The sequence below is a fragment of the Nelumbo nucifera genome, chromosome 5 (genome assembly GCF_055504915.1).
Source record: "Nelumbo nucifera cultivar China Antique chromosome 5, China Antique-T2T, whole genome shotgun sequence".
Taxonomy (NCBI): Eukaryota; Viridiplantae; Streptophyta; class Magnoliopsida; order Proteales; family Nelumbonaceae; genus Nelumbo; species Nelumbo nucifera.
The window spans coordinates 59,355,934-59,477,829 of record NC_142653.1 but is presented as its reverse complement, the minus strand read 5'-3'; the positions used below and the strand labels follow the sequence as shown (position 1 = coordinate 59,477,829).

The window sequence follows — 121,896 nt, the reverse complement described above, 5'->3', positions numbered from 1 at the left end:
AAAAAAAGAAAACGGGAGAAAGGAAAGGAAGGAAGGAAGGAGGGAAGAAGAAGGAAGAGGATGAGGAGGAGAATTTGACGCTCACCGGTGACAAGAGACATAGATCTCAAATCTGGGATCTCCTTTTCTGCAATCTTCTTCTTCTTCTTCTTATTCTTCTCTCTTTGCATTGGATCTCAAATTTGAGTTTGTTCTCAAACTCTCAGTTTCTCCCCTCTATTATCTACAACTTTTTTAAACCATGAACTGCAGTCTGGGTCGAACGAGTCGACAATTTAACTCTCAGGTCAGTGGTTTTTTGACCAAGTCAATGGTTTCTGACCTAGGTACGGGTTAAGGATGAAACGTAACTAATTGTTTGGATGATTTCTTGGCTGAATGGTCTGACCATCTAGGTCAATGATGATTTAAAATAATTGGATAAAACAAGTCACAGTCTAAGGGGGAAAATAACTGAAAAAGTTTTGTATGGGAGATCTTGTCTCCCCTAAGATGACACATGGTAGGATCCTATAAGTGTGGGAATCAAAGTGAATATATTCCCTACATTGCAGCTCAACACGTGTCCTCATCAGAGCAACCTAGGGACTAAAACCTTTAACTACTTGATGAATATTCTTGGATTCTTGATCCTTACCCATGCATAAAGTGAGCCCTCCTTTTGTTTATAAATAGTAGGGTTCATGACGTGAAAATGGGACATTTGAGTCATTCGATATCTTTGGGGTCATTCCGTGATTCAATCACCAGTGACCTAACCTAGAGTTTTTTTTAGCTTTAACTATTCCATTAGTTTGAGAAGTTGAGCATTCTAGCCTTAGTATCATTCCGTCTCTTTATTCCCTAAGAGTTCCATTCTCATCTCCCCAATGTAGTCTTGCCTCTAATGCCTTGTTCTTCCCAACATCCTACACTCTACCTCCAGAACTTGGACCATCTCCACAATGCCATGCCTACATCTACTAAAGGACCAATTCCTCTAGAAGAACTCAAAGTCCCACCAATTTTCAGTCAAGCCAACATATTTATGTTTTACTAGAGATGGACCTTCCCCTTTAGTACAGGTGGTGACTTGGAACCAAATATGGAAGATGAAATGTTCCTTTTGAGTCCCAAATTTTCCTTTGGAATTTTTTTTGATGCAATGATCATAAAAAAATTGCATTTATTGCATGATGATAAAATGTGCACTATGTGTCAATAGTGCATGAAAACACCTCAACACTTATTTTTTTACATTCCATTTTGCAAGAGAAATGTGGCATGGACTGAATATATGCATGAATGCAAACATCCATGAATATGAACACATCTACTCTCATATTCAAAAATGGTTGGAGATGCTATCATCTTAAGTATCCAAACAAGACAACAGGTTTTCTCTCAGAAAAATTGGCATAACGTTGTTTAGTCTAGGAGGCAAGGAATCAAAAATTACATGGCAATTAAAAACTTGATCCAATATGGGTGTTGGGATCAATTAATAACTACAACCCTATGCCAATGCTAACCATAACTTCCATAGAATGAGTTAGAGATCAACAAAGAACTTCATTGATTATATAGATATGATATATAGAAAGAGCTTTTGCAACATATGTGATAATACAAAGTGAGTGCAGGGTACTAGTTGCAGCAGTAGCTAGGGTGTAGGAAAAAAAGCTATTATCAAGGGACTTCAAAAAGCCAAGAGAAGAGACATCAATCACATAATTGTTTTTGTGATGCACAGGTAATGGTTCATATTATAAATAATGAATAATGTAAGTGTGATTGGGCTTAAAAGTTGTACATGGATACCATATGGCATCTTATGCAATTTTCTGATATATGTAAAGTTTGATATATAAATATAAAAAAAGAACAAACTAACACATGGATTAGCTACAAAGACATGTAATAGAGGCATACATCTGTCCCTTAATGGTTTGAATGTAAATATGTTTATGAAGCTAATATAAGTCATTATCTTTATGCAAAAAAAATAAAAAATCATCATCGTCATCAACCGATCCTTTTCTCAACTATATGGGGTTGGTAGGTTGAAAATTGCCATACTTTAAGGGGGTGTTTTTTTTTTTTTTTTGATTTTAAGAGGGGGGAAAGTTGTCAATGGGATTTTGGCTCCCATTGACCAAGAATCCCATGTTCTTTTTTCAAATTTATGTGGGGACCGGGGAAAGTTTATTTTCCTGTGTATCACTTACCCAATGGGTAAATAACTTTCCCACGTAGGGGGAAAGTTGCTAACATTTGAATGGGACAAAAATGCCCTTTTTAATAATGGATTTTTATGGCTAAAATGGTCATTGCCTTATTTACATGAGAAATAAAAGAACATGGGTAAATGTACTTACCCGGATAAGTGTTTCCCAGGAAAAACTTACCCATGTAATTGTATTTATCCCGATAAGTAACTTACTGAAAAACGAATGAGGCCTAAATTTATAATATAATTCATAGTCTCATTATCATTATTCAATCTTTACCCAACTATATGGGAACTTATCAAAAAAAAAAAAAACTATATGGGGTTAGGTAAGGCTGGTTAGTTATATTTAATCCTATCTTACCATTTCATTCTATTTAATGTCATATTGTTAAATTATTAACACTTGAATCATGCACGCGTCATTATCATCATCATCGAAACCTTGTTTCAACTTTCAATTATACATGACTGTCTACATGAATTCTATTTCTATGAAATAACAATTATCATTGTCATCATCTAAGCCTTGTTATCATTATCATACATCATCATCATCATCATTATCTAAGCCTTGTTATCCCAACTATTTCTATGAAATAGCAATCATCATCATCTAAGCCTTGTTATCCCACCTATACATCATTATCATCACCTAAGTCCTCTCCCAACTATATATAAAATATGAAAGTGATGTATAATGGTTATCATGCATGCATTATTAAGCCTTTTGAGACTTAATGATACATGACAAACATGATATGCAACATGACTAATCAAACTCTGCCATGTCAACCATTAAAAGGTGTCCAAGACTAACATAGGAATTTACAAACAAATGATGCACCAAAGTCTTCTATTCAATCTCATTTTCTTGACAACCAGTCATTGAAAAATGTTTTTTTTTTTCACATATATATATTTGGTCTCAATAACTCGATTCTCAATAACCAAACAGACCGTCAAACATCCACCGTCCAATACGTGAATTGAGAATATTCTCTCTACCATATTCATCCACTAAGTGGGCCCACATAGCGGCCGATCATCCTTTGCCAGTTGCCACCCGTGATAATTTTTTACAGTGAAATAGTTGTCGGTATAGAAACTTACAGTTAGTTTTCCATTTCGGTGATGTTTAAATTTAGAAAATAGCTTTTCCCGTGGTATTGGATTGCAAACCGTTGATCCAATGTTTATATTAAAGCTTGTTTTTAGATTCTGATCGAACGGTTATAACGCAGTAATATACGGTCCGTTTTATTACTGATGCTTCACTTTTCAGTGTTGAGCTCCATAGCTGTCTGTCGGAGAACGAAAATCTCGGCTTCTCTCTCTCTCTCTCTTTCACTCTCGACTCTCGAGACTGGAATAGAAATTCCATTAACACGATCGATCAACTACTAAATTAATCTCCTAGAAATCTGTTAGTACAAATCTAAACTGTTTTACGGGAGCTCTCTCTCTGGTGTAGATTTGCTTCCACTGTTTCTACTGCTTCTGTAGCGTGTGAGAATCGTAGTAGAAAGAAAGATATAGAGGAAAGATTTATATTTCCTTTTTTTCCTCTGTATTTTCTTGATTTTTGTCGTTTTTTTCCTGTATTTTGGGGAAAATGCGGGATTTGTTTAATGGAGGCGACTGGAAGTTGCGGTGGAAGAACAAGGAAAGCAATTAGAATTCTTAGATTTGCTATTAGGGCTCAGAAGCCTAGCTGCAATGCACGGGTTCAGTAGACTCGGTAATGGAAGGGCCAATGGAGTAAGCCCTCCATTGTCGACGACGCCTTCGCCTCCTTCGTCACCAAGATTCCGTCACAGCCGGAGCAAGAATGCGAGCTTTGGCAGCCGCAGCCCGAAGCTGCACACTTTTGCTGAGCGGCTTGTCTACATCGTTCTTTCTGCAGTTTACCGGAAACGCGGTGTTCTGCTATTTGCTCCGTTGGTTTACATCTCTGGTATGTTGCTGTATATGGGTTCTTTGAGCCTTGAGGTCGTTGCACCGGTTGTCGTTGTCAAACCGGCTCCGCCAGGTTCTACCTACCGTAGTCCTCAAGTTTTTGAGAAGCTTCGGCCTTTTATGCAGGACGATGGCAACCATAGCTCCAATGCGGTATGCCTGGGTAGATTTTCTCTTTGAAAATGATCGCTTTTTTGCACTTTTTATTGTTTATTGCCTTCTATATATGATCCTTAATATGTGTTATATGTTTTTTACCAAAAAATATGTGTTATATGGGAAGCCGAGTTTCTGCATCTGCAATTTCATCGAGTTTGAACGGTTAAGCAGCAATTATAAGTTATACTTACTATATGTTTTTTTAGTAAAAGTAGTGATATATCCCAAATATCTGTAACGGGGAGGAGCGTATGTTTATGTAGTTAGGTTTCAGTTTCCGTTTGCAACTTTGTTTGTTCATTCTGTTCATCGTAAAGCAACATGACTAAAATGAATCAATAACAATAACTTAATATTCTCAAGGTGTTAAAACTATTTACTTTCCTCTTGGTTTGGTTATTGCGTTACATCCTCTTAGTTTAGCTGTGTTAATTTTATTTTGGAAATTCCCATGAATAAATTCGTTGTTTCACTTCCTATTGATGTATGGTCCAATGCATATTTCAGTAATAGAGAAACAAACTTTGATAAAGCTTAGAAATCCACTATTGTAAGTTTATCTTGGTTCTTGGTAGAGAGATCCTTCAGTCCAAGTGAAAATACTTGGTCCACTGTCCTGGCTTACATTGCTCAATTGATTGAAGGCTATAGGTTTGCAACCTGTGAGGGCTCAGGTTAAGGATTTATTAAAATTTTAATGGGACTGTTCTGAGGACCCAGGTTTGATATTGTGTGAATTCTTTAAATCGGGTACCTGACTTGTACCCTTGTAAGGCTAAGTGAAGATGGATCAAGTAAGGAGATAGGAATTCCAATTTCTACCAATAAATGAAGAGGTTAAGTGGAGTTTTCCCCTATCTTTCTTTATTGTTTCTTTATCTTCTTTTAAAATCCTGGAGTCTGATCAATGTGTTTTCATTTTGCTATTTACAAAAAAGGGAAGCCCATTTCTTCTAAAATCATAGCTACTGCTATAATAAGGAAAATCCCGATAAGAACAATTATTGACAATAACGAAGGGATCAATGCATCTGGTGAGATGGTCCAAGTTATTCATTCCCATTTTGAATCCTTTTATGCCTCCCTATCTTCAAGCTGATTAGGAGTTGGACCATGATAGGATTCTGACAAATCTGGCTGAATGGATGGACACAACCTTTCAATGAGAAGGAGATAACAAGTTGTTTTTGGATCTTGAAAGGGATGAAGCGCTGAGGCTGAACAGTTTCTCTACAGGTTCAGTTGGATTGTTAGAGCTGAAGATTAGGGACAATAAAGAAGAAGAATGAGAAGAAAGGACAAAAGAGAAGGGAGAAGAAAACACTTAGTTTGAATATTGGCCCTGATTAGTAACTCACACCACATTTAACACTCCCCCTCAAGCTAACCAAGATATTAATCATGCCCACCTTGCTAAGACCATCCAATGAATTAGTTTTAGATGCTTCTTTTGTAAATACATTGACCAACTGACATTTGTTTTGGTAATTCAAAAGAAAGGGGCTACATAAAGTGAGGGGTAGCCCTACCCTGAAAGCTGGTTTTCTTTCTATGGTGCATAATATAAATTTTATATCATCATCATCATAGTTTTCAAGGTGCCAAGGTGAAGCTAGGAGATAGGGGTGTCTTGTTGCTGTATTGCCTAACCTCCTAGGTGGGTGGGTGCCTATATGTTGCCTTGGTGATGGAATTTTTATGTAGAAACCATGAATCACCAAGAATTTTAGGATTCCCTAGGTTCAATAGCAACCAATAACAATATTTCATTGATAATTATTAGCGAACTTCATAAAAAAGTATAAGTTTCATATTAAACCATAAGAAATCAACATATTTTTGAGAAGAAAAAGAAGAAAGAAAAGAGAAACCCTATTTTTGTCTAGGAAAAGGGAAAAGGGGGTGGATGGAATGTGTTGATTGGATAGAATTTTAAGTTCTTCTGTGCTTATTGGTTTATGTTTTGAAGTCTTTAAGAGTTCAAGACAACATACACCAACATGCATGCTGATTAACCCTAACAATTTAGAAAATAATAAAAAGAAACTAGTATATAAACCCAGAAAATAAATATTTTAGTTTAGTAATGTCTTTAATTATCTCTCCCAGCTGGTGTATCATGTACAGATTGAATGGTGAGACAACCTACCTACTAATCTCTTGTCCATTTGTTTGCTGTATTTAGGAATGGTTTTTGCTCTTTTTTGGGTGCAGATGGAGTCACCCTTTTAGCTTAGATGGATTGTTTGATGTGTCTATGATTAGTTGCCCAAATAGAAGGGGCAGAGTTATGTGGGAATGCACAAGGGCAGTGTTGATTTGGACACTTACAGAAGAAAGGAATGCAAGAATTTTTGAGGACAAAGAGACAAGTTGGGAGATATTAATTGAAACCATCACTTTAAGAATAGCATATTGGGTGAAGACCTTGGAACTTTTCTTAGACTTCACAGTAGATGATGTTAGTAGGGATTGGGGGGCAGTTGTAGGGTCCTCATCTAAAAAATTAAAAGAAAAAAAGGAGTTGGACACCTTTGGAGTTTGGGTAGTGGGTGGGTGGAGCTGAATTTTGATGGAAGATGCATGGGTAATTTCGGGCCTTTTGGAATTAGGGTAGTAAGGGATGAGGACAAAACTATATTTGCAATGTACTCAGGTCCAATAGAAAGAGATTCAACAAGGACAGAAATTTTGGCATTAGTATTTGGGGTGTAAAAAAGCCAAGGAAATGGGAGCTGAAAGATTGATGATTGAAAGTGATTTGAAGGTTGTAATAAGTTGGTTAATGAAGGAAAAAGAAGTGGTCTGGAACTTAAGAAATGAATTTAGATTATTCACATGATATCAAAAGGCATGCAACTACAAATTAGTTGGATACAATGGTCTGCAAACAATTTTGCCTATGGTTTGGCTAAATAGGGGTCAATAGACAACAAGTGTTTTGGGCTCAAATATAAAAAAGGGTGAGGTGGGGTGAGATAGTAGAGTGACTAGTGTCTAGGCTCCTTGTTGTAATCATAACCTCTTGTTGTAACTATTTTAATTAACTAATGAGTGAAAAATTTCTCTCTGTTGCTGATAAAAAATATCTATTTAATTATTATTATATAAAAAACAAAGCATATATAAGTGTTTCATAGTGGCTTGTACAAAATAGGTAGGCGATTAAACGAGGCAACCATCTATAGGTGCCTTGTTGTCTAGGCGTTGCCTTGAGAACAACCATCTATTGGTGCCTTGTCTAGGTGTTGGATGATGATAATGATCGTTAGATTAAAAAATAAAGATACAACAGAGAGTTGTGGGCACAAAACAAAGCCCAAACAGAAACTATTCACTATTTAAGAATGCCCAGAACATAGATTGTCTTTGAGTTCCTTGCTTTGCTAGACCATCAGCCAAACTGTTTACAGATCTCCTTATCGACCTTATTTTGATCATCATGTCTTTAGAAATCTGCTTGAATCTCCTGAATTCATTTCTTAACTTCCATATGATTCCTTCCACCTTTTTCAGCCAGCCCACAACTACTTTTGAATCACCTTCAATAATCAGCTTAGTAATCCCCATTTCTTTGGCTTTCTCTACTCCATAGACTGCTGCCAATAATATCCCGTTGGAGCTTTCTCCTTAGAATCTCCTTAGAAGTAACTACATTATCCATGAATGGTAGTAAAACTTTTTCCTCCTTTTATTCAGTGAGAGAATAATCAATTTGTTTTCACCAGCAAGTGGTAGCCACTTTCTCTGGTTTGACCTCTCATGAAATGGAACTTTGCTACATTCTTTCTTGAGCATTATAGTGTTACTGTGTTAGTGTGTCATAGACCTACTCCTTTTCTATGCTTATGGCTTACTGTTTCTGTGTTCGTTAGCTGAATGATCCATCTTTTTTTAGTGAGGTGTTGTAATTTACTGCCATTAAGAATTGCCTAAAGTAAATCTAGAATTTCTTACATTGTACTTCCTTTTTTAATGAAAGTTGCTGTTATTGATCAAAAAAATTTTGCAGTTGATGACTGCATGGCATGTAAAGTCACATCAAAGTTGGAAGCATTGTGTCAACCAGAGTATTTCTCAAGCAGGTTTGAGTTTTACATAAAATTGTAGCAGTCAAACTAGATTTCTTCTAGTTTAAATTTGGTACCACTACCACATCCATGATGCATTTGCAAATGAAACTTTTCTTATTTAGTCATTTACTGCAGTGTGGAGTATTTCTTATCAACATATATTATGTATTCAATGTGAAAAGCTTCTATGTTCAAGCAGTCAAGCCTTATATTGTTGAAACATGAGAAGGATAGCGTGCTAAAAGAGCATCGTCAGACACAAACATACATGTGTTTGTGTATGTATGCTGTTGAATTATTTTATTCCTTCATGAACGGTTGTCTATATGCTGAATTCGTAAGCTGTAGCTGCATTAGTGGTGGACCATTTAGCCTTTGTTAAAAGCTATTTGAATGATGAATTCTATTCACCATTTTGGGTCATGGCTAGCATACCCCCTGTAGATAACAACATCCTTCATTGGTTGAATTCTGACAGTTTGCATGCCTTAGCACATTTCTACTCAGCCAGACTCATTAGTGTGTGCCACAATGTCACACCAAATAGCTAACAGGCTGTGCAACTGAAAAAGCAGGAAAACATCCTAATTGATCTGTGCAGTAGTTTCTTTCCTTGATTTCTTTTTGGGTATTTTATGTATTTTTTGATTGTGAAAAATATATTGATTGTATTGTCTTAACATTCAAAAACAATTATATCTTGTGCAGGTGTAACCTTCTACAGCAAGATGCTATAAATTGGGCTAGCATTTAGCTCCTGAAAGGGAGCATAAATAGTTAGAAGTTGTACATGAAAACATATTCAAATGCATCCTGAGAAGACCTTGAGGAGATTATTGATGTCTTTAGGTTTAGAATGTTTTGTCTCTTGGGATTTTGGGGATTCATGGATGTTTGTTTTGATGTCTGAATTTTGGGTTACGTGGGAGGACAGAGTCTCATTGACTTTTCCATGGCCATCCTTACTCCATTTAGAGTGTACATTTCAAGGCGCCAAGGCGAGACTAGGCGACCACAGGGCACCCAGGCGCCTAGGTGTTGCCTAGGCATTGGAATTTTAAAATATTAATTTTTTGAGTTTCTACTTTATCTATGCTTTTGTAAGCTATTTTATTGGTTTTGTGTGCTAACTAGCAAGCATGTATACTAACTATTAACTCTATAAATCATTCAAATCAGTATAAAACTATAAATTTTATATAACTAGCATGTACACAGTACACTAACTATACACTAACTAGCAAGCATGTACACTTAACTATTAACTAAAAAAAGTAAATAAATAAGTGCAGGAACTAGGAAGGGAGGAGAGGAATATAGGGGCGGAAGAAGAAGAGGAAGAAGAAGAAGAAGTATAGGGGATTAGGGGCAGGGAGGAGTATAGACCCCTGTTTTCTCAAAAAAAAGGGACTGAGAGTCCGAGACTATTGACTGAGAACAGTCAGGGGCAAAGCCCCTGTTTTTTCAAAAAAAAAAAAAAAAGGAACTGAGATTAGGACTAGCGACTGAGAACAATCAGGGGTGGAAGAAGAAGAAGAAGAAGGGAGGAGGAAGGGAGGAGTATAGGGGCGGAGCCCCTGTTTTTTCAAAAAAAATCAAAAAATGACTGAAGCTGGGCTGGAAGAAGCAGAAGCTGGGTTGGAAGAAGAAGAAGAAGAAGAAAAGGAAGAAGAAGAGAAAAACTTACCTGCTGAAGCTGAGGTGCGATGGAGTTGGGCTGGGGAATGAAGAAGAAAAAAAACACTTTGTATTGTTGTCTTAATAATAAAATAATGATAGTATGTAACTGCTTTTATTTTAAAAGAATAAAACATCTAATAAAATATCAAAATAACAAATAAAAAAAGTTATTAGATGTATGTAGGCGCCCACCTAGTCGCCTAGGCACCTGCTTAAGTCTCTGGGCGGGCGCCTAGTATACAAAATCCAGGGCGTTTGGGCGAGGCGCCCATGGAAAACTGCCTAGTCGCCTAGGCCTTGACAACTATGTGCAAGACGTGTAGAGAACAGTTGCATTGTTGAAGCATAAGGATCAAAACTAGATATAATCAACCAAATTAAATTATGTATGCAAAAGTTCTAAAAAAAGAATATGGAAAACATAAAAAGTAGGATTCAGATCTAATGTTGAGAAGAATGATCCATTGCTTAGATTAATCTGTTATGATTGCTGTGTGTTATTAAAATGAACAGCAGAGAAGTATAGGCTAATGCTGGATGTAAGAGATGTTGCAGTGAATTCAAGAGAAGGTTGGAAAGTTTGTTGAAATTCACTGTTTTTTTTTTGTAATAAAAATAAAATTATAAAAGAGGAAAAAGAAGAGAGTACAAGAAGGGGGAGGAGCCCAAGGTCCTTGAGAGAGAAAGAACAAACAACCTCCAGAACTCAATGCAATAAACAAGGCCGCCTGGACTCAAAAATAGAACCAAGAAACCAAAAGCCCAAACAAAGAGACCTACTAAAGCCACAAATCAGAACAATAAAAAACACGAGACTCAAGAACAAGAAACAGAAGAAAAAGAAAACAAACTCCAGGATAGCATAACCAAACAAATCAAATCCTCGAGACAGCAGCATAGATCTTTGATGGACCAATACCAGAACCTCCCTCAAACCTTGCATCCTGCAAATCACTGACCACTAATGCTTCTAGAATTTTTCCTGGTCTTAACAATCTTCTTGCTTGGTTTAATTCCGAAGGGGCTCCCTATTAACCTATAAAAGCCTTAGAAACCAGAATGTCCTGTTTCTTCCTCTGTTTCTTAAACCTTCTATATGCTAGAATATTTTTCCGGAGTTTCAGTGGCCATGAGGGTTTCTTATTAATCCTTTCCAATTCCAGCACTGTATTTTTCTTGAAAGCTGGGGAGCAACCAAAGCTTCAGTCTTTTCACCAAAGTCCTCTACCAAATTAGATGTAATTGATCTATTGTGGCCTTCATTGACTAGTGGAGCCTGCACTTGAAGACCTCCACTCTTCCTAACAAGCAACACGTAACTTCCCTCCAATTCTTTGAACATCCTCCTGGTAAAAGATTCACCTTCCAAAATGAGAAAACCTAGAGTTTTGGGTGTAATAGATTTTTTGATGGTCATGACTAACAAAAAGGGGTTAGACAACATGGGGGCAACACATCTGCAATAATCCGTAAAAATTAAGGCTCCAAGGGAAAACATAAAATACAAAAAGGATGAGCAGAAGGTGGCCTGGAGCTTTAGATATCATCAGAGAGCCGAAAAATTAATAGAGGACCTGCAGACACAAGTGGATTCCAAGGGCAGCCAATTGGTTGGCAGGTGACTTAGCAAAACAAGGGGTATGAAGGGATCAATTGCACTGGGGTGAAATTGGTTAAGTTTTCCTCTTTTGGTTTTGGAATTCTTAGATGGGATGTCCCTTATGATGTACTTTAACCTATTTTTTCTAATTAACAAAATTCTGAGCTGTTACTCATAAAAAAAAGAAATAAAACATAAAAGGAAAAACTTCCATATGACCTAGGTTGGGAAACCAGTCTGATGCTTGATTACCCTCCTCACTGATGTATGCGTATCAAATCTGTACTGTAGATTATTTTCTCCGGCAACATTCTGACATTCAGATCAGATATTAAGTTTTTAATTCTCCATAGAAGATTGATATATTTGTTTTCAATCTGTCTATGATAATTTTAAGATCACCTTCTATCGAAATCTCTCTAAACCCACTTTGAGCTGTCATGTGAACTACCCTTTCTGTCCACATTGCCACCATATTTATTGTTGTGACTACAGTGTTTACTTTCCTACTCTAATTAAATTCTATGTAAAGAAAATACCACTTGCCCAACTTACATACCTAAGCTAACTCCTACTACTTTTAATAAAGACCCATGTTTATATTTATCTTTCCCATTAAATAGTTCTAATAACACTATAGAAGAAGGAATTTAATGATTGGACTCCCTGGTTGTTTGTTAATTTTATGTTGGCACCTATGCATACCAAGAAGGATCCAAAGTAGGTAACACACCCAAAGTTCGTTTGTTTAGAAAGAAATAAAGAAGGATATTGTCAACTCTAAGAATTCGACTAATACAAGGCTCAATAGAAAACATTGGAAGGATGGTAACTATAAAAGTGGCATGGGCTGGCTGGGTAAAATGTTGAGAGTTATAAGATGAAAGCTCTGGTGGAAAAACAAGCATAGGTTGCTATGAGAATGAGTTCCTGAGGGGTGGAAAGTGAAGGTACCGAACTTAACATAAGCATACTATTTCGTGAGGTGGAGAAAAGAACAATTCTACAACAGAAGGCCTAATCTACAATTAATAATGGAGAAAAATCTTTGATGGATCAAAGTTAATATCTTCAAGAGGACACTATTCGCCACCAAATGCTGGATAAAGATTCCTGCAGGATTTACATGGGGAATCAGATGATCAAAACTATGTATCAAATACAAGTAATGCATGTGATGCAGATCTAGCTAGACCCTTCTCACCAAATCTAGTGGTATGGCTTAATAATGTCTACCTTCCTGAAGCATCAACCCCCACTATAGGTAGTCCTTTTCTTTTAATCAGCAACAGAAACATTTCATTAATTAAAATTCACAAGAAATATACAATGAAGAATCCCCCAAAAACACCCAACCCAATGGAGCATAGCAACTTCTATCTCCCCCAATATAATTTTTTATAATTCAGCTCAAAAAACTTAGTTTCTATTAACCCCTTGCTTAGCTTGCATATCTGACATTCCATTTGCTGTCTTATAATCCATTGAACCTTAATTTGTAGATTCCTAATCAACCACTTGAACTTATTCATCAGATTTCTGTATGCCCAACTGGCTTTTTCCTTATTCAGTAATTATTACCACTAGTTGAATCCCCATTACCAATTGGACCCGAAAACATTGCAACTACATTTCCCTCCTCATTTCTGAGCACATCCCCTATTCTGAGAGGCCCTGAGTTTCCAACACTACTGCCATCAAAGTTCAACTTTAAGAAGCCCCTAGTTGGTCTTGTTCATGCACATACCTCCCTCCTCTTTTTTGAAGACAACCCTGCTACCACAGTCCAATTTCTTATAATGCCACCCATAGAGAATGGTAAAAACAGCTCAAGAGTATTTATCCATGTAGCTGTCCTATAAGTGACAGTGTGACACTATAGCTAGTTCTTTGCATGCTTTCGTCTCTGAAATTCCTGGAGCTCTCCCCTGATCATTGATACCTTATTTCAATTGTGCTATTCCCTTTTGATATCTATTAATAAAGTTTTGTTTTACCATAGGAAAAAAAGAAAACCCATCCATTCAAGGGGTGCTAGACTACCAAACCTGAAAAAGGCTTAGCTCAAGAGAAACTGCTATCAGCCCACCCACTAAGTCATATGGATGTCACAAAGTCCAGAAACAAAGCATTTCCAGCCAATCCAAATTGGTGGACACCTAGAGGCCCAATCTTCTAGGCAACAATTCTCTTCTCTTAAGCTTTTCTTTGCAGTTGTCAAGGCGTCTAGGCGATTCTAGGTGACAGTGGAATGCCTAGTCACCTGGTGTTGCCTAGATGATAGAATTTTACAAAGAGAAAACTATATCCCACATTAGTTCCCTAATTTGCATACCAAAAATATGCATATAAATTGAAAAAGTAGTAATGCTTTTTACTAATAACATTAACTTTCCTCTCAAAACATAGCAAAATCATCATATCTAAAAGTAGAAGCATTGGCTAAGGTAACAATTTGAGAACGTGACTGAGAAAGAGAGGAAAACACACCTGGAGGAGTCCTAGTCATATGACCAGAGGATCTAGTATCAATAACCCAAGTAGATGATGAAGATGGCTTATATGAAAGACAAGCCTTACTTGATTAGGCTGGGGTGGCAGTGTTATGTTAAGTAGTTTGCAAGAATCTCTCATACTCATCATGTGATATGCTCACCATCTCTTTCCTGGTAGCACCTGTAGGAATGGAGGGCAAGGTTTAAAATGTCGATGTCGATGGAAATGTTGCTTACCAAAATATAGGAATATGTCGGAAACATTGAGGGGAAATATTGTAAAAATTAGAGACATTGTGGAAATATTATGAAATATGTGGAAATATGCAATGATATTTTGTAAAATGATAAAAGAAGCATTAATACATATTTCTAGACTATTATCTTATTCCCAACCATTATATAAAGCTAAGAAACTAAGATCAATAACAAATTAGTAAATGTCAATTTACTGATGTATTATGCATTTTGATGTTTTTACAAGGTTATCCGATATTTTCTTTTCTTATTTTTAATTCCGATTTATTATAAATTCTAATATATTTATTTCACACTAGTAAATAGAAATACATTTATTCTGATTTTTTAAATATTAAAGTCATAATACATTATGTTTTATTATAAATTTAATAAACTGATTCTCCTTTTTGTAGTATTAACTATTAAAATTATGATAAATTCAGATTTCTTATAAAATTTAATGAATTTATTATGATTTTTAATACTAAATTTATAATAAATTATGATTTAGTATAAAATTTAATAAATTTATTCTCATTTTTTATATTAAATTTAGAATATAATTTATTATAAAATTTAATAAACATTTTCTGATTTTAATAAATATTTTAAAAATACTAACTAGTTAATATTTTTTACATGAAAAATATTTTATGTTTTATATTATAAAGTAATTAATTTATTCTTTTGTTTTTAGTTTTTGTTAATTATTATTTATAAATATTTTATTTGAAATATTAAATAGAAATTATTAATGGAATAATTTATATTAATATACTGTATTATATTAATATAATATACTAATATATTATATTATTAATGTACATTAGTCGACATCATGTCGACATAATAGGAAAAACTAGGAAAATCTGTCTTTTCTTTTGTTATTTGGACCAATTTGGTCGACATTTCTGAAATATAAGGAAATGTTGACCGAAATAATGTAATTTTTATATTACCATCCATTTTCATGTCGGTGAGCCTCGACATTGATACATGTCGGGCGACATTAGCAAAATTTCGCGACATTTGAAACCTTGATGGAGGGTAATTGATCACTCTGTTGATTGGAACGTCTTGCTTCCTCTTCATTTGTTAAATCGTGGTTTGCCCAGGTAGATGGTGGGTCATGTAAATAGTAATAATTAATGGTATGGCCTTCTAGTCTGCAATAAGTGCACGTTCGAGAACCATGTCCTCCCTCTGGCTCTCAACCCCCAACACCACTTCGACGACTAGTGGTTCTGATCCTTTTTGTCATTTCTTCTAGATCGATAACCAGCATTCCTTCTACAACAGCCTTCCCCCTGTGTTGTAGCTAAAGCATATCTATTAGAGTTGGTAACCATCTTCATAGGTCCCATGATCCTGTGAAGATGAGCAAACACATATTCTAGAGAGGGGAGATTTAAGTTGCCAAAAACCTGTGCACGATAGATTCATATTCTAGCCTCAATTCTGAGAGAAACTGTGCCATATTAAGTTCTCTTTGCTGTTGTTGAATTCTAATGTCAAGGGTCAATGGCTGATACACGTTAAGATCATCACAGAGATTCCTCATGCTAGCATAGTACTCCTTAGTATTCTGTTGCCTTGTAGTATGGTAAAGTCCAGAAAATAAAAGAAGAAAGAGAAGAACCAATAGGGGAGATCACAGCCTTGTTTAGAACAAATTGCAGAAACTTATAGATGCTCTGATATCATGATATCATGCACAGAAAGGAAGAAAGTAACAGGAGAAACAAGAAAAAGAAGTGAAGTGGAAGAAAATCTGAAACCAATTGGGAGAAGTGTCCCTCCTGTTCCTGCTCTTATTCCTGTTAGATAGATAGATTGCCAAGGATTTTGTTATTACTATTATGCCCCTGATTAAGTATGGGCTCCAGCTAAAGGTAGGACAAAATAGACTAATTAATGTGATATAAAACATAATGAAAAGGACAAAATCCCCCTGTTAAGTTGACGGCTAACAAGCATGGGTCCTGCATTGTCATTTTGAGCTTGTGCTGGAGCCTTCTATGGAAATGGAATTGCTGCATCTTATCATGTGTGGTGACTGGTCAGAAAATGGTGAAACAGGATTCATGTTGAGTTTCATATCTATTTTGAAGGTTAAGCTGTAGGGATAAAAGTCCAATACCCAATATGAGTAATTTAAGAAATGCTCAACCTGAGCCTGCCTAAGTTGCAGTTAGACTCAACTTTAGATGATACCCCCATCCACCTATTTATTGCAACAATAGGAAGAGAACTGATAGGGATTATTTGGTTTACATTTTTTTTTTCATTGACTCTTGATTCATTGTTTGTGCTCCCAAATAGCAATTCTGAAATTGTATCAAGTCATCATGTTATTCTTGTTTTATTATTTGGAAGCTAAATGTTTTTCTTGCTCCAAGGTTACTCGGAATTGCCACGGTCCAATGGTTTCCTTATAATTGAAGCAAATGGTGGTCTGAATCAGCAACGACTGTCGGTGGGTCCTCTCATAATTATAAAATTGGCATCATAGCTTTTGATTGTGTGTAAGAGATAGCTTTATCTGTTTCTGTTTTTTGTTTATTGCAAATTTACTGTGGTTTATTTTATTTTTTTCCAATTTTGTGTTCTATTCTTAACTCTTTCACTTGCATTAATACTAACTTTAGCAAAATATGTGAGGACATGCTAAATTTTTTCCACATTGATTGAGTTTGTAAGGTCTCAAGTATCAGCTTGTTCCCATTTGAACAAGGGTATGTGAGGCAGCTCATTATCACTTGGAGAACTGCTTTGATTCTTTTTAATACATGGGCACTTGCTAGAAAGATTTATCTTTCAAGATTCCACCTTATTGCCCTTGGCTTTTATGCTTCAACTTCAATTTGCTGATGAATTTTGTCTTTGATCTACACAGATTTGCGATGCAGTGGCAGTGGCAGGATTACTAAATGCTACGCTTGTCATTCCAATGTTCCACTTAAATAGTGTTTGGCGGGATTCCAGGTGAATCATTATCATTATCATTATCATTGATAGATAGTGGTAAAGTATTGTATTCATAATCAAAGAAAAGGGGAGGGATCTCCAAGTATGCAAGTTTTATATGTATGCACTCCTATACATCAAAAGAAGAGAAAGATTAAGGGTCTGTTTGGTTCACAATAGGAATCGGAATCGAAATCCTTTGGAATTGGAATCGGAGTGATCCATTCCCATTGTCTGTTTGGTTCAGACGGGAATGGGAATGGAAATGGGAGTCAACCGGAATGGGGTTTCATTCCCAAGGGAAGGGCAGGGAATGGCCATTCTCTCAAATGGGGGAATGCCATTCCAGCAGGAATGGGAATGGGATTCTGATTCCGCCCAACCAAACAGTTGGAATCGGAATAGCCCATTCTGATTCCGATTCCAGACCCCTATTCTCACGAACCAAACAGGGCCTAAATCTTCCTATGATTCATAAAATGTTTGTATAATATTGTGCTGTAATTCCATTGTGATTCTTTAGGGAGTCATGGAGCTTAGTTGTTATCCTGCTGATGGAGGGAATCTCTTCCTCCTTTCCTTTTGATTTTAATGTGGGTTGGGGATTCCCCTCTGAAAGATCAATTTCCTTCCTTGTTTGCTCTCTCCAATTACAAGTCCAACTTTATCATTCATTCATCCTAATAAAATATCTTCTTATAAGGCAATTGAAATTGTAAAATCATTTTTTCTGAAGGATAAAAGAAAAATTTATTAAAAAAGAGATTACATGTGAAAGGTGACAAGAAATCACCCGAGAGGAAAACAGACACTAACAAACATACACCCAGAACTGCCTAAAAACATAAAACAATCAACACAAAATAAAGACTCCACATTAACCACCTTCAAGCAGCTCCAAACTCAAAGACCCGAATCAGAACCCATACACCCGGATCTCCATACATCTCCTCCCCGTCAATTTCTTCATCCCATAACTGACACCCTTTCCTTGACTTCCAATTTCTTCAGTCTCTCTTCCATCCTCTTTCTCTAGAACACCTCAAAAGCCTTCATATGAACTCATCTCCCCAAAAAAAATAAGCCAAGACTTTTATCAATCTCGACTTCTCTCTCAACAATTTTCTTGGTAGGGATTATTCTAGATCCCTTCTACTCCTCAAGACTTCTATAATCAAATCTCACTTCAGAACCGACAGCCAATTTGTTTTCTTTTTCCACCTGATAGTTTAAACTGGTGAGAGCTCGAGAATCCGCCTCCCCAAACTCTTCAAATGATGAATCTATAACCTTCCCCCCTCCTCTTTTATAAACCTTTTAAAATTTTTTTTGTAGGTCCAGCACCAACCAAACCATGTTTTAACCGAGAGAATACCTTGGTTATGTGAACAATGTGAGAATTCCTAGCCCCACAATTTCCTGGGAACCTCTTCAACAGGAGTAACGGAGTCTAACTCTGTTGCCTTCCTTCTTCCTAGGTCCACACCTAACTTTTGTACCACCACCTCCTCAAAGACGTTCGCAGCTTCCACCACACCTAAAGCTTTCTCAACCTCCTCCCTGCTTCCTGAATCTACATGAAAATTACCATTCAGCTCTTCCTTAAATTGTCGTTGAACAGTATCTTTTTTCTCAGCTTGGGTAGGTGAGCAGAAAACTGCGTCCGGACGGACATTTCCTCCATTGTCACTTCCTGAAATGCTTCTTGAGTCAGCCATGACAAACCCTTTCCAGACCTCCTCATTTTCCTCCAGCCCAACCTTCTCTTCTTTACTGTCCTCCTTTAGGCCGCTGGACAAAACTTTATTCTCCTGAGAAATCGAAGATGTAGTGCCAACATCCTCCATCAGAGCCACTCCTTCAGCTTCTGCCACATGTTGCTCGCAGCAAATGGGTGCATTCTTGCCTATGCCAGGGCGCCGAACAATATAGCTTCCTGTGTTCCCCTCCACTATTCTCATCGTGGCTTCCTTATTCCCTTTTTTGAACCTGAAAATCAATGATTCCCAGCAATCTTCCTTTCCCCTTCAAGTTCTAACTGGAGAGGGTTTGCACGATCCCATCCATCTTTTTGGACATTTAAATGAAACCCAACTCCACCTATTACACTTTAGACCTGACACACTGATCCACCTCCTTTCTTTTGAATTTTGAAAGTGGGCCCTAGTTAAACCAGTAATCGGCTCCTCAAAAGAAAGCATCGAAACCTTTCCAACTCCTTCATCAGGTTCCATCCCCTTATGTTTTTGGTTCACCATGTGTCCTTTAGTCTCTCGCCCCCCTCCTGCTACATTAATCTATAAGGCACTTGTGCCACCTTTAATTACTTCTTCAGCCGATTGCGAGTGGTCCCCACTACTCAATACCTCTACCGGATTCTCCCCTGAGTCGGCCCTCTCCACCTCCCCAATGTCTCAAAACTCAAACAGCCCCATCCCATCGACCCCACTATCAAAATTAGCAACATTTATTCCGGAAATGCCCTCACCTTCAACGTCTGGCTTTTCCTCTGTTTGGATCCCAATTGACTTCCTCAACTTCGAACCAGTTGGTGTAAAGGGATTGCACCACTCCTCCCATGTAACCATGTTGTCTAACCATCTACTAGGTTAAGACCCTTCCACCACCACTCTTAAGTCATACGGTTCATCATAATGAAGGAACAAGATGGGCCTCCTTTACCTCAATTAGGATATGCACAAAAAAGAGGTTTTTCCAAGCATTGGTTCTTGAATCAACAAAACAAAAACTACCACAAGCATCTCCAATCGCCCTGAACGTTTGAAAACTCCATGTGTGCAGAGGGATGCCAAAAACATATATCTAGACAAAACTTGAGGGCTCCAAGTTTCTTAGAGCCCCAATTAGAGGGTTCTATCTTCCCAACCTTAACTATGGATAACTTAACTGATCTTATTTGTGATTAAGAACATCAAGAGCTTCATCTTCACAGCTAAATGAAAAAAGAAAAGAACCTGCATTGACTCTCCTCACCTGGAAAGGATCATCTTGTTTCCATTCAGCCAAAGCCCAAGTATACACCTCTTCCACATCTGGTTCAGAATTGACAAATCGCCCAACCAAACTTCTATTGAGCAGCCTGAGCCTATTGAAGGTTCCTTCAGTTGAACTCATGAACACCTCTTTCATAATTCCAGTCTCACAAACACCTTAGATCTCATTAGTATGAACACAACCATCTTTCCCTAAAACATAAAACTTTCTGTGTAGGAATTAAGAATGTAAGACCCTAAGATGGACTTGTATGGGCTTGCTTCAAGGGGCTTGGTACAAACATTGCTTGTAGAATTAGGAATGCAAGATGTGTTACATCACATTAGCTATTTGAAGTAATGCACTTGAGGAAATTAAAAGATTGTGGTTTTACATGCCTTAAAATGTTTTTTATGTTTGATTTTATTTTTAAATTTTCATTTAAACACGCTTTATATGTTATGTTTATTTATTTTAATTTTAGATAATAGGTTTTTTAAAACATTTATTTTAAAACGCAAGTTTATATTTTTTTATTAATATTATGTTTAGTATATTTTTTTGCATTTTTTTTATTTTTTTGGCAATTTTTTTGACTTTTTGGCTTTTTTTTGTATTTTTATGCCTTGCTTCCGAAAGGCGTGTGCCTTGTGTCATGCGTCTCGGGTGCAATTTGCCCTTTGTGCTTTTAAAACACTGCTTGAGATCCTAGACCACACAGTTAAATGGAAAGAATGAGATGGAGAAGTTAAGTATACTTACAAATAGGGGACCAAATGGAAATTTATGTACACAAATACACTAGTGGCTTCTACCTAAAAATACTAAAGGAAATGTAAATGTAGAATAAAGTAGAACACTACCTACACCTGAGACTAGAGGTGTCCATTAGGGCAATGAAATAATTGTGAAGTAGATGAAGGGGTGAAGAGGAAAATGCACATAGAGGTCCAATCATGTGATCTCAAACATCAGGATCAATGTCCCAAGAAAACTTAGACCAGGAAGCAAGGCAAGTTATACTTGACTTGGATAGAGTTGTATTATTATTGTAAGAGATGATGAATTAATAAGTTTCCATAATCATGAGAAATAGATACCATCTCCTCCTTGTCTCAGCTGACGGAGTCATGTTACTGGGAGGATCTTCACTGACTGCGGCATGATTGGCCATACTTGAAGTTGGATCATACTAATGGTTAACTAAATGTTTATCAAGATTACAATATGTTCATTTATATAGTCCACCTCATCACCTTTGCTTCTACCACGAACTCCTCAATACTATCACTATCATGCCCCAAAACAGCATTTTGGAGAGCACATCCTCCTTTAGGACCATGGCCAACACCTTGTACATCATGATCAACCCCTGTAGCAGCTACTAATGCTGATATTTCAGATGGTATGGGTTTCTTCATGTATTGAGGAATCCCTCCTGAGATGCAACTTGTGAGAACACCTCTAAGAGATATGGAAGATCACTACTCTCTAATATCTTGGCATGAATAAGTTTGTACTATGACAAGAACATTGATGTTTTAACATTGTTGCCAGTTGCATCAGCCTTGGAGGAGGCATGAGATGCTACCTACCTCTCCTCCGCCAAGGCTGATGCAACTGAACCCTCGTGTTCTCAACAAGGGTTGATATACATTTATCTTATTCCTAAGATTCTACAGGGTAGAGTAGTACTCTTCAATGCTTCTCTCACCTTGTTGAAGTAGGAGCTGGGAAGTTATCATTGGTAGAGCTGATAAACTTGAGTTGCATTGTTTTGACCCATGTTCAATCTCTTATCATGTTCCAAATATCTTTGGCTGTATCTAGGAACATGAGATTCACACTTATTTTTGTCTCCATATTGTTCCAGATCCACATTATGATCTGGGCATTTTATTGCACCTGTTTGTTATAACCCGGAGTCAATTTTTGGTTTTAGTTCACTAATATACTTTAGTTTCCCTTTTCCTGTAAATTATACTTAAACTGTTTTTCATTATCAGCAAATTCCTTAGCTGACTTCCATTCTGGAAGGAGTGGACAGACAAGGTTTTATATGGGGTGGTTATACTTTGGGTTAAGGAAAGCATTATATGATGTGGGTCTCTTAAGGGAGTGGGGTTTGGTGTTTTTTTATTCTTTTCTTCATGTATCTCTGAATCACCTTGTACATTTTCTTCATATTAATAAAAATTTGTCAAAACGAAAAAAAGAATAGGCACATCTTTAAGACAAAGTTTAGTCTAGAAATAAATTAATAAACAGAAATTTACTGAGTGTGTACACTGATTGTTAGCACATCTAGAGTTAAAGAAATGCACAGAGATGCAGTTGGTTCCAACTTGTGGTCAAAATTGGATCTATGTAAGTTGGATGTGGAGGTTTTTATTGTATTTCATGCATAGCTCATATTTTTCATTTGTATGGTAAAAACTCCACCAAATTTGTAACTTTTGTTCTTTTAGTTAAAAGTTTGCCTTTACTACAAGAAAAATACGACACTTGGGCATGTGCAATGCAGACAGAATTTGGTTTACTTTTGGGCTTTAAGACATGCTTTGGTGAAGGCGATGTGGTAGTAGGCATATTATATATTGAGCATTAGCTTCCATTTTTCTGGTCTTTACAGGTATCAAATTCTTATAAAAGAATTGTTAATTGGACCACATCAAGAATGAGATGGATACAAAATATTTGATGGTTATTCTTTGAAGTAATGCTTGATAACCTTGTTAGCTTTGTCATTGTCTATCTACTCCTTTTTGTTGTATTCTTGATCTGGCCTCTAAAGAAAGAATCCTTTAATTAATCTACAATAACTATTATATTTACTTTCCTTTAATTTGTTGAAATATGGAGGATCTACCTTTTTTTTCTATATTTTGATTTGGTTGATTACTTATGCTGCAGTAAATTTGGAGACATATTTGATGAGGGTTTTTTCATATATGCTTTGAGAAATAATGTGAATGTCATCAAAGAACTTCCAGAAGATGTACTTGCACGGTTTGACAATAACATAAGCAACATTGTGAATTTAAGGGTTAAAGCCTGGTCTAGTCCAACTTACTACATACAGAAAGTCCTGCCAAAACTGTTGCAGATGGGGTATGCATTTTCTTGTTCCTCATGATTGTAATATTAAAGGCTTGATCCTGCTCTCAATTGTACTGCTGATACTCTTGGAAGTCCAGAAGTATTATTCTGAATTTCTGAAAATGATAAAAGTTTCAATTTCTGAAAGAAACTAAATTATTTTTTATAGTAAAATAAAACTTTACTAAAAAAGAAAGAGAATACAATAGGAAGGTAATAAGAAACCTTATACCAACTATATAGGGTTGGCTACATGAATCCAGTTTTGCCTTTCCATTCTGTTTCATGCCATTCTGAAGGAAACTAAATATTACATGCTAATTTAGTTTCTTTTTTCTTTTTCTCCCAAAGTACTAAAAAAATTCTCAAGATTTAATGGTCATGTATTCTATTATAAGATTATTGTTATAGGACAGGGTAGGCACTACAAATTTCAGATCTAGTAGTGGCTTTTGTGGGGTTTAGGAACTTTGGGTGATTAAGGGTAAAGAATAAGGATAGAAAATCAAGTTGACAACATGCTGTCCACTGAAAATGAGTGAGAAGTTAGAATGGTAAGATCTCTTGCTGTGGTAAATAAAAAAGATTAAAGAAATTCCTGGAAACAACCAGAATTCATTAAAACAAACTTTCTTTTTATCAAATAGATCCTCCTTAAATCACAATTATAATTAATTTATTTTTTTGATGGATCAATTATAATTAGTTTATTTTAGAATCAAAATATGAATTCAGATGTCCCTTTATAGACTTCAGTTTGGAATAGGAAACTGACTCTAACTAACTTCTAGTTGCTTTGAAACTAAGATCCAAAGGTAAATTATAGGGAAACTTAAACAAGGGCTTTAATGTGCTAGAAAATAAATAAGTAAACAAATAAGGACTTAACACTTGAAGAACTCCAATAAAACCTTACTAATCTTTACTAAAACTAATTTAATGTGAGGACACCATAAATTACTAAAAATAATAATTAGATATTTTACTATAAGTTGTAATTATGGAACTTATATAAAGAGTAACAATTATAAAAAACTTATATAAATAGTAACCATAAATGGTAATTCCGATGTAATAGTAAATTTTTGAAAATTTAAAACCCTATTCTTAAGACACCTACAATTAGAAATACCTGTAAAAGCATGTATAGTGGCTTAGTACATGCTTATAAAGGAGGCCCCTATAAAAGATCAGGGGCGGTAGTTCTCAATGTGCTGAAAACTTCTTGCCCATATAATGCAGGTCAGGTGGACACAGGAAGCCCATTTCAGGGGCCCAACTTAAAAGAGCAAGTTTTAAAAAGGCACGTGACCAAGGGCGTGCCTTCGATGGATTGTAATTACCATTTTATCTTCTTCTTCTTCGAGTTCAATAGACCAAGCAATGGGAGGTTTGACTTTTGTGCATTCTGGAGGATCGAAACAGTGGATTGCAACGTCAAGACTAAAGAAACTGTCCCTAGAAAAGCGCAACTCAAGATGTATTAGATGAAGTGATCTAGAGGAGAGTAGGAAGGATCTCTCTGAGAATGAAGACTTTAGCAATTCTGAATCGGATGATTCTGTGAGCCTGGGTAGCATCGATCTAGGCAGATCGAAGGACATCACTGAGGAAGATAACTTTGAAACGGAAGTATTATTTCATGAGGATGAGGGAGCTGATTGCCAAAGTGTTGAGGGAAGTCCGAAGTTTACGATGGAACGACAGAAGGCAACTATGGCTAGGACGCAGCACGCAGGTTCTATCTCTACTCGCAAGGGAGATTAGCCCTTTAGCCTAGGAAGAACAAGTTTTTGGTTTGGAAAGGAAAGACTTTAACGGAATGGTCTGTAATGTACTGCTTGAAGCCAGACAAAAGTAGAAGACTAACTCAGCTGCTGAAGTCGACAAGTTGCTGATTTCCTCCAAAAAATCTCCTATGCAGATCAAACAACAGGAAAAAAGATTAGGCTTGCCCCCCTTTGCTGGTCCCTCTCCCTCAGAAGAAGCCCACCTGGTCCCCAACAATGTAGGTATTTTTGTCCATTCGGTTTTAGTTACTAATGTTATTCCTGCGGTTGAAATAAATACTCCAGCATCCCAAGAGGAATTATTAGGCGGGGAAGAAGGCAGAGAGCTTAGCACTGGTGAAGGTGAGAGGAGTGAGGTAGAGTTGGAGGTTAAGAAAAAAGCAGGAGGAAGAATTAGAAAGAATATGGGAGCCGATCTGGGTATTACTGGAGGGGTATAAAGCAGAGGAGGGATTAGATGGCAGGGAACATGAAGCAAGTCCTCAGAACAAGGAGTGTTACAGAAGTTCTAGGTTGGCGAGGAGGTGGGTGAAGTCAGTGGGTCGGCTAAAAAGACAGGGGAATATGCAAAGGAAAAAGAAAAAGAGATCAGAGGTGGAGAGACTAAACTCAGATATAGAGGGTGATATCGAGTTTAGTGGAAGGGGAGAGAGAAGGAAGGGTTCTTTGTGAGCTGGAACTAGGTTAGAAAGGGGTGTCTGAAAGGAGCCTTACAATGAAAATCATTAGATGGAATGTGAGAGGGTTAGGGAGTGCAAGAAAAGGAAGGACAATTAAAGATTTGCTGAGACAAGAGAAACCTGATATAGTCATGTTTCAGGAAACCAAGTTGGCAGAATTGGATAGAAGATGGGTCAGAAGTGTGTTGAAATCAAGAGGAACCTGCTGGACTTTAGCTCCCTCTTGGGGAGCCTTGGGAGGGATAGTTACCCTATGGAGGGAGGAGGATGTTGTAGAATTAGTTGAAGAACTTATAGGAGATTCTCTGTGTCTTTAAAATTCAGAAATGTGAAGGACGGATTCACTTGGGTGTTAACTAATGTCTACGGGCCAAATAGTTATAGAGAAAGGAAGGAAATGTGGGAGGAGATGTATGGAATAGAAGGCTCGTGGGATGGCCTGTTGTGCTGGGGGGGATTTCAATGTAATCTGGTTCTGTAATGAATCAAATAATCCCCAAAGAATGATTACTACAAGCATGAGAAATTTCAATGACTTAATTAACACTTGTGGTCTAAAGGAATTACCCCTTCGACAATCTAATTTTACTTGGTCTAATTTCCAAGAAAACCCTCTTTGCTCCAGACTTGATAGGTTCCTTTTTAATGTAGAGTGGGAGGATAATTGGAGGAATTTGGTGGCTAGAACTCTTCCTAGAGTTACTTCTGATCACTGCCCTATCCCATTAGGTCAAGAAACTCTAGGCTTTGGACCACGACTTTAGATTTGAGAATATGTGACTGACTCATCCGGAATTTGAACGATTGGTTGGTGAGTGGTGGAATGAAGAATTGAGAGGGGTAAAGTGGAAAGGTGTAAGGTTCCACAAAAAGTTGAAGAGATTGAGAGCCAAGATTAAAGAATGGAATCGGGAGCATTTTGGAAGGATGGAGGAACAAAAGAATAATTTGTTGTCTCATGATCTAGACTCCAAAGAATCATAATGAATCATGAATGAGCAAGAAAGGAATTTGAGAAGAAGTTTAAAAAAGGAATTGGAATAAGTCCTTCTTAGAGAGGAGATTTCTTGGAGGCAAAAGTCAAGACACAAATGGATCAAAGAAGGGGATGGCAACACCAAATTTTTCTATGCGTTGGCTAATGGGAGAAGAAGAAAAAACTGCATGGCCAAATTAGAAGTGGATGGAGAAGAAGTCACAAACCAAGATGAGATAGCCTAAGTGTTGGTGGATCATTTCAAATCAATTGTAGGGAAGCCATTGAACAATAGACTAAGTCTGGAAGGGTTAGATTGGCCCAGGCTGTGTTTAAGGAATTTGAGGACAATAATAAAGTAGGCCCTGGAGTTAATGCTACTTTCATAGCCCTAATCCCTAAGAAGAAAGAAGCAAAAAATCCTGAAGATTTTAGGCCGATCAGCTTGGTGACTAGCATTTACAAAATCCTGGCTAAAGTGTTATCTTTGAGGATTAAAGTAGTGCTGCCCTCCATCATTAGTCAAGCCCAAGGAGCATCGTGCAGGGGAGACAAATAATGAATCAGATCCTAATAGCTAATGAGTGTGTTGAGGATTTGAGAAAGTCCGGAAATCAAGGTTTTGTTTGTAAGTTGGATTTAGAAAAGGCCTATGATTTTGTGGATTGGAGCTTTTTATTAGAGGTCCTAGGGTGTTGTGGATTTGGAGTTAGATGGTGTAATTGGATAAAAGGCTGCATAAGTTCTTGCCATTTTTCGGTCTTGGCTAATGGAGTAGTCAAGGATTTTTTCCCAGCTTTTAGAGGTCTAAGGAAAGGTGACCCCTTTCCCCTTTCCTCTTCACCCTAGTTGCAAATGTTTTTAGCAGTTTGATCTCTAAGGCAGACATGGAAGGAGTTGTGAGAGGTTGGAAGATAGGAAGGAACGGAATCAAGGTGACCCAGTTACAGTTTGCTGATGACCTAATAATCTTTTGTGAAGGGGGTGATAGGAGAATAACAACAAACCTCAAATCTCTGAACAAGCACTTTGAGAGAGTATCCAATCTAAAAATAAACATGGATAATAGTTTCGTGGTGGGTGTGAATTTGGATGAGAGGGCTATTGAGTCTGTGGTTGAGTGTCTAGGTTGTCCCATTTCCTCCTGGCCCTTACAATATTTAGGTATACCTCTAGGAGCCAACCCTAAGGAGAGCACCTTTTGGGCTCTGGTTCTGGAAAAGTTTAAGAAAAGGTTAGCTTCGTGGAAAAGGAACTATAATTCTTTAGGGGGTAAAGTAACATTACTGAAAGCTTCCCTAGCAAATCTGCCGATATATTACTTCTCTGTGTTCAGGATTCTTGTTAGGGAGGCCAAAAAGTTGGAGGGATTTATGAGAAATTTTCTTTGGGAGCCAGGGGAGGAAAAAAAGGATCATATAATAAATTCTGGAATAGTGTGTAGGAGGAAAGTGGAGGATGGGCTGGGACTAGGGAATTTAGTTTTGAATAATAAAGCTCTCTTAGGAATGTGGTTGTGGAGGTGGCCCTTAGAACGGGAGAGACTACGGCATGAGGTGATAGATAGTATACATGTCAGTTTGGGAAATGGATCGAATGCTGGCGTATCACGTCGAGCCATGTTGGCAACTCCTTGGAAATCAATTTAGAGTATCCTCCCTCATTTCCTCAACTTTATCAGTTTTGATGTCAATTCTAGTACTTCTGTTTTGTTTTGGGAAGACATCTGGGTGGGCAATTCTGCCCTTAAGTACATTTTCCCTTCTCTCTATTCCCTTTCTCTCTACAATGATAAAGTAACCTCTCACTTTCTTCCAACATCTGTTTCTCCATTCTCTCAGAATTGGGCTTTGGGTTTTGTAGGGGCTTGAGGGATCATGAATTCTCTTGTGTTTCAGACCTTTTGTCACTACTTAAAAGTGTTTTTCTGGACCCTCTCAGATCTGATGGAGACTTTTGTCCCCTCATCCAAAAGGTTACTTCACGTGTGCCTCCTTCTTTAAGTCCCTTTGCTCTTCCTCGGGATAGTTGGGTTTTCCAGCTAAGGAGATCTGGTCTAGACCTGTACCTCCTAAAATTATTATTTTCTGCTGGGAGGTGTTCTATAGGAAAATCAACACTTTAGACTTATTGCAGAAGAGAAGGCCTTCCATGTGTTTGTCTCCTCACTGGTGTGTACTTTGCAGGGCTAATGGTGAGGATTGCTCCCACTTACTTTTAACCTGTTCTTTTTCTGCTGCTATTTGGGGTTGGATCTTTGCCTTGTTTGGGTGCAGGTGGAGCTTGATTACAGCCGTAGATCAGCTCTTTGACCCTTCCTCCTTTGTGTGGCCCACAAAAACTGGTAAAACAATGTGGAGGTGCATTAGAGCTGCTGCTTTGTGGACAATTTGGGAAGAAAGAAATGCAAGGCTTTTCCAAGAGAAGGAGAGAAATATTCAGACTGTAAAGGATTGTATTTTGACTAGGGAAATCCACTAGCTGAGATCATTGGACTCCTTTAAAATATTCTCTTTTGATGACATATGGAGGAACTGGATAGTTGTGGCTAGTAGCAGTACCAGGAAGAACAAGGTACCAGCTGTGTGGGTGCCTCCTTCTGAAGGCTGGACAAAGTTGAATTTTGATGGTAGTAAGGCAATTCAGGTCCCTCAGGGATAGGAGGGGTGCTGAGAGATAAAGACAGCAATATATTAGCTTTATTCTCAGGCTCCGTGGGTATAGGAGACTCTATTAGAGCTGAGCTTCTAGTGGCGGTACAAGGTATTCAGATTGTAGACCAGTTAGGAACATAGTTTTCAAGGTGCCAGGGCGAGGCTAGGCAACCACAGGGCGCCTAGGCGCCTAGGCGTTGGAATTTTAAAATATTAATTTTTTGAGTTTCTACTTTATCTATGCTTTTGTAAGCTATTTTATTGGTTTTGTGTGCTAACTAGCAAGCATGTACACTAACTATTATCTCTATAAATCATTCAAATCAGTATAAAACTATAAATTTCATATAACTAGCAAGCATGTACACAGTACACTAACTAGCAAGCATGTACACTAACTATTAACTAAAAAAAATAAATAAATAAGTGCAGGAACTAGGAAGGGAGGAGAGGAGTATAGGGGATTAGGGGCAGGGAGGAGTATAGACCCCTATTTTCTCAAAAAAAAAAAGGCACTGAGAGTCTGAGACTATCGACCGAGAAAACAGTCAGGGGCAAAGCCCCTGTTTTTTCAAAAAAAAAAAAGGAACTGAGACTAGGACTAACGACTGAAAACAATCAGGGGCGGAGCCCCTGTTTTTTCAAAAAAAAAAGGCAAAAAATGACTGAAGGTGGTTAAACCGCTTAGTTGCCTTGACTACTATGGTTAGGAATTCAGAATCTGCTTATTGAAGGAGACTCCAAAGTTGTTGTGGGTTGGTTAAGAAATCTAGATTCAGTTATTCGGTGCTACAGGGATATTATGAGGAAAGCGAATTGGTTTTCAAGGAAAATGACTGTTAATTCACAGTGGGTGGGTAGAACAGCTAATACCATAGCGGATGGGTTATCTAAGCAAGGGGTATCAAGGGAACATTTATTCTGGGCAGCTCTCTAAACTTTCATTTCCTAGGAGAGGTACCAGCTCGTGCCTCTCCTTGGGCAGTCTGTACTGTAATATCATATTGTTTTCTCTTGAATAAAATATCACTCATTTATCAAAAAAAATGAAGGAATCAGTACAATACTTTACCTTTTGCTGATAAAACGATTAGAAAATAAATTAAAAAGAATCTCAAACAATACCAACATTCTATAACCCAACAAGTCTGAAAATTAGTGTAGGAATTGGAAAACTGATTTATTTCTACACATGGCACTAAATAGGATGGTATGGAGAAACAGGATTCATGTAGCTGACCCCATATGTTGTGTGAGTAGAGATGGAATAAGGACTTTGATTTATACTGTTTTTAATACAACAATGTATTGTACAAACAAAATTTGAGAGAAGTTAAATTTCTTTATAATATGTATCTCTACGTAGAACTGATAGTTCTGATACAAACTTATGTATAACTTATATGACCCAAGGATAAATAAAGGAAAAAAAAAACAATTAGCTTCTGATAGGGTTTAAAATGATTTTAAGAGTAAAGACAGAGATTGGTTAGTTGGGAAGGATCTTGAGGGATTTAATTACAGGATTTTATGACTGAAGGTACAGGAAATACAATGCAACTACTGTTCATCAACAGTCCTTGATACATCAAGAAGAGGGTCTGCACAGCACTACAATCAACACAATGAAGTCACTTGAAGTGACCATATAAATTTGATCAAGGTTTAAAATGTTGGTGTCAGTGGAAATATTGGTTGTCCATATATAAGAAACATGTCGGAAGTATTGTAAAAATTATAGACATGGAAACATTGTAAATATGCAAAATATAGAATGGTATTTTTTTAAATGACAAAAAAAGCATAGGCATACCTTTTTAAATTATTATTTTGTTCCAAATTGCTAAAAAAGGCTAAGAAACTAAGGTTATAGACAAAAGAATACGTTCAGAAGTTGCTCTGTAAACCTTAAGATCTGGAGCTTCATGATAGAATGAGGTAAAGCAACTTTTTTTTTTGATAAATGAGTTAAAGCAAAATTTCAACTCAGAAAATGTAAATGGTTGTAATAGATCAACCAAATAATCTATTACACAAAGAAAAACTAATATTTAACTTCATGCTTGAAATGAATATTTAGCTAGCTCAAAGTGGTAATCATGTAAGTTATGTGGGCAATAACATTGTTACTCCACATATCTACAATATTATCACCAATTTATGTTATAATACTATCTCTTGTACTCCATGTAGTGCTGGTAGTTTTCACTGGGAAATATGTATGTTATGGAAACTATCTATTGTAATTACATACTCCACGTAGTGCTGGTAGTTTTCAATGGAGAATATGTTGATTCCCGGTAAAGTTTTGTGTTGCTATCCATGGAAATGGAAATATGTCGTGGAAATATTGGGGAAATTGGGGACATTTTAAGAACTGAGAGTTCAGATCTGAGAATAAAAGAAAAGAGAATATAGAGGAGATTGGAGAAGAATAAACAGGCAGCTGCTCCCCTATTTTGTTCTGATACCATGTAGTTTATATTCATTCAATAAAAAAGAAAAAATAACAAGAGAGGGAGAGAGGGAAAATAGAAAGAAGGGGTGAAGAGAAACCAATCAATCTCTCTCCCAGTTAGCAAAGATATTTATAGATTATGGTAACAGGCTGAATGACAATTGTGCCCCTAATGAGTATGGAACAGTAACATTAAGTAGGGGCAGAACAGTGACTCAACAATATAAAGGAAAAAATACATGAATACCCTGTCAACATGCTCTCATTTAATCATGGGAAAAGACTAAAACTTGGTGGATAGGATATTACAGTAGTGGAAGGAAATTAAAAGGGAAAATCTATCAAAAAAATGAAATTAAAAGGGAAAGACGTCATGGTGGAGTAAGCAGAAAAATGCAGGGATAAAGTCATTTTATTTGAGTGTGAAGAGGCTTAGAGATTGGTCTTTAGCTCTTAATGATTTTGAGGGTACCCCAAAATGAAGATTTTGAATGTAATTTTTGGGCATCCATAAAGTGGAACTGAAAGCTTTGTAATTTTGTTTTTTATCTTTTGTCTTTTTAGTGGTGATTTCTTATCACCCTTGGGATGCACCCTTTTGTTTTTATCAATAAAATTTTCTTTTTATTACCAGAAAAATGATGTAGGAATTGGGACAGATGATGACCAGGCTGGAGGAGTTGTGGCAGTGACGATAAAATGGGAACCCCAGCAGCATGATCTTAGAAGTGATGTGGTGGAAATCAAGCACATTAGATAAGGGAAGATAAGGAGAGCTATGATCACAATAACCTTGTCAAGACATGTGCTGGGAAAAAGGGTTTGTTAATTTAAAATAGATTTCAAATTTTGAATATGAACTGCCTAAGACTAATAGAGGGGGTTAAGTGGGTAACAACGCAGTGTCTTGAGAAGTTATGTCAGATGGGTATAGGTGGGAGATTTGTTGCGATTGTACAGGGGGGAGAGAATATCAAAACAGATCAGGGGGTGTCTATCTAGGGGAGATGCATCATATGGTGGAAATGGGACTAGCAAGGGACACAGGGGAAGTGGCAGCTAACACCTTAATACTTTTAGTGCCCAAGAGATGGACTGCACCGGGCTTTTGCTAAATTAGGTGCCTAACCAAGGGTCAACTGTGGCTAGACCAATCAACCCAGAATCTGAGTTGGGTCAGGTTCAGATTGGTTTGTGTTGAGTTGGTCCGGTTTGTTTTTATTTAGTTAGGAAGTTGTTGGGCTTTAGGCCCATTAGTTTATGTTTTTTTAAGTTGTGACTGTTCAGCTTTTAGTAGCCACCCTACTAAGGGCATCCTTGTAATATCTCATCTTTTAAGTTAAGTATAAATATAATTAGAGGTAGGCGGCTAGGGTTAATTTTATAATCCTGGTTGACTTCCTACTCTTTTCTTCTTCTCCTTTCTTCTCTACTGCTGAAATCTTCATCTTCCCCCTCTTTCCTTTCACAAGAAACTCGACTGAATCAGCAATTAGTGATTTCTACTGTTTGAATTTTATTAACTCTATCAGCCCAAATTGAACTTCTTCCTTGAATCATGTTGGCTGTGATCCAGCCAAGAGAATATAGTGGAGGATATCCTCGTGTTGCCTAAGCAAGAGGCAAGTCTGCAACAAGGCATGACCCTGTTGGTTGAGTGCAAGCTTGAGAGTGAAGGAATTGCTGAACAACAATGATACAAAGAAAGTTCTGACATTAGCAGTGCGAAAGGACAAGATGGAGGATGCAGAACTCCAGCTGGAAATGAATGAAGTCCTCTAAGCATTGTTTCATCAGAATGGTCGGCAGTTGGGGAGGTAGCATCTTTGTCTCTAAAAGAGAGGCTTAGCACAGAGTGTAGATTTGGTGTTCACAACTAGGGGAAATGGAGTGTATCCTTCCTCATGGATGCTTCAAAGTTCATGGAATTTGATGCTTTTCTGTGTGTGTAACTAATGGGCATGGAAGAGGTAAATACGTATTTCATAATGGAGGTGGAGAAGAGAGTGAGAATAGAAGGGAAGAATTCAAAGGGAGCTATTTAACTAGCATGGGGATTAAATGAGCACACAGGATCTTCTGGTAAAGGCAGAAAAGCGGGAAGGAGGGTAGAAGTGTAGAACTACTCCTTGATGTTGGAGGAAAGCGTGGGGGTAACAGGTGTAGGATAGAAACATAGAACCAGCCATAATCTTGTGGAACATAATAGGTCTAACTTCAGGTTGATGGTAGCAGGCTTGTATGTGAAAAATTGGAAGGCAGATAGTCTTTGTTTACTGGAAACAAAAAAGGATGGAAACTCAAATAATTATTAGTATTTGGGGGAGATTGCAACTGTGACTAGGTGTCATTGCCAGATGAATGCATGGCTGGAGGTATGGTAATAGTATGGTATACTAATGTAGTTGTAGTGAAGGACAAGGAAATAGGGCAATTCCTATTTCTCTCATCTATTTTTTGGTAATAAATAAAATGAAAACTTTTACTAAAAAGAAGATAGATAAACAAACAGGTGACAAGATATCACCCCCAAAATAATACCCAAGACCCACGGAAACACAACCCTTCATCCCTTTCTTTAGTTACAAAAGAAACGAAGACAACAAAAAACGAAAAGGTCAAAACAAATCCCAGAAACCAATCAAGACCCAAGAACCCCTTTAATAGGCCCCACCCCAATACAGTCCTTTCAATAACATACCCCTCAGAAATCCTCTTCAGACTTTTCTTCATTCAACGGATATCTCTCCTCCAGGTCCTTGAACAGCTTCTTTGTCATTTCTTTCCCTCCTAACACCCAAAATCCTAAAGCCTTGTTTGTTTGAACTGCAGTTTCCACTACCTTGTCCACATCTACATTCTTTTCTACCTTTCTAACTCTGTCAAACAAGTCACCACCTCTTCTTACTCATCAGAATTGTCTTCCTTTGAGATCTTGTCCATTTCCTCATCTTTTTTTCTCTTCGCCTGAGTTGCCTTCCCCTTAACCAGCATACTGTCCCCTTCCCTCCACCTCTCTTTTGCATGGAACTTTCTAATTGACCTTTATGAAGAAGTCCCACATCCTCTTTTTCAACCTCAAACTTTGACTTATCAAGGTCACTGCTTCTGGAAAAGTTCTTTCCTTTAATTTTGGTCTTCAAAACCCTTCTCTTATATGTCCTCTTGAATTTCCTGCAAGGACCAACCCCAAAAATGCATTCCTTGAATTGGTGAATAACTTTTGTAACATGAATTAATTGTCCATTGTTTGGAACTTTGGCCTTTCTCGACACAACTTCAATCCTCAAAGGTTTAACGTTCCCTTCTAACATATTTTTCTCTATTTTCCTTCTTAAATTCACCCCAAACTTTCCAATAAAAACCTATTTGACAGTGGGTAGATTTGGTGAGACCCCTTGCGCCAATGGAAATTCATTTTCGATGGAGCAATCTTTTCCTTCTTTTTCCATATTCAAGTTGCTAACATCAGAGATCAAAATTAAGTCTTCAGTGGCCAAATCCAAAGTTGTTCTTAGCTCTTTAAATAAAATGTTGGCCTCCTGGTTTTTCTGCCTAACCTGTTTGCATCTTTCAGACATGTTTGATCTTTAAGTTCTGTTCTGTTATTCCGTACCACCAGTAGAAATCTGCTGAAACAAAAATCTTTAAAGAAAGGAGAAAAGAAGTGTTTTTTGAGAGAGAAGAGAAGAAGAGAAGAAGAGAAGAAGAGAAGAGGTTGAGAAAGAAAGAGAGAGCAATCAGATCTGGCTGCCCTCTCCCATTAGTATTTATACTTTAAGTAAAACTAGGTACAATGACTGATATGCCCTTCTATGGTGGCTGATTCAAAAAACTCAAAAACACTACTCCAAAGGGTCCGAACAAGTATGCTGTGGTCTGCACTCCCTAACTAAACAAATAATAAACAAAATCAACTAATAAAATTGTAAAAAATCCTCAACACTCCCCCTCAAGTTGGTAGTATATGTCAAACATTCCCAAATTGCGTAGGCCATGTTCAAGCTTATTTCTTCTAACCCCTTTGGTAAAGACATCTACAAACTATAATTTAGAGGAGATATAAGGTAGACATCCACCATTGATTGTTTTTTACTCTTCCATGAAATTAAATTTCCTCCCACAAAAGGTACATTCCCCTGATGTAGATCTCCTGTCATCTAGACAACTTTCCTAATATGCATGTGTATAGGACTCCAATTTCAAATTCCCATTATCTGTGAATAAAATTCCTCTACCAGGATGTTTCTTCAGGTATGCAAGGATGTGTATAGCCTTTTGCAACTAACCTTGCTTTGTACCTCCCCATGCTGCCATTGGCCTTGTACTTTACAGTGAACACCCATCTACATCGAACTGTATCTTTCTCCATGAAGATCAACTATTTCCCACATCTGATTCTTAACCAAAGCCTCCATTTCTTCCTACATAGCTATTCTCCGCTCAGGTTTGGAGAGAGCCGCACTGGCATTCCTTGGTATAGATATAGAGTCTAGGGAAGAAATGATGGCATGATAGGAAGGAGATAGGACACTGTAGGAAAGATGATGTGAAATGCAATGGGTTGTACACATTGTCTTTCCCTTGCGGAGTTCAATGGGAAGATCAAGACCAACTACAGCATCAGTGTTAGGTACAAAAGTATCATTAATGGAACTAGAAGCAATAGCAAGCTCAAGGGAAATAACCTAGAATTATATCAGCTAAGCATGGAATCTCGAATGGATTGACATAGTGTGATGCGACTTCTCCTGGTGTAGCATGTGTGGAGTCAACCCTTTTGCATTGGTGCTGAAAGAACTGTGAGGCATGTTGTAATGGGTCAGGTAGTACCACTAGAGGAGTTGATGGTGGAGCTAATGGAGCAGATGAAGGGCTAGGAAGAGGAAGAGGAATAGGCTATGAGCTCTGCCCCCAAAACACTCCCCCTAAGGAGAACCACTAGAGAAAAAGTATGTAGACTCAAAGAAAGTGACATCCATAGTGACAAACCTGATCCCTGACATTGGATCGTAACAACAATAACCCTTCTGGTTTTGAGCATACCCAAGAAAGACACATTTCTTGGCCAAAGGATCCAACCCTATGATGTGGACCAAGAATGTGAACAAAACAAACACACCCAAAAACCCTCAAAGGTATATGAAATATCTCCCCTTTTGGAAATAGAAGGTTGTATTGGCACCTTAAACCCAAGGATGCGTGAAGGTACATGGCTGATCAAGTACATAGTTGTGAGAACCACATCTCCCCAAAAAATGAATAGGGACTAAAGCACACACCATAAGATTTCTTGCCACCTCCACAATGTGTCTATTTTTCCTCTCTATTACCCCATTCTATTGTGGTGTATAAGTACAACTACTTTGATGAATCATCCCATGCTCCAAAAAATTGTGGCCAAATTCTTCTCAAAGTATTCTTTGGCATTGTTTGATCTAAAAATCGTAGTCCTTCAAGTTGTGTGAGAACCATCTGGTAGAACTGTTGCACCAAAATAGGTACCTCATCATGCAATCTCATCAAATATATCCAAAAATACTGAGTGTAATCATCCACGGAAAAAAAAAAATAATGGTAACCACCTATGGATGAAAAATGATAAGGGGCCCATGCATCAATATGAACAATATCAAAAGCAGAACTTCTTTTATTACTTGGCTTAAAAAAATGTCTATGATGCTTCCCCAACTGACAACTTTCACATTCTAGACTAGACAACTGAATGGGTCAAAAAGTTTTGGAAACAATCATCGTAATGAATTGAAGGAAGGATGACCAATACCTGACAACGGGGGACCAAGGATAATCTCTTGAATAGGAAGCTATGTTGGCAGGTTCTGGTGCAATAGCCCTTTCCTCTAAGTGGAGCTGTTGGTCTATAGTTCTAGACAGTGGATACTTCTGGAGGGACCCTCTCCATTCTCCTTTGTCCTTGTTGTGTCTGTGTTTCTCCAATTTGTTGGAGCTGACAGGCTCTTACAGAGCCCCTCACGTTGCTGCATTCCTGACTTAGATTCCCGTTGGGAGAAGTGAATTGTACAGCCTCAGCAACATCTGTCATCACCTTCTCTGAATAACTAGGCTCCTTCACAGTTCTGACCAAGTCTTGGGCCACTTCAACTTGTCCTTCTTAAAACTCTCTTCCAAGAAAACAGCTCTGTATAAAAACTCTCTTCATTCAAATTCTCTGGGCTGAACTTGTCCACACTGCCTATATTTGATGACTCAAATTAATCTACCTCACTTTCTTCATTGCTAGACACCTCCACCTCTTTGGAAAGCATCTCCTGAACAACAGATGGGGGTTTCCTAAACTTGAGATTGTGACGTTCTAGCAAGCAAGCTAGATTTCCTTTGCTTGGAACCCAGGACCAGGTGGAAGTTGCCACCCTCCTGCTATTCCCTCAAGACGAGCTGTGAGTTTTGGTCACAGGGGACGACGATGGACCAATACTTACGTCCATCACCGCCCCAATCTTCTTGGTCACTGCTCACTTGAAGCAACATGTGCCTCTTTTAGGTCCAGGCCCACAACATTGGTTTTAACCGGCCCGTTAGTCTTGAGTGGGCCTTTTCCTTTAACACCCTTCTTATCTCACACCTGACCATTAACAAAGTCGCATGTTGGGCCTTTTCCTTCAACTACAATCTTCTCTTGCATGTGACCACTAAGAGAAACACCAGTTGCACTCCGGTTCACTACAGCTTCCCGACTTGAGTCAATGGATTGGCCAGAAAATGGTTTTCTCCTGAGCCTTCTAATTTTGTTTTGAAATTTTGAACCTCCTGCAAAAGCTTGCTACCATTAAAGCCACTTTGACGGAAGCTCCTCTGGTATCCCAGGTCCTTTGGGCATAGGTCTGTAATAAGGCATGGTGAAGAAAGGACCGTGGCTGTGTTTTCTTGGCCAATAGGAGTGGGTGACTCCCTAATGGCTGAAGTATTAGCTCTCCGTCCAGGGCTGAGATTGGTAAAGCAGCTGGGTCTTCAACAGATTGAAGTGGAAGGGGACTCAAAATTGATGATAGGGGGACTGCAAACAGGTACTGAGTAGGGGTAAGCATAATTCAGTTAAAACCGGAAAACCAAACTGAAATTTCGGTTTCAGTTTAATCGGTTTTCTGGTCGGGTTCGTTTTTATTATTCGATTATTTTGTATTTTGGTTTTCGGTTTCGGTTATCATAATTGATAAATCAGTTAACCGAAAAAACCGATTTAATTTTACTCATTGATAAGATTAGGGGGCATTTGCATCATTTGAATCTATCATTTACTCAACACAGTGGACATCTGTTACAATTAATTACTTAATCAATAGGGTAGTACATTTACTACCACTAGACTACGAACTTGCTACTCATAACCTAGTTCCAACGGCATTGTCAATCTTGATGATAACACTACTCGGCAACCTCCCCGAGAAAGCTTCTCAAAACAAAACAAACCCATCCAATGTGGGTCCCACTTGGTCCTACACGTCACGCCTTCATAAACCCCTCCTCAATCAGTTCGTCACTTCGTCTTCTTCTCTCCTACTCCCTTCTCCTCTATAAAAGATAGGAACCGACTGTCCATCTTGGAACCGCTTCGCGCTTCCCGGAACCAATCTCCGGCATGCTGCAGTGTCAATCCCTTGAGGCTTCCCTGTCCTGTTGAGTATCAACCACCGAGTGCCACGGCTGCGGGCTGCGAGCTTCCGCTGCGTCTTCTTTGCCTCTGTCAGCTGCAGTTCCGTCTTCTTTGCCTCTGCTGGCTGCCACTATGTCTTCTTTGCCTCTGTCGGCTGCAGTTGCATCTTCTTTGCCTCTGCCAGCTGTCAGCCTGCTGCTGAGGGCGTCTTCTTCTTCTTCTTCTCAGTTTTTGATACAACACAGAAGGATTGACTTAATTTCAGTTTTAACCGAAATATCTGAAATAACCAAAAAAAATTCGGTTCGGTTTAAACGGTTTCTATATATTTCGGTTTCGGTTCTGTTTGCCATCTTATTAAATTGTTTTTTTGGTTCAGTTTTGAACCGAAAAAACCGAATGCTCATCCCTAGTACTGAGGACTTGGACTCACAGGCAGAACTTGAGGAAGATTACAAGCCTTTTGAGAGAGCTTGGAGTGCCATTTAGATGGGTTAGAAGGTCAGCAAATGGTTTGTCTGACTATCAAGCCAAACAAGGGACAAACAGGGGAGATTTATTCTGGGCTGAGCTGTAATAGTAAATCTGCTAGGGGTTGGAATCCCTAGTTTAAGGGATTGGACCTTTGTATCCTTCAATTTATCCAATCTTAATGAAAGTTATAGTTTCCTATTAAAAGCAAAAACTAGGGCTTGGAGAGAGTGCTTGAACTGTAGGGCTCATAAACGAAGTTAAAAGCAGCCATGTAATTTTCTTTTAAAAAGTTGGACACTTAAGACATTTTTGACACATCTGAAACATGTCTGACTGTTTTCCTTGCTGGGGCCACATGTTACCAATTTAGACCTATTTTAACATTAGGGGAAAGGTTCAAAAGTTAATACAAGCACTATCTTGCCTTTTAGATCCTGTTTCAACATTATCAAACAACACTTGAGATTTAATTTCATGTCTGAAAAAATTTTGAGCAGGCTGAAAGTGGTAATCATGTCCATTATAGGCAATAAATCCTAGTACTCAACAGATCTGCAACATTGTCATCAACTTAAGTCGTACTCCATACAGCACTGTAGTTTTCACTGGGTAAATATGTTATAATACTACCATTCAACATATCTCGGGAATAGTATGTTTTAGTGGGTCACTTCACATGGGAGGTATGGAAGCAAAAGAAATGTTTACAGTTATGGGTTAGGTAGCTGAGCTAATCTAACATTTAATGAAGGGCAATTTGACACAAATGTTATATAAAATGTTCTTTTTTTCACAAAGTAATTAAGGTTCTGGTTACCAATTGAAGAGTAAAATCTATTATTCCTTCCATATGGTACATTTTTTGAATAATGCATTATGCTTGTCCAGTAGACATTCTAAGGAAGGAAAAGCAAAATTAGCAACATGATTAGATTATTGCAATATGGTGGTACAGTTGTATCTTTTCTAAAGGGATGTTTGTGCTAACAAATTCAACTCTTCAAAATTTACCTTGATCTTTTATCCTGACATTGGTAAACTAGTTTCTAGGTTCTATTGTTTTATTGTCTATTTTCCTTATATATGGTGGGATAGTGGGTATCACTTTGCTTAGTTATATGACTTATATCATGATTTGCCACAAAACTTAACATCATTGCAAGTAAATTAATATTGGAATTCTTCTTTTCATCGAGAATGTGCCTTGATTATAAAAATGGGATTTTTATTGATAGAAAAAATATTTATCAGCTTTATACAATAATTTCTTACCTGATAAGATTTCTTTAGTCCTCGCATTCTCTGGTTTAGTCATGGGATTATGCCATTTTGTTTTATAGAAACATTTATTTTGTATTCATATCCTATGGTGCAGAGCTGTTCGTATTGCACCCTTCTCTAACAGGCTGGCTCAAGCAGTTCCTTCAAGTATCCAGGGTCTTAGATGCTTGGCCAACTATGAAGCATTAAGATTTTCACAGCCTATAAGAACACTGGCAGAAAAAATGGTTGATCGGATGGTTAAGAATAGCTCCATGAGTGGTGGGAAGTATGTATCAGTGCATCTCCGGTTTGAAAAGGTGCTTGTCTCATTAGAGAATTGCAGTCTTGAATCCTTATGTTTTTTGTATTTGTACTTTTATAGTATTTCTAAACATGGGTATTCCTTTCGTTGAAGGATATGGTTGCATTTTCATGCTGCATATATGATGGTGGTGAGGAAGAGAAACGAGAAATGGATATTGCTCGAGAACGAGGTTGGAGAGGCAAGTTTAATAAAACTGGTCGAATAATAAGGCCTGGAGCAATACGAATGGATGGAAAATGTCCATTAACTCCATTAGAGGTAAATAACTGTGACTAGATTTTTTTTTCAAAAATATTGATTTAATGTTGTAATTAATTAGCAATCAATAATTGTAATAAGTTAGAAATCAAATATTAAGTTATCATAATTTTCATTTTAAGTAGGACATGAACCATAATAATTGAGTTTCAGTTATCTTCTTATTGACATTTAGTATTCAACTAGTTGAAAGTATACACAGCTTAATTTATTGAAAGAAATAAAGTATACACAGCTTAGATGAACTAGACTTGAGAAATTAACAATGCCAACTAGTAATGGGTCCCTGCCCACTGTTACCTATTATTTATACATTTACTTAAAGAATGAAAGTTACAAGTATGTTCATCATAACAAAAAGTAAAAGACCAAACTGCCCTTAGCACTAAATTTCTAAATTACAATATCTCCCTCAAGTGTAGCACAGGTGTCAATCATGCTCATCTTGCTTAATGTAGTATCTAACATAGCCCATTTAACTCCCTTAGTCAATCTGCTAGTTGGTGGTTGATCTTTACATATGGAAGCACATTTCATTGGTATGGTTTTTTTCTCTAATCTGTTAACTTCAATACACAGTTGTCAAGGCATGCCTAGGCGACAAGGCACCCATGGAGGGTCACCTCACTTAATTGCCAAGGCATTTAGTATATGGTACTTTTATACCTTTATGTTCTTAATTTTTAGGGAGTTACCAAATACCAAACCCAATTGGGCCTAAAAAACTGAGACAAATGTTGCTATTACAGTCTGTAATAACTCCTCCAATTCCTGAGGCCCCAGGATTACCAAGACTGCAACTGTCATAATTGAGTTTCAATCTCTAACACTCTAAGCATCTCATCTATTGTAATGCCACTGAATTCATCACACATGAGGTCCCAATGCTCAATTTTAATGTAGATGAGACCAATCAGCTCTCCCACCTGCAACACTTTGTTTTCAAAAATTCTATTACACCCAAAGAGAACTAAGAAGTGGTTTTCATACCTGAGCAATATAATGACAAGTCATGAAAAAGACCAGGTGACCAATAAAAAACTTAACTTTTGGGGGAATAGGGCCAGACAAGAAAGCTTTATCTGGGAAAGGATGTATAACAGAGAAATTCAGAATCTGGAATCCAAATTCAATTAATGCACATGATTAGGAATCCAATAAATGCACAAGATCAGGAAATTTGGAATCTCTCACTCTCCTTCTCAACCCAAGATTCCAAGACAGGCCACTATTATCAAGGGAAACTTGCTCAGTGATAGGTTTATGTTTAAGGGAAGAAAGGTTGTAGATTCTGGGGAAAGAAAGGCAAAGAGGAGGGTCTCCCCACCAAAAATCTCCCCAAAACTTCACTGTGTACCTGAATTAGCATATTGAACAAATTGTGAGAAGGTAGGGAGTAAAGACCAAATAGCTTTCCAAGGGCTTTTAAGGGTAGAATTTATTGGCAGTCTCAAGGAATCTTTTAACCTAAAAGCTTAAGCTGTTAGGAGAAGTCCCTGAATGGGTTTTTATTCTCTAACATGCCGCCTCACACAAAAGCCCACTGGGCTTGAAACGTGAGCAAGCACAGGCCCACCCATACCTTGTGCTGAAATTTAATTAATTATAATGGTGGTGATGAGGATCGAACACTAGACCACTTGGTCAAACAAGCTTGGGTACCATCTCAAGGAACCATTCAATCTCAAAGCTTGTGTTGTTAGGTGAGGCCCCTGAATATTATTTTATTCTCTAACAGGTGGCCGTGGCCCAGAATCCCACCTATTAGAATCAGGCCCATATATGCTTTTGATCACCCATACCTTTTTATCCTTAATTCTCCCAATTCCTAGACCACCATCCTCTTTGCACCTACTCACATTCATCCAGCTTGTATGATGCTTTTTTTTTCATTCCTCGATTTCCGTAAGAAAACCCTAATAATTTTCTCAATCATTTTCAATACCTTAGAAGGCCCTGAAAGTGAAGGAAGTGTGTTAGGAGGTTTGAGAGGGTAGATTTGATGGGGGTGATCCTACCCACTTTTGAGATGTACTTATTCTTCTATTCTATGTCACTAACTTTTTAGTGAATCTCTCAATCCTAGAGAGAGATACGTCTTTTATTGCCCCCTAAAGGTAACCCCAAATACTTTATGGGCAAAGATTTTTCCGCACAACTCAAGAAATCAGCACACTGCTCCACTTCATTATGAAATAAATTAATCCCTACAAAGCTGCATTTTTCTTGATTAATTTTTAGTCCAGACATTGGCATGAATGCTTCTGATCACCTTTTGCCAATGTCTATCACCATCCATAGGGAACCTCCATAGCCATTTTCCTAACAAAGCCGAATTCTTCTTCCTCAAATCTTTCCCCAATCCTCTTAACTTTTCACTCTTGCTCTTTGTTTCCCAATTCACGAGGTGGTTCTAGATTTCAAATTTAGATGCTAAGGATTCATTTAGCTATTCTGTTGTAGGACTGTCCCCTTGTCACTGCGGTGTCACTCGCATATAACATGCCCATAAGTGTATAATGTGCATGATTCTGAGTATACCTAGGCTTCATGACAACTCAACTAAAATGATGAAACTAAACCCTTAGTGACTGACTGTTTCAACCCATATATTTTTCTAAATTTGCACACCTTGCCTTAATGTCTTGGAGATATAAAACCTGGAAGAGGCAACATATACACTTCATGTAGATGACAACTCAACTAAAACGATTAAACCAACTATTTATCGGGTTGCCTGGTTAGGCCGAATGGGTCAGGTGACCCAAAAGAGGATGGGTCGGGTTTTAGGGATGATAGCCCCAAACTTGGCGGAATCCTGAGGTCCTTTAGTAGCTCTGGCATTTTGAGTTTGATACAAAGGAAGACGGGAGATGCTGGAAGATTAAGAGATCGAGCCAAAGGCTTGTGGAACCCTTTGTCATTACAAGATGATACTTACAGGGGCCCAGAACAAGTGAACTCAGGGGACACCCTCTCAGGAACAGAAGTCGTGCTAAAGGCTAGTGGCGCTCGACGTACATCGGCTACCTCTGATCAGGGCTGTCCCTTGAAGATTTTATACCACCCAGAAGAAATATTGAAGAAAGTTCAAGCCTGCAGCACCGAAGAACAGAAAAGTAGGGTGGAAAATTGGTTCAAGAGAAGGAAGGGTGACAAGAGAGTTTCCAGGGCTTAGCAGACCAAATTTTAAAAAGAGTGGACTAACAGGAAGAAGATATTCGAATGTGGCCAGAGAAAAAAAAGGAGAAGAGTGGACTTGGGTGATAGCTAAGTACAAGAAAATGATAGGAAGAGGATCGTAGGTGGAAAAGGAAAGACTTCCAACGACTACCCATACTTTCCTGTGACTGGTGTTGTTGGGAATTTTCCTTAGGTTAGTAAGGAGCTTGATGGGATTCATGGTTTCTCCAAGCCTGAAGATGCAGTTGAATTGACCCTAGAGGCTAGGTATGAATTTGAAAAAACAGATTTGATGACACCAGAATTTCCTGTCTCTGCAGAATAAGAGAGGTGGGAAGGCGGGGAGGACACAGTTCGGAAAAGATGTTAGCGCTGATTTAGAGCTGGAGACTGAAGGTGAGGATACGGGAAAGGAAGAGTTTGGTTCTGAAGAATTACCTGAAGGACAGGGCGAGAAACTTGTAGAGGATAAACTACCCTACAAGGAGGTTAAGGTTGGAAGGGCGATTTGGGTAGAGGGAGCAATTTTCAGGAGGAACAGATTAACGAAAAGACCAATAAGAAGCCACGTAATTTAAGAAACCATAACATTGTACGTGCGACAGATTTTTTCAAGGCTAAAACTTGGCTTGGCAGGGGCAGGACCTACAAAGAAATACAAATGGTTGTACAAGAGGAAAAGAATCAGAGGTAATGGGACATCTGGTACAGTTCATAGGGAGGAAACAAAGCAAATTTAGTCTTTCGGTCCCCCTTCAGATGAAGGAACAGCAGGAAAGTGAGATGAGCAAGGTCGAGCCTGATTCTGGTGTGAACAGGTTGCCACAAAGTACTGATATTATTGATGGAGAGTCAGGTGATGTAATTCTCCAGAGATTAGTGGAGAGAGGGGTTGCGATCGGGAGAACAGAAGAAGAAAAACAAGGAGAAGGAGAAGCTTCAAAGACTGGGAACGGGAGTAGAGAGAGAGAGAAAGAGCAGAGCAGATTCAAAAGGACCAAGAAGTCAAGGAATTAATACAAAATGGGAAGGTGAATTTCAATAAATTGGTGGAGAGGGAGGTCAAGATAGGAAAGTCTCTCGAAAATAGCATTTAAGAAGTTTGAAAAAAAGAAAATAGAAGAGAAAAAGAAAAAGGAAGAATATTTAGAAAAAATCAAGGGGTGGGATGAGGAAGGGGGAGAAGAGGAGGGATTGGACGAGATTGAGTGATCTTGGGGTTGGTGGGAAGACAGGGAGATGGGGAGGAAGATGTGATTCCTTAGCTGGATTGCGAGGGGTATGAGAGAAGGAAGGAGGGAGGAGAATGGGTAGAGCGTTGAATATTTGATAGCAGGAATGGGCAATCTGATCAAGTCTCCAAAGCTGATTTGATTGAAATTTTCTGGAATTTCCTTGATTTATAGCCTTGTAATGCAGAATGCTTTTCATCTTAAAGATTTGAGAATGTATAATAGAGGTACAGAGGTGACTTGTAATTGGTTACAGAGAATAGAGGTGACTTGTAATTTGGTCAAGAGAGATGCAAATGTCTTTGCTGAGTTGCTAAACAAGGGGTGGGAAGGAACAGTTTATTTTGGACTGTGATGTAATTCATTCAGGGAGGGGTTAAGAGAGTTTATCCCTTCCCCTTTCGTTCTCTTCTATTGTACTTAATATCTTTTTAATTAATAATATTGCCTTTGTTATTGGTCAAAATAAATAAATACTTATTAAGTAAATAAGTAGTATTACTTTCACAAATGACGAAATTAATATAAATACTTATGATGATTTGCCACATTTTTAGAGGAAATCTAATGTTCTTAATAGAGAATTGCTTTCAATTATTATGCATGTTGAATGGTATATAAAGCTAGGGAACTAGCCAAAAGTTAGTTCCTTATATCATAAAATTCTTACCGCCCAGGCATCATCTAGGTGCTCGCCTAGGCAACTAAGGCGACTAGGCACCCCAGTGTCACCTAGAATCACCTAGACAGCCCTTGACAACTATGCAAGATACTTGACCTATATTCAAGATTTTGTAGTGCCACAAGGTAGAAGTGATCACTAGCTCAGCTTAGAAGCCCAGCCTGCAAATATATTTTATATATTTATATATTGCACATATACACTATATATGCATGCATATAAATTGCAACATATATATGTGCATATATTATACTGCATAATATTAAATATAATGTATTTAGAGACATAGGCCCAAAGTCCAACCCATGCTTGGGCTGCCTAGGCTGAGGCAGTAGCCCTTGTCATAGGTGCTAAGCCCTGTCTAGGCCTGGCCTATGATCACCCCTACTACAAGGTACCACAAACCCTAATGCAAGGTAAAGAACAAAGAGAAATAGGCCCACTCCAACCTCTTCACAAATTTCTCTGCTGTTGTCTTGACTTTTCGGAAGATTCTCTAGAAGTTCCTTCTATGAAATTCTGATCAGAGCTCTCTCCAGAAATCTCTGCCTAAACCAGGCAATTGATCCTTACTGATACACGACTTGTGAAGTGTGCATATAAAAATCAGCAAATAAAAACAGAAATTTATTGTTTAGATGGGGGTGGGGGAGTAGAATAAGAGGAGAGAAGAAAAGATGGAAGAAGAGAAACTGTCATGGGGGTTGTGGGAGTCCCCTTTTCTATTTGTGTAATGCTGTAAAAAGTGGAAATTCACAACATGCCCCCACTGCAGCATTAATATGCATATTGCTGCATCATAGTCATCTTAAATCAGATTATCATATGCACGTTAGCTCAAGCTAGAACCCTCATTCACGTGTCAGTCACTGTTATTTTCCGTGCAAAATATCTTTAGCATTTTTTTTCTTTTGCTGTGGTAAATATCCAAATGCTATGTACTTTGAGGCCTTGACCACGTGGTGATTTTCTACAAAATACTAGAGTGTACCATATTACTGTACATCCAGATGTATTTTCTTATTTTGTCTTAACTCTTTGTATGTGTGGTACCCAGAAGGGTAATATTATAATATCTTCTGATATTATTTATTATAGTGAATAACATTTCTCTTGGGTCGGTTGGCAGATTAGAGTGCCCTTTTCCAATTAGTGGTTTCTTCTCTTCCCTCTTTCATTTCCATTTACAGCTTTGAGCCTTTGACAAGACAAATCAACTTTAAACTCTCTCTATTAAGTATATCTTCTAGATTAGAATAGATCAGATTTGATGGTTGTGATTAAATCAGGATGTGTTTGTGCACTTGATGCAGGCTTTTATTTCATAACTCTTGGATTCCATTCTTTCATATAATAGAGTATATTTGAGGGATCTTGTAGAAAAAATTGTAAATTCTACCTAATGTGATGCAAATCAAATCAAGCAGTTCAATTCTCTCAAGATTTATAATGATGATATTAATGGTTCTAAATACTTTACAATGTGGATATAGTTGGAACAGTTGATACATAACTAAATGCTTAACTATTGGGAAGATTTTTGTTGTTTGAAAACATTTATGGAGTTCTGTACTGGAAAAACATTAAATAACATTTGTGGAGTTGATTGCTTGAGACCAAGGTTCAAAGTATCGATGCGATATGCCCCGTTTCGGGCATATCGTATTGTATCTTTTCGTCTCAATACCCCTATTTACAGGTGTTTTGGGACCCCCATTTATTTCAATAAAAAACACTTAAAATCATCTCCAGAAATCAAGTTTTGAAAAAAAGGCATTGAGCGGTGAGTTTTTAGTACTGATACTCCCCTGCCAATACACAGGGGCGTATCGATACTTTGAACCATGGTTGAGAACAATGATGTAGAAATTCATCTTTTTCTTTTTAATGTGTACCAATCCTACTTTTCTATTTTCATTTAATTCTGATCTCTTTTCTAATTATTTTGAGAAGCACATTGCATGACATTCCTTGCTTAGCAATTATTTCCTGGTCTTGTTAGAATAGATGGTATAAAAGAACAAATGGATCTTCTTTGTATTGGCACCAAATCTGCTGAGTTTTGAAGCTTAGATGGAGCGGTAATTGCATTCTAAAATAAGATTGATGCTTCTTTAATTAATTTATTGGGTTATGCAGGTGGGAATGATGCTTAGAGGCATGGGGTTTGACAATACAACTTCAGTTTATATTGCTGCTGGAAAAATCTATAAAGCGGAAAAATTTATGGCTCCACTTCGGCAGTTATTTCCACTCCTAGAGACAAAGGAGACACTAGCTTTGCCAGAGGAACTTGCTCCATTTAAGGTATCATATTGCCATGATATATTCTGTGGTTTCTGCATCAAAAATCTAGAATGTATCTTGTCTTATGTGATTCAAGCATTTTTGACTGATTACTTCTAGTTGAAGACTACCTTCCATTGTTTGCAGTGCATTGCATTTCTCTTCTTTTCATTTAGGTCTTCAATAATTTGAGCAGGGTCACATGGTTGTTCCATATTCCTTATGCAGGGTCATTCATCTAGGTTGGCTGCTCTTGATTATACCGTATGCCTTAACAGTGAAGTATTTGTCACAACTCAAGGTGGCAACTTTCCTCACTTTCTGATGGGGCACAGGCGCTACTTCTTTGGTGGACATGCAAAGACGATAAAACCCGATAAGAGGAAATTAGCATTACTATTTGACAGTCCAAATATCAGGTTAATCTTTATCACTTGCTTCTAAATTTCCTGAAAGTGATGGCCTTGCAGTGCAACTGTCTTATATCCAAGATATTGTTAAATGGTTGTGTTTGAGCCATGTCTTTTGGTTTCTATATGTTGATGCCTTTTGCAGTAAAGCTTGTGTTACTTCAAGTGGCATTTGGTTAAACTTTTACTTTTGGACTTTTTAAAGCCCAAAGTTCAATGCCGGATTTGAGCTTTTACTTTGGACTTTTGGCTTACAAGCCATTTTGTAGATTTTTCTTTCCAAGTAACTGTAAAAGCCCCCCTATATCTCACTGTTTCCTTTCCTTATGGATGGTATATCCAAGGTTCAAAAAATTGTTACATATTGGCCCGTATTGGCTGATACGCCCCTACAGGAGTTGTATCCGGTCAGGGCCTGGTTCAGAGGGTAGGCGGCACTTAAACTGACCCCTCTGAACTGGTATTGAAAAAAAAAAAAAATAAAACTTCAAAAAAGGGCCGATATGCCATAGCGGCGTATCGCCCTGTATCGATACTTTGAACCTTGGGTATATCAACAAGCTTCCAAGTCTAATTTTATAAAAGGGCATCCATACTTCCATTCAGGTACAAAGAGAAGGGCATCCATCTCTACTTGCACTTAGGGGTGAGCATTTCGTTTATTTGGTTAAAACCGAACCGAATAAACCGAATATTAAAAAACAAAATGAAAAAATGTGAACAAACCAAAGTAATTGTAAAAGGCACATACATACCAACAAGCTTTTTATTTTGAACTTTCAGCTTAGAAACCCATTTTGTAGATTTTGCTTCCCAAGTAATTGGAAAAGCCCACCTACATCCAACTGTTTCCTTACCTTTGGCATATCAACAAGCTTCCAAATCTAATCTATAACAGGGCATCCATCTCCAATTGCACTGAGTTCATTTAGCCAAGCACAGTTGAATGATTTCTATCTGTGAGGTATCAAAAATGATATCCTGGCCATCCTAGGCATAGGCTGGATATGATCCTGACCTTTGAGTTTTTTTCGTTTTATTATTATTTTTTTTAATTTTGGGCACATGGTGAGCTGCTCTCAGACTTTAACCTGCATGCTGATGCTTAGGCGAACCAATGATGAAGGAAAAATATACTTTTATCCTGCTTATTCATATCATTATCAATTTGTTATGTTCAAATATAAAATTGTACATATATTTGCGTTCCTACAACAATTTTTATCACTGTAACACTTCTTTTTTTCTATATCCTCTCTAATTGTGATCAGTCATATTTGGAAAGGGTATTGCATCTTGCTATTACCATATTATTAATCTCTAGTGTATTAGTGTTTACTTCCCCCGTTTTTTTGTTATTAATGTGAGTTATTGTACAATTTCAAGCATTTTATGAAAGAAAAAGTTATTGCAGGTGGGAGTATTTCAAGCGCCAGATGCAAGAAATGCTTCATCACAGCGATTTAAAGGGCATTGAAATGAAAAAACCTAGTAGCTCACTCTACACCTTCCCCATACCAGATTGCATGTGTAAACAAGTAGAACCAGGAAAATCAGATAGAAGCACGCCAATCATTATATAACTTGGAAAATATATACCCTGTTTTACTGATACATGTAAGTTATTCATCATTTGATTGGTTGTGAAATTATTATTTTTTCCCATGTAAGTTTTGGGAGGGTTGTCAAGGTCTTTAGTAGGTTCATTACCACTGTGACTATTGTAATTAGATAGTCCATTCTTTGTATATGACACGTTAACTTGACTCATTATGAATTATACAAATTCTTTCTAATGTTAACTTCACAAATTGCCTTCAATGTTGTGTCTGAAGTATCTCTGTTTTTCCACGTTGGCATCATTATGCAAGGTGAAGGCCTTAGTCCATCTGACTATTTTTCATCCCTGGAATTCTAGAAAAAACAAAATTTACTATATCAAGATCCTATTAATCCTTCAGTTCATTCACTGATGTTATTGTTGCGCAACGATCAGTTGGAGACATTTGAATTCTTCAGTGCCTTGAGTTTGTTTCAATGCAGGCTTTTTTATTACATTGCTCAGACAGTCAGGCCATACCCACCGTGGTGACTCCATTTTGTAAATTAATAATGCTAGTCCTTTAGTGTGAGTTCATTACCACAGTAATAATCTAGAAAGCAGTTGATGCTAGTATTTGAAAATCTGGTCTTGGTCTGTCATCCAAAGTGCAGTTGATAATCTTGTCTTGCCAGAATGAGGCTTTACCCACCTGGCTGAGCAAAGCCTCTCGTACTGTTGTGTAACGTGCTATTGTAACAAATCACTGCGAGATGGCTGATCCGCCCCTCAGAAAACAGCTTTGCATGTAAGAATCATAGTTCAAAATATCATTACACCTTTGTGTATTATTTTTTTAGTTTTGAACATACTATTATATATATATATATTATTTAAAAAAATGGATTTTCAATAACAGTTGTAAACAGGTGCATCGCGGACCAAAAGATACAATACGATATGCCCGAAAAACTTTAAACTTGGTAAGATTGTTAGGACAGGGTGGAACAAATTCAGGGATCCCTATTTCTTGCAAGGATGGAGGCTGGGAGTTTTAGTCCTGTCAGGGTATGGGGCAGGGATTGGGATCCCCATTGCCATTCCTCTGTACACTATTTTGTTCCTCCCATGTTAGCCATATTGGTTCATATTGCTGATACAAAACTGGGACTCTTGGTTCACTTGTGTTCTTGTTTTTTACTAGTAAGTGTGCATGTGCTTTGTACGTGGTAATTTTTTTATGATGATGGTGATGATGATGATAGTAAATAATATGTATTCAAATTTTTTTACATTTTTTTATATTTCTATTTATAAAAAATATTTTTATTTGTTACGCTTATTTTTGTTTAGTATGATGAATATACAATATTTGAGAGGTGCCTAAATGCTTTCTATAATTTTTGTTTGTATTTTTATTCTTTTGTTTTTTCATCTTTTTTATTTTTATTGGTATTTAATTATGATGTAAGGGTTCACCCATTTGACACAAAAAGTATGAATTGTTGACTCGCCACTCAAAAAGTTTGTATTGATATTTAATTATGATGTAAGGATCCGCCCATTTGTGTTTTCTACTTTTTGTGTTGGCTTTAATTTTGTATTTTATTTCTATGATCAATAAAAACAATTATTCTTTATTACATTTATTTTTATTTAGTATGATTAATTAATATAGGATTCAATAAAAGAGAGTTAATACCCTAAATATAAGAATTAATGAAAGGGAATTAAATGATGAGAAATATAATAGTTCAAATTACATTTTGTGCCCTCACAATTAGAGAGAGACCAAATTCACAAATATGTATTCTAGTCAAGAATAAGATTCAATGAATGTGTTAATTCCTTAATTATAAAACTCAATGAGAGGAATTTGAATAAAGAGAAAAGTGATTGTTCAAATTATATTTTTGAGTAATAAAAAATTGGGATATTTTAATTAAACAAAATTTCCATTCCACACTTTTAATAGTAGTAGATTTTTAATCCTATTCATACCATTAATTTCCACTAATTACAACTATTAACTCTCCTACGTTAATTCCTATTTTCTCTTATTAACTCCCAAAGTTTATTTCCTATCAATTATTGACCATTAACTTTTATGTTACAAAATGCTAGAAACAAAAAGATTCCAAGATTAAGTGAAAATATTATTTGTCTTAATTATGTGAGTTATAGGTTTTAGCATACATTTTCTTCCTTTGATTTATGTTTATCAACAAAGCTAACAAAGAATTACTTATTAAAATTTATATCAGTATTAATAATAATTATATTGGTATGAACTAAGTTATACATGCCACTTACCACATGCCGGATGTTTTGGTACTTCATACTTCACACAAGTTATTAAAGCATGTGTGTTATATATTTATATACTTTATTTAGTCATACTTCACACAAGTTATTAATGTATTTTTATATTTATTTGAGTTTCCTTAACGTAGTCATATCCAAAGCATGACCGTCTTTTAAAATTGCCTTCCCAACAGTCTGTGTGACATTAGATTAAGATTTTAATATCTTAATCAAACCATCAGATTTGTTCTCATTAAAATGTACCTTAATGTCCAGGTTTCTTATTCTGTTTAATCAAATTGATTATCGTTTAGATTGATAGTCTAAATCCCATAGCTTAGAAGTTAGGAAGCTGCATCATTAAAAAAAAACACACACACACACATTCTGCAATACTAAGCTAGGTCTACTAGGCAGTCTGGATTCCCAGGGTCAAACCATCTTATATACAAGTTAATTGGTCTCCGTTCTAATTTGGTTAGCTAGGCCTAATAAGCAGTTTGGATTCCCAGGGTGAAACCAACTCAAATAAGTAATTGGTCTGTGTTCTAATTAGGTTTTGCAAGTGATGATTTGTTAGTCAGACAAACATCTCAGCTCGAGAACAAGGCAGCAAAACCCATCCGACATGATTAAGAAAGAAGTTGCACATAAATATGATAGTTTCTTGTAAAGATTGGGAATTGGCCAATTGTTGAATTTGAATATAATCCATTTGATGCACCTTGGTTTCCCAACTTTCCATGTGCATTATGCATAGCACGACCACCACGACCAATTCAAGGGCAACCCTGTATGACAAGCATAACGTGTAAACCAACTAGAAAGAGACCTAATTGGTTTGTAAATTATCACTTGTACAAAAATCTGGAACTTGACACCAAAATTGGTCCACAATGGCACCTTTTTCTAAGCTGTTTTTCTCCCTAATTGAACCAACACAAACCAACAAGTAGCACAAGAACCACCCACGCAATTTTATTATCATTAAAATTTACAACACAAAGAATCATCACATTTGTATAAAGCAAACTGACATCTGCTCAATCATAAAATCTGATCACTACCCTACAGGTATGGAGTCATAGCCTCAAGTCTCTAAAAGAGATGGGGCTTTAGCCTAATCTCACATATGCTGCATTAGCTATCCAATTACCTTTGCTTTTTAGGCCTAGTCATTCAATTACCTTGGAGCCTTGAACACAAAATGAGACCCCATTTGCATGCATGTAAACTGAATGAAAACAAATGATTTCTCAAAAATTGCTATCTTTCAATATTGAAACTTTGGTTGCATGAATGGCTGTGGTAAATGATTTGCAAAACGTGACGTGAGTACCAATTGTAGGTAAGTGGTATTTCTAATTTTCTGAATAGAGAATGGTCATCTGTATTTGAATCCTCCAACCGAATATTTCACGATCATATAGATTTTCTGAAACACCGCAAAATTTAGGAACATGATTTGTTTCCATTCATTAAACATGTAAAAAACGTAGCTGTCATAGCCTAACTCTGTTGGTGAGTTTAAAACAAGTTGTAACTTACCTAATAACCAATTGACTATAACGGAATATGAGAATGCCATTGTCTCTACCATAAAATGTATAGCCTCGTTCCATATGTATTTTATAACATAAAAAATAAAAATAACGAATTAGACAAGAAAACCATGAATTTATTGGAAGGTAGATCGACCATAACCTAGTTTGCGGTCATATCAACTCCAGATGAACAGTTCAACAATTAATCTCATTAAAGTTCAAGACAACCCTTTTAGGAGCCCATATGATATGTATGGGTGATTGAACTTAAAATGCTGAATTTCTTTGGCCTTAGTACCTATGTTCCAACTTCTCCTTCTCCTGGTAGTGCTGCACATACCTGCACCCAACCAAGTATAATCAGATCTCTGAAATCTTTTGGGTGCATTAATTACATCAAGGTATATGGGAGAAAAACCAACATGGCCTTATACAAACTTCTCCCGGATCAATGAATCGAAATAGATGTATGAATTAATATTTTGTAAAACAGAAACATATACAAGGAGATCTTACATGCATATAACTAATCAAAGGACAATTTCATTTAGTCCTTGCACACTTAACGCTGGCATTTTAAGTACACATGTTAACCTTGAAGATGCCGATGCCAGGGAATAACTCCAACCTACTCAATATGCAATGGTATCTGTCCTCTTTAAGTAGGTCATAAACGTGCACAAAATGCCTTCAAAGAATAATAAGATGACAAGCATAAACTGAATAACATGAGTTGGTTCTCCATGTAATTTTTAATATTTGCTATTGTGCGACCATGCTTCTACTTTATCATTATTACTTTTTTCTTGACAAGTAATGGAAATTTATTAAGGATAAACAGAGGAAGGCACCACAGAAAGCAACAGCCCCAATAAGAATAGAAGACTATATTCCCCCAATCATTACAGAAGTGAGAAAAAGAATGATCAATCATAAAAAGGGAAGACCATGGAGTTCTTTCAGAATTGATGCCCAAGAGAAGACAGTTTTCAATTTTGGCAATCTGAGAGCTTTCATTGCTTCCCTTAAAAAATAATGTAGCTCCTCTCTTTCTAAATTTGCAAACAGATAGCAAACAGGGTTAAATTCCACAGGATTCTCCATTTCTCTTTGAAGCACCTTGTTGGCCAGGAGTTGATTAAACTAACCAGGTAATTTGGATGAGTTACTCTTGTCCAAATAAATTGATGAAATGCCATCAAATAGAAAAGGGAAACTTGCAGTGCATGATTGGGTGCTAGCAAGATTCCAAGGAAGAGGAGCAAGAGCAAACAAAAATTTCTCAAATCCATACTTTTGGCAATTAAGTTGTCAATGGTTAGAAATTTGTTCAAACAGCCAACTGACATCAAAAAGATTCCTGACCAAATAGAAGAGGGATACTTGCAGTGCATGATTGGGTGGTGGCAAGATTCCAAGGAAGAGGAGCAGAACACACAAACATTTCTCAAATCCATACTTTTGGCAATTAAGTTGTCAATGGTAAGAATTTAGTTCGAACAGCCAATCAAAATCAAAAAGATTCCTGACCATTAATGTAAAAGTACACTGTACAATTGATGCAAATACATAGCAGCACATGTCCATCATTTCTCCCTTTATGAAATATGCAACCTCTAGTTAATTGGGCTGCAAATGGTATCCATTCTTCGGAATTTGAACTCCAAGTCAACCTGGTTAAGGTGATGCAAATTTGACTAGATCGAATAGGATCCAGATAGGGGTGATCAACCATAGCCCAGTCCAGAAATTTCAAGGCCATTGCCTTTAGGCCTGTCCTGCAAATATATAATATATAGATGTATTTAGTATTTTATATTATATTATATATAAATTGTGGATTGTGACAAGTCTCCTGTAGGTTGCAGCTCACTGGATCCTAATAGTTTGGAGTAGCATTGGATATGATGAGCTTCGGCAATTTCCTTGGTGTCTTTTGCAGATTGGATCAATACGGATCCAGCTAGTGGTTACCATTTGTAGCCCAGCCCAGCCCAGCCTAGAAAAAGCAAGTGCAAAAGTGGTTTAAAATGCCAAGAGAAGTGCTCTAACCCAGTTCCCTTTGCTCGCCTTTTGATTTTAATTCTAGTTCAGACTTGAACAATGCTTTTTCTAGTTGCTCTTTCAATAGTCTGGGTTAGCTCCTAGGTTGCAGAAAATCCAAAAATATCTCTGATTTCTATTACTTGGTAGCATCTAAGACCTTTTCCAAGGGATCTCTTAGCACAAGGAGGGGTAGATGAGGAGAGGCAGTGGAAGGGTGAGTCGTGATTACCCTATCCAGTTTTTGGCTTGTTTCTTTCACTTTAGACCTCTGCTGTTCGGTTTTAGGAGTGTTTTGTTCGGGTATATTTGGTCAGTTTTCTGGGCCTAGATTGGTGTTCCAGTGGGAATAGATCTAGGTTTTTTTGGATGTTTTTGGTTGTTTAGGTTAGTTTTTTTTGTTCTTTAATAAAATTTACTTTAACTTTTTCAAAAATATCATATGATCTATAACAATTAACAAGGGATAGAGGAAGTCAAGCAACTTCTACAACACTAATTTCAAACCAAGGATTTGGGCGCACTATATATACATACACACACAACTGAAGAGACTAGGTTCTTGGGTGTCAAACAATTCCCAATGGATCCCAACACCAAGTTGAGTGTTAATCAAGGTGAGCTCTATGATGACCTCAAAAGGTATAGAAGACTTGTTGGCATGTTAAATTATTTGACAATCACCAGACCAGATATCTCATTCGTAATTAGTGTTTCCAGTTAATTTACATAGAGCCTTCAAGTTTCATAATAAGAGGTGGTAATCAAGATAATTTGGTACTTGAAGGGTAATCTATGCCATTGTTTATTGCGCAAGGCAATGATGATTTGGATGTGGAGGGCTATACAAATGCAATAGGGCTGGCTCTTTTGGTGACAGAAGATCTACCACTGGATATTGTAGTATTGTACTTGTACCTTCGTAGAAGGAAACCTTATTATGTGGAAAAGCAAGAAGCAGCGCAAAACCTAAATAAAGGTTAATGGCATGCATTACATCTCATCTAGTCTAGCTACAAAATCTTAAAGAAATTGGTATCTTGTCCAGCTCCTATGCTTCAAACCTAACCTTTCACAAAAGAAAAAAACTTATAAAAGTAGACTGCCACTTTGTGAGGAAGAAACTACTAGATGGAGTTGGTTCTAATATCTTTTTACAGTCTGAAAGTCAGTGGGTAGATCTTTTCACTAAAAGTCTAAACCAGGTACAAGTGAATCATATATTTAAAAGAAAACGGAGCTCTATGAAACTGGACATCTAGATTTGTAAATACTGAGTGAACATTTGATGGAGGGAGGGAATCATTAACCACATTTTTTAAATAAAACGTCACAGACTAGCTTCTTGAAAACTGCACTGGGATCAAATCCTGCTGGAGTTTCACTAGGATCATATTCTAACAACAAACACATAAATTGTAAAATGAATGTTTTATCTACTAAGCTAGTTGCAAATGAATGCTCTTACTTACCAATCAAAAAATGAATGTCCTTAATTGTACCAAATGCCAAGAAGTTTCTATCAAACAGTTATACAGGCTGAAATGATGGTGGCTCAGTTGGTAGGATCTCTGACTCGGTGTGGCAGATAGGGCTGTTCAATAACAAGACCCAAACTGACCAACCTGGTCCGATCCAACCTGAGTTGGCCGGTTTTTCTTCAGCACCGGTCGGTTTCGGGTTACAAAAAAACATAAACCGATGGTTCGGTTCGATTTCGGTTTTCACACATGAAAACCGAAACCAAACCGACCCAAACCTACTTAGATATATATTATATATAAAATTTCTGATATATAAAATATCAGTTTTAATCCATCAAATCATTTTTAATTTCCAAGCATCCAGCCTTTGCTTTCTTAGACTTGAATCCTTTACCATTCACACCAAGAGAATCAATCACCAAACCGACCCAAACCGATTCAAACCGTCCAGGTCAGTTTCGGTTGGAAAAACACCAGTAAACCGACCCAACCTGACCCGTGAACAGCCCTAGTGGCAGAGACCTAGGATCAAATCTTGCTGCTACCATGGTTGGGAGCTTTAAGGGGATGGGGGATGGCTGTCCCTCGTTGTGTAGCCCGATTAAGCCAAAAAAAAAAGAAAGAAAAGAACTTATGTATTTGGTGCATATAAATCAAATCTAGGTGCTGATTGCAGCCTCCCATTCAAGGTTCAAAATATCAATATGTATGCCGTATCAGCCGCTACGTATTGTATCGGTGGCCTCCCGATACACCCCTACAGTGGGTTTTCAGGGTCTGACCTGGTTCAGGGGGTACATGGGCCTTAAACTGATCCCTCTGAACCAGTTTAAAAAAAAAAAAAAACTAAAAAAAAATAAAAGTGAACATCAATACAGGCCAAATATGCCCCAACCAGCAGGCATATTGTCCTGTATCGATATTTTGAACCTTGCTCCCACTCATTATAATCAAACCACCACCACCCCACCCCTCCGCTAATGCACTATATAGATAATGCTGTACAGGATGTCTACTTACAACATTTTTTTCCTGATCTCCTGATCAATAACCATCAATTTTATTAGGCAGGGATATACAATCATTGACAGACCTCTCTCTCTTTTTCTTTTCATTTCCCTTTTACAGTTGTGCCCAAAACATTTGATCTCTCCCCGTCATTTGCTTTGTTAAAGCATCAGGCATGCTATTAACTGACCTTTGCACCCATTGAGATCTTACTTCCATCTCCCTAGTTAGCCACTTAAACTTCCTGAATTAATTTCAGAAAGACCATGGACCATCATCATCACATCATTCTTTAGCCATGCTACCACGAGTTTTGAATACCTTCATAATCAACTTTCTTATATTCATCATCTTAACCATTTTCACCCCTTCCATAACTGCCATAATTTCAGCCCTTAACAAGTCTCCTATGCCAATTGGTCCTGAGATTATTGCCACAAAAATGGCTCTCCTCATTTCTAAATATTCCACCTATTACAGAATACCCTGGATTCCCCATTTTTTTTTTTATTTTGACCGTCTCCTGGTTTCCTCATGTTTCTCCGATCAAAATTCAATTAACAAAATCTTTTTTCTGGTGCTGTCCAATCCCTATGCATCTTATCCATTTTTAAGATTGATATTTCTATTCTTTCCATTTTCTCTTGATGTCTTCTGTGGCAGAAGGGAAAAGATTTCCATTTTTAGGCAACAGACCACACTTGCTTATGATACAAGAACTTTGCTTCTTTCCTTTTCGTGGAATATCCTTGCATTTATTTCTTCCCAGCTGGTCTTTGGGAGCACTTATTTAAGTGCTGGGACTACACAAAAAGCCCATTTAAGTGATTAAACACATTTGGCAAATAAGTGCTTACTTTTTAAATAAGTTACTTAAAAAAAATAAGACTTGAGTGGCTTCTTTAAGTACTTTTTTGAATTTACTAGGACAAGAGTGTCCCCAATACTTTGCTTAGTTCCAAAATTGCCTGTCTTCTCAAAACAATAGAAACCCTATTGTTTCTCTCCCAAATCACCTCCATACTTGCAGGCAGTGGCAACTGGGTGGTTTCTCCCCCATACAGGTTCGATCTCACCCATCTTCTTGCCTTTTTTTATTTTTTTTCATTTTTCCATATTTCTCATGTCACTCATATCAGATCTCCCATTTTTTGGATTGCTTACAGCTTTGGCAACCAGGGCGATTTCACCCTATTGTTTTCATCCAAGTGTGTCAATATAATATCCAAAATATCCAACATATGGCTATGTTAAGTTAGGGATATAATTGTCATTTTCACAAAAATAAGTACTTATAGGATAAGAAGCTCACCAAACACTTCAGCACAAATAAGTACTTATATGAATATAAGCAGTTTGAAAAAGACCTCCCAAGCACTAATAAGTATTTATTTGAGTTGACCAACCACTTATTTCCCAAACATAGCTTAAATAGATACAGCTCTAATGCAACTCCACATAATTTTCTCCATTTTCTTTGGCCACAAAAAGTTCAGGGAGCAAAAAGATTTGGTACACAAGATGGCAACATCCACTTGCAATCAAACAGAGAGAAAAACCAATCCCAAATATATAAACAAATGGATAGAAGATTAGTAAGTGATAGCAGGTTTCACCATTAGCTTTGCAAATGACCCACCAAGAGGGGGATAAGCATGATAGAAGCCTCCTTTCTAGAAGCAAATAACAGGTGTTAAATCTTTTCATGATAAACCTTCCATCTAAAAGCTCCAATCTTAGGGGGAATAGATCTACAAAAAACTATCCCATTAGCCAAAACTAAAAATGACACATTTGAATGCATCCCAAAATCCATTTGCACTGTTTCTCCCCAAAACCACACTTTCTCTAAAAACATTTTTTTACAGTACAAAAACAAGTAGAACATAATCATATATCATACAAAGATCAAAATACCTTCCATAACTAAAGACTAGGCAACTTAATTCTCTGTCTTATGTCTTAAATCTCCAGACACATACAGATACAGCTTTTTCTTATACATTTATAGATATGGGTTTTAGAGAGGAGTGGAAAAACAGCACACGAATTGCTGATCCCATGTAGGTAGAATACGGAAAATGGTAATGGAAAGAATTGTACTGACAACCAGTGAGAGGTCTTACCTGAAAAAGAATCAACTGAAATTTACACATTGTAATATGAAGTCCCAAATGTAAAACGAGAGATGAATACTTGATCCCCTAAAAATTGTTGAGAATAACACATCTAGATTCGTAAATCATTGAGTTGAAATTTCACAGTTTGAATTTATTCTGTTCCTTTCTTCTTTATGGACGTTCACATACACGCTCCCAATACCATATCTTCTTTTTCTTTTCCCATGTGTTTCTATCAAAATCCATCAAAATGAAAGCCTTTCTTATATCCTTATAGGGAAAGTAATAGATATGAGCTAAAAGTAATCCCGAGAAACTTGATATTAGATTATAATTTATTAATTTCTTTGTTATCTGGAGAAGGAGGCACGTGTAATCCCAGTATGCATAGAGCATTTTGTAGATTAGCCCACAAAGCAGATCATATCAACAAAAACATATGGGTGGAAGTTGAACTTGACTGGATTGTCAGGACCCACCCCCCACATACAATTTTTCCTCTAATGAAGTAAGCAACAGCGTCACCCAATCCTCCTCAGACAGTAGTACTCTTAAACACAAGCACAGAAAAGCAAAATTGAATAAAATTTGAGATGCATAAATATCCAAAAAACAAGGGACCAAACAACAGATAGACCCAAAGGTGGAACTATATAAATTTAACTGTATATGCCTTATCTACAAAAACTCTCCCAGTTTCAACAACAATGAAATGAAGTGAGCAGATCCAAACAACTAAGTGATTAACATAAACAAAAAGCATAATAACCACTTTAGGAACGAACACCAACCCAGTAAAACCAAAGAAATTCAAAGAATTACAAAAATCCAATTCCTAATAGAACGTTTTATTAAAAGGTACAAGAACCCTAATTTGATTCTCGGTATTCAACAAAATCTCAACGAAACAGATCCAAACGACTAACAGAAACATAAGACATAATAACCACCTTCTGAAGGAACACCTACCATGTAAAACCAAAAAAAGAATCCTTTTGAACGCTTAATGTTGTCAATCAAATGTATATATATAGTTATCAATAAGCACAAGAACCCTAGTTTAATTCTGGGTATCCACAGAATCCAATTTGAGAGAGAAAAAGAAAGAACAAAGGGAGTAAAAGATACGAACGTGTATGTGCCGACGAGAGGAGTAAGCAAGAGAACGGCGCTGATCCAGTTTTCAGAGATCTTCTTGTGAATCTTGTCGGGTAAATCCTTCCAAAGCCCAGGCATCACCTTCTGCTGGAAGGGGGAAAGTGAGTACACAACCGCCTTCATGCGCACCGGAGTCTTCCCCATCGTCGGCTTGCGAGCGTGCGAATTGGTCTCTCTCCGGTCTCCGCCGTAACCCAAACCACCCTTGTCTCTCTCTCTTTCTTCCCTAAGGGCTATAAAAGCCTAAAACAATGTAGCTACTTCTCCGTGGTTTCGGACCACATTAAAAAACGCCATTTTGTTGAACCAACCCGGTGGCCTGAAACCGGAAGGATCCAGAACTCTGGGTTTGGTTTGACCGGCCTACTATGATCTTGGGACTTGGGAAGTGGTCAATGGATTGGGTCTGATCCGGATCAGGGTGGATCCAATATTATCCTAATGAATAAATGTACAGATTAGGGGTGGAAACGTATCCAGATTTTCAGAGCTATTCGAGCTTGAGCCAAGTGAAACTCGGCCTGTGAGGCTCACGAGTTTAATTGAGCCTAATATATATATACACACACATACATGCATATATATAATAAATACTTTTTTATTATTATGTATAATAATATTTTTATTTTTTATACATAATAATAAACAATTGTTATAATTCTTATTTTTTTTTATATTTATATGTATAATAAAAGATTATAGATATAGTATTTTTATTTTTATATATATGATAATAAATAATTTTATAATTCTTAATTTTTTGTATGTAAAATAAAAAAAAAAATTTATTTTTATAGCAAGGTTGGCTCACAATTGGGCTTGAGTCGAGCCGAGCTCGAACGTATGAGCTTCTGAGCTGAGTCAAATTCGATCTCAAGTCTCTAGCTTGAATCTCAAATAGCCAGATATTCGGCTCGGCTCAACTCAAATCCATCCCTAGTGTAGAACCAGTACTGAACCATGGCTAAACTATACTTTTTACTTGGAATTTGACAATGAATCTAATTATTTGTTAAATTGACACATTTAGACTTTATAATATGATAATAATATACCATGAGAATAATAGATATTTTTATGGCAAGAGAGAAAAATAGGAATGGTTTTATCAAAAAGAAAAAAAAAAGACAAAAATAAATATTATACTTATTGTATAGTCTGGATTAGGTAGACACTCTGGTGGAGTCTAAAGAGTTGCATTAATGAGAGAATAACTCCCACACAATGACACAATCAAATCAACTCAGCTTGCCATTTGCAAGACTATCAGCAAAATAGTTGGTTGACCTTGGAATCCATCTGAAAAGAATGTTCATTGTGGAAGCCAAAGCCTTGTACCCTCATGAGCTGTTGAACGATGAGAGTAACATCCCTCGTGAGCTGTTGGAGGAACACCAAATGACCATCTCAACTACTGGCTTCCCCAGTAGTTCCCTAGGTCTTGTGGCTTTGTCTCTTTCAGATAAAAATGTATATGGTGCCTCAGGAACAATGCCTTTATGGCCCATGATATGAATACTTCAGTCTTCCAGGATTCAAGATACAAACTGCCTCTGTTGGGGTAGGCCCAAGTCAAAAAGATTCTACCTATTCAATCGGCAAACTTTATTTTCCCCCACAAAAAAAAGTATTGAACATTCAGAAGTAGACAGAACATTTGATGGTCAGAGCCAATATGAATCATGTGACCAAGAGGCAACCCATCATTCAATTCTTTGGTGTAATATGTGAATCACATACATCAAAGCAGCCATTGCTATCAGATTGTTCTTACCAGTAGTAGAACAAGTTTACATAAATGTGTATAACAACACCCACCTACCTCATCTTTGATGCCACCAACTGGTAATACCAGACCCTGTAGTGTCATCTCTCCTATCATTGTTGTGTCTGCTCTTACTCTTTTTTGACTGAAGAGTGACACCAGTGATGTTACTGAGATCACACCAGCTGAGGGTCCATTCTTTGGTGCAGCCCCAGCAAGAAAATGTATATGAATATCTGGTTTGGTCCCTCCATCAAATTGATTTCCCCAGCATCTGCCAACTTAAGATTTGCTGCCCTTGCTCTTACCTATTAATAAAAAAAAATAAAATGCAAAGGATAAAAGCTGAACCAGCTCTTTTGTCCCCTTGCTCTCACCTATCAAGCATGAGGTGGGATGATCATAAGCTGAAGTTTTCATGCCTTTGCTAAGGGGGTATTAATAACAACTTTATGTAGATGCTTGATGGTTAATGGGTACATTTGGTATTATATATATATAAGTTATGCATGCCCATCTAACTACATGGTCATGATATATGTATGATACATGTGTGAATTGACATTTGATGGCATTTAGGCAGACATGAATACATGTGATCACACCATCTAGAAGCTGAAAATTTTACTTCAGTTAGGAAGTCAAGAAAATTAGATCAGTTAAAAAGATTTACTTTCCTGAAGATATCAAAGAAATTTTAGAGAAATAATTAAAAGACACACTGAAGAGGGATAAGAAGTTGATCCCATATGGTCAGACAATGCTTGGCTGAATTACTGAGTTGATTTCAAAAGGAACAGGGATTCCCCATGGTTTCCCAGGGGCCCATGATCGACTCTGTGCATGGGCAAGTGCCCTGTTTGGGGCCCAACCTGTACAACCTGATGTTACCATGTAGTAAGTTCCATCATACTTGAATATGGTAGGGGCTTCTCTATGTTTTCACACCAGAATCCTTCTCATTATATGGGTGACATCAAGATAATCATCAGTGAGGGGCCCAATGTGAAGTTCACTGTTATCGTCATGTCCCTGCTATCAAAACCATGGGGCTGCATGTTGTAAAGGTACTCAAAAGGGCCTATTGGAGAATTGCTAACAGTTACACCCACAGATGCTTTGGTATAGTTGACATCATCAATATGCATCCACATTACATACTTTCCTGTCTTTTCATTGTACATCACCTATGGCCTTAAATTGAGCAATTTGCATGCCTCCATTGTCACAATTAGTCAACACATCAATCTAAAGAGTTGACTACTTTTCATAGCCAAGTCAAATTTTCTTGATAGAGAAACGATACACTTAGAAACCTTGGCACATTTTGCCTAGAGGTTTGAAAACCTTTACTTTAGATTTCAAAGATTTTTTCCTAATTTTTATAACATGATTAAGCTCAAGAAAGATAAGAAACCAAACCTAAAAGGATTATAGTTTCTAAGGATTATTGAGTTTAGTATTGTTGAGCATCTATGAGGTGCATCATATAATTTATTTACTTCAAAATTCTAAAAAATATAAAAACAAATAAATACAACTTGATGTATAAAACTTGACTCTTTGGTGAGTTGTTGTAACATATCAATCTTTAGCAACTCCAAAGCCTTTAAGTTTTTGAACAACCTTGATGCTTGATTTCTTGGAGCTTCCTTAGCTAGAGAAATGATGATGTAGTATAGATTCACATTGAAGCATGAGAGCAACTACTTAGCAAAGCTTCCACTTGATCATATATATCACTTTTGGATCTTCGTCCTTGTTACTTTCAATGTGTTTGTTATTATAAAAAAAACATAGGGTCAATAGATACAACTTATTGAATAACTTAGTCAAATTGGTTCATCTAATTATCATTTTTTACTTTTTAGTGCTTTAATCACTTATGAAGTATTTCCAATTAATAAATCCCTTGATGACGACAAAGAATTATAAGTTGTTAAGCTCAAAGAAGACTATTATAAATCTTTGTTTTCTTTTGTTATTGGTTGATACCTTTATTTTTCTAAAAATTTAAAGAATAACTAAGGGTGAAATATCTTTTAAATTATCTATTAAACTTAACAACTAATGCATTTGATAGGGGTGGTCTTAGGTCATTTTGAAAAGAAAGGGGTAGTTTTAGTATTTACAAGAAACATTAAGGGAGGTTTAAGACTTTACCCATTATTATAATCATCAATAAGAATCAAGGATGACATTTCAACATATTGGTGTTTACTTGCATAGGCTTGTATTCTCCCATGGACAACAGTATATTATTATATACCATACAACCTTTTCATTTGGATTAAATATTTTAATTTAAAATAAAGATGGTCAACTCAACGTTTTCACTTAAAACATTGTTTACCATGTGATATTTTAAGATATCTTGCAATAATAGGTATTTTTCTTCATAAACTCAAAAAACCTTCTTTTTAATCCATTTCATTATGTCCATAATGCACTATCAACTAATAAGAAAATTACTGTCTCTTTTAATGATCTTTAGTTGTATATTCCTTCAAAACATAGAATAGTACTATCATTGCCTACAATTGAGCTAGTGGAAGAGTTAAAAGAAATTTACATTGACATTAGTTAATCATCAATAATAGAGGCAATCACAAGTACCAATGGTCTAGACTGGAATGAAGCACTTGCAAACATATTCTCTAATAACAATCCGAATACTACTTTGAAGTTTAAAGATATTCTAATGAAGAGTAAACAGAAGAAGGGGCACTTCAACCAATCATATCAACTTGGATTTACAATGATAAAAGAAATTCTTAACTATGGATATATGCCAATGTTGCTAAATTTGTTAATTAAATTCAACTTCAAGGTCATTAAATAACATAGCCCATGCAATATCATTGTATTAGTAATATCATTGTATTAGTGAAAAAGTTTAGAGACTTATGAAGAAGATTTTTTGATGGTCATTGCAACACATGATGTTGAATAGTTACATCCTTCAAAATGAACAAAAATGCAATGTCTTAAAGAAATGTTTTGCTACATAGTTGTATTTATTGGTCTCATGTGTTTTCATGATAAAAAAAACTTAATAAGAGTAATTAAGTTTGTGATTGTATCCACTGAGCTAAGAAATGTTGAGCAAATTGCTATACATGGATAAAATGATTGGGCAGTTATCAATCATCATGAATCAACTTACAACCCTCCAACAAAGAAGATATTTGCTATGAAGAATTAAAAGAAGAAAGAATCAAAGTTCAAGTGGTCTACATTGCTCTACACTATCTTATGTGTTAGAACTTGATGTAAATCATGTACATTAGATGCACTATATGAGCTTAAATTTGACCAATCTTGTTTAACCTAACTTAGAGACCAATATAATTGCTAGTATTATGCCTGGTTCTTAAGTGTTCCTAGACTCAAAAAGTAATCAATCTATTTTAGAAGCCTATGGAAATAACTTCTGGACCTTTCTAATATAAATATCTAAGTTTTTATGGTTATGAAGAGTGAGTAGTCGACTACTCATTATCTATAGTCATCTACCCATGACAACTAAGGCCAATGTTTGTGAAGAAATAGTTTAGTAGTCAACTATAGCAAATGGTGAATTGACTAACCATGACAGTTGAGACTAAGGTATAAGATACTAGTCAACCATTAGAAGGGATTAGTTGACTACTGGAGAAAAAAAGACTCCCTCTTATTATTGGTAGTCAACTACTAGTATTAATTGACTATTTCAAAAAAAAAAAAAAAAAAGATTGTTTAAAGGCATAATGGCTATTTCCTCTTATGGTATGTCTTTTGTCTTGTTGGGAACTTAATCTAAACATTTTCTAGTATGGATTAATCCTTTACAATGACTCTCTAAGAATAAAATAACCTCAACCACTATAAATTAGTGATTTTGTCTTGAAAAAGAACAAGAACTTGATTAGTATTCATATATTGTCATAATAGAGCATTATTGTGAGCAAGTGTTATTTTGTGAATAAGAAATTTTTGTGCTAAATTAGTTATAATGATAAAACTGAGTAGCCTTCTTGGCTTTCTTTTTTCTCATTGAGATTTGTAAATCTCTTCAAGAGTTGAGCCTATATTTGTTTGTGCATTCTCTTGCTCTGAAATATCTTATTTTGTATCTATTATTATCTGCCTATTGAGAGGCATATTTTTTTATTTTGAGCATATACTCTAATATCTCTTTGTACTTGAGGTGTTCAAAAGTAGAACACCATTATAAGTATGGTTGGCACCCATAAGTCAACTGTTTAGGTTTTGTTGACACCTAGAAGTTCAATTGGTAAAGGTCTTGTAGGCACTTGGAAACCTTATTGGTTGTAAGGTTTTATTGGCATCCAAAAACATAGTTTTCTTAGTGGAATTCTTATGAGGTTGCGTGAGGAGAGGCCAAAGGCCTAGGTTTGGCCAAACTTCTATAAAAATATTTGTGTACTTTACTTTCTTGAATTTTTCACTTTATTTATTTATTTGCTTTACTTTCCATTGCATTTGCATAAGTACACATACACAACCTTCCATTGTACTATTCTTTCATTTATCATCTTAGAAGGCTTTACTTTGTGGGAAAATTTCTTACTACCTAATTCACCCCCTCTTGGGTTAGGTTAATTAGGCAACGAATGATATTAATTAGAGCAGGTTTACCTATGAATCAACTTAACAACTAGGTGGTTAAAATGGCCTCCCAAGTGAGTTTATCCTACACTGAGTGGTAATTCATTTCTAGGCCTTTGTTTTTAAAGGAGTAGACTATTGACTCTATGTGTTCTAATGATAATAAACTTATTGAGAGAACTAATGGTATGTTAAGTATACAACTAATCTAAGTAAGCTTCTTTGAATTATAATTGTGTTAAGAAAACTTGTTAATGATAAAGAAGAAGAAATGGAAGCATTTCTTGATTCAATTGTTTGAGGGTTAAAATTCCTACACCATCTCCAATCTCTCCAATGTGGATGCTTCAAGGAAATTCAAGGTTGAAAAGGCTATAAAAATATTTTAAAGGCTTTGGAGTTTCCTACAAGTATTTATGCTATAACAACTTAACAGGGAGGAAGCAGACATGGACTATGATTTAAGAGCCACATCTTTAGAAAGTTCTCAACCATTGGATAAACTTGGGACACTTTTTGAGACTTGTGTTAGTTTAAAAGGTTTTCATACATCAAGCTATTCAGAATGATATATTTCTACAAATTACTCCTTAAACTGGACACTTATGAGACTTGTGTTATTTTATAAAGTTCTTAACCATTTGATAAACTTGGAAAGTTTATCCTAACAAGGATAACACTGATGTACTACCGAATTGCTGGAGTGGCTTCTTGTAGTTGTTGGGGTTAGTCTAAGCATAGTCGGTGGGTGTTTTTAAGAAATAATGAACATGGACCAATTTTCAGTTATGCCCTAAACCTTGGAGATAGATGGGAAAAACCAGAAAGTTGCACTTAACTATTGACTTGATAATGATACTGCACTAGGTCTTGGACTGACTTGCTTTTAATATGCCAATTAGTTAGATCCTCTTAAGGATAAATATCTAAGTATGTTATAGAAATTTAGGGAATTACTTGAGTGAGTGATCATTGTGATAAGTTCATCCCCTTTGTCAAACAAAATGAATATTAGGGTTTACACTCTTTGTGATGGAAACCTAAAATTGGTAGTAGGGTTTACACTCCTTTCTTATGATTAGTGTTTTGATTATTTTGGGCCAAGAGGTTAAGGACAATAGACCATTATAGGGCTGAAATCTAATAGATTTATCTCATATCAATGCATTATCATTGGGCTTCATAGGGTTACTAAAACCAATGATCACTTAGACTTAACTGTTGGGGCTAAACTGAGCTGAATTCGATTGGCTTAGGGGTTTATTGCCCTTGTGTAGTGAATTTGGCCCAAGTCTTTTCACGCATGGATGAAACCTATGTTGGCTGATATGAGGCCTTTGTGGGTCTCATGCCATACATTATTCAAGCCCAATAAGGCTTACAATAGTTATGTACATGAACCACTTAAAGAAATGGGTCTTAACCCATTAGTAGTTAGATTAGTCAAGTTGTCATGTGATATGAGCCAAATATGGGTATGGACCTCCATTATCTTAGTGTAATTAAATACCTAACCTAAATCTGCTTTGGATTGACCCTAATTATAGTATGAAATAGGTCTATACATAGGGACAAGAGAAAGAGGTTGACCTAGACCTTTGTAGTCACTCTCTTGCACTCTTTCTCTTCTTTCTAGCTTCCCATAAACCCTAGTTAACCAGCTAAGGAAGACATTGTTATTCTACAATTCTTTGCTGTGTTTTTGAAATAAAAACATTAGATTTGAAGTGGTTTCCACAACTGCACAAGTTCCAACTTGTTAGGGATCAAATTCAACTAAGAAGTTGTTCTAGGATCGAGTTCTAGATACAACTATGCCATCTTCAATTAGGAGGCCAATTTGGGTTTGGATTTTGGGTGTGAACTACTACTCTGGGAACTGTAATTTATGGACTATGTATCAGGTATGCTCAATTTAATTTTGTGTTTCAAATTTGGTCTAGTTCAATGCTAGATCGATCCAAAAAAATTGGATTTTCAAATGCCAAGAAATTGATTCTCGGCTTTGGGCTAAAACTTTTTTGTAATTTGGCCATCAAGCTTAACAGGTTTGGACATGAATCAATTGAATTTTAATCTATTAAATAGAGGAATTAGAGCATTAGGTTCAGTTTTAACATTGCACTTGAGCATATTTGAACCTAAAGTCAAATCGACTAGAACTTGTCCAATTGATTTTGACTAGGAAATTGCTTATATTGAGAAATAGGTTCTTAGTCTTGGGCAAGGATCAAAGTATTGATGTCAGGTATCATATCGTACAACCTGGATATGGATACAAATACGAATACGCTTGGGAAACATATGGATACGAACGAAAAATATGGAAACACTTGGATACACTAGAGAAATGCACAAAAATTCCATAAATATATCAATAATATTAACTTTAACGTCAAAACAATTATAAATAATATATAAATACATAGGAGCTTTATATTTTAATGGTATATATGAAGAATATATTACAACTAATATAGTGAGATGCATAGATATTATACAATTTTATTGATAGTGCATCAATAAAAAATGTAAGGCATATTATATAGATTCATAAAAATTAATACATGCACAAAGCCATTATTATTTTATTTTCTATTAAAGTCCAAGGCACAAAACATATGTAACTATTCTATTTGAATTACTATATCAGTATTTCTACTTTACTATTTTTATTGTTTAACATCAACAAAAAAATCAATTCTCAAATGTTTGGTAAACAATATTTTCTTTTTTTTTTAAATAAATATGTTATTAAAATGTAAAGTATTAGTCTATAATTTATAGAAAATATATAATCTTAACTTTAAATATATCAAATCTATTAAAATTTTGAAGATATATATCATATGAAAATTCATAAATTTTAATTACTAAAGTAATTATTCCTTTATTAATATTTTTATTTTATAAAAATTCTAAAATACAAAATTATTTTATATTTATATAATTGTAGATTAGTGGAATTGACCAATTTAATTTAGGTTATATTCTCAAATATTTTGTAAATAATATTTTTATTTTTTTTAAATAATAAATACATTATTATTTAATGCAAATTAAAATATTAATTAATAATTTATAAAAATTTGAATATACATATAATGTGCAAATTTAGAAATTTTAAGTATTAAAATAATTATATTTGTATATATTTCTTGAAATTAAAAATCAATTTTTGGTATATATGTAGATTTGATAAATTATTTATTCCACTGTTCATAAAATACTATTTTAAAAATTATTCTTTTTAATTTATTGTTCAAGTTGTTGAATATTAGTATATATTGTTTATTTGGGTTGTATGTAGATTACTAGACTTTAATGTTGATAAAGGTTAATGTATTTCTTTTATTATCAAAAAGTGGAAAGTGGCTCGGTGGTTGAAGAGGCATATGCTCTTAGTCATTGGGTGATTTAAGCTCTATGTTTGAATCATGTCAGCCTCATTTTTTAAAGTGAGACGCGGTTTGTAATTGTCAGACGAAGGCATGGACACGGATGTGCAATACACTGTCATATTGGTCGTACCGGATTGTATCGCCCGATACTATACGATATGCACTAATACAGTAGTGTATTAGACTGGTACGTATGACTGGAAGGATAAGTGTCCAGTCGTGACATATCTTATGCCAGTGAGGTCCTATACCAATACGATAGTCCCTATATCGGATGTATCATTTTGATATTTTAATTCTTGGTCTTGAGACAATAATTTGAAGATTGTCTTTAATTTCTAGCATTTTTTAGAATAATTTTGTGGTAGAATCTTCGATTTGATTCATTGGTTGGAGTGTGGTGGAGATTGAATTCTTTTATGGTGGCAAGATTGATTCACATCATGCAATTTCAACTTTGATATGCAATTTGTAATTACTTATTTTTATTTATCTTAGACAAATTATATTAGCATTTTCCTTTGTAAGTAGTAGAAAATTTAGGGTTTTCCTAACTAATTTACATTGGAGAAACAATTGGAGATCACATGCATTTGGAAGAGTTCAAGATCAATGCACATAAAGTAGTTTGATGACTAGTTGTAATTTTCCCATATCAGATTCAAATCACCACACTCCTAGCTGAATTTATTTTATTTGCATCTATTTGTGTAATTGAGTTCTAATGTTTTGATTGCGAATCTAAACTGTTAATATTCAGATCATAAATATTGAAATTGGTGCATGTCTTGGACACCAAACCCTTAGCCGAATTGACCTATGTTTGGTCCAAATTGTTAGGCCGAATCCATGGTTCTTTGAGGATTGTAATAACCCTTAAGATCACAAATTAAGTCATTTTCAATCTTGGACCAAGGGTTTCATGGTCTGGCCCATGTTTGGAAAACCTAGATTAAGTTAGATTGAACCAAGATAAGCCCATACGATTTAGGCCCTATTTGATGATTAAGTACTTGTTAAAAGAAGTAGAAGTACTTATTTTAACAACCTCTTAAGGCTGTTTGGTAACCCACATTTCAAATCACTTATTATGTTTTTAAGCACTTATTGGGTTGGGAATGTTTGGTAAGCTACTTTTACCATAAGTGCTTATATTGACACAAATGACAATTTTAGCCATCACTTCACTCATACATATATACAATGCTTTTCACATGTTATATTATACATTTCAACTAAGAGCCCATGTGGACTCCCACGTGGGCTGCCGTGTGGATTCAATTAATAATAAAAATAATAATTATAAATAATAACAATAATAATAGTAATTAATATTAATAAATAACAAATAATGAATAATAACTTATTTTCAGATGCATAAAAATTTTTCAATTTATATCTTAAAAAGAAGTAAATCATGGCAAGCTTGCAATTTTGTCCACTATTTAAAATTTCAATGGAATCAATTTGTAGTATATACATGAAAATACCGATGTATAAGTAGCAAGCCTTCCTCTCTTATATCTAAACAAAACAAAATATCAAAATTCATGAAATGCCAAAAGAAATCAATCCATTTTCTACTCTTTAGAGGAAAAAAAAGAGTACTGTAATCGCGAAAATGAAATAGAATGCAAAGTTCATCTCTTCTACGCATTGTTAAGAAGAGGACCAGTAGAAAGAAAAAATAATTCTGAGTTTCTTTCAAATTAAGCAACAACAATTCATCGATCTGAGTTTGTCAAGCAATTGACAAATGCTTAGAAACAGAAATCCACACGTTCGACCATAATAAATCAAAATAAGCTTGGCAACACCATGAACACAATCGAATTCGAAGCAGGAACTCACACATTCAATCATAATAACCAAAACTATATCGACAAACCGATAAACAAATTAACAAAATCACCAAGTTCAATCTTCAATTCGTCCAATGAAAATGTAATAAAAGTAGGCAGGGGTGAATCGATTGATAATCATGACAGGTGAATGATACTTGAATCAATAGATCCAAAAGAAAAAGAAAAGTAAAGAAAATTAAAAAAAAAAGGAAAGAAGTGCAACATGGATAGAAACCACAATACCTAAACCCGTAAGAAGCACAAGCTTTGCAATTAGAACAGAGAGTTCAAGTTAGAAAAAAATGATTAAATGAGAAAAAAACTTCAAAACATAGAAGAAAGAGGCCAAATGATAGGTTCGCCGGACACTGTTCCTCATTGTTGATCGTCGCCGGTGGACCTGCAACTGGTGCGCCGTTGCTAGGGTTTGAGGTTTGAATGAATGGAGAAAGAGGAGGTATAACTCTTGTGGGGGTATTTTAGGCATTATAAAAATTTATTAGGGACTAGCTCGTCCTATTTTTTTGGAGAAGTAAAAAAAAACCAACTTGAAGTCACTTTTTCAAAGAAGTACTTTAAAATAAGTACTTCTTCCCCACTTTTCTACCAAACACTTATAAGTACTTAAAAACCACTTAATGTGTGGTCCTATGTCTTAAATGAAGTACTTCTTTTAAGTGTTCTCAAACACTACCTTAGACTAGTACCGGCAGAAGAGGGCCCGTGCTAAACTACTGATGGATATGTTATGTATAACTAATCAGTGTGTGACATTTTTATAGAAAATATAAAAAAATGTAGATTGATACATTTTTCAAAGGAAGAATACTTTTGGTCACAAACATACCAAATATATGGAGGTCATCCCACAAATATCCAATGAATCATCAACAAGTGGGAAAAGTTGGGGTTCACAAAAAAAGAAAAAAAAAATCTAGTTTACATGATGTTCGCTATTTACTACTCAGTTATAGTTCCTATTGCTTACAACATTGACATTAGAAATTCCAGATGCTCTGTAATCAAATTGATGAAACTTTATCTACCAATCACAGTGTCCACTTTGCAACTATTTCATCACAATTACCATTGTCAGTCAAGCACAAGCGAGCAATGCCAAACATAAGAAGTGTATCTACAAGGATAACATTTCAAGGGTTCAATAAAGAGAATTACCTCTTGAACCATGTCAAACGAAAACTTCGGTAGCAAAGCGCATGGCAAGACTTGGGTCCAAATTGCTGAATATTGATCTAACTGCAAGTAGCACCTTGTGATGTTTAGAGTAGGACTCTAGCCATCATTCAGGATCCCCATACTTAAGTTTCCTTCAGCATCAACATCGTAGTGGTAAATCCTTGTTTTGAATACTACATGCAGATAGAAATAGGAAAAGAAAATAGTAAGAAACATCGAACACAAGAATCAATGGATGAAAAATCATCAATATATTATGGATTGTTCCTAAAAACATGAGAGTTGTGAGGAGAAAAGTCACCTCCTTACCCTACTGCTTAACACAGGCATAAATGTGCTCATTGGGGTCTAAAACCAGGGTGCACAGTTGCACAAGTTCCATGCAGATAAGTTCATAAAAAACCAACTCATTTGATAATTTATCCACTCAAGAGTTAGGCCATGTTTGGGAGTGCTTAAAAATAAGTGCTTATTTGGGTCACGACCACACCATTAACAATTATTGGTGTTTGGGAAATAAGCCCGAAATAAGTGTTTATTTTAAAAATAAGGGCTTATTTTTTAAGCCCTAATTTCTAGCTTTTTTTAAGTGTTTATACAATAAGCACTTATTCAATTTTTTCTTCCAAAATTATCTCTAGTTGAATTTTAAAATACCACTTGTAAAATTTTCCCTAGTTGAATTTTATAAAAGTACTTTTATAAAAGTACTTTCGTAAAAGTGTTTTTATAAAAGTACTTTCATAAAAGAACTTTTGCAAAAGTGATATTGTAAAAGTACTTTTATAAAAGTGCTTTTGTAAAATTTGAAAAAAAAATGAAGGACAAAATTTATTTAAGTGCTTATTGGAGAAAAAGACTACCAAACGCCCAATATGAAATAAGTGCTTATTTTTCAAAATAAACACTTAAAAAAATTGATTGCCAAATGCAAATAAGTTTTTATTCGAATAAGCACTTATTCAATAATCACTTATTTTTAACATAAGCATTCCCAAACATGGGAATCAGAAGGCAGAAATGGCCATTCCCGACCCCCTCCCCCAGAATGGGATTCACATTCTGTAGTTACGGACACCATCAACGCTATTTTTGGGAATGTGATTCTATTGCTTGTGTCATCAATTCCATCAACACCAAAATTGTTGCTTATGTCAATGTGGTTTTGTTTTTTTTTTGTTTTTTTTTAATGTGCTTGCTCACCACCTAGAGGTGTAAATCGGTCTATGCTGCCCGCAGCCCGGCATGAACTTGGACCGACTTGGCATGATGGCCTGTGGGCCGTGCCAGGCCCAACCGCCCAGCATGATCACGCGGGCAGTGTTGGGCCTAGGGTTTTAGGTCCACGGGCTGGCACAACATGGCACGACTGAGTGGGCCTGCGGGCGGCATGGCTAGGCACAACCCATATATATTATTTATATATTATATATATTTATATAATATTATATAAATTATAATTATATAATAATACAGTGCATAATATATTAATAAAATAAATATTTTTTTAATTTTATTTAATTATTGTATATATAAGCAATTGTATACACAAAATTCATATAAAATAAAAAATTTGAGTTTTTTTTTTCATTTTTTTTAAATAAATAGCTTTGGCCCAAGGCTCGGCCCATAGGCCAGCTCGGCACGTAGCACGGCATGGGCCCATACAAGCTTGGGCCGTGGGTTGTGCCAGGCCAACTCCAAAATTTTCACTAGAGAGGGCGGCAACGGCCTGCACTTTGCACGGGTCGTGCCATGTCGGCCCAACATGACCCACTTTACACCTCTATCACAACCTAATGTGTACGCATTGTATTTGACACACAAACCAATTCCAGCCTCTTAATGAACCAAATAGCATCAATCGGAATTCGATTCGGTTCCTGTCTGAACCAAACAAGTAGGGGAAATAGACTGTTGTGTGATTTATGCAAAGTTAATTCAGGCAAGTGTACCTTAGTCAAATGTGTGTATAATGATGAGAAAAGTGTCGATCCCACAGAGACTAGATCACAGTACCAAATCAATTTTAAACTAACCTAAGTTGAACTCGTGAATCAATTGAATGAATAAAAACTAAAAGAATTAATGCAAATCCAAGAACTTAATAAAAATTGAATTGATGGATAAATGCAACTAGGGTTTAGATTTCATTAAATCAAAGTTACATAATTACCTATTTAATCCAACTCAAGACCAAAATTATCCTAAGGTATATTAAAGTTATTTGCATGTGATGGTGGATTTTCCTAAATTAATTAATAAGCTTTCTCAAGTCATATTAATCCTTTATTAATCCAATTCTACCATCAAATTTCTAACTGGTTGTCAAAAGGAAAAATAAGCATTAATTTTTTTGGAAACTTCTAATTGTAGAAGGGGATTTGACTCACTAAGCTTCCTTGATTCCCACACATGAACTAATCATCTTTCAATATCATAGTCTATCATGCGATTTTTATTGCCTAGGGATCATCTAATTCATAACAATCCTTTGGTCAGTCATGCATGAATCATCAAATCATTAAAAGATTGGCCAATTCTTTTAAAGCATTAAGCATAGCAATAAAAATTCCTCATGCAAATAATAAATGTCTTGAATTGAATTAAACAAATAACTATATAATATTAAGATCAAAATCCATCTAAACTCTAACTAAGAGAAATTAGCTAGACATCATTAAATTCAACATACTCAATAAAATTAAAGGGGAAACACAACAAGAACACATCAAAGAATGAATAGAATAACAAGAAAACTTTAGCCTTTGAAGGTAGAAGACAAGTGCAGCAACTAAGCCTTTCTCCCTTTTGAATTCGGATTCTTCCTCTCATTCTCTGGCGTGCTGAAATTGATTCATTTTTCCTTCTGATGTGCTGAGACTGTTTCCTCTTCTCTTCTCTGCTGAATTCTCTCTAAGGATGTGCCCCTTTGCCTTTTAGTCTATGGTCATTTTTATAGTCAGCCTCCTCTCAATTGCTTCTCAATGCAGACTCCTAATTCAACACAAATTAGGTCTCTTAGTCTTTATCTCAGTTGAATTTCTATTTCTTATGCACTGACAAATGCCAGACACGAAACTTGTAGTTCGAATTTCACTTGTTGGCGTAGGAATTAGGTTGAGTGATAAACATAAGAGTTGTAATCCTATTTCTTATCTTTAATTAGCCATTTGAATCACCTCAATCCGAGTTGTAGGCAGAATGTTATGCCCAAAATGCGGAAACTATATCAAAACAGGAAATTTCCTGATTTTTGTGCATACATATCAAATCCGATTTCAATGGATTCTTTTCTTCATGGCTACATCATGGAGCATCATTGCTGCATGGTCATTCCTCTATGATTATCTTGATCAATTAAATCGAATTCTTGCTTAAATTTGCACAATTTAAGCTCCAAATCATCTTGCAAGACAATTTCATCATAATTAGTGCAATACCATGCTAATTCCAAAAACATTATTATCCAAAATCATCAAGTTAGAGGTACGAAAATATGTACAAATATAGGCTAATCAAATACCCCCAAACTTAGCTTTTGATTTTCCAAAGTATATGCCTCAAAGATTGTATAAGGTATATAACTTAGAAAGTATTCAAAATACCATCCAAGAATTATCATGAATTTTATACTAACAAAATCTCATCATGAAAATTGAACTGTGTGTGTGTGTGTTTTGCCAATTTTTGAATGTCCTGCATGCTTCTTATCTCAAATTATGCAAACCAATGGATCTTTGAAAATTTTGGATATTCCATAGGCTTGCTCTTCATAGTCCTTCTTTGCTAATATAGACAACCATAAAACTTTAGATCAATAAGTCTTTATTAAGCTTGTAGTGTGAGGCCTAGGTAGGGGCTAACAAAGAAAGGATAAGGAATTACAAAGCAAGAGAGCATAGAAGGGTATGCACATATAAATGTACTCTCTAGATATTTCCATATTCTTTATTTTTCACATGTATTACAACCCCCAGACTTATTTCTTTTGATCTTCTAGGGTAGTGAATAAACTTTTCAGTACATAATTTTAGGCACATGATATATTTCTAAAGCCTCTTTTCTTTCTTTCTCAACACTTTTTTTTTTGTTTTTTTTTTCTTTCATCTTCCCTTCTTTCATTCATCAACATCATTGTGCAAAATTAAGCTCTCTTTAAGGGTAGATCATGGTTTTTCAGGTTTGATAGGTTAAGTACAATGAGTGTTAAAGAAAAGAATTCGATTGGTGGCTAATCATATGCTTTGCATTTGCCATTCTTTTGAAAAGGCTCAAAAGGGTAACTAAGGATTGAAATATATCAAGGTTGGTTTGAAAATGCTCAAACGATCCAAAAATGGCCTAAATCATCTCTAAAGTAATATGTTGTTTAGGATTTTGCCTCAAAGGCTAATCAAACAAGTTATAAAATATCACATAATGATCATATTGTTCCATATAGCTCACATAATCATTCACCAAGTTGCACACAATTCACAAGATCATGACATAATGTGCTCAAGAATTTCAAATTTCATGATACAATAGAGTTAACACGAGAATCAATTAATCCTCAGGATTAGACTTTATCTTTATTTTCTAAGTCATATTCGAATTCAATCAAGAATTATCATTGGCTTTTAGTCATCAAGAAAAATTCAGCAATCACAAAATTAAGCTAAAGAATATTTCAATTTTTTTTTGTGCAATCATACCATGCTCTCAGGTTCACAAAAATATATAAAAAAAAATTGCAATCTCCCCCCCCCCCCCAAACTTAAATTTAACATTGTCCTCAATGTTAAGTAAATTAAAGGGTGAAAAGAAGGGAAATAAACTTCCTTTCGAGTTGGTCTTGGTTTCAGCTATACATGCTGAAATTTCCTGTCCATAGACTCCAAAATTGCAACCTACCTTTTATCAATCAAAATAAAAGAAGGAAACAACAATAACAAGATAAAACAAAAATTAAAACAAAACTTAAAAGGAAATAAAGAAACATGAAACAACAAGAATTCTTAAAATGCATAAATGAAAAATATAGTTATAAGTTATAGTCGTTAGCTTGACTCTGATTCCATTTTCATGGATCCTTCAAGTAAATGGTGGACTTGAAGAAATGATTGTCCACCATCAATGTAAGGTTTCAATCTTTGCCCATTGACTTTGAAGGTCCCCTTAGTTTCATTAGATATTTCAATTGCACCATGAGGAAAAACTCTAATTACTATGTATGGACCACTCCATCTTGACTTTAGTTTGTCGGGAAAAAGCTTCAATTTAGAATTATAAAGAACATTGTCTCCAACTATGAACTCTTTCTTTTTAATGTGCGCATCATGCCATGCCTTGGTTATTTCTTTATAAAGTCTAAAATTCTCATAAGCCTGATGCCGCCATTCTTCAAGTTCATTCAATTGCATCTTTCTTTGTTCACCTGCAATTTGCAAATCAAATCTAAGCAGTTTCATTGTCCAATATGCTTTATGCTCTAATTCAACAGGGAGGTGACAAGCCTTACCAAACACCAACCTATAAGGAGACATTCCAATGGGTGTTTTGAAAGCTGTTCTATAGGCCCAAAGTGCATCATCCAATTTCATTGATCAATCATTCCTAGATAAGCTCATAGTCTTTTCCAAAATACCATTCAATTCCATGTTTGAAATTTCTACTTGTCCACTAGTTTGAGGATGATAGGGGGTAGCAATCTTATGGGTAACATCATATTTAATTAATAAATTATCAAACTATTTATTGCAAAAGTTTTTACCTCCATCACTAATGATAGCCCTTGGTGTACCAAATCTAATAAAAGTATTTTTTTTTCAAGAATTTGATTATAACCTTAGCATCATTAATGGGACATGCAATTACTTCCACCCATTTACTCACATAATCAACAACAACAAGTATATACTCATTATTGAAAGATTTTGGAAAATGACCAATGAAATCAATGCCCCAAACATAAAAAATATCACAAATAAAGAATATTGTTTAGGGGCATCTCATTTTTCGTTGATATATTACCTGTCCGTTGGCATCGATCACAAGAATTTACATAGGCATAAGTATCTTTGAATAATGTAGGCCAATAAAATCCACTTTGTAAAACCTTTGTTGCCGTCTTGGATGATCCATGGTGTCCACCTGCTTCTTTGTCATGACAAAAACTAAGTATACTCTGCACCTTTTCCTTTGGTATGCATCTTCTCACCATGCCATGTACACAAATCTTGTATAGATATGGTTCCTCCCAAAGATGGTGCTTTACATCAGATAAAAATTTCTTCTTTTGATGAAAAGAAATGTTAGGGGGCAACTTGTCACCTACAAGAAAATTAACAAAATTAGCATACCACGGTTCATCATTATCATGCACAAAGCATAATTTTTCATAAGGAAATTCATCTTGCAAAGGGTGTTCATCCATGCTCTCCACATACTCCCTATCCAATCTAAACAAGTGATCAGCTACCATGTTTTCGATGCCTTTCTTGTCTTTGATTTCTAGGTCAAATTTTTGCAACAATAAAATCCATCTTATCAACCTAGGTTTTGCATCTTTTTTATCAAGTAAATATTTCAATGCAGAATGGTCAGCATAGACAATCACTTTAGACAATATCAAATAAGGTATAAATTTTTCAATAGCAAATATTACATTAAGTAGTTCATTTTCAATTGTTGTATAATTTTCTTGTGTCTCATTCATGGTTCTACTTGCATAATAAATGGTATGAAATTTCCTGTCTATTCTTTGTCTTAAAACTACACCTAAAGTATCATCACTTGCATCACACATGATCTCAAAAGGCAAATTCCAAATGGGGACCAAAACTATGGGAGCTTGGATCAATTTCTCTTTTAAACAATTAAATGTATGCAAACAAGCACTATCAATAAAAAACGGTGCGTCTTTCACTAAAAGATTAGTTAGAGGCCTAACAATTTTAGAAAAGTCCTTAATGAACCTTTTATAAAAACCTGCATGTCCTAAAAACCTCTAACTTCTTTCAATGATTTTAGAGGGGGAAGTTTCTCAATTAATTCAATTTTATCTCTATCCACTTCAATACCTTTAGAATATACTTTGTGGCCGAAAGCAATTCCTTCCTTAACCATAAAATGACATTTTTCCTAATTAATAACAATGTTAGATTTCTCATATCTTTTAAGCACCAAAGACAAATTATGCAAGCATGCATCGAATGAATATCCAAAAACAGAGAAGTCATCCATAAATATCTCCATAAAATCATCAATGAAATTCGAAAATAGAGATATCATGCATCTTTGAAAAGTAGCAAGGGCATTGCACAAACCAAAAGACATTCTCCTAAATGCAAATGTTCCATAAGGGCATGCAAATGTAGTTTTCTCTTGATCTTCAAGAGCAATAGGAATTTGGTGATAACCAGAATAACCATCAAGAAAACAATAAAATTCCTGACCAGCAAGTTTTTCAATCATTTGATCAATAAAGGGAAGGGGGAAATGATTTTTCTAGTAGCATCATTCAATTTCCTATAGTCGATGCATACCCTCTAACTTGTTACTGTCCTTGTAGGGATTAATTCGTTATTTTCATTTTCGACTACAATGGTCCCACCCTTTTTTGGCACAACTTGCACAGGACTTACCCAAGAAGAATCAAGGATAGGAAAGATAATACCTGAATCAAGCCATTTTATCACCTCTTTTTTTACTACCTCTTTCATATTAGGATTTAACCTCCTTTGGGGATGCACCGTAGGCTTGAATCCTTATTCTATCATGATTTTGTGCATGTAAACTGATGGACTTATTCCTTGAATGTCGCCAATGCTCCATCCAGTCGCCCTTTTGTGTTCCCTAAGCACCCTTATCAACTTTTCTTCTTCAAGACCTATCAAGTAAGAAGAAATAATCACAAGTAATGTAGATGAATTCCCTAAATAAACATATTTTAAATGCGAAGAAAGAGGTTTAAGTTCAAGAGTAGGAGGCTTCTCGATTGATGGCTTGGCTTTTGATGAAGAGGAAGAAATATCCAAAGGCAAAAATTTTTCTCTTTTTGTCACGAATCCTCTTTGCTTTTCTCCCAAATAGCCTACGACCTCCTTATGCCTCTTTCAGCTAAAATTTGTTCATTCACATTAAAAGATTTAGTAGTGCAATTTTCTATAGGATCATCTAACCTAAATGTATGAAATTTTCTTTCTACCAAATCATCAATACAATCTATTATTAAGGCTTATTTTTCATCATTAGAATGTTTTATAGCCTTAAACACATTAAAAATAACTTCCTCATCATTAATCCTAAGGCTAAGTTTTCCTTGTTGGACATCAATTAAAGATCTTCCTATGGCATGAAAAGGTCTCTCTAAAATTAGGGGTATATCATAATCTTTTTCCATATCCAAAACGATGAAATCAATAGGAAAAATAAATTTATCTACTTTTACCAAAACATCTTCCACTACTCCCCTTGGATATTTGATACTTCTATCAACCAATTGTAAAGAAACAGTGGTAGGTGTTGGCTCATTCAACCCAAGCTTCCTGAAGACAAAAAAAGGCATCAAATTAATGTTTGCACCAAGATCACATAAAGCCTTATCAAAATTAATTTCGCCAATGGTGCACGGAATAGAGAAGCTCCCTGGATCCTTGAGTTTTGGAGGTAATTTATTTTGTAGGATTGTTGAGCATTCCTCATTAAGTTTTACCATCTCAAACTCCTCCAACTTTCTTTTGTTTGAAATTATTTCCTTCAAAAATTTGGCATAACTTGGCATATGAGAAATAGCATCAAGAAGTGGAATGTTAATATGCAACTTTTGAAACACCTTTAGAAATTTAGCAAATTGCTTATCCAAGTTAGCCTTAAGAAATATTTTAGGAAAAGGAAGAGGGAGTTTGTAGAATTTTAAATTAAGAGTAGAAGAACTTCCCTTTTTCTCCATTGATGACTTGTAGTCTCCTTCTTTGGCTTCAAGGTTTCGGCTTTCTTCCTCTTTTACCTGCCCATCATCTTTTTCTTCTTTTCTAAGTTCTTTTCCACTTCATAGAATGATGGCTTTTACTTGTTCCCTAGGATTCTTCTCGGTATTGCTAGGTAATACTCCTTGTGTCATTGCTGAAATTGCTTGAGCAAGTTGTCCAATTTGAGTTTCTATCCCTTAAATTCTTGCCTCCATATTGTTGATAAATTTTGCCATCATATCCTCTAAATTTGGCTTCTTCTCTTGTGAATTTTGTTGTTGTTGCTACTAAAAGCCGAGAGGTGCTCTTTGTTGGTTATTACTCCAAGAAAAATTTGGACGACTTCTCCATCCTGGATTGTAAGTGTTGGAGTAGGGATTGAAATTTAACCTATTGCCACTATAAGAAACAAAATTAGCTTGTTCAGAAGAAGAAGAAAATGGATTTCCTACTTGACAGTTTACACTAGCGTGTCCCCCTTGCCCACAAAGCTCATAAGGGAAGGGAACAGAAGAAATACTCATAACTGAAACCCCAAAATTTTCTAATTTCTTATTTAATGCAACAAGTTGAGCCGATATAGCAGTGATAGAATCAACATTATAAATTCCAACTCCCTTTTTATTTTCTCTCTCATTGCCCCATTGATAGCTATTGGCCGCCATCTCCTCCAAAAGTTCATATGCTTCTTTGGGAGTTTTTCTCATAAGGGTACCACTTGCAGTTGCATCTAACATTGAACGATTAGATTGATTAATGCCACTATAAAAAGTTTACACTTGTATTCAAACAAGTAGACCATGGTGAGGACACTTCTTAAGCAGTTCCTTAAATCTCTCCCATGACTCATAAGGTTTCATTATCAAATTGAGAAAAAGTTGTTATGTCATTCCTTAATTTAGTTGTTTTAGCAGGTGGAAAATACTTAGATAAAAACTTTTGTGCCAAGTCATCCCATGTAGTAATCGAACATGTAGGAAGAGAGTTAAACCAATCTTTTGCTTTGTCCTTAAGGAGAAAGGAAATAACCTAAGTCTAATGGCATCATTACTAACTCCATTATGCTTAAAAGTATCACATATTTCAAGAAAATTAGGAATATGAGAGTTAGGGTCATCATTGGGACCAGAAAATTGCACATTCATTTGGATCATCTGAATAATTGCAGGCTTGATCTCAAAATTGTTTGCTTGCACATTCGGCCTCCTAATGCTTGATGTAGTACCATCCAGAGTAAGTATAGCGTAGGAGATCAATGTCTTTGGATTATTTTGGTCTTGAGCCATCTTGTTCTTTCTCTCCCTCGTTCGCTTTTTCAAAGTCCTTTCAATTTATTGATCAAGGGGTATTAATTCTCCACCACTAGTGCGTGTCATGCACTAGGAACCTTCAAAGAAAAGAAAAAGAAAGAAAAAAAATTAAAAATTTCCTAAAAATTTTATAAAGCTGAACCGAACAAAAATTGAAATGATAAATTTTAAATCCAAAAATAAAACAAATATATGTTCAATCTAAGGCTAATTCAGGTAGTTTTGATATGCAATAAACTAGTCCCCAACAACGGCGCCAAAAACTTGTTGTGTGATTTATGCACAGTTAATTCCAGCAAGTGTACCTTAGTCAAATGTGCGTATAATGATGAGAAAAGTGTTGATCCCACAGGGATTAGATCACAGTACCAAATCAATTTTAAACTAACCTAAGTTGAACTCGTGAATCAATTGAATGAATAAAAACTAAAAGAATTAATGCAAATCCAAGAACTTAATAAAAATTGAATTGATGGATGAATGCAACTAGGGTTTAGATTTCATTAAATCAAAGTTACATAATTACCTATATAATCTAACTCAAGACCGAAATTATCCTAAGGTATATTAATGTTATTTGCATGTGATGGTGGATTTTCCTAAATTAATTAATAAGCTTTCTCAAGTCATATTAATCATTTATTAATCCAATTCTACCATCAAATTTCTAAATGGTTGTCAAAAGGAAAAATAAACATTAACTTTTTTGGAAACTTCTAATCGTAGAAGGGGATTTGACTCACTAAGCTTCATTGATTCCCACACATGAGTTAATCATCTTTCAATATCATAGTCTATCATGCGATTTTTATTGCCTAGGGATCTAATTCATAACAATCCTTTGGCCAGTCATGCATGAATCATCAAATCATTAAAAGATTGGTCAATTCTTTTAAAGCATTAAGCATAGCAATAAAAATTCCTCATGCAAATAATAAATGTCTTGAATTGAATTAAACAAATAACTATATAATCTTAAGATCAAAATCCATCTAAACCCTAACTAAGAGAAATTAGCTAGGCATCATTAAATTCAACATACTCAAGAAAATTAAAGGGGAAACACAACAAGAACACATCAAAGAATGAATAGAATAATAAGAAAACTTTAGCCTTTGAAGGTAGAAGACAAGTGCAGCAACTAAGCCTTTCTCCCTTTTGAATTCGGATTCTTCCTCTCATTCTCTGGCGTGCTGAAATTGATTCATTTTCCCTTCTGATGTGCTGAGACTATTTCCTCTTCTCTTCTTTGCTGAATTCTCTCTAAGGATGTGTCCCTTTGCCTTGAGTCTATGCTCCTTTTTATAGTCAGCCTCCCCTCAATTGTCTTTCAATGCAGACTCCTAATTCAACACAAATTAGGTCTCTTAGTCTTTATCTCAGTTGAATTTCTATTTCTTCTGCATTGCCAACTGTTAGACCCGAAACTTGTAGTTTGAATTTCACTTGATTGGCGGCGGAATTAGGTTGAGTGATAAATACAAGAGTTGTAACCCTATCTCTTAGCTTTAATTAGTTATTTGAATCACCTCAATCCGAGTTGTAGGCAGAATGTTATGCCCAAAATACAGGAACTATATCAAAACAGGAAATTTCCTGATTTTTATACGTACATATCAAATCCGATTTCAATGGATTCTCTCATTCATGGCTACATCATGGAGCATCATTGCTGCATGGTCATTCCTCTATGATTATCTTGATCAATTAAATTGAATTCCTCCTTAAAATTGCACATTTAAGCTTCAAATCATCTTACAAGACAATTTTATCATAATTAGTGCAATACCATGCTAATTCCAAAAACATTATTATCCAAAATCATCAAGTTAGAGGTATGAAAATATATACAAATATAGGCTTATCATAGACCATTCCGATTCCGATTCCAATTCCAATTTTGATTCCAATCACAAGCCAAACGGACCCTCAACTTTAGAGACTAGGGCCCATGGGGCATTTTTATTAATTCCCCGGCCTTCCAAATTTGTCATTGTTACAAACATGACATAATATTCACTTTTTAGTTTTTAGGGTAAAATATTAAAATCTCTCCTAAGCTTTCCGACAATCATATATCCCTTCCCTGTATTTTGGTAATAATAACCCCTACCCCCGAATGATTTTGAAGAAATGTGCAATTGCCTCCCTTATTTGAATTTTACATACAATAAACAATTATTTTTTTTGAAATACCACTTTTACCCATGAATTTATCTACTTAGTCAACCCTGCCGTTTGTCTTCTCCTTATTTTTTTTTATATTAAACGTAAGGGGCTACACAAGACGGGGGATAGACATCCCTACAAATCACTAGAACAAATAAATGTAAAAGGCCAAGGCAACTTACAAAGATTCAGACATACACAACTATCACTCACAACTGGTCTTCATGAGCATGGTGAGCCAGTCAATCCACAACTTGATTTGCTTCTTGAAACACGTGCTTGTAAATGGAAGAGAGAACAACTGAGAGAGAAAATGTAGCCGGACCCATTCTAGAGGCTCTGGTTTGGAGATTATCCTCACAAATGCACCGTACCTATTATGCTTCTCCAAATCAACTTCTTTGCTACCAATTGCTCAAAACCCCTTTTGGATTCTACCTTCAGTAGATAAATTAGCAATTTGTTACAGGCAAGCACATCAAGAGCAACGCCATCCTTGGCATTCAAAGCTTCAATAAGCTTCTAAAACATGAATGATAAAGCTTCAAGCTTCTAAAATGTGGGGACTTAAGCCAATTCCTGATTCTTGAATGAGATCTAATATTCCATTAGCCAAATCAAATCTACATAATCGGATGGATACATGCGATAAAACGGTATTTGTAGTCATTCAGCAAAAACATGGTTTTAGAAAAGGACCCGGAAACGAAACCATTCTGGCCATTGGTTTTCGGATTGACGGTTTAACCATATGGTTCAAATGGATGTTCCATTCTGAAAAAGAATTAAAAAATAAAAATAATTAAAAATAAAAAATGGCCAAAATTGTTGAACAGATCGACGGTTTGACCACCTGAGTCAATGGTCAATGGGATTGCCTGGACGGTTCCGGGGCCGAACGGTCCAATCGTCTGGGTTAACAACAGTTTGAAAACCATGAACAAAAACACCATCCTCCAGGCAGAACATTGTCATAATTCATGTTCCGTGTGAGTGCAAAGAAAGAACTATTATCGTGAACTCTTGATTCTCTGTTTATTCAAAAGCATGAGTAACTTCCACCACCTGCAAATAATTTGGGCATCAACTTGGGCTCCGTGTAACTGTTTACATGTTTCAAATTAAGGCTTAGTGTGTAAAGAATGCATATACAAATATGTATAGTAAAAATACATAATACAAAATATAAAGGTTTTTCACTCTATATATTTGTATTTATACTTTTTCCAAACTGACCCTAAGCATCATAGTGAGAGACCTACAAAGTACAAATACCAATTAAAGAGTTGGAAGAAAAAAATTTACATTTGCGCCCTATAATATATCCCAAGGAACATCTCCCACTAACAAAATCGTGAGATATTCTCAATATTGCACGCTGAGATATGCATGTGGGGTGCAGATGTGATATCAGAAGAAACAAAGGCAGCTAATGAGCGAGGGGCAATGGTGATGCGGGTTATAGGCTTAAAAAGATTTCTCCCTTTTATGTTTAATTTTTGATTTTTAGGGACTGAGACAAGTATTGCAGAAAACCCAAGAGGCACCAAAGCAAAAAGTTCATAAATGTTTAAACCAGTGTCCGTTGGATAGAATTTTTCTGTAAGGGCATTATGGTAATTTAAATATCTTCTTTATTTGAAAAATCAACAGAAAGGAGGTATTTGTATATTTTTTTCAAAACGTTAGTGGAGGGTTTTGTTAAATCAAAACATAGGGAAGGTTTATAAAATTGTCAAAAAAAACCTAGGAATGGTTTTTATATTTTATATTTTTTTTATTTGATTCATTCGGCTACAAATTGAGGGGAATTCATTTTGGCTATTTTGAAAAACCAAACCGGGCTGTTTTTGGTAGTCTCTACACATGATTCCCCCAAGCCTCTTTTGGAACGAGCCATCAACCATATCGATCGAGCCACATAAGACTTTCTCTAATTCATATGGCTGTATTTGTTTTCAGTTTAAATATTTATTGATGTAAAAGTATATTGATGAAGTTTAACACCAATCAGTTTAAATGAGTGAATCGTTGTAAAGTGAAAATGCATGATTATCGATGTAAATATTTTCATTGATTTTATCGATGTTATCTTTATATTGATTTTCGATGTAAAACTATATTCAAAACAAAAATTGATAATTACGGACCAAGCGTGGAGTTTTATATCAGTCCGTATTTTCATCGAAAACAAACACAGCCATAGAGATTTCTTAAATGAATAAAAATGATACTGATTTTTGAAATCCTTAAATTTTAATAGATATTATATATATATTAAAATGATTTATAGTATTAAAAGCATTTTTAACATCAAAATGAAAGATTTGTATGCAAAATGTTTTGATGATATCCCATTCCCAAATCCCAATTACTAGGTGAAGAGTAGGGGTGTCAATGGTATTCGAGAATCTGATTTCGAATTTGATATTCGACATAATTAAATCGAATTCGGATAATTCGAATATCTAATCAGTCGAATTCGGATATAACTTGATTCGATTCGATAAATATCCGAATTCGACCAATTATTTAATTCTTATATATAATATATAAAATATTTTATATAATTTATATATAATAATTAAGTTATATAAATAATTTATATATTTATATACTTTATATCAATAAAAAATTTATTTTATATATTTATTAATTATCTAAAATAATTAATTAATCAAATTCGAATCGAATTGAATATTTGAGTATTTAATCATATTCGAATTTGAATATTAATTTTCAATATCTATCGAATATCGAATCGAATTCAGATATCTGATTTTCTAATCGTATTCGAATTCAATCCATTTACACTCCTAGTGAAAGATACAACGTGCAAGAGCACGAAAAACTCTACAATTAATGTAGTAGTGAAGGCACCCCCTTTGGATTCATTAGGAATTTGATGGACAATGGATTCAATCCACAGGGCCACCTCAAAAATCTAAAATTGTAACTCTCTCCTAGACTATTAGTAACCCCCTTATGAACCGCATCCTGCCACTAAATTTGGCATCAATCCACAGGCAAATTCATTTCACCTGTATGGTGGGGTCAAATTTTTGAGGTCGACTGAACTATAAAAAAACCCCATATTCTAACGGGTCTAAAGTATATATGTTGTAACCAGAATACATCTCATCTTTTACAAAGGGGGAACATCCCTTGTAAATAGATTAAGAAGTGATATTTTGAAAGAACATTCATGCACTTGTGTATTTTAATAGGATACCTTTTCCTTATTTGAGGGATGTGCCCATTTAATCAAAACTGGGATGTGCCCTAATCAGTCTTGAGTTATAAAAAATAGCATTAACGGATGTCAATGGAACCAGACCCACTTATACAAGGAGGGGGTAGTAAAACCACCCTGCCATCATCATCTATATTGCAACGTTTGCATTGCAAATATGTCAATGGGTTAGGTTTAGAATAGGTTTACTTCAACCTAAATGGCAAGGGATTCAAGTCGGGCAGGTTGGACAAGGTTTATGATCAATCCAAGCCCAATCGTAAGAATTGGATCTAAGGCCCCAACCTTGAGGTCAAGCTCGATCTATCCAATTCAGACATAGTCCATATTAAAATTTGATGCAATTGGATTGGGCTCAAGCCTGAATTGGGTTTGAGTTGGTCAATAAACCCACTTTAAAATTCAACATACATGCACGCATATATGCAAATATATATATATGTTGCTATGCATGTATATATTTGGGCCAAGATTAGATTGGTCTTGGGTTCAGATAAGGTTGGGCCGGGTTTAACTGAGCTCAAAGTACCCAAGGCGTAGGCAAGCCTAGGGTCTTGGACCCAAGCCCAATCTGAGGACCAAAAATCCAAGCCCAAAACACATGTAAAATTGTGGACTAAATTGGTCTAGGCTCAAGTTGAGGTTATCCAAGCTGCACCCCTGATTATGGTCAATTTGGCCTCAACCCAAATAGAATTAGGTTAGTGTGGGTTTACCATTTAACCCAACCCATTACATCCCCAAGTACCCTCGAACATAGGACCGCATTAAATACCGAGCATTATTCTCAATTCACATCTTTTACATTTATTTCTTTGGGTCTCAGTCACACAAACAAAATTGTTTTTCACCTTCTTATAATCAAGTTGAAAAAATCCAAACAAATTGCCAAACAAAGGTCACTAAACTGGAGGAAGAAAGGAGATAGATCTTCTATGATCCCCAAATAAGAACTAGCATGCTAATGATGGAAATAAATTAAAGGGTAAATTACAAGGACCCCTATGTTATAGGGTTGGTGATAATTACCCTCTAAACTTTCACATTATGACAAATACCAGGTCGGATGATGAAAGACATTAAATTACCAAAATACACCTTTCACTTTCTTTATTTTGTCTTCCTTGTCCATTTTCTCTTAAATCCTAATTGGCCCAAAAATACCTCCATTGATGCACCTTCATTGCTTCTTGCCATAAAATACTTTTTCCATATCACCAATGAAGAACTCTCTATTACATCGTCGTTGGAGAAAGAAAAAAAAATCTCTAGCAAGATGGCCGGAATTCATCATCTATGAATTCATTGTTTATTCACCTTTGTATTTGGAGATCATTGTAATTCATAAACAAATTCATCATCTATGATGGCCGGAATTCTTGAATGATCCATGTGAGGGGCGGGGGTCATTTCTTCTTGTTGGATTTTAATCTCATTAGAGATTAGATTCAATGGGATTTGATTGATTAGTTACATGAAAATATCTCTGCACATATATCATGAAAATAGATTTTAAATCTCACACGAAAACCAGTTTTGAACTTGTTCTCTTCTTTAAAGCCTTCTCCTACATTGAAAAATTACAAAACAAATTGTAAGTTTTTAAATAGGAGCTTGTTTACCTCCTTAGAATTATAAGAGGACAGTATGGAGGCTTGCTAATGTGCAACACATGCACGCGTATGCATGCGTGTGTGTGATGCAATGAGGTGCTTTAGAGGGACACTTTGCTCACACTTGCGTGATTCGTGTAAGGCGGCATTGGTTTTTTGGTGCGAGGCTAAATCAAGATCGTTGGCATTTTAAGAAAATCCAATAGTAACGATTTGATTGGGTGTGACTAAGAGGCATTATTCAAAAGTTAATAGTCATTAACTGTGAACTAACTTTTAACAGTCACAAAGTTTGAAATTGTGATTATACAAAGAGTCTTTTTTGAACCAACACCTTCTCCTTCGGGATGACTCTCCAGAAATTATATAAGGAGTGTTAATCAAGCAAATGAATTAATAAGTTTTCGAAAAAATCACTTTTATCTCTCTTAGTCCAATCTATTACTTTCTTGCAAAAGGTTTCTTTGAAAACTCTTCAACTTTGCTGATTGTAGATTTTCACCCAAAGTTCTATTATATTCTAGGAAAGAATGTGCCTATAATCCAATAACAAACTTAGTAAAACTAAGCGGGGACAAATAACATTTTAAGGACAATGTCTCTATACGCACCTTAGAACCCCTCCAAATTTTTGTGACCCAATTTTCCAACACTTCTAATATTAGTTTTTGCTATGTTCTCTCAAGGTAATGCTCAAATAAAAGAGGCATCAAGTCTTAGGCAACGATTGAATAAAATAGTGGAACTTTAAATATAGTTGAATGGTAATAGATGAAAAATCATCCAAATAAATAAGAAAATGGTAGTTTGAGCCTTAACGTCTAAGGATTTAGAAAATATTAAATAGCTGAATGAGAAACTTTTTTGATGTTAAATGATAGAACCCAAATGGAGGGGGTATTGTCACAAAGTCAAAGTTTAGGGTCTAAGTGTCACTGACCCATGGTACAAGGGGTCTAAATTTTAAGAATTTCCTCGTGCCTCAACTTTTTGTTTCTCTCATCTTATGTGTATATATATATCTTATGTGTATATATATATATATGGTGGCACTTTATATTTTGATAGAATCTTATAGTGCACGTGTAAAGATATTCGCACGTATGAAATTAATCTTTCAATTGCAATATCCGGCCAGCGAGACACGTATTATTGCATGTGAGACACGTATTATTGCATGACTCACACGTTTCCCCTCTTCCTTCTCCGACTCTCTCAATCTCTCTCGCCATCTTTTTCCCCTTCCTCTCTCTTGAACTCTTTCCTCTCATCTCTCTACTTCTTTCATCTTATGTATATTCTCAGCGTTTCTTCATCCACCAATTGCGACAGCGAGAGCTTCATGGCAGGAGGAACAGATTGCCATCAGCTTGATTTCCTTCCGTTTAAGTGCGATGGATGCCGACTGGTATTTCGTTTACCCCCATCTTCTCATGGTTTTTTTAACAATAGAAGATTGCTAGATATATTTCGAATTGTTTCTTACTTCTTTGTCATGTCACAGGTTTTCTGTTTGGAGCACAGAAACTATAAATCCCACGATTGCCCAAAATCTGACCATAACAGCAGAAAGGTTATAATCTGAAACATCTGTTCGTCATCCATAGAAACGACGGGAAACAGTAAGGAAGACGAGAAGGCCATTTTAGAAAGGCACGAGATGTTTGGAGACTGTGATCCATCAAAGAACCGTAAGCCCAAGTGCCCAGTCATGCGTTGCAAGCAGATTCTGACCTTTTCCAATACCAACACCTGTAAAATCTGCAACCAGAAGGTTTGCCTGAAGCACCGATTCCCTGCTGACCATGCCTGCAAACAGGCCGCTTCCTTCCTGGCAGCCACCCACAGCAGAGGCTCTCCTCCCAATCCCATCAAGTTCTTAGTCGCTTTGATAATATTGTTTTGTAAGTATATAGATTGTAATGACTAATGACTGGCTGGTTCTATTCCTATATCTAGGCAAAGAAATAGATTTTCCTGCTTTTGCATTAATTGAAGTTTTTCTGTTTTACTTTCTAGCGATTAAAGGTAGTTGAGGTGCAAAATATGTTGATATTAATCTAATATACACAAATACATGGTCATTCCCAGGTGCACAAAGCCAACTTGTTTACTCTGGCTGTCGAAACCTTCTTGCCTATCCAGTTGGAGCAACATTTGTATGTTGTGCTGTTTGCAATGCAGTTACAGCTGTTTCGTCTCCTGGTATGCCTCTTAACCTTCTCTCCCCTGTTTCCATTTGACTCTGCATATTTTATCCATTGGAACATTAGAATGGATTCCTGTTTCAAAGTTTTCAAGCTGAATTAGTTATGATCTCAATATTGTGTTCAACTCCATGTAGGAACTGAAATGGCTCAATTGGTCTGTGGAGGCCGCCACACCATATTGATGTATATTCGTGGAGCTACAAGTGTGCAGTGTCCTTGTTGTCACACTATCAATCTAGCAATGGAAGGTATACAACTCATAATAGTACATCAAACCCATTAACTTGTTTAGCCATAGGTTTAAGCATGTTGAAGATTAGTTCAAATTTTCTGGGGTGGTGATTCTTGTTTCTTATTACTTTTCACATTAAGACTAATCAAGGGAGTAATATAATAAACCAAAAAAAACTTATTGCCAGGAGAACTGTACATTATTCAGGTAACATTCATTTGATAATGTTTTTTTTTTTTTCTTCTCTTATGCAGCAAACCAGGTTGTACATGTAAACTGTGGGAACTGCAGGATGCTCTTGATGTACCAATATGGAGCACGATCTGTGAAATGTGCAGTTTGCAATTTTGTGACATCAATTGGGGTCAGTATATTGCTTATTTTATTAATCTTAAACCTGTCTTCACCCTTCAGTATGTGTAAAGTACTCCATCAGAGGATAATTTTCTTGCTTAAGCCCGATGTGCATAACATTTTCTTTCTTGGGCATAGTATGCATCTTCTGTTATGAGCTTTCAAGATTTCTACTACAGATTTAATGTTACAAAAGTGAATAAAGAAATCAAATGGGAGTTTGATAATAGACAATATTATCAAAATTGGCTGTTTCTATAACTATTTCATGAACTCCCAGAAATTTTCCCCTTTACTTCTTTTTTCTTTTCAGAATTTCATTATAGAACAGTATGAATTGTGCAGTCTAGGCATATAGTTAACAGATGTTTTTCTTGTTTCTTTATGCTGTTGTTCTTAATATATGTACTAATGGATGATATAGGCTTTACCAATCACTGCTGAGCAGAAGTTCAACAATTAAGGCTCATATGCAACTAAGCCAGCAAATACAGACTTCATGAGTTCATTCTTCCTTCATACGGCATGTCACCTAATTGCTTTTATCAACAGGTGGATAATGTACCTCCTAGCTGAATGTATAGAGTTCTTTTTCTTTCTTGGCCTCACACTCAATAAGAAGTTTTGGAAGGCTGTATATGTGAACATTATTCTACCAGAAGACTGTTAGGTTGTGAATGACTTGTGATGAAATTATAAAATTTCAAATTAGGCTTTTGTATTCTCTTGCTTTATGCAACATAGTAGCACGATCAGGTAACACTTGCAATATTTTCTGTTCTCAAATTCTCCAATGATCCACAAACTAAATAATAACAGTTTCAACCATACAAGGCCAAAGGATCAAAATGAATGGTTATAGAAGCTTTTGGTTACAGAAGATGAGGATTGCTAACCTTCTTTGATGACAAATATATATATATTATATAAAGAATGTTATTTTTATTGATATTAGGGGAAAAAGGTTGCCCTTATCGGCTAGAGACCCATTTTTTAATTACATATATTATTTATTTTCTCATTTTTTGCTCCCCAATTATTCTGTATTGCTCGCCCGTGCTCAGCACGGGTGCCCCTCGCTAGTTTCTATTTAACCAAATACAGCCCAAGGGAGGAGGAAATTTGTCATGCTCACCTACCATTTTCCTGCTAATGTAGATGTGTCACACAGTTGGAGAGAGTACACCACACGGTAGGAATATGCTGTGGGACACATGTGGGGCGCCACGTAGTAGGGAGCCAATCCAAATTAGAATCCCCTAAAGTAAGAATGTGATGTGGGACATAGCCCCCTCGGGAGCCAATGTGATTTAGAATCCTTGGTGCAAATGTGAATCGATGTAAAACTCCTTCGCCCAAGGGGACTGATGAGGGCAGATTTGGCCCTCTAGTGAATTTGTGACACGTGGCACCCCGTGACAAGTAGGTATACACCCAGGTGACAACTTACCAAGTTGCTCCCACCTGGGTACCGATCTGGCCGGCCTGGCGCGACTTGCACGTGGTTTGTGCGACCTGGCACGGCCGGTCGCATACCCCATGAGCTCGGTATTTCACCAAGGAGCTTGCCAAGGAGCTCGGTAGCTCACCTAGTCTCGCCAAGGAGCTCAGTAGCTCACCAAATCTCGCTAAGGAGCCAGGCAGCTCGGCAGAGCTCGCCACAAGTAGCTCGGCATAGCTCCCCTGGGAAGCTCGCCACTTGTAGGGTAGCTCGCCACAAGTAGCTCGGCATAGTTCCCCCGTGCAGCTCGCCACTTGTAGGGTAGCTCGCCACAAGTAGCTCGGCATAGCTCCCCCGGGCAGCTCGCCACTTGTAGGGTAGCTCGGTACACGAGTAGTTTGGTGTATCGCAGGAAGATCTCTTGCCTGACAACCTGGCTTAGACACCGACCCGCCGACTGACATGGGTGCCGATCTGACAACCTGGCCCAGACACCAACCCGCCGACTGACGCAGGCGCCGACTCGGCCGCCTGACACAAGCGCCAGCCTGACGACCTCGAGGAGTTCACCACCATACCCCGGTTCTGACGGGATGTGACGAGTCTAACCGTTCACCCACCTAACCCGCGAGGACTCTGGTATATAAAGACCTCACCCCCCAAAGGGGAGGAGGAGGGAAGAAATGGAGGTAATCCCTGCTGTCTAGCTCTCTTGTTTCTCCAATATCATCTTCAAAGCTCTCTACAATCAGAGCGCTAACTTAAGCGTCGGAGAGTCCTCGCCGGGAAAATACCCCCGGGTCCTCTGATTCAGTTCTCGCAGGTCCCTCAGCTCCCGCCGCCTACAAAGAGGAGGAAAAGATGGAGTTCTCACAGGTCCCTCAGCTCCCACTGCCTACAAAGGAAAGAAGATCATCTCATGCAGAGGGCAGTCGGGTTGCGTTGCACTAGGGAGCTCCACCATTCTCTGAGTCACATGCCGCCTAGTAGGGAGCTCGCTACCAGGTAGCTCTCCACCAGGCAGTTGGCCACCAAGCAGTTCGCTAGTAGGTAGCTCTCCACCAGGAAATTCGCCACCAGGCAGTTCGCCACCGAGTCAAATAACGAGGTACTTAGCCAGAAAAATTTATACATCACAAAAAATGGTACGTGACCAAAAACGGTTACATCAATTGGCGCCGTCTGTCGGAACACACTACAAAAAGCTAAGTTCTCATCCTACAAAAGCTAAGTTTTCATCTTATCAAAGCTAAGTCCTCACTTTTTAGAAATTGAAGCTATCGCTTTATAGTTTACATTTTTTATGAAATCAAAGACTATGCAGGGAGCTAACAGACCAAGTAGCTCTACCAACCTTACTTTCAATTCAGATAATGCCTCATCAGTCCTCTCCGCAAGGTCCCCCCTACAAAGATGAGCTCTTCGTGGCTTCCGTGGGTGTTGGTGGCCAACAGACTACATAGGCGCCCTTACCGGTCGAGCCTTCCAAGGCTCCCGTGTGAGCTTGCGACCTAAAGTTAGTAGTGCTGCCCCCAAAGGTCGAGCTCCTATTAGCTTCTTGTAGGAGTGGGTGACCGGCATTACGAAGCTGATGCAGCACAATCATAGCTCGACACCGGCAAAGCCTATGGGCCACATTACTGCTTTAAGACCCGGTCGCCTCTCCGGCACGGGCAAAATTGAAAAAGAGTAGACTACGAGTCACTCCCAAAGCCTACGGGCCACATTACTACTTAAGACCCGGTCGCCTCTCCGGCACGGGCAAAGTCAAAAAAGAGAGTAGACTACGAGTCACTCCCAAAGCCTATGGGCCACATTACTGCTTAAGACCCGGTTGCCTCTTCGGCACGGGCAAAGCCAAAAAAGAGAGTAGACTACGAGTCACTCCCAAAGCCTACGGACCACATTACTGCTTAAGACCTGGTTGCCTCTCCGGCACGGGCAAAGTCAAAAAAGAGAGTAGACTACGAGTCACACCCAAAGCCTACGGGCCACATTACTGCTTTAAGACCCGGTCGCCTCTCCGGCATGGGAAAATAAAAAAAGAGTAGACTACGAGTCACTTCCAAAGCCTACGGGCCACATTACTGCTTAAAGACTCGGTCACTTCTCCGGCACGGGGAAAAGTCAAAGAAGAGTAGACTACGAGTCACTCCCAAAACCTACGGGCCACACTATTGCTAAATATCCAGTCGCTTCCTCAGTAGGAGCAAAATCAACAAGAGTGAACTATAAGTTGCCCTAGAGCCGAAGGGCTACGCTACTGAACTGGCGGAGACCCTCTCGCCTTACTGGCAGCTCGCCACATACAGGCAGCTCCCGAAGCCTAAGGAATTGGATCAGCACTTACTAGCTCATCGACTTACGGGCCAAAAGTAATCTACTCCCTTCACTGAGTTACTCTCAGCTCGGGAGTGGGGGGCAATTGATGAGGGCAGATTTGGCCCTCCAGTAAAAGTGCGACACGTGGCACCCCGTGACAACTAGGCATACACCCAGGCGACAACTTACCAAGTTGCTCCCACTCGGGCACTGGTCTGGCCGGCCTGGCGCGACCTGCACACGGTCTGGCGTGGCCTGCGCGCGACCTAGCGCGGCCTGCGCGACCTGGCGCGGCCGACGCGACCTGGCCGACCTAGCCGCCCATAAGACCCACCTATAACTCTGCATACCCCACGAGCTCAGTATCTCACCAAGGAGCTCGCCAAGGAGCTTGGTAGCTCACCTAGTCTCGCCAAGGAGCTCGGTAGCTCACCAAATCTCGCCAAGGAGCCAGGCAGCTCGGCGAAGCTCGCCACAAGTAGCTCGGCAGGGTAGCTCGCCCCAAGTAGCTCAGCATAGCTCCCCCGGGCAGCTCGCCACTTGTAGGGTAGCTCGGTACACGAGTAGTTTGGCGTATCGCAGGAAGATCTCTTGCCTGACAATCTGGCCTAGACACCGACCTGCCGACTGACGCAGGCGCCGACCCGGCTGCCTGACACAAGCGCCAGCCTGACGACCTCGAGGAGTTCACCACCGTACCCCGGTTCTGACGAGTCTAACCGTTCACCCACCTAACCCGCGAGGACTCCGGTATATAAAGACCTCACCCCCAAAGGGGAGGAGGAGGGAAGAAATGGAGGTAATCCCTGCTGTCTAGCTCTCTCGTTTCTCCAATATCATCTTCAAAGCTCTCTACAATCAGAGCGCTAACTTAAGCGTCGGAGAGTCCCCACCGGGAAAATACCCTCGGGTCCTCTGATTTAGTTCTCGCAGGTCCCTCAGCTCCCGCCACCTACAAAGAGGAGGAAAAGATGGAGTTCTCGCAGGTCCCTCAGCTCCCACTGCCTACAAAGGAAAGAAGATCACCTCATGCAGAGGGCAGTCGGGTTGCGCTGCAGTAGGGAGCTCCACCATTCTCTGAGTCACAGGCCGCCTAGTAGGGAGCTCGCCACCAGGTAGCTCTCCACCAGGCAGTTGGCCACCAGGCAGTTGGCCACCAGGCAGTTGGCCACCAAATAGTTCGCCACCAGGTAGTTCGCCACCAAGTAGCTCTCCACCAGGCAGTTCGCCACCAGGTCAAATAACGAGGTACTTAGCCAGAAAAATTTATACATTACAAAAAATGGTACGTGACAAAAAATGGTTACATCAGGGACACCCCACAATGCCCCATAGCACATCCCGATCTTGTATTGGGAACATTTTCCAGGGATGTCTTATTATCTTCCATACTATTATAGGGAGATGTTCCCAATACAAGGTCGGGATATACTGGGCGCATTGTGGGGCGCAAATGTAAACTCGAGTTTTACATGGATGAAGTTTACATTGAAAACAAACACACCCTTAATTGTCACGACTATTCCCAAGTAAGAATGTGATGTGGGACACAGCCCTTTCGGGAGCCAATGCGAATTATAAGCACGTACTTGCCACGGGGAGATGTTCAAATTATCAAATACATTGTAAGAATGTGATGTGGTGCGTGCCACATGGGCAGCCAATACAAATTATGGTATGATTGTAAAAATTTTTGTGAACCCGAGAGCATGAGCATGGTATGATTGCACCAAATTTTTTTTCGAAATATGCTTGTGATTGCTGAATTTTTCTTGATGTAAAAGCCTATCATAAATTCTTGATTGAAATCGAATATGACTTAGAAAATGAAGATAAATGCTAATCCTAAGGATTGATTGATTTTCATGTTAATTCTATTGTATCATGAAATTAAAATTCTTGGGCACATTATGCCATGATCTTGTGAATTGTGTGCAAAATGGTGAATGATTATGTGAGCTATATGGAACAATATGATCATTATGTGATATTCTAGACAATATATTACTTTGGAGATAATTTAGGCCAAGAAGATCAAAAGAAATAAGTTTGGGAGTTGCAATACATGTGGGGATATCTGGAGAGTACATTTATATGTGCATACCCTTCTGTGCTCTCTTCCTTTATAATTCCTTATCCTTTCTTTGTTAGCCCATACCTAGGCCTCATGCTACAAGCTTAATAAAGACCTATTGATCTAAAGTTTTATGATTGTCTACATTAGTGGAGAACAACTATGAAGAGCAAGCCTATGGAATATCCAAAAATTTCAAAGATCTATTGTTTTGCATAATTTGAGCTTAGAAGCATGTAAGACACTCAAAAATTGGCAAAACACACACACACACACACACACACACTTCAATTTTCATGGTGAGATTTTGTTAGCATAAGATTCATGATAATTCTTGGATGGTATTTTAAATGATTTCTAAGTTATATACCTTATACAATCTTTGATACATATACTTTGAAAAATCAAGATAAGCAAAGCATGATCAATTCATGAGCTTAAGTATGATTTTATTCATATTTTGATTGAGGACGATCAAAAGCTAAGTTTGGGGTATTTGATAAGCTTATATTTGTACATATTTTCAAACCTCTAACTTGATCATTTTGGTAATAAAGTTTTTGGAATTAGCATGGTATTGCACTAATTATGATGAAATTGTCTTACAAGATAATTTGAAGCTTAATTGTGCAATTCTAAGGAGGAGTTTGATTTAATTGATTAAGATAATCGTAGAGGAAGGTCCATGTAGCAATGTTGTTCCATGATGTAGCCTTGAAAGAGAGAATCCATTGAAATCGGACTTGATATGTATGCACAAAAATCGAGGAATTTCCTATTTTGATATAGTTCCCATATTTTAGAAATAACTTTCTGCCTACAACTCGGATTGAGATAATTCAAATGGATAATTAAAGCTAAGAGATAGGGCTACAACTCTTATGTTTATCACTCAATCTAATTCTACCACCAACCAAGTGCAATTTGAGCTACAAGTTTCGGATCTGACAGTTGGCAGTGCAAAAGAGATTGGAATTCAACTGAGATAAAGACTAAGAGACATAATTTGTGTTGAATTAGGAGTCTACATTGAGAAGAAATTGAGGAGAGACTGCACTATAAAAATGACCATAGACACAAGGAAAGGGGGCACATCCTTAGAGATAATTCAACAGAGAAGAGAAGAGGGATCAGTCTCAGCACATCAGAAGAGAAGAGGAAGCTGTTTTAACACGCAAGAGAATGAGAGGAAAAATCCGAATTCAAGAGGGAGAAAGGCTTAGTTGCTACACTTGTCTTCTACCTTCAAAAGCTAAAGTTTTCTTGTTAGTCTATTCATTCTTTGATGTGTTCTTACTATATTTTCCCTTTAATTTTCTTGAGTATGTTGAATTTAATGATGTCTAGCTAAATTCTCTTACTTAGGGTTTAAATGGAGTTTGATCTTAAGATTATATAGTTATTTGTTTAATTCAATTCAAGACTTTTATTATTTTCATGAGGAATTTTTATTGCTATGCTTAATGCTTTAAAAGAATTAGCCAATCTTTTAATGATTTGATGATTCATGCATGACTGACCAAATGATTGCTATTAATGAAGGATGATTTGACCCAACCTATGAAATGGTGACACGTAGACACTGACTCAGCATAAGCGACAGCTTAGCATCGTGGCCCAGTACAACCAAGTTACGGGCCCATAAAGCAACTCGCTACATTGTAGCATGCAAAAGGGGGAGCTCGCCACAACGCGAGCTAAGAAAACTAGCTCACCCGAGCTCCCAAGCAGACAAGTCATCCCGAGGACCAATTCTACTATGGGTATTCCTGAAGTATTCTGAGCTCGCTGCAAAGTAGCTCGTGAACACGAGCATTCCTCAAGAAGCTTCTATCTGACAGGCCGTACCAATCAGACTGCACCACATCCCTTACTGACGGTGTAGTATCTGTCCTTTTGACAGTCTGCACTCACGTCCCTCAGCAGGTGGAGGCGCGCCTGTCACTTTGGAGACGTGTCACTCACCCAGGCAAGGAGTACGTCCCAATGGCCACCTGTGCAGCCCTAGCAGGTAACGGCTGTGGCAGAGGCCCGGTGGCGGTTATGCCCGATCTCACAAGAGTGCCCCTATAAAAGCCCTCAGGGCAGAAGAGAAGTTCCTTCTTGAGACCTCTAATCTCTCGAATATAGTGATAAAGCGCGACCTACACTCTTAGCCTTCGTTTTCCCTCAGCTTCTTGTACACAATACTAACTTAAGCATTGGAGTATTCCCACCGGGTAAAATCCTTGGGAATCCTTCCTTTCATCTTCTCAGGTGCCGTCCGTTGCCAACAAGGAGCCAGTCAACAGCCAGCTAGGAGTGCCCGGATCATGCCGCATCATTTGGCGCCGTCTGTGGGAAATGCCTCAAAAGGCCTTTCTCTCTAAACTTTCTCAGTTCTTATCTTCCTCGAAACAATCCAACGCTCATGGCTTCCTCTAGCAACGTCGGACGAAGCACAGAAATGGACAACTTCAGGGAGCAACCCCAGCTTCCTACCGTTTGTATTGGATAGTTCACCGTCCCCCTCTCTGCGGACGGAATCCCCAGCTTGAATGTGCCTCTCACAGTGGCATCTGTCGTCACCCCACTCCCTGCTACAGTCGGAGCGACATTCACCGAACCTTCGGTCCTGCCCCCAGCGGCCAGCTCAAACCAATTAGAGGACTTGATGCAGTGCATGCGGGCCATGTAGGCCCAAATGCAACAGTTCTAGCAACTTCAGCTCTATCAACAACACGTACTGCACCAGGTCTCCCAGTATTAGTATTGGCAGCAGTTCCCCTAGCTGCCTCAACCCCAACTTCAACAGCCGCAGTTTCCACCTCGACACCCAGCCTCGCAGTAAGCTAAGTCTCTCCGCCAAGACGAGTGCCCCTCAGGCCAAGGAGAGGCCTCCCCCCGCGACAGACGGGAGAGACTAGCTACCCCAATCTCGTCGTGAGCGGATAGGTCGGGAGGACCCCGGCTCGGCAAGTCTACATCACCTCGACAGTCGGAGTTCTGAACCCCGATCCTTGAAAACCGGTTCGAGATCCTAGTAGCGGACTCCAAGCAGGACCCCTCTGTCCATAGCCATCACCAGCAGACTGGGCTACTCCCTGCGCGAACCATTCCGGACAGCGTAGAGGTGAGCAACACGAACGCCGAGCCCACCAAAAAGCAGAGACGCCGTCGCCGAGCCCACCGATCTATCACCCGCGATTTGCCCGAGCTCATGGGCAAAGAAGAGATAAGCTCGGCCGAAGTCAAAGCTCCCCTCCTCTCAGTTCCGTCCCCCTGTCTTCCGAACTCCTGGCAGTCCCAATGCCCAAGGACTTCAAGCTCCCTCCTCTTGACAAGTATGACGGGTCGTTTGACCTGAATGACCACGTAGATGCTTTTCAGTCACCAATGCACCTAGCGCGAGCTAGTGAGTCGTGCATGTGCATAGCCTTCTCCACCACTTTTAGAGGAGCAGCCCGCACGTGGTACCAGAACTTGGCACCCGGGTCGATAAGAAGTTGGGCGCAGTTCACACAAGCCTTCACGTCCCACTTTGTCACCAGCAAACGGTGCCCGCGAACTGAAGAAAGCCTCCTCAACATAGTGCAAAGAGAGGGAGAGTCCATCCGGGGCTATATCAAGTAGTTCAACGACACTTGTATGCAAATACCGCGCCTGGACCCCGTTGTACGCCTTGCAACAGCCAAGAAGGGCGTGACGCACAAAGAGTTCAAGTGGCACATGGTCGTCAACTAACCCGCGACCATAACTGAGTTTCTGAAGCTTGCGGACAAGTTCATAGCCACCGAAGAGGAGATCAACCAGAAGGGCGAGGGCGCACCCGAAAAAAGAAAGAGAGAAGGAGAGTCTTCTAGTCAAGGGGACAGTCGAAGAAAAAAGGAAACGATTCGGGGGGCAAAGCCAGGTCAATTGTTCCAGGCTCCTGTAGCGGACCGAGCTGATTACACCCCACTGAACGCGAAGCAGGCCGAGATCCTGATGGCGATCAAGGACGCCCCATACGTGAAGTGGCCACCCCGTTTGAGGGGGAATCCCAATGAAAGAAATAAGAACCTATATTGCAGTTTCCACAAAGATCACGGTCACAGTACCGAGAGTTGTAAAAACCTCTACGACGAGATAGAGGAGCTCATCCGTCGCGGATATTTGAGAAACTTTGTACAAAACAATAATGATAATAGTAATAAAACAGGTCAGAAAGGGGAGCACAGTAAGGATGCCCCCGAGTCCAGCAGCAGGCCAGCCGAACAACCGCAGAGGCAGCCTCCAGAGGAGAGGCCAGTTCGGGGAACCATCCACATGATAGTGGGAGGTTCGATCATTGCGGGTTGCACTTCAGCGGCAGCTCGGACGTCGGTTCATGAGGCCACACGGGAGGAGCAGAACCCCCCAAAGCGGCCAAGGATAGAAGAGCCAATTTTCTTCACAGAAGATGATGCACGAGGGGTCCACTACCCCCACGATGATGCGCTCGTGATAAAGCTAAGAATCAACGACTTCGAGGTCAGGTGCATACTCGTCGACTCAAGCAGCTCAGCCGACATCCTCTTCAAAGCTGCGTTTGACTAGCTTCAGTTGCAGCGAGGCGACTTGAAGCCTACAGACACTCCTTTGGTGGGCTTCAGCGGAGAAGAAGTCCGACCCCTTGGGAAAGTAACAGTACCTGTGGAAGTCGGCACATGGCTTTGTGTGGTCAGATACAAACACGACTTCCTGGTGGTCGCGACCCCCTCCCTTTACAATGCCATAATAGGTCGACCGATCACCCATTTGCGGGCAGTGGTCTCCACCTACCATCTGGCAATGAAGTTCCCTACAGATTTCGGTGTGGGGGTAGCGCAGGGCGACCAGCTCGAGTCTCGCAAGTGCTATGTCGCCGCCCTGAAGGGAAAGACCAAGGTAGTCGACGACCTCGAACTAGAGTGACCTACGGAGCAAGTCGAAGAACGAGCCGCACCCACTGAAGAAATTGTCGCAGTCCCTACCTCAGCGGCAGACCCAGCTCGGATGCTTCAAATCGGTGCTTCCGTCCAGGAACCTTTATGATCCGAACTGATAAGCTTCTTACTTCAAAATTTATATATTTTTTAATGGTCTGCGGCAGAGATGCCCGGTATAGACCCCGAACTCATAACTCACAAACTAAACACTGATCATGTAGTTAGGCCTGTTAGACAGAAGAAACGCAACCTAGCCCCGGAGCAGTGGAAAGCGATCGACGAGGAGGTCAAAAAGCTCCTCGCAGCTGACTTCATAAGAGAAGTCCACTACCCAAATTGGGTAGCCAACCCCGTCCTGGTAAAGAAGGGCAATGACAAGTGGCGCATGTGCGTCGACTACACCGACCTGAACCAGGTTTGCACAAAAGACTGCTTCCCGCTCCCCAGAATTGACCGATTGGTGGACGCAACCTCAGGGCACGAGTTGTTAAGTTTCTTGGACGCCTATTCGGGCTATAACCAGATCAAGATGGACCCGACGAACGAAGAAAAGACTACCTTCATCACGGAGTTTGGCCTATACTGTTACAACGTAGGGGCAACCTTTCAAAGGCTTGTGAATAAGCTGTTTAAACCCTTAATTGGGAGTAAAATAGAATGCTATGTAGACGACACGGTCGTCAAAACTCAATTCTCACATGAATTAATACAAGATTTGTCTTCTGTCTTTGAAATTTTGCATAAGTTTAATATGAGACTAAACCCAAACAAGTGTGTGTTTGGTGTGACCTCAGGTAAGTTCCTAGGATACATCGTTAACCGGCGCGGCATCGAGGCCAACCCTGATAAAGTTAAGGCCATTTTAGTTATGAGACCACCCCGGAAGCTGAAGGAGGTTCAGAGGTTGAATGGCCGCATAGCCGCCCTGAGCCGCTTCATGTCTAAATCAGCGGACCGCTATCTGCTGTTCTATAAGGCAATCAAGAGCAAAGGGTTCGAGTGGACCCAAGACTGTCAGCTCGCGTTTAACGAGCTCAAGAAATACTTTGCTAGTGTGCTGACCTTAACCCAGCCCAAGGAGGGCGATGTTTTAGAACTGTACCTCTCGGCGAGCGATGAAGTGGTCAGTTCGGTACTATTAAAGGAAGTAGATCGGGTCCAACGACCCATCTATTATGTTAGTGAAGTATTGTAGGGAGCAGAAACGAGATACCTGGAGATGGAAAAGCTAGCATACGCATTGATAAGCGCAGCTCGGAAGCTCCGCCCGTACTTCCAAGCTCATACTGTTATCGTCCTCACCGACAAACCTCTGAGACAAGTATTGCTTAAGCCCGAGGTCTCCGGTCGGTTGACGAAGTGGGCCGTTGAGCTCAGCGAGTACGACCTCCAATACAAGCCGTGAACTGCCATTAAGGCCCAAGCCTTAGAAGATTTCATAGCCGAATGCACATTCAGCTTCGAAGTTCCCAGGCTAGTTGAGCACAAGGCTCCCACCTCGGGTGAGCCCGAAGCTCCCGGGTCGGTCGAGTCCGAACCCCGTGAGGAAGCAGCCAGTGTGGCACCTCTCCTAGCTCGGCCAACCGCGAGCTGGGATGAGGAGCCCTGGATCCTTCACGTAAATGGCTCCTCGAACCAACAGGGCAGCGATGCCGAAATAGTTTTGCACGGCCCATGCAGTACAAAACTGGAATACGCGCTACGCTTCAAGTTCGCGGCGACTAACAATGAAGCAGAGTATGAGGCGTTGATAGCTAGACTAGCCATAGCCAGAGAAGTAAAAGCAAAGCACATTGTTATCTGCATCGACTCCCAGCTCGTAGTTAACAAGGTCACTGGCGAGTATTAAGCTCGCGAGCCAACCATGATTGCCTACTTGACCAAAGTTAGAGAGGCCCTGCTCGACTTCTAGTCACACTTCATCAGACAGATCCCTATGTCGGAGAACGCTGTGGCTGACGCCCTGTCCAAGTTAGCCAGCACTAGCGACATCACCATGAGAACCGTGTACATAGAGGACCTGTCTCGGCCTAGCATTCTCAGGGGGGCAGAGGAGGTTGCTCTCGTCTTTCAAGCAGAGCCGAGCTGGATTGACTCGCTCGCCTTCTTGCTACACGGGACCCTCCCTGCAAACCGCAACGCAGCCAGAAGGGTGCTGCGCCAGGCAGCCAAATACGTCATGATAGACGAGCGGTTGTACAAGAGATCCTACATGCTCCCCTATCTACGTTGCTTACGACCTACCGAAGCCGAACTCGTACTCTGTGACACTCATGAGGGGTTGTGCGGTGGGCACTTGAGGGGCAGAGCTCTTGCCCAGAAAGCGCTTCGACAAGGGTATTATTGGCCAACAATGAAGATAGATGTCATTGAACTCGTTAGAAAATGTGACAAATGCCAGAGCCATGCCAATATTCACCACCAACCCGCTGTCGACCTCAAGTATCTCACCAGCCCGTGGCCCTTTGTACAGTGGGGTATCGATCTACTTGGGCCATTCCTGCCAGCAACGGGTGGAAGGAAGTTCTTAGTGGAAGCAGTGGACTATTTTACCAAGTGGGTAGAAGCCGAACCCCTCGTAACGATAACAACCCGAAATGTTCAAAACTTCTTTTGGAAAAACATCGTATGCCACTTCGGATTGCCTCGGGTATTGATTTCCGACAACGGCAAACAGTTCGAAGACATCAAATTCCATGACTGGTGCCAATACATGGGAATCTGACAGAACTTTACTTCAGTCGCACACCCTCAGGCAAACAGTCAGGTAGAAGTAACAAACAGAGCCATCCTCCGCGGATTAAAGGCACGGTTGGACCGAGCTAAAGGATTGTGGGCAAATGAACTACCCAGTGTTCTATGGGCATACCGGACCATGGAGAAGACCGCTATGGGAGAAACACCCTTCAATCTCACCTACGACACCAAAGCAGTGATCCCCGCAGAGATCGAAGTACCTACGTTGCGCTTAGAAACATACAGTGATCAAACAAACGAAGATGAGCTACGTACCAACCTCGATCTACTCGACGAAGTAAGGGACCTTGTGTACATTAGGACCACAGCCTACCAGCAGAGAGTAGCTCGGTACTATAACGATAGGGTCAAGAAGCGAAACCTCTACATCGGCGACCTGGCCCTTCGTAAAGTTATGGTGCCTGAGCCTGGCGCTGGCAAGCTCGGGTCCAACTGGGAAGGTCCTTATCGAGTGAAACGAGTGCTAGGGGAAGGAACATACGAGCTCGAGACCCTCGAAGGGAAACAAGTACCTCGAGCATGGAATATTGTCAACCTAAGGCAATATTATCTGTAAGAATCGAGTAGGCCACGAGCCACTCCCAAAGCCTAAGTGCCAGAATACCGAGCTAATATAACCTCAGCACGACAAGACCCAGTCGCCTCTATGGCATGGGTAGACTCCGAGAGTGGGCCACGAGCCACGAGCCACTCCTTCAGCCCAAGTGCCAAAGCACCGAGCTAACAAAGACCTCGGCGTGAAGAAAGACCTAGCCACTTCAGTGGCGAAGGCAAGGTATGAAATATCAAAGGTGTAAGTAGCTCGGGTCTAAACCCTACGAAGCATATCTCGTCTCAATACGTTGAATTGAGAAATAACCAACCAATGCATAGTTCGGGCATACATAGTAATCACTTTGCGGCATACCATAGAGGCCTTAAACGTTAAAGGACAAATCGGGATAACAACTACCGATGAGTCTTGCTTCGGGCATGTAGCTTTAATAGCTCAAATGATGAGATCGCTTTAGCAAAAATAAAGGGAGTTCATCATACTCAGAAGGAAAAAACATTCATTGTCAAAAAAAAAAGGAGAAGAAAGAGAAGAAAAGAAAAGTAACAAGTGCAGTAACCGAGCTAAACAGCTCGAGAAAGGTTTGATTATCCCAGGGCACAACTGCCCAACCGAAAACTTGTGAAAGACCGGGTTTACGGCACCCGGAAGCCACCAGAAGCCCAGAGAAATGCCGCCTCAAGGATCCGCCTCCTTATCCTTCGGAGAGTCAGGCTCCTCTTCCTCCGCTTGGTCTGCCGTCTCAAGAGACGGACCCTTCATAGTAATGCCGTCGAGGTTGAGTCCGGAGAACTTCTTCCGAACTAGCCACCGCCAAAGCTTAAACCCCGAGCGGTACAAACCCGAACCATACTCCGCCTGGAGGTCCTGAAATTCCTGTGAGTCTTTAAAATCCCAGATCGCTTTCTCTCGCTCAGCCTCCACCATCTGATCAAAGTTTTGAGTTCGATTTAGAAGAGTGGACTCCAAGTCCCGCACCTACTGCCTAAGGAGCTCCCTCTCCGCCGCCATCCTCGACGATTCCTCCTGTAACGTGTGCTCTCTTTAGAAATCCGAGCGATTTGAGCCTCCTGGTTGTGGACGAGTAACTCTTGAGACTCGCTCCCCTTGCGGGTGTGATAGAGCTCACCCCGGATCCGGTCGAGCTTGCCTTGGAGCCTCTGGTTGGCAGCCCGCTGGTCGAGGGCGTCAATGCGATGGATGTGCGTCTGGAGAGCCATGGCATGGATGGTGGAATTCACTTGCCGATGGAGAAGAAGATCAGAAGACAGCAAAAAAAAAAAAGGGAAAAAGGTCACTTACCACCATGCAATGAGCAGAGGTGAACGCAGAGAGGTCCCCAGGCTCCATGTTTCCCCACTGAGCGATCTCGACATTAGTGATCACCTTTCGGCTCCTCCGGCGAGCCACCAGATAATCATTTACCCCTTCCCAGTTTCCCACTATGAACCGGGGGTAAGGACGGGGCTGAAGGGGATTACAGGGAGCCTCCCTTGTTTGAGGGAGCTTGTTTTCCCCAGGGTTAATCCCGCTAGCCCCCTCAGGTGGGGGCATCGAAACCTTGGGCGGAGGAGAGGGTAAAACCACCTCAGCAGACCCGAACTCAGTACTTCTTGAAGGAGGGGTCCGGTCGGGGTGCGTCCTCTTCGCATGGCGTCTTTGGCTACCCAAGAGAGGGCGGCGCGAATTGACACTAGACATGATGGCTGCCAAAAGACCACAATATATTAGTCCGACAAGAAACAAAATACATGTATACACGATATTGTCACAATGCACTACACGACCTAAAAGACCGACCTACCCGAGCTCAAGCCTGCCTGCACGAGCTTCTCCTCAGTCAAGTAGTCCGAGCAAAGGAAGCCTACTGACGCCCAGGACAGCATTGTTTTCCGAGTCTCAGGGTCCAGTTCGGCCCCGGGGTCCTGGATGGCGCCCCTCCAAGCAGTGGGGAAGGACCAACCCTCGGGGTTACAGACCACAAAGTAATCCTGCTTCCAGGCGGGAATCTTATTCGGCAGCTTGTACAAGAGCTTATAGCCGTGGCGGGGAGAGAGATAATAAAAGCGCCTCTCCGGATGAACCCCAGGAGCAGCGTCCTTTATACAAAGGATAGAGACAAAAATATCAAAGTCCAAAGGAAGGCAGTACTCGTAACACAGGGATATAGTCCCAACCATGTTTCGAATGGTGTTGGGATGAAGTTCGTCAATGGTTCGTTGAAGTGATTTAACACCTCCACTATCAAGGGGTGCAGGGGGAGACGCATGCCAACCTCAAGTTGTTCATGAAAGATTACTATGTCGTTGGGACCATGCTCCCAAGGGAAGTTGCTAGTAGGGAGGCTGTAAACCAGGTCCCTAGGGAGGCGAAAGTAGCGGATCATAGACCTGAGTCTCTCCGCTGTCATTAAGGAAGGGCCAAAGGTATCCGGCTCCCTCCCCCTAGAAGTAGACGCCATGTCACCAGAGGCCTCCCGAGCCTCCGGGATCTGCTCCCAGACTCCCCCCGAGCTCGAGGAAGCATCATCATCCTGGCTATCGCCCCTGTGATAGGTATGGTATGGGTACCCAGACATGGCTGACAGCGATTGAGACTCACCAGGGTAAATAGAACGGAGCAGACTGAGGAACTCAGGTAGACTAGTTGAAGTGTGCAACCTCAGAATTCAAAGATAGCAAGATGGCGCAGGAGAAAATAGGGCCCAAGGGGGCCCCCTATTTATAGTCTTCACCCTTTCAAATTGACAGCCCGGATCAAAGCGGATCCAACGGTTCATGGCCCCCTGACCGCACGCTTTCTGAAAACCGAAGGCGATTGGCGGCACGTCTTCCATAGTTAAGGTAGTCGCAGCCGCACGACATTCGGAGTTAAAAGCCATCCCAACACGTTTTCGGAATCCAAAAAGTCAAGAAAAGCAGAAAATCTCTTGATTCCCGCAAATGCATTTAATGAGGGCAGTCAATCAAGTTTGAATTTTGGTTAAATCAATCCATCGCACTTCATAAACTCCCCGTGCTAAGGCGGTGCTCTTAGCTCGAGGAGTGGGGGGCAATTGATGAAGGATGATTTGACCCAACCTATGAAACGGTGACACGTAGACACTGACTCAGCATAAGCAACAGCTCAACATCGTGGCCCAGTACAACCAAGTCACGGGCCCATAAAGCAGCTTGCTACATCGTAGCATGCAAAAGGGGGAGCTCACCACAACGCGAGCTCCAGGTTCCCCGAGCTACCTCTAAAGGGATATTCTAAGGCAACTTTAGCTTGCGAGCTAAGAAAACCAGCTCGCCCGAGCTCTCAAGCAGACAAGTCATCCCGAGGACCAATTCTACTAAGGGTATTCCTGAAGTATTCCGAGCTCGCTGCAAAGTAGCTCGTGAAAGGGCCGCACGAGCATTCCTCAAGAAGCTTCTATCTGACAGGCTGTACCAATCAGATTGCGCCACATCCCTTACTGACGGCGTAGTCTCTGTCCTTTTGATAGTCTACACCCATGTCCCTCAGCAGGCGGAGGCACGCCTGTTACTTTGGAGACGTGTCACTCACCCAGGCAAGGAGTACGTCCCAACGGCCACCTGCGCAGCCCTAGCAGGTAACGGCTGTGGCAGGGGCCCGGTGGCGGTTATGCCCGATCTCACAAGAGCGCCCCTATAAAAGCCCTCAGGGCAGAAGAGAAGTTCCTTCTTGAGACCTCTAATCTCTCGAATATAGTGATAAAGCGCGACCAACACTCTTAGCCTTCGTTTTCCCTCAGCTTCCTGTACACAATACTAACTTAAGCATCGGAATATTCCCACCGGGTAAAATCCCTGGGAATCCTTCCTTTCATCTTCTCAGGTGCCGTCCGTTGCCAACAAGGAGCCAGTCAGCAGCCAGGTAGGAGTGCCTGGATCATGCCGCATCAGTTATGAATTAGATCCCTAGGCAATAAAAATTGAATGATAGACTATGATATCGAAAGATGATTAGCTCATGTGTGGGAATCAAAGAAGTTTAGTGAGTCAAATCCCTTTCTACAATTAGAGGTTTCCAAAGAAATCAATGCTTATTTTTCCTGTTGACAACCACTTAGAAATTTGATGGTAGAATTGGATTAATAAAGGATTAATATGACTTGAGAAAGCTTATTAATTAATTTAGGGAAATCCACCATCACTTGCAAATAACTTTAATATACCTTAGGGTAATTTCGGTCTTGAGTTTGACTAAATAGGTAATTATGTAACCTTGATTTAATGAAATCTAAACCCTAGTTGCATTCATCCATCAATTCAGTTTTTATTAAGTTCTTGGATTTGCATTAATTCTTGTAGTTTTTTTCTTACAATTGATTCACGAGTTCAACTTAGGTTAATTTAAAATTGATTTGGTATTGCGATCTAGTATATATGGGATCGACACTTTTCTCATCATTATATGCACATTTGACTAAGGTACACTTGCCTGAATTAACTGTGCATAAATTACACAACAGGTTCCGGTTCAGAGTTTCAAATAAGCTCACACTACATGTGCTTTAGGTCTTACCCTGGTAGCTAAAACAAGTCATCCCAACATTTTTGGCAACACATTAGGGTCAGCCTCGGAAGGATAATCCTCCCTAGGTCTATCCAACGGCTCTGAACATTCTATATTAACACAAGTCTCATAAGTGTCCAGTTTAAGGGTAATAACACGAAAACACACCAGATATAATATGAATCAATTATGCACTTTTATTCATTTACAATAATGTCAAAAGGTACATCAATATGATTGGAGCAATGGGCATAACTGTCTAACACTTTGAGGAGGTGTATTAGTGACACATCAACTGCACATCATCACTCCAGAGTTCCTAGTTCTAATTGAACTGGCAACTCTTAGTTTGTGTTGTATAAGGACTCTGTCGTCCATGTCAGATCAGATCTAATATTATTTAATTAACTCCTTCATGGAGTCTGTTGTAATAGATTTATATGTAATTAAAGCTATTCAAAGTCGTGGCATTCATTGAAGTCGGGCATTCTTCAAACCGTTTTCTTATTCCTTTCATGGTATTAGAGCTACTAGCCTTTATGATAGCCCAATCATTCCCTACTCTTCCCATTATCAACCCATCCACAACCCTTCCCACTCTTCCTAATGTTACCCCTTCCATCCTTATTCGGCTGAATGGAGAAAATTACATGCTCTAGAGATCTTAGTTTATTCCATTTTTCAGAACCTATAGGCTCAACGAGATGGTAGATGGCTCTCACAAGTGTTCCCCCAAACAAAATCGTTCCTCCGAAGATCCCTCCCGGCTAGTTGATAATCCTGAACATGAAGCTTGGATTCGTTTGGGTCAATGGATTCTCACATTTATTATCTTCACTTATAGAGGGTGTGTTAATTGGTCTAACTTCATTAGCTGCTGTTTGGTCTACTTTAGCCAGATCGTTTGTATCTGCATCTCGAGCCCGTGTTCTTCAACTTCAACTCAAACTTTAGAACATGAAGAAATGATCTCTTTCTGTCCCTGCGTATATTAAAAAAATCCGTGCATTTGCTGATATGCTTGGTTGCTTGCTGCCATTGACTCTATAGTAAGGGACGACGAACTATTTCTCTATGTTCTTTCCGGTCTTAGAGTAGATTATGCTGCCTTTGTTATCGCCATCACTACTTAGCCTGATTCATATCAATTAACTATGGAGGATTTACAGGGTATGCTTGTAAGTCATGAAATTTGGCTTAAACACCAACACCCTCCTCAATTTGATCCCTCCTTTCTGTTGCCAACATTGCTACTTCCCAAAAGAACAGTCGTACTTCAGCTCCTAATAACCAACAACAACAGAGATGTAACAACAATCAGAACCAATGTGGTGGCCATCAGAATTATCGAGGTCGAGGTCGAGGCCGAGGTCGGGGACATGGAGACTATCAGAATTATCAACACAACAATCAACAACAAGCCAATTATTAGCCTCAGGTTTGTTGTCAACTATGCAACCGCCCAAATCATACCGTTCTTCAGTGCTGCTATAAACGGTTTGATATATTGTATCATGGTGAACTTCCTCAGTCACAATTTCAAAATACTGCTTTTCAAGTTGATTATACTTCTTCATTCGATCCTACTTGGTACCCTGATAGTGGCGCTACTACTCATATGACGCCAAATCTCAATGATTTGCAGTCTTCCTTAGAGTATAATGGATAGGATCAGGTTCGAATTGGCAACGGTACAGGTTTGGAAATCTCCCATACTGGTCAATCTGTTCTTCATACACCATCTCGTTCCTTTCCTATTACTAATATTTTTCATGTTCCTCACTTATCCAAGAATTTACTTTCCATTGCTCAATTCACAAAGGATAATCAAGATACTTACTTTGAATTTTTCTCTACTGGTTTTATGATAAAGGAATGTTCCTCCGAGAAGGTTTGCCTCCAAGGCCAAACTAAAGATGGTCTCTACCTCCTTTGTGTTCGAGACCTCTTCCAACTATGGGTTTTCATGCGTATGTTGGTGAGAAAGTTTTTGTTTCCTTGTGGCATGCCAAGCTTGGTCACCCCTCTCTTAGCACTGTGCATCGTGTTCTTTCTACTTATGGTCTTCCTTCATACAAGTCACCTTATTCAATTAGTATTTGTTCTGCTTGTCAAACAGCCAAGAGTCATAGGTTACCTTTTCTTTCTACTCGTGAGAGATCTTTATCTCCACTTCACTTAGTTTATTAAGACGTCTGGGGTCTAGCCCCTATTCCTTTTGTTAATGGTTTCCGTTATTATATAATTTTTGTGGATGATTATGCAAAATTTACGTGGATTTATCCTATGGTGCACAAATCCGATGCTATTTATATTTTCTTAAAATTCAATGTGCATGTTGAAAATCTTTTATCCACATCCATTAAATATTTTCAATTGGATTGGGGTGGCGAATATCGATCCCTATCGGGTTACTTACATCACTTTGGCATCTCTCATCGACTATCATGCCAGGGGTGGCAACGAGCCGAGCTTTTCATGAGCTGCTCGAGCTTGGCTCATGAAAACCTTGGCTCAGCTCGGTTTCAACCGAGCTCGAGCCTACCAGAGCTCGGCTCGTGAGGCTCGTGAGGCAGCTTGGATATATATATGTATATATATTTGATATTTTATATATATAATAATATATAAAACAAAATAATAGAAAATAATTTATATAATAAAATATTATAATTATTAATTATTATAATTTTTATTTGCTAAAATATCAAATAAAAATATTTTTATACATAATTTTTTATTTTTACAAAATATTTTTGACTCGAACCGAGCTCGAGCTCAAGGTTCTGGCTTGAACCGAACTCGAGCTTGAGCCTTGTAGAATAGTCTTGATCTGAGCTTGAGCCTCATACTATTCAGCTCGTCTCGGCTCGAATCCTCCCTAATCATGCCCCCATGTGCCTGCTCAAAATGGTTATGCCGAAAGAAAGCATCGACACATTGTGGAAACCTCCCTTCCATGCCTCCATGCCTAAGTGCTATTGGGCTGAAGCTATTCTCATTGCAGTGTTTCTCATAAATCGCATGCCCACACTTGTTTTACACAATAAATCTCCCTTTGAGGTTTTATTTTCCAAATTCCCAGACTATTCCGTTTTATGAACTTTCGGTTGTGCCTGTTACCCTTAGATTAGGCCATATACCTCCAATAAACTTGAAGACCGCTCCATTCAGTGTGTTTTTCTAGGGTACAATAATTCTCATCGTGGGTATAAATGTCTCAGTACTACTAATGGTCATGTGTATATTTGTGACAAAATGTGGTGTTTGATTAATTGGTGTTTCCTTTTGCAGCCATGAGTAATTCGACTCCTGCTGATTCCACACCTACTACCGTGGTAATTTACTTGACTCTTCCTCAACTTCCAACTACAACTCCTTCTTCTCCAGATACAAGCATGAACTCTTCAGCTCCAACTGCACCTGCCCCTTCTTCAGTACCAGGCTCATAGGATCGTCACAGACAAGGGTGGTCAGAGAAGCTCGGGCACGAGCACTTGATGACAATATGTGTGATGCTCCTCCGGTACCCGTAGCTGTGCACACACACAATGGTTACATGATTTCAAACTAGAGCTCATTGCGCCCAACTAGCCACTTGTTATCCTCTTCTAGTGTCTCTTCTTGTAGATGTCGCATCCACAAAGCCTACCTCTCATACTGTTGCTATGAAATCCAAAGAGTGGTGTGCTGCTATGGCCACAGAATTTGATGCTCTTCTTTGTAATGGTACTTCATCCTTAGTTCCTCCTCAACCATCCATGAATATTGTTGATTGTAAGTGGATTTTAAACTAAAACGATGAGCTGATGGTTCAGTTGAACATCATAAAGCTCGCCTTATTTCTAAGGGTTTCCCTCAAGTTCCCGGTGTTGATTTTGATGACACCTTCAACCCATTATACGATGTGTTCTGGCTCATGCTCTCTCTCATGGGTGGCCTAGTTGGATGTACAAAATGCATTCTTTCACGGTGCTATCGACAAAGAGGTGTATATGACCCAACCTCCAAGGTTTGTTGACTCTTCTAACCCTACTTATGTTTGCAAGTTACATAAGGCCCTATATGGACTCAAACAAGCCCTCCACACTTGGTTTCAGCGTCTTGCCTCCTTCTTGTCTTCAGTTGGCTTTACGGGTTCTCAAGCTGATTCTTCACTGTTCATTTACAACCAGAACTCTCTTAAAATTTTTGTTTGGATAAGTTAATCAGTCTTATAGGCCACAAATTTGCTCTTTAGGATCTTGGCCCTCTTCACTACTTTCTTGGCTTAGAAGTACATCGTGAAGGATCCTATCTACAGCTCTCCCAATGGAAGTATATTCTTGAACTTATACAACGACTTTGCATGGAAGGCTGTAGACCTATATCTTCATCGATGGTTATGGGTCGCCAGTTATCTAAGCACGATGGTACTCCATTAACTGATCCTTCCATCTACAGAAGTCTGGTCAGGGCCTTGCGGAATATCACACTAACCAGGCCTAACATTGCCTATGCTGTAAACTGGGTTTGTCAATTTATGGACCAGCCCACTAATGAGCATCTTATTGCAACTAAATGGATCCTTTGGTATGTCAAAGATACTCTTGATTTGGGCCTCCACTTCTGTCCTTCTCGTTGTCAACTTCTAGGCTTCTATGATGCTGATTGGGGGTGTAGCCCTGATGACTGAAGATCCACTAGAGGCTTTGCTATCTATCTCAACCAAAACCCCATATCTTGGACATCCAAAAAGCAGAAGGTGGCTTCTATGATGCTGATTGGGGGTGTAGCCCTGATGACCAGCTGTTGAACAAGTCTAAGCAGTCCTTAATCTCATTGAGTTCCTTCATAGAAGCCTGTCTAAAAATCAGGATATCATCTGCAGAAAAAAAAAGGTGATTGAGAACACATGTTCCCCTAGCAAACCTTAAGCCTTTGAGAAAGAATGTCTAGGGGGAGAGAGGACAACCTTGTCTTTATCCCCATTGTGGGTAAATAGGGGAATATGGTATCCCATTCAGTAATATTCTCATAGAGGAACATAATGCACCTATGAATTAGTTCACAAAAGTATGGAGAGAAACACCCACATTCCAAACATTTGATAACAAAGTTCCACTCCATACGATCATAGACCTTGGACAAATCAATCTTGAGTAAGGAATCCCCAAATGTTCCTCTTTTCCTTTTTAGGGAATTCAGTACTTTCATTGCCACAAACCTTACTGTCAGTGATGTGTCTTCCCAGAGTGAAGGCATTCTGCAGGAGAGTGAGAAGCCGAGAAATGATCGGCTTCGATCTTCCCAAACAAGGTTCCAACAATTTTGATAGAATATTGAAGAAATGGCATATGGGCCTGGAGCCTTCCAAGGCCCAATATCAAATAGAGCCCTTCTAATTTCTTCCTCGGTCGGGATTGACATTAACATAGTCTTTTCCTCCTCAGAGACTTGATTTGGGAGAGATGATATCTCTGGATGGAAAGTGGAAAATAATTCAAAGAAGAAAGAATTTATCATACCTTCAATAGCGTGTTGATCATCAATCCAAGATCCACCGGGACCTTTCAGCCACACGATGGAGTTCTTACGCTTCTGGTTAGAAGCATAAGAATGGGTGAACTTAGTATTTCATTCTCCAATGTTAAGCCAATGACACTTTGATCGTTGCTTCCAATGCTTCTCCTCCATTTCAACTAGAGTTTCCAAATGATTAAGTAATGTCCTCTCCTCTAAAATAGCTTCAGGAGTACGGGAAGAGCTCTGAATTTCCAGCAATCTACAATTAATTGTTTATATCGGCATATTTCATATTGTTGGAGGGTGTATCTTTCTATTGAGAGGGTAATTATACATCAAATTATGAATTTCATTTAATGATGGTCATAATAGGATTCCGTTGGATCTCTTGAAAGCAAAGATTGTATATAATTAAACCCTGAGATCATGGCATCTGCACATGGGGAATTTCTTTTGTACTCAAATGCTAATAGTTATTTTTAGACTTAGAGTCAGAGATAATTTGATAATTGTTGGTGCTTGGGTTGGCCGAGGACAACAATGTAATTTTGCCCCTAGGATCTGGAAGTGCTGAGATTGAAGATTGGAGGTCGAGGCTATTCGTATGCCGAGCTTCGGGGAAGTCGAGGGCTGGTAGCTGAGGTGTTGCAAGACAGAGGATGTTAGAGGCCTTAGGTGTGAACCCGAGTCGGAGACTCCAATGATCAAGTTAGTACAACGGTAAGAAGAGGGGAATTAAGTATATATGAGGTTTCCGAGGAGTCTACTCATAGATACTAAGTTCCCAAAGTAAGGACACTCAAATTCTGTGGTAGGATCAGATTTCAGGATCAGGATCCTTCACCTTGAGGGGGGTACCCCCTATTTATACTTGAAGCGCATGGAGGTTAGTGGAGATGAACTTCTGAGATGGGAGCCATACGAGGGCAGTTAGCAAGTTCTGTCAGGATGTGTGGGAGCTCCGTGATTGGCTTCGTACAAGGGGTGCAGGGTATCCCTTGATGTGGCTAGTCGCGCCCCTGCGTTCGTGGGCTAGGCCTCCCATCCTAGAATCGGCTGGGCTGGGCCACCCTACATCACTTGCCCCCACTCTGGAGGCCGAGGTGAAGAATTCGGCTTCAGCTGATGGGAGTAGTAATGGTGAGCGCCAGTGGGTCCGACAACCGAGGTGTACCCTACAGTGGCATTCTCTTTCACGTCTCCACCTGGTTCGTCTTCATAAGTTGGGCCAAAGCTGTGAGCGATTTGCGGCACTGCTGCCTCGAACAGGCGATTGGGGGTCGTATTCTACACGAGTCTATGCATTAGGAGAACTCCCTTCGTGCGCGGAACAGCTTTCCGGTCAAACGGGTGTGCGCGTTCGCGCGACCAGGTTACATAAACTGATCGGTCGAAATGGGAAGACTCACTAGTTTACCCCGAGCATCGTTTTGCCTTTTGAGGATGATTGCTCAAGGGTGCAGTGTGGCTGTACCATAGATGCAGAGGTGTTTTGCGTCCATTAGATCTGAGATGATCCAAGCCGTTGCTAGTGCGTCGCTTCGCCTTCTGAGGCTAAGCATTATGTGGCGCGCTGCGGTTGGGTTGTGGAGGTGGTGGCTCCTCAGCCATTGGATCTTGAGATATCTAGGCCGTTCGTTCTCCTTAAAATAGGGGCCTTGATGGTAGTGTTCTTGTCGTTTGCCTCTAAGTGCCTTTGCTTTCGAGTGAACTCAACTCTCAGATTCTCCAACCTTCAACACTTTGTTTTCACTTCTTCTTCCTCCACATCCCTTTAGGTAATCTCAAATGATGTCTTCCTCAGATTTTGAAATTGAGTTCTATGATCTTAAGAATGAGTCAGAGGGGAGCCCCACCCGAACCCCTTCTCCCCTTTCTCCTTTGAGTCCTTCTGCCCTT

General features: G+C 38.2%; 3 protein-coding genes and 1 non-coding gene across 5 annotated transcripts; 3 read left to right on the top strand and 1 right to left on the bottom strand.

Moving 5' to 3' along the window:
• The first annotated feature begins 3,495 nt into the window (after positions 1-3,495).
• Positions 3,496-51,600, top strand: LOC104589416 (O-fucosyltransferase family protein). 2 transcript variants are annotated; one of them, XM_010247738.3, is made up of 10 exons: positions 3,496-4,321; positions 8,340-8,412; positions 16,815-16,891; positions 17,312-17,400; positions 23,290-23,487; positions 41,516-41,720; positions 41,819-41,986; positions 49,223-49,390; positions 49,598-49,788; positions 51,194-51,600. In XM_010247738.3, the coding sequence occupies exons 1-10, from the start codon at positions 3,929-3,931 to the stop codon at positions 51,360-51,362; spliced, it is 1,731 nt and encodes a 576-aa protein (XP_010246040.1). In that variant the 5' UTR covers positions 3,496-3,928; the 3' UTR covers positions 51,363-51,600. The 2 variants fall into 2 exon arrangements, with proteins under 2 accessions (XP_010246040.1, XP_010246042.1); XM_010247740.3 differs by lacking the exon at positions 23,290-23,487 and having other exon boundaries at positions 3,504-4,321.
• Positions 51,601-55,197: 3,597 nt separating this feature from the next.
• LOC104589417 (cytochrome b-c1 complex subunit 8-like) lies at positions 55,198-63,223 on the bottom strand. Its single transcript, XM_010247742.3, has 2 exons — positions 62,955-63,223; positions 55,198-55,507 (listed from the first exon to the last, which is right to left on the bottom strand). Exons 1-2 carry the CDS (start codon positions 63,122-63,124, stop codon positions 55,459-55,461), a joined length of 219 nt encoding a protein of 72 aa, XP_010246044.1. The 5' UTR covers positions 63,125-63,223; the 3' UTR covers positions 55,198-55,458.
• A 22,324-nt stretch (positions 63,224-85,547) lies between these two features.
• On the top strand, positions 85,548-85,652 carry LOC148791654 (small nucleolar RNA R71). Its single transcript, XR_016076842.1, has one exon. It is a non-coding gene; the product is annotated as a small nucleolar RNA R71 (small nucleolar RNA).
• An 8,699-nt stretch (positions 85,653-94,351) lies between these two features.
• Positions 94,352-96,614, top strand: LOC104589425 (protein LOL1-like). The gene is made up of 6 exons (XM_088888108.1): positions 94,352-94,505; positions 94,602-95,001; positions 95,189-95,302; positions 95,442-95,555; positions 95,794-95,903; positions 96,318-96,614. Exons 2-6 carry the CDS (start codon positions 94,758-94,760, stop codon positions 96,354-96,356), a joined length of 621 nt encoding a protein of 206 aa, XP_088744234.1. The 5' UTR covers positions 94,352-94,505; positions 94,602-94,757; the 3' UTR covers positions 96,357-96,614.
• The last annotated feature ends 25,282 nt before the right edge of the window (positions 96,615-121,896 follow it).

Excerpts from the sequence above, each read along its gene's own strand:
- LOC104589416 (XM_010247738.3), top strand. The coding sequence starts at position 3,929 with ATGCACGGGTTCAGTAGACTCGGTAATGGAAGGGCCAATGGAGTAAGC. Across the intron at positions 41,721-41,818 it reads TGCATCTCCGGTTTGAAAAG|GATATGGTTGCATTTTCATG; the intron begins GTGCTTGTCTCA and ends CTTTCGTTGAAG. Across the intron at positions 49,391-49,597 it reads AGGAACTTGCTCCATTTAAG|GGTCATTCATCTAGGTTGGC; the intron begins GTATCATATTGC and ends TTCCTTATGCAG.
- LOC104589417 (XM_010247742.3), bottom strand. The coding sequence starts at position 63,124 with ATGGGGAAGACTCCGGTGCGCATGAAGGCGGTTGTGTACTCACTTTCC. Across the intron at positions 55,508-62,954 it reads CCTCTCGTCGGCACATACAC|GTATGTGCAGCACTACCAGG; the intron begins GTTCGTATCTTT and ends GGTTGGGTGCAG.
- LOC104589425 (XM_088888108.1), top strand. The coding sequence starts at position 94,758 with ATGTTTGGAGACTGTGATCCATCAAAGAACCGTAAGCCCAAGTGCCCA. Across the intron at positions 95,002-95,188 it reads CGCTTTGATAATATTGTTTT|GTGCACAAAGCCAACTTGTT; the intron begins GTAAGTATATAG and ends GGTCATTCCCAG. Across the intron at positions 95,904-96,317 it reads ATTTTGTGACATCAATTGGG|GCTTTACCAATCACTGCTGA; the intron begins GTCAGTATATTG and ends TGGATGATATAG.